The 135,334-nt window shown below is 44.3% G+C and overlaps 1 protein-coding gene and 1 pseudogene across 1 annotated transcript; one reads left to right on the forward strand and one right to left on the reverse strand.

The window, feature by feature from the left end:
- The first annotated feature begins 31,889 nt into the window (after nt 1-31,889).
- LOC105727816 (lysosomal-associated transmembrane protein 4B) lies at nt 31,890-92,232 on the forward strand. Its single transcript, XM_064384433.1, has 7 exons — nt 31,890-32,209; nt 62,709-62,820; nt 64,301-64,374; nt 65,069-65,191; nt 70,119-70,217; nt 72,964-73,059; nt 91,021-92,232. The coding sequence occupies exons 1-7, from the start codon at nt 32,111-32,113 to the stop codon at nt 91,096-91,098; spliced, it is 681 nt and encodes a 226-aa protein (XP_064240503.1). The 5' UTR covers nt 31,890-32,110; the 3' UTR covers nt 91,099-92,232.
- A 37,127-nt stretch (nt 92,233-129,359) lies between these two features.
- LOC105727817 (AP-1 complex-associated regulatory protein-like) lies at nt 129,360-130,385 on the reverse strand (annotated as a pseudogene).
- Between the last annotated feature and the right edge of the window lie 4,949 nt (nt 130,386-135,334).

Genomic DNA, 135,334 nt, shown 5'->3' on the forward strand with positions numbered 1-135,334 from the left:
CCACCCGCCTCAGCTTCCCAAAGCTCTGGGATTACAGGTGTGAGCCACTGTGCCCAGCCATAGATGTCATTTCTAGGCAGCTTTCCCAGTTCAGAAAAGCAGCAAGTGTCCTGTAGGCACTTTGAGGGTTCCTGTGAGGTTTGTTCTGGGGCTGGAGACTCTTGACAGACACCAAAGGAGGTCTGTGGCAAACAGCAAGAGCTATTATTAGTAACAGGATAGTGAGATTACCAGTAATTTTTTTTCTTTTTTTTTTTTTTTTGAGATGGAGTCTCGGTCTTGTCACCCAGACTGGAGTGCAGTGGTGTGATGTCCACTCACTGCAACCTCTGCCTCTCAGGTTCCAGTGATTCTCCTGCCTCATCCTCCTAAGTAGCTGGGATTACAGGCGCCCACCACCACACCTGGCTAATTTTTTTGTATTTTTAGTAGACACAGGGTTTCACCATGTTGACCAGGCTGGTCTCGAACTCCTGGCCTCAAGGGATCCGCCTGCCTCAGCCTCCCAAAGTGCTGGGATTACAAGCGTGAGCCACCATGCCCAGCCTTTTTTTTTTTTTTCTTTTTGAAACGAAGTCTCACTCTGTTGCTCAGGCTGGAGTGCAGTGGCATGATCTTGGCTCACTGCAACCTCTGATCTTCCTGCCTCAGCCTCCAGAGTAGCTAGAATTACAGGCACACACCACCACACTTGACTAATTTTTTGTATTTTTAGTAGAGATGGGGTTTCCCCATGCTGGCCAGGCTGATCTCAAACTTCTGACCTCAAGTGATCCACCCACCTTAACCTCCCAAAGTGCTGGGATTACAGGCATGAGCCACTGGGCCCGCCATGTTTTTTAACAAAAAGGATCTCCCTGTGTCTACCAGACTGGAGTGCAGTGGCACAATCATGGCTCACTGCAGCCTCAAACTCCTAGGCTCAAGCAATCCTCCTGCCTCAGCCTCCTGAGTAGCTGGGACTACAGGCACCACCACCACCACACCAGGATAATTATATTTTTTATACAAATGGGGTCTTGCTTTGTTGCCCAGGCTGGTCCCAAACTTCTGGGCTCAAGCAATCTGCCCACCTCGGCCTCAAAAACTGCTGAGATTAATAGGCACAAGCCACTGTGCCAGGCCTGAAATTTTTAAAAATACCTCAAAGATCATGAAAATAAATAATTTAGGCCCGGGCACAGTGGGTCACACCTATAATCCCAGCACTTTGGGAGGCCAAGGCAGGCGGATCACGAGGTCAAGAAATCATGACCAGCCTGGTCAACACCATGAAACTCCATCCCTACTAAAAATACAAAAATTAGCCAGGCGTGGTAGCAGGTACCTGTAGTTGCAGCTACTCAGGAGACTGAGGCAGGAGAATCACTTGAACCCGGGAGGCAAAAGTTGCCATGAGCCAAGATCGCACCACTGCACTCCAGCCTGGCTACAGAGTGAGACTCTGTCTCAAAAAAAAAAAAGAAAAGAAAAGAAAAGAAATAATTTAGTCTGGCTGCAGTGACTCACGCCTGCAATCCGAGCACTTTAGGAGGCCGAGGCAGGTGGATCACTTGAGGTCAGGAGTTCAAGACCAGCCTGGCCAACATGGTAATGGTAATGAGCAGGCATGATGGCGAGTGCCAGTAATCCCAGCTACTCAGGAGGCTGACACAGGAAAATCACTTGAACCTGTGAGACAGTGGTTTCAGTGAGCCAAGATCACGCCACTGCACTCCAACATGGGTGGCTGAGCAAGACTCTGTCTCAAATAAATAATCTGAGAAAGATCAATTAAGGAAAAAATAGTGGGCAGTGGTGGGAAGGAGGAGAGGGCTAGTCTCAGGAATAAAATATCAGAATAAAATATAAAATATAAAACAGCTTGCATCAGTAAGTAATCTTTGTTGTATAACCCAGAATCTGCTCTGGTTAGTTCAAGCTGAAAAGGAAAATAGAAGGACCAGAGATCCAGGCCCTTAAACTATTAAGAATAACACCTGGCCTGGTGCGGTGGCTCACACCTGTAATCCCAGCACTTTGGGAGGCTGAGGTGGGTGGATCACAAGGTCAGGAGTTTGAGACCAGCCCAACCAACATGGTGAAACCCCATCTCTACTAAAAATACAAAAAATTAGCCAGGTGTGGTGGCACATGCCTGTAATCCCAGCCACTAAGGAGGCTGAGGTAGGAGAATCGCTTGTACCTGGGAGGCGGAAGTTGCAATGAGCCGAGATCACACCACTGCACTCCAGCCTGGGTGACAGAGCGAGATTTTGTTCCAAAAAAAAAGAGAGAGAGACACCTAGCCATTTGAGAAGCTGCTCTAGAAAAGACAATCCACGCATCAGCTCCTGAGGATGCTTGGGACTGAATGGCAGCAGCTTCACCCCTGCTGCTGCTGATGATGATGATGATGAATAGTTAGATGCCACTCCACCCTGCTTGCCAAACTAGATTCTGCTGAGGCATATGCCCTGTCCTCGCTCCTTTCTTAGTGTTTCGCAGAGGCTAGGTCATATTCATGTCTGTGACAAGCAGTGAGGGAGACTGAGAATGAATTTGGGGAACTCCAAATGGAAAGGATATTCAAGATATATTTATTGGGCCGGGCGCAGTGGCTCACACCTGTAATCCAGCACTTTGGGAGGCCGAGGCAGACGGAATCATGAAGTCAAGAGATCAAGACCAGCCTGGCCAACATGGTAAAACCCCATCTCTACTAAAAATACAAAAATTAGCTGGGCATGGTGGTGTGCACCTGTAATCCCAGCTACTTGGGAGGCTGAGGCAGGAGAATAACTTGAACCTGGGAGGCGGAGGTTGCAGTGCATTGGGATCGCACCACTACACTCCAGCCTGGTGACAGAGGGAGACTCCATCACAAAAAATATATGTATATGGGCCAGGCGCGGTGGCTCACGCCTGTAATCCCAGCACTTTGGGAGGCCGAGACGGGTGGATCACGAGGTCAAGAGATCGAGACCATCCTGGTCAACATGGTGAAACCCCATCTCTACTAAAAATACAAAAATGAGCTGGGCATGGTGGCGCACGCCTGTAGTCCCAGCCACTTGGGAGGCTGAGGCAGGAGAATTGCTCGAACCCAGGAGATGGAGGTTGCAGTGAGCTGAGATCGCACCATTGCACTCCAGCCTGGGTAACAAGAGTGAAACTCCGTCTCAAAAAAAAAAATTACAGGGGCTGGGCGCGGTGGCTCACGCCTGTAATCCCAGCACTTTGGGAGGCCGAGGCGGGTGGATCACGAGGTCAAGAGATCGAGACCATCCTGGTCAACATGGTGAAACCCCGTCTCTACTAAAGATACAAAAAATTAGCTGGGCATGGTGGTGCGTGCCTGTAATCCCAGCTACTCAGGAGGCTGAGGCAGGAGAATTGCCTGAACCCAGGAGGCGGAGGTTGCGGTGAGCTGAGATCGCGCCATTGCACTCCAGCCTGGGTAACAAGAGCGAAACTCCGTCTCAAAAAAAAAAAAAAAAAAAAAAAAATTACATATATATATAGGCCGGGTGTGGTGGCTCACGCCTGTAATCCTAGCACTTTGGGAGGCTGAGGCGGGCGGATCACAAGGTCAGGAAATTGAGACCATCCTGGCTAACACGTTGAAACCCTGTCTCTACTAAAAATACAAAAAATTAGCCAGATGTGGTGGCACGTGCCTATAGTCCCAGCTACTTGGGAGTCTGAGGCAGAGAAGTGCTTGAACCTAGGGGGCGAAGGTTGCAGTGAACCAAGATCAAGATTGCACCACTGCACTCCAGCCTGGCGACAAAGTGAGACTCTGTCTCAAAAGTATATATATGTAAAAAAATATATTTTTATGTATTTATATATTAAAAATATACATATATTTATATATATTTATTGAACAGCTAAAACCCAATTCATGTGCACTCTACCAATGGAATCTATAAATTCTCAACAAAAGGGATAGTTAAATTGGTCAGGAGAACCAGGGTATAGAATCCAGAAATAGATGAGAATTTTGTATACAACTTAAGTAGTGTTTTAGTTCAGAAGTAATTGAAGTTGGCATGCAAGCTCCAAAAAAAATAATAATTAAAAAAAAAGAGAAGTAATTGAACTAAGTAGTGACTAACTTAATAGATGGTACTGGCACTACTTATTTGGAAGAAAAAAAATCTGGGCCCCTATCAATCATACATGCAAGAAAAAAAACTTTAAAGATAATACAGGAAACTATATGTATAACCTAGGGGTCAGGGAGATAATAAATTTTCCTTTAAGCTCCGTTGAACTTGAAGGAGAGAGATTCTTAACCAAGACTGGAAACCTAGAAGCTATAAAAGAAAAGATGGGGCCAGACATGGTAGCTCACGCCTGTAATCCCAGCACTTTGCCAAGGCAGGTGGATCACGGTATCAGGAGTTCGAGACCAACCCTAGCAACATGGCAAAACCCTGTCTCTACTAAAAATACAAATTAGCTAGGCATGGTGGCATGAACCTGTCGTCTCAGCTACTCAGGAGGCTGAGGCACGAGAATTACTTGAATCCAGGAGGCGGAGGTTGCAGTGAGTCAAGATCATGCCACTGCACTCCAGCCTTGGTGACAGAGTGAGACTCTATCTAAAAAAAAGAAAAAGAGGCCGGGCGCGGTGGCTCACGCCTATAATCCTAGCACTTTGGGAGGCCAAGACGGGTGGATCCCGAGGTCAAGAGATCGAGACCATCCTGGTCAACATGGTGAAACCCCGTCTCTACCAAAAATACAAAAATTAGCTGGGCATGGTGGCGCACGCCTGTGGTCCCAGCTACTCGGGAGGCTGAGGCAGGAGAATTGCTTGAACCCAGGAGACAGAGGTTGCGGTGAGCCGAGATTGTGCCATTGCACTCCAGCCTAGGTAACAAAAGTGAAACTCCGTCTCAAAAAAAAAAAAAAAAGAAAAGAAAAAGAAAGAAAGAAAGAAAAAAGATGGCTATATTTGGTTGTATACAATTATTTTTAATTTTTATTGTGTTTTGTTTTGTTTTGTTTTGTTTCTTTTTTTGAGAGGTAGTCCCACTCTGTTGCCCAGGCTGGAGTGTGGTGGCACAATCTCGGCTCACTGCAACCTCCGCCTCCCAGGTTCAAAGGATTCTCCTGACTCAGCATCCTGAGTAGCTGAGATTACAGGCACCTGCCACCACACCCAGCTAATTTTTTTTTTTTTTTTTTTGAGACAGAGTTTCGCTCTTGTTACCTAGGCTGGAGTGCAATGGCGCAATCTCGGCTCACCGCAACCTCCGCCTCCTGGGTTCAAGCAATTCTGCCTCAGCCTCCCGAGTAGTTGGGACTACAGGCACGCGCCACCATGTCCAGCTAATTTTTTTTGTATTTTTAGTAGAGACGGGGTTTCACCATGTTGACCAGTATGGTCTCGGTCTCTTGACCTCGTGATCCACCCGTCTTGGCCTCCCAAAATGCTGGGATTATAGGCGTGAACTACCGCGCCCGGCCCAATTTTTTGTATTTTTAGTAGAGGCAGGGTTTCACCATGTTGACCAGACTGGTCTTGAAATCCTGACCTTAGGTGATCTACCAGCCTGACCAACATCGTGAAACCCCATTTGTACTAACATAAAAAAATTAGCCAAGTATGGTGGCGCACGCCTGTAATTTTAGCTACTTGGGAGGCTGAGGCAGGAGAATTGATTGAACCCAGGAAGCAGAGGTTGCAATGAGCCAAGATCATGCCATTGCACTCCAGCCTGGGTAACAAAGCGAGACTCCGTCTCCAAAAAAAAAAAAAAAAAAAAAAGTAACAAGCCAGCACAGTGGCTCACACCTGAAATCCAAGCACTTTGGGAGGCAGAGGCAGGTGGATCACTTGAGCCCAGGAGTTCAAGAAGAGCCTAGCCAACGAGGCTGGTAGGGAGATCCCATCCCTACCATAATAAAATAAAATTTATTTTATTATTTGTTAAATAAATAATAAAATTAAATTTAAAAGTAGTCAGAGATGGTGGCTCATGCCTGTGGTCCCAGCTCCTTGGGAGGCTAAGGCAGAAGGATTGCTTGAATCTTGAGCTCAAGGCTGCAGTGAGCTATGATCACCCCCAGTGCACTCCAACCTGGGCGACAAAGCAAGACCAGAACTCAAGAAAAAAAGGAAAGAAAGAAAAGAAAAGGTGGCCGGGCGCGGTGGCTCAAGGCCAGGCGCGGTGGCTCAAGGCCGGGCGCGGTGGCTCAAGCCTGTAATCCCAGCACTTTGGGAGGCCGAGGCGGGTGGATCACGAGGTCAAGAGATCGAGACCATCCTGGTCAACATGGTGAAACCCCGTCTCTACTTAAAAATACAAAAAATTAGCTGGGCATGGTGGCGCGTGCCTGTAATCCCAGCTACTCAGGAGGCTGAGGCAGGAGAATTGCCTGAACCCGGGAGGCGGAGGTTGCGGTGAGCCGAGATCGCGCCATTGCACTCCAGCCTGGGTAACAAGAGCGAAACTACGTCTCAAAAAAAAAAAAAAGAAGAAGAAAAGAAAAGGTAATAGGCCAGTTAGGGTGATTACTTTAGGAGGCCAAGGCAGGCAAGTCATGAGGTGAGGAGTATGAGACCAGCCTGGCCAACATAGTGAAACCGTGTTCCATGCGGGAAACGAGCGAGGGAAAAGAAAAGACACAATACTTTTAAGGGTAAACAGCCTTCATCCCAAGTATATGGCAATACAGATATAATAAGCAAATCATTTAATAAGCAAATTGCAATGGGAAGGGGAGAAGGGAAATTATACATAATATGTATATGTATATGTATATGTATATATTTACACTCATACAGACTATGGAGGATTCATCACCAGACTGGGAAGCAATAGTGTGGGCTCCAGAGTCAGCCACCTAACCGTGCACAGACGAGGAGAGGTCTCATGAAGCTTCGGCAAGGTCTGGGACCCTAGCTCTTTCTGTAACAAGTTGTTTGGCATGAGGTGCAGTCACGAGGGCCCTTCACAACTGGGCTCAAGGAATACAAAAAGATCAACTCGTTTTTGCGATTTTCTGTTGTTTTTCAATAACTAACATACGGGAATAGATTGCAATACCGATTTCTCTGAAACAGTGCGGGATGAATGCCTCAAGAGGCTCACACAACCTGTTCCAGGGTTTGGTGACCATTTAGTCTGTGTCCATGTTCAACTGAGTTCAAATTTAATATTTAACTTTTCCTCCACAACTCATCTTTACTAAAAATACAAAAATTAGCCGGGCGTGGTGGTGCACGCCTTTAGTCCCAGCTACTCGGGAGGCTGAGGCAGGAGAATCGCTTGAACCCAGGAGGTGGAGGTTGCAGTGAGCTGATATCGCACCACTGCACTCCAGCCTGGGCGCGCGAGAGAGAGCGAGAGAGAGAGAAAGAGAGAGAGAGGAGGCGGGGCGGGGAAGGCAGGGAGAGGATAGGGAGGAGGAAGAAGGGGAGGAGGAGGGAGGGAGAGGAGGAGGAGGAGGGAGAGGATGAGGAGGGAGGGAGAAAAGGTAAAAAGAAAAAGGTGAAAAGAAAAAGCTTAAGGAGAAATCTGAAACCACCACAAGGTGGCGACTTGAACATGGGTCATTCTCTCCACCACCCCATCCCCGTCACTACCATTTTTCAAATGAGGAAAATGCAGGCTACAAATTGAGCACCAATTTAAGTTGCACAGCTGACAAGTGGCAGAAACTGTATTTGAAGCCAAGTCCCCGTCCCCGAGTTCAGAGCTCTTTTCCCTCTCCTGATGGCTGTTTGGCCATGTGCAGATGCCCCTGCATGCTCTCTGGGTAGGTACGTATTTGTGAATGTTTGCCTATGTTTTTCTCTCTGAGGATCTCTCTCTAGCTCCTTGCACCTTTGTGTCTCTCTGCCTCTCTGTTTATTGCTGTCCTTCTGTGTGTCTTTCCCTTTCTCTTATTCTAATCTCTGTCTCCACTTCCCCAGCCCCCAAATTCATGTTCTCTTTTCTCTCCCTCCCTCTCCTAGTGACTGGACTAAACAAGCATTTGAAATATAATAGTTTAAGAACGATTTTAAGTTGTTTACTAAAATAGAAGAATTTTATTTGTTGTATTTAAATCAATTACTTCTGGTAATTGCACAGAACTAGTATAAGGTTTCCATTATATCATATATTATATCACTCTTCTTTCCATACGACAACTCAGTGAGGTGCTACTATTATTCCCATTTTACAGATGAGAAAACCATGAAGTTAAGTATCTTCCTAGGGTTGAGGAAGCTGACTAAGACACTATAGAGTATATCCCTTTTTTTTTTTTTTTTTTTTTTTTGAGACAGTCTTGCTGTTACCCAGGCTGGAGTGCCCTGGCAGCATCTCAGCTCACTGCAACCTCCGCCTCCCAGGTTCAAGAGATTCTCATGTCTCAGCCTCCCGAGTAGCTGGGACTACAGGCACCTGCCACCATGCCTGGCCTACTTTTCATATTTTTTAGTACTGATGAGGTTTTGCCACGTTGGCCAGGCTGGTCTCCAACTTCTGACCTCAAGTTATCCACCCCCTCGGCCTCCCAATGTGCTGGGGTTACAGGCATGAGCCACCTCACCCAGCCCTCATTTTGTATTTAAAAGAAATTAGGAAGGGCCAGGCACAGTGGCTCACACCTGTAATCTTAGCACTTTGGGAGGCCAAGGTGGGCAGATCACCTGAGGTCAAGAGTTCAAGACCAGCCTGACCAGCATGGAGAAACCCCGTCTCAACTAAAAATACCAAAATTTAGCCAGGCATGGTGGCACATGCCTGTCATCCTAGCTACTCCAGAGGCTGAGGCAGGAGAATTGCTCGAACCTGGGAGGCAGAGGTTGCAGTGAGCCAAGATCACGCCATTGCACTCCAACCTGGGCGACAAGAGCAAAACTCCATCTCAAAAAACAAAAAAACAAAAAAAAGAAGGGAGGTAGAAGCCGGGCTCAGTGGCTCACGCCTGTAATCCCAGCACTTTGGGAGGCCGAGGTGGGTGGATCACAAGGTCAGGAGTTCGAGACCAGCCTGGCCAACATGGTGAAAACCCGTCTCCACTAAAAATACAAAAATTAACCAGGCGTGGTGGCACGTGCCTGTAGTTCCAGCTACTCAGGAGTCTGAGGCAGGAGAATTGCTTGAACCCAAGAGGTGGAGGATGCAGTCAGCTGAGATGGCACCACTGAACTACAGCCTGGAGACAGACTGAGACTCAGTCTCAAAAAAAACAAGGGAGATAGAATTCATACAGATCAAAATGTTGAGTTTAATAACACTGTAGGAATACACAGTGAAGAACAGTTCAGAGTCAAACTATATCAAATATGACTTTCTTCACATTTCTTATTATCATGTATGCATATTTTAATTTCATCCTTTGGATTGGCAATGCATCCATGTGCTTCAAAATTCAAAATCTATCAAAGAAAATACAATAAATATGTCTTCCTCTCTTTTTCTGTTTTTAAAAATTTTCTTTTCACTAATCTTGCTCTTTCTATGTCTTCCTCTCAACACTTATGTCCCCTCCACACAGCAAATAATGTTACTAATTTCTTTTTTTTTTTTTTCCTTGAGACGGAGTGTTTGCTCGTTACCCAGGCTGGAGTGCAATGGCGCGATCTCGGCTCACCGCAACCTCCGCCTCCTGGGTTCAGGCAATTCTCCTGCCTCAGCCTCCTGAGTAGCTGGGATTACAGGCACGCGCCACCATGCCCAGCTAATTTTTTGTATTTTTAGTAGAGATGGGATTTCACCATGTTGACCAGGATGGTCTCGATCTCTTGACCTCGTGATTCACCCGCCTCGGCCTCCCAAAGTGCTGGGATTACAGGCGTGAGCCGCCGCGCCCGGCCTTGTTACTAATTTCTTATACATTATTCCAGAGATATTTTATTCAAATGTAAGGAGACAGAAACTGAGTATGTGAATGCATATTTTGTTTATTCTCTCTGTTTTTATTTATTTATTTATTTATTTATTTATTTATTTGAGTCAGGGTCTCACAATGTCACCATGGCCGGAGTGCAGTGGCAGGATCTCAGCTCACTGCAACCTCTGCCTCCCAGGTTCAGGTAATTCTCCTGTCTCAGCCTCCTGAGTAGCTGGGACTACAGGCACATGCCACTACTACCCAACTAGTTTTGTATTTTTCAACCTCTGCCTCCCAGGTTCAAGCAATTCTCCTGCCTCAGCCTCCTGAGTAGGTGGGATTACAGGTGCGAACCACCACAACCTGGCTAATTTTTGTATTTTTAGTAAAGATGGAGTTTTACCATATTGCTCAGGCTGGTCTCGAACTCCCAACCTCAGGTGATCCATCCTCCTCAGCTACCCAAAGTGCTAGAATTACAAACGTGAGCCATCACGCCTGGCCTTAGCCCCCTTTTTTAAACAAATGTTAGTTTGTTATAAAAAGTATTCTGCACATTGCTTTTGTCACCTGATGTTACATTTTGGAGATCTTCTTTTTTTAAGAGACGGGGTTTCACCATGTTGGCCAGGATGGTCTTGATCTCATGACCTCGTGATACACCCAGCCTCGGCCTCCCAAAGTGCTGGGATTACAGGTGTGAGCTACCACGCCTGGCCTTATCTTGGAGATCTTTTTATATCACTGCATGAAGAGTTTCATCACCCCCTTTTTCTTTTTTTTGAGACAGAATCTCACTCTGTCACCAGGCTGGAGTCTAGTGGCGCAATCTCAGCTCACTGCAACCTCTACCTCCTGGGTTCAAGCGATTCTCCTGCCTTAATCTTCCGAGTAGCTGGGACTACTGGTGCCCACCACCACGTCCAGCTAATTTTTGTATTTTTAGTAGAGACAGGGTTTCACTATGTTGGCCAGTGTGGTTTTAATCTCTTTTTTGTTTTTTTAAAGACTGGGTTTCACCATATTGGTCAGGCTGGTCTTGAACTCCCGACCTCAGGTGATCCACCTGCCTTGGCCTCCAAAGTGCTTAGATTACAGGTGTGAGCCACCGTGCCCGGCCAGTTTTAATCTCTTGACCTTGTGATCCACCTGCCTCAGCCTCCCAAAGTGCTGGGATTACAGGCATGAGCCACCAAACTAGAATTTTTTTTTTTTTTTTTTTTGAGATGGAGTCTTGCTCTGTCACCCAGGCTAGAGAGCAGTGGCACAATCTCAGCTCACTGCAAGCTCTGCCTTCTGGGTTCAAGAATTTTCCTGCCTCAGTCTCCCAGGTAACTGGCCAGGCTGGTTTCAAACTCATGACCTTGTGATTTCCCTGACTCAGCCTCCTAAAGTGCTAGGATTACAAGCGTGAGCCACTGCGTTCGGCTTTTTTTTTTTTTTTTTTTTGAGAGAGAGACTCTAGAGTTTCTCAGGCTGGAGTGCAGTGGCACAATCTCGGCTTACTGCCGCCTCCGTCTCCTGGGTTCAAGCGATTCTCCTGCTTCAGCCTCCCGAGTAACTGGGACTATAGGTGCCCACCATGACACCTGGCTAATTTTTTTGAATTTTTAGTAGAGATGAGGTTTCACTGTGTCAGCCAGGCTGGTCTCCAACTCCTGACCTCAGGTGATCTGCCTGCCTCGGCCTCCCAAAGTGCTGGGATTACAGGCATGAGCCACCATGCCCAGCCCCATCACCCCTTTTTATCACAGCGTATGTCTCATTAAATGAATATACTGTAATTTACTCAACCAGTTCCCTATTGGTGAACGTTTAGGTTTACACAATGTTTCTGCATTACAAGCAATGCCACGATGAATAATAATCCACCCGTTAGTTTTCTTCATGTATGAGTAGAGCTGAAGATAAAGTACTCGGTCATAGACTTGCTGAGTCGAATGATATAAGCATATGTAAGTTTGATAAATATTACCAAATTTCTTGGGAGTTTGTACCACCTGCAAGAATGTCTGATCTCTCACACTCTAGCCTATACAGCATATTATCAAACTTCATCTTTGTTAGTAATGAAGTTGGTGTTTTTCTCGTTATGAGTAAGGCCAGGTATCTTTTCCTATGTTTGAGTCATTTACGTTTCTGTCTGTTCATATACTTTGCTGTTTTTCTATTTGTTGATCTTTTCTTATCAATTTTTTATCTATTAAGGAAATTATGGGCTGGGTGTGGTGGCTCATGCCTGTAGTCCAAGCACTTTGGGAGGCCAAGGCTGGTGGATCACTAGAGGTCAAGAGTTCGAGATCAGCCTGTCCAACATGCTGAAATCCTGTCTCAAAAAATTTTTAATTTAATTTAAAAAGAAAACTGTCTTTTTGTTATGAATTATTGTTATGTTTCTATGTTTGTTTTGGCCTTAACTTTATTATTTTTGTTTGTTTGTTTTTTTGAGACAGAGTCTCGCTCTTGTTGCCCAGGCTGGAGTGCAGTGGCGCAATGATCTCGGCTCACTGCAACCTCCACCTCCTGGGTTCAAGTGATTCTCTGCCTCAGCCTCCCAAGTACTGGGATTACAGGCACCTGCCACCACGCCTAGCTAATTTTTATTGTATTTTTAGGAGAGACAGGGTTTCACCATGTTGGCCAGGCTGGTCTTGAACTCCTGACCTCATGATCCACCAGCCTCGGCCTCCCAAAGTGCTGGGATTACATGCCTGAGCCACTGTGCCCGGCCTGGAAATGTTTTCTCAAATATCAAACTTAGGGAAATATGTTTTTTGAAGAATCTTTACAGAAATTCGTGATGGTAGCTGGGGCTTTCATGTTACACTAGACATTTAATGCTGTGAACTTGGGACCACTAAAGATAAATGTACCTGATGCTGTGTGTCTCAACTGTCTCTGAAAGCCACTTTTGCATAATTGTCCACAATATGCAAAGTTCAAAGAAAGTAGTATAGAGTGTTACAAAGCTACATTCGCAGAAAGGGAATCAGAATTTATATCCAATGTTTATTAGCCAATCGTTCATTTCTTTGGGGCTATAAAACTTAAAAGGGAAGAATGACTGAGTAACTTTTGTTTTTGAGATGGAGTTTTGCTGTTGTTGCCCTGGCTGGAGTGCAATGGCACGATCTCAGCTCACCACAACCTCCGCCTCCTGTGTTCAAGCGATTCTCCTGTCTCAGCCTCCCAAGTAGCTGAGATTACGAGCACATGCCGCCACGCCTGGCTAATTTTATATTTTTAGTAGAAACAGGGTTTCACTGTGTTGGCCAGAATGGTCTCGATCTCCTGACCTCACGATCCATCTGCCTCGGCCTCCTAAAGTGCTGGGATTACAGGTGTGAACCATTGCGCCCTACCCCCAAGTAACATTTTTAAAGAGGAAATTGGGATAGTAATGAGGACATTTAAAATCGCTCACTCTGTCCTTGTTTCAACCAGTGTCTCAATTGAGATTTATTGAATACTTACTGCAAAAAGCACAAGATTAAATCTTCTCTGAAGGTAATAGGAAGGTGAACCCAGCAAGGCTTAGATCTGCTGCCAGGAATTTATTCTCAACATAGTACTGTACAAAATAGCCTGCCTTTTGAGTTTACCACTGTATCTCTGGCACCCATAACTAGCCTGGTGTAGGTCCTCAAAAAATATTTATTTTGCCAGGCACAGTGGCTCACACCTGTAATTCCAGCACTTTGGGAGGCCAAGGCAGGTGGATCACTTGAGGTCCAGAGTTCAAGACCAGCCCAACCAACATGGTAAAACCCCATCTCTACTAAAAATACAAAAATTAGCTGGGCATGGTGGTGCATGCCTGTAATCCCAGCTACTCAGGAAGCTGAGGCAGGAGAATCACTTAAACCCAGGAGGCAGAGGTTGTAGTGAGCTGAGATTATGCCATTGCATTACAGCCTAGGCAACAAGAGCCAAACTCTGTCTCAAAAAAAAAAAAAGGAAAAAAATTTAATTAATGAGAACGTAGGTATGCCAGGCGCAGTGTAATCCCAGCACTGTGGGAGGCTGAGGCCTGCAGATTACCTGAGGTCAGGAGTTCGAGACCAGCCTGGCCAACGTGGTGAAACCCCGTATCTACTAAAAATACAAAAATTAGCTGGGCTTGGTGGCACACGGCTGTAATCCCCGCTACTCAGGAAGCTAAGGAAGGAGAATTGTTTGAGCCTGGAAGTCGGAGGTTGCAGTGAGCCAAGATCGCGCCACTGCACTCCAGCCTGGCTGACAGAGCCACTTTGTCTCAAAAAAAAGAGAATGTAAATAAATAGATCCATGTCAAACATGTTGCCCATTTTATAAAGAAGGTGTGCTTGGCCTGTCACAGTGGCTCACATCTGCAATCTCAGCAGTTTGGGAAGCCAAGGTGGGAGAATTGCTTGAGGCCAGGAGTTTGAGATCAGCCTGGGCAATATAGTGAGATCTTGGCTCTACAAAAGAAATTTATTTTTTTATTTTATTTATTTATTTTTTTGAGACAGAGTTTTGCTCTTGTTACCCAGGCTGGAGTGCAGTGGCGCGATCTCGGCTCACCACAACCTCCGCCTCCCGGGTTCAGGCAATTCTCCTGCCTCAGCCTTCTGAGTAGCTGGGACTACAGGTGTGTGCCACCATGCCCAGCTAATTTTTTGTATTTTTAGTAGAGACAGGGTTTCACCATGTTGACCAGGATGGTCTCGATCTCTTGACCTCGTGATCCACCCGCCTCGACCTCCCAAAGTGCTAGGATTACAAGCATGAGCCACCGCACCTGGCCTTTATTTTTTAATTTTTTATTACATTTTATTTTTTTCAAGACAGGGTCTTGCTCTGTCTCCCAGGCTGGAGTGCTGTGGCGCAATCACCACGCACTGCAGCCTCCACTTCCCCAGCTTAAGCAACCCTCCCACCTCAGCCTCCTGAACAGTTGGTACTACAAGCATGTGCCACCATGCCTGGCTATGTTTTGTACTTTTTGTAGAGATGGAGTCTCCCTGTGTTGACCAGGCTGGTCTTGAACTCCTAGGCTCATGTGATCCTCCTGCCTTGGCCTCCCAAAGTGATGGGATTACAGACCGGAGCCACCACACCCACCCTACAATTTTTTTTTTAATTAGCGGAAGGTGGTGGCAAAAGCCTGTAGTCCCAGCTACTTGGGAGGCTGAGGTGGGAGGATTGCTTGAGACCAGGGGGTTGATGCTGCGATGAGCTGAGATCATGCCAGTGTGCTCTAGCCTGGGCAACAGATCAAGACCTTGCCTCAAAAAAAAAAAAAAAAGAGATGTGCTTGGCCTAACATGTCGTGTTGCCTCTGTTCCTAAATTGAAGGCCAAAAAGCTACCCCTAAAAAAAAAAACACTACCCTTTCCATTTGCAGTATTGAGTACCTGCTGTATTCAAGACGCTGTGGTAGGTGCAGGGATACAACAGTCAACAAGGAAACATGACACACCTATCTTTTTGCCCACTTGCCCCTACAGGGGTAAGAAGTTAATTTTGGGGCAAGAGGATAAATGCCGGGATAAAGAAGGTAAGATGCCAAGATAGTGAACATTAGGGTCACCACAAGGGAACCCGACTCATTCTGGATAACACCGAAGGCTGCTAGCCTCTTCTAGAGCCAGTTGGGAGAAGGAGGCTAGTTATGGCCAGATGCTGCAGAGTTGGGATGGGGGCCATATGGGAAGGGCTCTGACTCCCTTTGCCTGGGATGTGGAGGTGAGAGTGGATGTAGTCACCCCGGACCAGGCAGTGACACAGAGAACAGAAGTCTGTGCTTGGGCCGGGCGTGGTGGGTCAGGCCTGTAATCCCAGCACTCTGGGAGGCCGAGGAGGGCAGATTGCCTGAGGTCCGAAGTTTGAGACCAGTTTGGGCAACATGGTGAGACCCTTTCGCTATTCTTTTCTTCTTTCTTTCTTTCTTTCTTCCTTTTTTGAGACAGAGTTTCACTCTTATTGCCCAAGTTGGAGTGCAATGGTGCAATCTCAGCTCATTGCAACCTCTGCCTCCTGGGTTCAAGCGATTCCCCTGCCTCAGCCTTCCAAGTAGCTGGGATTACAGGTGCCCACCACCACACCTGGCTAATTTTTATATTTTTAGTAGAGACAGGGTTTCACCATGTTGGCCAGGCTGGTCTCCAACTCCTGACCTCAGGTGATTCACCTGCCTCAGCCTCCCAAAGTGCTGGAATTACAGGTGTGAGCCACCCTGCCTGGTTTCTCTATTTCTTTTTTTTTTTTTTTGAGATGGAGTCTTGTCCTATCACCTAGACTGCAGTGCAGTGGTGCAGTGGCACCATCTCGGCTCACTGCAACCTCCACCTCCCAGGTTCAAGTAATTCTCCTGCCTCAGCTTCCTGAGTAGCTGGGATTACAGGTGCCCGCCACAACACCCAGCTAATTTTTTGTATTTTTAGCAGAGATAGCATTTCACCATGTTGGCCAGGCTGGTCTCAACCTCCTGACCTCGGGATCTGCCCACTTAGGCCTCCTAAAGTGCTGAGATTACAGGTGTAAGCCACTGCGCCGGGCCTTTTCTATTCTTTAAAATAAAATGAATAAAATTTTAAAAAGGAAGAAGAAGAGCCGGATATGGTGGCTCACGCCTGTAATTTCTGCACTTTGGGAAGCCGCAGCAGGTTTATCACAAGGTCAGAAGTTTGAGGCCAGCCTGGCCAACACAGTGGCTGCCTCCACTAAAAATACAAAAAATTAGCCAGGTGTGGTAGCGGATGCCTGTAGTCCCAGCTACTCAGGAGGCTGAGGCAGGAGAATCACTTAAACCCAGGAGGTGGAGGTTGCAGTGAGCCGAGATCATGCCATTGCACTCCAGCCTGGGCAACAGTGCAAGATTCCATCTCAAAAAAAGAAAAGAAAGAGGAAGAGGAAGGAGGAGGAGGAAGAATAAGAAGAGGAAGAGAAAGAAAAAGAAAAGTCTGTGCCCAGATATGAGAGAAGAAAAGGAGCCAGCCGGGACCCTGAAGACTGTCAAGCCGTCATTCCACGCTGGTCTCTCTGTTTCCACATTCATTTAACATGAGAATTCCATTTCTGTCTTGTTAAGCCACAGTTGTCACTTCTCTGTTATGCGTAGTCAAAAGTTTTCCTAAGGGATACCAGCACCTAACTCAAGGGAAGTCAGAGAAGACTTAGCAAAGGACTTCACATCAAAGATGAGACCTTGGCAGACAAATCAGAGGCAGAGAAGAGCGTGCAGGTTAGAGGGACCAGCGTGAGCTCAGGAGGCCTGGGAATGGGAAGTGTGCCTCGCCCCAGGTCTGGAATTCACTGCAGCTGCTCCCTGCAGTGTCGCTCGCTGGGAGAAGTCAGGCAGGGTGGGAGGAGAAACGTGATGCTGAGCGATGAAGCCAGGAAGGACAGCAGGAACTGAGTCAGAAAGACTATGTATGCCCAGTTAAGAGACTTGGCTTCATTGATGCTAGGGGGCCATCAAAGTGTTTCTAGCAAGGGAGTGACATGGCCAGATTTGCCTGAGCTTTCTAACTGTTCTGTGGAGAATGGTTGAGGCGAAGGCTAGATGAATGCAGAGACCAGGGTGGGGCTGCATAGGGCGAGCAACTTGTCCTGGTTTGCCTGGAACTTTCTTGGTTTTGTTACAGGAAAGGGGTCCCGATCCAGAACCCAAGAGAAGGTTCTTGGATCTCTCACAAGAAAGAATTAAGGGCGAGTCTGTGGTGCAAAGTAAAAGCAAGTTTATTAAGAGAGTTAAGTAGGCTGGGTACGGTGGCTCACGCCTGTAATCCCAGCACTTTGGGAAGCCGAGGCAGGTGGATCTCCTGAGGTCAGGAGTTGGAGACCAGCCTGACCAACATGGTGAAACCCCGTCTCTACTAAAAATACAAAAATTAGGCATGATGGCAAGTGCCTGTAAATCCTAGCTCTTCAGGAGGCTGAGGCAGGAGAATCACTTGAACTTGGGAGGTGGAGGTTACAGTGAGCCAAGATCGCGACACCGCACTCCAGCCTGGGCAACAAGCAAGACGCTGTCTCAAAACAAAAACAAAAACAAAAAAAGGAGAGTAGACCGGGCCCTATTGCTCATGCCTGTAATCCAAGCACTTTGGAGGCCAAGGCGGGCGGATCACCTGAGGTCAGGAGTTCAAGACCAGCCCAACCAACATGACCAACAAACAGCCTCCATAGAGTAGGGTGTTTCCGAAAGTAAGAGGAGGAATGCATCCACCCTAAGTACAATACTCGTTTTTGTTGTTGTTATTTTGTTTTGTTAGCATGGTGGCTTGTGCCTAGACGGCATGATGGCAGGTGCCTCTAATCCTAGCTACTCAGGAGGCTGAGGCAAGAGAATCACTTGTACCTGGGAGGTGGAGGTTGCAGTGAGGGGTTTTTAGTAGAGAGGGATTTCACTATGTTGGCTAGTCTGGTCTCAAACTCTCGACCTCAGGTGATTCGCCCACCTCAGCCTCCCAAAGTGCTGGGATTACAGGCATAAGCCAACACGCAGGGCCCCAAGTGGTTACTCAACATCTGTTCGGGTTCAGAAACCAATATCCCAGGACAGGCATGGTGGCTCACGCCTGTAATCCAAGCACTTCGGAGGCCAAGGCAGGCGGATCACCTCAGGTAGGGAGTTCAGGACCAGCCTGACCAACATGCTGAAACCCCGTCTTAAAAAAAAAGAAAAGAAAAGAAACCATACCCCAAAATATGGTGTTTTGACATGCCAAACTGACAAAGCCTCCAGGTCTCTCTCACCTGTCCTCCTACCCCTACTGTTTCTCTCACAAAAGTGGAAGTTCCTTTAGCTGCCTCAGGTGCAGACACCAGGAGAACAATTGTTTTTTTCCTCCTCTCTCTGTTATCTCATCCATTTGCAGAAAAGTCCAAGATGTAATCACACTTGAACAAACCTTTTGCAAGTATAAGGATGTAATCATTCTCTCTAGTAATCATATATTGGCTCCTCAATACAATTTCTCTTGTTCTCCATCCCATATCCTGTTTTTTGTTTTTTTGAGATGGAGTATCCCTCTGTGGCCCAGGCTGGAGTGCAGCGAAGCAATCTCAGCTCACTGCAACCTCTGCCTCCTGGGTTCAAGTGATTCTCCTGTCTCAACCTCCTGAGTAGCTGGGATTACAGGCGCACACCACCCATGCCTAGCTAGTTTTTATGTTTTTAGTAGACATGGGGTTTTCCCCTGTCTTGACCAGGCTAGTATTGAACTCCTGACTTCAAGTGATCCTCCTGCCTTGGCCTCCCAAAGTGCTAGAATTACAGGCATGAGTCACCATGCTGAGCCCCATAACCTGTTTTACCAAGAGCTAAGCCCCCATTCGTTCTGTAACCTCAAGATGATATGTAAGCATGTGTACCTCATTAGGAAGCTGTGTCTTCATTCTAAAACCTCCTGCGTTCAGTGCTGCTGCTTGCAATGGTGACAGGAGACAGATAAATTTCTAGGCAAACAAGGGCAGGGCAGATCCCAGTGAAACTCAACCTTCAAGCTAAGGACAGTCTAAATTCTGAAAACCAAGTTGCTGGTTCCAGATCCAGTCTATGACCAGAGTCAGAACTTACCTGCTCTCCCTAGATTGGTCCCTTCCGGATGATGCCTTTTAACCAATTGAATGGTGCTTTTTTCCAAAACCTCCAGGGACCAATCAGCACACACTCCCCCATTCTAAGCTCATAAATGCCCCAAACTCAACTTTACAGACGGCTACCCACTTCAGGTCTCCTCTCTTTGTCGAAAGATTTTCTGTTGCTCAATAAAATTCTACTCTGCCTTGATTACCCTCCAGTGTCCGCATACCTTATTATTCTTTCTTTCTTTTTCTTTCTTTCCTTCTTTCCTTCCTTCCTTCCTCCCTTCCTTCCTTCCTTTCTCTCTCTCTCTTTCTTTCTCTCTTTCTCTTTCTTTTTGAGATGGAGTCTCACTCTCTCACCCAGGCTGGAGTGCAGTGCTGCAGTCTCAGCTCACTGCAACCTCCACCTCCTGGGTTGAAGCAATTCTCCTGCCTCAGCCTCCTGAATAGCTGGAACTACAGGCATGTACCACCATGCCCAGCTAATTTTTGTATTTTTAGTAGAGACGGGGTTTTTCCATGTTGGCCAGGCTGGTCTCAAATTCCTGACCTCAAATGATCAGGCTGCCTCAGCCTCCCAAAGTGCTGGGATTACAGGCATGAGCCATGACGCCTGGCCCCACAGTCCTTTTGGTCACAGACTGAGAACCTGGAACCCACCGAACAGCGGGAGTGAAAAGAACTATAACACACCACTGTCACTCACCAAACCACGGGAGTGAAAAAGCTGCTGGGTGCAACTCCTTTCTGCTCACTGAGCTATGGGTGGTGGGAATAAAAGGGCTTATAACACCCTCTCCTGCATGCCGATAAACAGGAGTGAAAAAGCCACTGGACACCACTCCCTCCCACTCTCCTGACTATGAAAGCCATAACACTTGCTTAGTGAAAAAATTTTATTTATATATTTAATTTTATTTATTTTTTGGTTATTTTTTTTTTTCGAGACTGAGTTTCACTCTTCCTACCCAGGCTGTAGTACAGTGGTGCAATCTCAGCTCACTGCAACCTCTGCCTCTCATGTTCTCGCTACTAAAAAAATACAAAAATTGGCTGGGCTTGGTGGCGTGTGCCTGTAATCCCAGCTACTTGGGAGGCTGAGGCAGAAGAATAGTTTGAATCTGGGAGGTGGAGGTTGCAGTGAGCTGAGATCACGCCATGCACTCCAGCCTGGGCAACAGAGCAAGACTCCGTCTCAAAAAAAAAAAAAAAAAAAAAGTGGTGGGGCACAATGGCTCATGCCTGTAATCCCAACACTTTGGGAGGCCAAGGCAGGCAGATCACAAGGTCAGGTGTTCAAGACTAGCCTGGCCAACATGGTGAAACCTCATCTCTACTAAAAAAAAAAAATACAAAAATTAGCCAGGCATAGTGGCAGGTGCCTGTAATCTCAGCTACTCGAGAGGCTGAGGCAGGAGAATCACTTGAACCTGGGAGGCAGAGGTTGAGTTAAGCAGAGATTGTGCCATTGCACTCTAGCCTGAGCGAAAAGAGCAAGACTGTCTCAAAAAAAAAAAGTAGAGACAGGGTTTCGCCATGTTGGCTAGGCTAGTCTCAAACTCCTGACCAGGAAGTGATCCGCCCACCTTGGTGGAGGTTGCAGTGAGTCTTCAGCCTTGTTGACAGAGCAAAACACTGCCAAAAAAAAAAAAAAAAAACACCCAGCCGGGCTCCCTGGCTCATGCCTATAATCCTACCACTTTGGGAAGCTGAAGTGGGCAGATCACCTGCTGGGAGCCTTCCTGGGTGAAACCTTGCAGAGCGAGTTTCACAATACGGGAAGTTTAGGACCCAGACACAGTGTCTCTGGGAAGGAGGAACTCAAGATCAGATATCCAGGAAAAAAGGAGAACCGGCTTAAAGATAAACTAGAGAAAGAATGCATTCACAAGGAACAATGCTTTAGCATAAACATGTTTAAAATACAAAAAAATTAGCTGGGCGTGGTGGTGCGTGCCTGTAGTCCCAGCTACTTGAGAGGCTGAGGCGGGAGAATTGCCTGAACCCAGGAGGCGGAGGTTGCGGTGAGCCGAGATCACGCCATTGCACTCAGCCTGGGTAACAAGAGCGAAACTCCATCTCAAAAAATAAAAAAAGCATGTTTATGAGCACCCTAAATAATCATTAACCTTTTACAAGCATGTATAGCATTTGTTAATCTTTCACCTTGCATAGTTGTGAGCACATAATTTATTCATTACTTGCTTATCTGACTGTAAACAATTGAGGAAAAGAAGTCTGAAAAATGTATATATACAGAGCTTCTGAAAATAAAGTGGTTGTTGGAGCACTGACTCCTCAACCCACCTGACCCCACTTGTCTGTCTTCTCTTCTTCTCGCGCACTTCCCACTCAGGTTGGAATCCTCTTGCTGGTCGAGAGTTCCCGGCAATCACCTGAGGTCAGGAGTTCAAGACAAGCCTGGCCAACATGGTAAAACCCCATCTCTACCAAAAATACACACAGAAAAAATTAGCTGGGCATGATTGCGGGTGCCTGTAATCCCAGCTACTCGGGAAGCTAAGGCGGGAGAATCGCTTGAACCCAGGAGACAGCATGGAGCCACTGCACTCCAGCCTGAGTGGTTGAGTGGCTGAGAGAGGCTCCATCTCAAAAAGAAAAAAACAATTAGCTGGGTGTGGTGGTGTACCTGAAGTCCCAGCTACTGAAGAGGCTAAGGCAGAAGGATTGCTTGAGCCCAGGAGTTCAAGTCTGCAGTGAGCTATGATCATGCCATTGAATTCCAGCCAGGGTAGAGAAAAGAAAAAAGATATATTTTTTTACTGAGTTGTAAAATGTAGTCTTTTTTTTTTTTTGAGACAGAGTCTCACTCTGTCACCCAGGCTGGAGTGCAGTGGTGCGATCTTGGCTCACTGCAACCTCTGCCTCCCGAGTTCAAGTGATTCTCCTGCCTCAGCCTCCTGAGTAGCTGGGACTACAGATGCATGCCACCACCCCTGGTTAATTTTTGTATTTTTTAGTATAGATGGGATTTCACCATATTGGACAGTCTAGTCTCCAACTCCTGGTCTCGTGCATGATCTGCCTGTCTTGGTCTCCCAAAGTGCTGGGATTACAGGTGAGAGCCACCGTGCCTGGCCATGTTTGATTTCCTTAGAAAGAATATGAACCAAAAATGGCAAAATATTAGGATGTGATGAAATCTGAGTAACGGAATAAAAAAAAGTTGTTAATTAGATTATTCTCAACATGCTTCAGAGGCACCACAGAGGAGACAGATTATTTGGTGAACTTGATTAGTAATGCAATCTACCACACAGTCTTTAGGAACATTACTTCTGCTGAATTTGAACTTTCATCTCTCTCAGCTGACAACCATTCTCATATCAACCATCTCACCTGCTGATACTGACAATTTCAGCAGTGTCGCCCTCTTAAGGACTATTTATATAGCCTTTAAATATTTTATTGCATTTTACCCCTTATTAATTTATAACCATGGATGGAAAATGAAAATTAAAGTGCTGCTATGAGTCATAGTCTCATAAGCTTAAAACACATGAGACAATTCCTTGGACATGCCAGAGGCTGTATCTGTGTCAGAGTTTCCCCAGGCAGTCTAAGCTAACAGACTCTGCTCAATTGTGAAGGAAGCAAATTAAGAAACCTGTAGCAGGGGCCAGGCGTGGTGACTCACGCCTGTAATCCCAGCACTTTGGGAGGCCAAAGTGTGTGGATCACGAGGGGAGATCAAAGCCGTTCTGGCCAAACCTGTAGTAGCCAGGGTGTGTGCCTGTTTTCCCAGCTATTGGGAGCCTGAGGCCGGAGGATCACTTGAGCCCAGGAGGTGGAGGCTGCAGTGAGCTGTGATCACACCACTGCATTCCAGCCTGGGCAAGAGAGTAAAATCCTGTGTCAAAAAAAAGACAAAACAAAAAAACAGGCAGGAGCTGTGGCTCATGCCTGTAATTCCGGCACTTTGGGAGGCCAAGTTGGGCAGATCACCTGAGGTCAGGAGTTCAAGAGCAGCTTGGCCAATATGGTATAACCCTGTCTCTACCAAAAATACAAAAGTAACTGAGCGTGGTGGCCAGTGCCAGGAGTCCCAGCTACTCAGGAGGCTGAGGCAAGAGAATTGCTTGAACCCGGGAGGTGGAGGTTGCAGTGAGCTGAGATTGCGCTACTGCACTCCAGCCTGGGCAACAGAGTGAGACTCCAACTCAAAAAAACCCCAAAACAAAAAATACACATATACACACACAAAACTTGTAAAAAGCTACAGCAATATCAGCTTTTGTTTAGAAGTTGGGGTGTTGGCTGCTGTGGTGGCTCACACCTGTAATCCTAGCACTTTGGGAGGCCAACGAGGGCAGATCTCAAGGTCAGGAGTTCAAGAGTAGTCTAGCCAAGATGGAGAAACTCCGTCTCTATTAAAAATACAAAAAAATTAGTCAGGCCTGGCGGTGGCTAATCCCAGCTACTCAGGAGGTTGAGGCAGATAATTGCTTGAACCCGGGAGGCCAAGGTTGAAGTGAGCTGAGATCGTGCTACTGGCTACTGCACTCAAGCCTGGGCGACAGAGTAAGACTCCCCTCAAAAAAAAAAAAAAAAAAAAAAAATTCCAGACATGGTGGCTTACGCCTGTAATCCCAGCACTTTGGGAGGCCGAGGCGGGTGGATCACGAGGTCAAGAGATCCAGACCATCCTGGTCAACATGGTGAAACCCCGTTTCTACTAAAAATACAAAAAATTAGCTGGGCATGGTGGCGCGTGCCTGTAATCCCAGCTACTCAGGAGGCTGAGGCAGGAGAATTGCCTGAACCCAGGAGGCGGAGGTTGCGGTGAGCCGAGATCGCACCATTGCACTCCAACCTGGGTAACAAGAGCAAAACTCTGTCTCAAAAACAAAAACAAAAAAAAAACAACTTGGGGTATAATTAGAAAGATTTTTTTTTAACTCTGTGGGGTCAACTTGTGGACATTCTGGTTTCATATTTATTTCCAGGAATATATTATGTAGAGGCTACTCATATTTAGCTGATTTTTTTTTTTTTTAAAGACAGGGTCAAGGCTGGAGTGTAGTGGTGAATTTGTGGCTCCCTGCAGCCTTGACCTCATGGGCTCAAGCGATTCTCTTGCCTCAGCCTCCTGAGTAGCTGGACCTACAGGGGTGTGACACTACACTGGCTAATTTTTTTAAAAATTATATATTTTAGCCAGGCGCGGTGACTCACGCCTGTAATCCCAGCACTTTGGGAGGCCGAGGCGGGTGGATCACAAGGCCAAGAGATTGAGACCATCCTGGTCAACATGGTGAAACCCCGTCTCTACTAAAAATACAAAAAAGTAGCTGGGCATGGTGGTGCGTGCCTGCAATCCCAGCTACTCAGGAGGCTGAGGCAGGAGAATTGCCTGAACCCAGGAGGTGGAGGTTGTGGTGAGCCGAGATCGCACCATTGCACTCCAGCCTGGGTAACAAGAGCAAAACTCCATCTCAAAAAAAAAAAAAAAAATTATATATTTTGTAGAAATAGGGGTCTTACTATATTGCCCAGGCTGGTCTTGAACTCCCGAACTCAAGTGATCTGCCTACCTGGGCCTCCCAAAGTGCTGGGATTCCAGGCTAGAGCCACTGCCTCTGCTGGAGTGTTGTTTTCTGAGCCGCAACACAGGCTTTAACACCCATGATGAACACAAGTGTGCTGTTGTCTCCATCTTCTTGGCTGACTCAGGGGTCCCGCAGAACCTGCTGATGTTGCAGTGGTCAAACCGGTTTCCCCCGGGCGAGCTCTGCCATGGAGACTTGGGCTGCCTCAGGAGCTGCAGTGTCTTGGGCTGCTAGAAGCTGGGTGACTTGCAGATCCTTTTTCCTGTGGCTGTGGATGCCTTTCAGCACTGCCTTCTTCGCCTTCAAGGCCATTGCCTTGCTCTGGGTTTTGGGAGGGGCAGGACCTTCCTTCTCTACCTCTGGCGCCATCTTCAGAAAAGCCTAAAGATGCTTCCGGTGGTGACACAGGACACAGTGATGCTGGGGGTGGGGAGGTGAAAGCAAGAACAATCTGTTACTTGCTGCTCCAAAGGAGAGAAGGCTGCCACACTGGGGGTTGCACCAGGAAGAGTAACAGCAAGTTGGAAGTGTCTGAGGTGGCTTCTGTAATGCAAAGGAGGTTTTAGGGCTTCCTGGAGTTTGGGTATTGTGATCGTTCTGTGACAAAACAAGAAAGGACCATTCCTGAGTGAAACGTACCCCGGGCCTCTGGCCCTGAATCTGTGCATATTGTAACCCAGGTGTGTTACCGCCTGATAAGGAAAGGAGTTGGAGTGAGGCCTTAGCAAACTGCCTGTGATGGGGAATTAAGAATTTTTGGCCATAACTTCAAAACTGGGTCAAGACGACACTTGTAAAATATTTTATTACAGCAGACAATTCCCTGTATTATATTGCCTCTGTTTGAAATATCGAGAATGGTTGTTTTCCTGACTGGACTCTGACCAATACAGATATATTTAATTGCATTCCCAATCTTTCACATTGATAAACTATACTGATGCCGTAATAATATCACCATTAATCAGAATACTGTTGTTTTGTTTGTTTGTTTTTACTATTAGCTGCACAAATCTACCACTAATGACTGCATCTGCCCATCTTTTCTCTAATTGTCAGAGGCGTTGGAACCAGAGTGACTCCATCTTGAATAGGGGCTATGTAAAATGAGGCTGAGACCTACTGGGCTGCATTCCCTGAAGGCTAGGCATTCTAAGTCACTGGATGAGCTAGGAGGTCATAAAGACCTTGCTGATAAAACAGTTTGCAGTAAAGAAGCCAGCCAAATCCCATCAAAACCAAGATGGTGACAAAAGTGACCTCTAGTCATGCTCACTGTTTATCATATGCTAATCACAATATATTAGCATGCTAAAACACTCTCACCAGCACCATGACAGTTTACAAAGGCCATGGTAATGCCAGGTAGTTACCCTATATGGTCTAAAAGGGGGAGGAACCTTCAGTTCTGGGAATCAGTCACCTCTTTCCTGGAAAACTCATGAATAATCCACCCCTTGTTGAACATATAATCAAGAAATAACTGTAAGTATCTTTAGTGGAGTAGCCACGAGGCCCCTCTGCCTATGGAGTAGCCATTCTTTATTCCTTTCCTTTTATTTATTTATTTTTTTTGAGACAGTGTCTCTGTCACCTAGGCTGGAGTGCAGTGGCACCATCTGGGTTCACTGCAACCTCTGCCTCCTGAGTTCAAGCAATTATCTTGCCTCAGCCTTCTGAGTAGCTGGGATTAAAGGTACATGCCACCACACCTGGCTAATTATTTTGTAGATACGGGGTTTCACCATGTTAGCCAGGCTGTTCTCGAACTCCTAGCCTCAAGTGATCCACCTGCCTCGACTTCCGAAAGTGCTGGGATTGATTACAGGTGTGAGCCACTGCGCCCAGCCTTATTTTCTTAATAAACTCATTTTCATTTTACTTTATGGATTTGCCTTAAATTCTTTCTTGTGTGAGATCCAAGAACCCTCTCTTGGGGTCTGGATCAGAACCCCTTTCCAAGAAAATTGTTATTTTGAGTTTCTTGGAGGCAGGGATTGTGTCTTATGTACTCTCTCACAACCCTAGTCCAGAACCTGGCCAAACCCCAAATGTGGTTAAATAAATATGTGATTAATTACATGGATCTCTGAGAGCGTATCAATCATAATTCTTGACTTCCACCTTGGCTGCAATTCAGGACTGGAGCCAGCTCCACGTTCTGACTTTCACAGGCCTGAGCCTGGACAAGAGCCAGATTCTTTAATGAATCATCTGGCATACTACTTATTTTCTTCCTCTCACTCCTATGAAACTCACAATTATCATGGCCTCTGGGAAGCAGTTCCCTGTGTTCTGACAAAAATGAGAGAGCTCACAAAATTTCCTTTTGTTTACCAGCATGGGCAACATGGAACCACCCTATCTATATCCAAAAACCCACAAAAATTAGCCATATGTGGTGGCACGTGTTTGTAGTACCAGCTACTCTAAAGGCTGAGGTGAGAGAATTACTTGAGCCTGGTAGGCAGAGGTTGTAGTGAGCTGTGATTGAGCCACTATACTCCAGCCTGGGCAACAAAGCCAGACCCTGCCTCTGTTGAGACCCTGTCTCCAAAAAAATATGTATTTTATTCTGTTTAGTTTTATTTATTTATTTTCCTTTCTAGGAAAACTACCTACATGTAGCTCTCCGAATTTTTCAGCCATGAGAGGGGTCCTGAGGTCTCTCTTGAGATAGATCCTTGCCCAGGTTATGGAGGTAGTTCAAGTGAAATATTCCCAACCCCAAAGGACTTTCTGGTCCACTCCAAAAAGCAAGTGTCTCTTCCTTCACCTTTTGTGGTCTATTCACCCTTCTTAAGAAACAACTAAAATGTGAACTCCCCACAATTACAATTGTAATTAATCTCTTCCAGCTTTCCTAGTTCATTTTTTTTTTTTTTACTTTTTTTTTTTTCGAGATGTAGTCTCGCTCTCTCGCCCGGGCTAAAGTGCAGTGGCGCGATCTCGGCTCACTGCAACTTCCGCCTCCTGGGTTCCAGGGATTCTCCTGCCTCAGCCTCTCACGTAGCTGGAATTACAGGCACGCACCATCGTGTCTGGCTAATTTTGTATTTTTACTAGAGACGGGTTTTCACCATGTTGGCCAGGCTGGTCTCAAACTCATGACCTCAGGTGATCCACTTGCCTCGGCCTCCCAAAGTGTTGGGATTACAGGTGCGAGCTATTGGGCCCGGCCTTTTTTTTTTTTTTTTTTTTTTTTTGAGACGGAGTTTCGCTCTTGTTACCCAGGCTGGAGTGCAATGGCGCGATCTCGGCTCACCGCAACCTCCGCCTCCTGGGTTCAAGCAATTCTCCTGCCTCAGCCTCCCGAGTAGCTGGGATTACAGGCGCGCACCACCATGCCCAGCTAATTTTTATATTTTTAGTAGAGACGGGGTTTCACCTTGTTGATCAGGATGGTCTCGATCTCTTGACCTCGTGATCCACCCACCTCGGCCTCCCAAAGTGCTGGGATTATAGGCGTGAGCCACCGCGCCTAGCCTTATTTTTTCTTTCTTTTTTCTTTTTTTTTCTTTTTAGAACCTAGTTTTAGCTGAAAACTAAATTACTTCCTAAGGCTAGTTTGGCCTATCCCCAGGAATGGATAAGGACAGTTCAGAGGTTAGATGCAAGATAGAGTTGGTTAGATCTGATGTCTTTCACTTGTCATAATTTCCTTAGTTATAATTTTGGAAAGGTGGTTTCATCTGTTCTTTTGAAGCCAGTTCCCATACTCTCTAGCACCCAAACAAATACACCTCCAAAGACACTGATACTGAGCTTTACTTCATAAACTTTAACTGCAAAGGCATTTGTCTCTCTCTCTCTCTTTTTTTCTCCAGCTAGCTTCCCTCTATTTTGTCTTTTCTTATCTAGAGAAATTTGGCAACTGTCTGTAAGTAAGTTCAGATCTTGAACAATAAGATTTCTAAAATATAAAATTCCCTTGAATCAGTGACTGATTTGCCTAACTAATATGAAATTCTGGTGGGGAGGGAAAAAGGGAAGGTAAATATAGGAGCTTGCTGGGAGTTTAATTGTTGAAAAAGTCTCTTTTAAGGTAGCATTTCCCATTCTGATCCTACATCTCTATTCTTTCTCAGAGCAAAAATGCTTGTCCAATGCTAAAAGTGGCTGTGAGCTGGGCACGGTGGCTCATGCCTGTAATCCCAGCACTTTGAAAGACTGACGCAGTTGCCAGTGGATCAGGAGTTTGAGACCAGCCTGGCCAACATAGTGAAACCCCATCTCTACTAAAAATACAAAAAATTAGCTGGGGCCGGGCACAGTGGCTCACACCTATAATGCCAGCACTTTGGAAGGCCAAGGCAGGTGAATCATCTGAGGTCGGGAGTTTGAGACCAGCCTGACCAACATGGAGAAACCCCATTTATACTAAAAATACAAAATTAGCCGGGCACGGTGGCACATGCCTGTAATCCCAACTACTTGGGAGGCTGAGGCAGGAGAATCACTTGAACCTGGGAGGCAGAGGTTGTGGTGAGCCGACACTGTGCCCTTGTACTCCAGCCTGGGCAACAAGAGTGAGACTTTGTCTCAAAAAAAAAAAAAATTGCTTGGCGTGGTGGTGGGCGCCTGTAACGCCAGTGTGGAGGCTGAGGCAGGAGAATCGCTTGAACCCGGAGGTGGAGGTTGCAGTGAGCCAAGATCGCACGCACTACTGCACTCCACCCCGGGCGATGGTGGGAGACTCTGTCTGAAAAAACAAAACAAAACAAAAAAAACGGTGCTGTGAGCTGGTCTGAAGGTAGTAAGTTATCTCAATTGATTGTTCATGGTCAGTTACAGATGGAACTCCTTGTTCTACTCTTTCCCCCATTGTCACTACTGCATTTGACTAGGATATATATATCATATATATATCCTGTGTATATATATCATATATATATCTCATATATATATCCTATGTATATATATCATATATATATCTCATATATATACCCTATGTATATATATCATATATATATGATATATATATATATCTCCTATTATCCTATGTATATATATGGCTTTGGGCATAAATTTTAAATGGAAGATGTCAGAGAGAAAATGATCTCCAATGTGAAAAGAACCAGAATTTTTGTTGTTGTTCATCAATCAACTTGAAGAAACCAGAATTTTGTAGTGAAAACACAAAACAAAAACGGAGCTTTTGTTTGGTTTTCTGATTAACTCCTCAAATAATGTTACTTATAATTCCTGATTAAGGGCGTACACTTAACATGGTAGGGATGGCTCTTGCTTCCAGGATTAAGCTACACAGTAAGAATGTTGCAGCTTTAAAGTCTTGTGAAACTACTGGTTCTGTAATTGAATAGTTTTTTTTTTTGTTTTGTTTTATTTATTTATTTTTTTTTTTTTTGAGATGGAGTTTCGCTCTTGTTACCCAGGCTGGAGTGAAATGGCGCGATCTCGGCTCACCGCAACCTCCGCCTCCTGGGTTCAGGCAATTCTCCTGCCTCAGCCTCCTAAGTAGCTGGGATTACAGGCACGCGCCACCATGCCCAGCTAATTTTTTGCATTTTTAGTAGAGATGGGGTTTCACCATGTTGACCAGGATGGTCTCGATCTCTCTTGACCTCGTGATCCACCCGCCTCGGCCTCCCAAAGTGCTGGGATTACAGGCTTGAGCCACCGCGCCCGGCCCAATTGAATAGTTTTAAACAGTATCTTTCTTCCTATTTAGCCTAATTTTAGGAAATTTAGATCGAATCCATTTTTGTCTTGCTGCATGTCTGAAATAAAACTTTCACCCGTGCTAATAATCTAAACTATCCCAGATTCTTGGCTTTAACAATAGTCCGTGGGCTAATATCGGACAAGGGAGCTTCTAGACAAAACATGAGTTGGGAGGAAATAAACTCCAAAGCAGAGCTGTCTTTCACTATCTCTAACACTGTGTTGTGTCTTGCAGAGACCTTGTGTAACTGGTTGGATGACTGCTTCTCTTTTTTATGTTTTGAGAGGGGTCTCACTCCCGTCGCCCAGGCTGGAGTGCAGTGGCACAATGAGCCTCGAACTCCCGGGCTCAGGTGATTCTCCCGGAGTAGCTGGGACCACAGGCTCGCGCCACCACGCCCGGGTAATTTTGGTATTTTTTGTAAAGCCGGGGTTTCGCCATGTTGCCCAGGTTGGGACTGGATCTTTAGAGCTGCACTCATGATTTAAAATGCTACCCTAAGCACAGCGAGGATGTCCTTGAAACACATCCTATTTTCTGGGAAAAGATTACTACCACAGTAATTGAGCTGGGAAGCAGAGACAAATTGCTGTCGGCGGCGGTTCAAAGTACTGCAATTGACGGGAATCGCACCGCGCAGTTTTCCTTCCTCTCGTGCAAGAGTGATAGGAACTGTATCGATTACCTGCTGATAGAATTAGAAGGGGGCCGCCAGGTGCGTGGCTCACGTCTGTAATCCCAACACTTTGGGAGGCCGAGGCGGGCTTATCACCTGAGGTCAGGAGTTCCAGACCAGCCTAACCAACATGGTGAAACACCGTCTATATAAAAATACAAAAACTTAGCTGAGCGTGGTGGCGGGCGCCTGTAATCCTAGCTACTTGGGAGGCTGGGGCAGGAGAATCACTTGAACCTGGGAGGCGGAGGTTGCAATGATCCGGGATCGCGCCCTTGCTCTCCAGCCTGGGCGACAGAGCGAGACTCTGTCTCAAAAAAAAAAAAAAAGTAGTAGAAGGGAAGAAATCCACAAGGACCTAGACTAAAAGAATCTCAACCCCGGATTGAAGTTACACAAATGGCCAGATGAAAGAGGGAAGGCCCGTACCTACACCGCGGGCCGACACGGGGACGGATGCACCCGGCGGAGAGTGCATCGCTGATGAATTTATTCACCCGGGATCGCAGCTCCTGCAGCAGGCAGGAGCCCGCGGTGACGTCACGGGCCCGAGTCACGTGGCCGAAGCCTCCCCGCCCCCTCCCCGCCCCCGTCGCCGCCGCCTTCGGAGTGCAGGGTCTCGCCGCGGCAGCCGTTCGTAGCTCTCGGGGAATCGAGGAGGGAGGCCTGTGGGCGCACGGGCGAGTGGGCCGGGAGCCGGAGCGGTTGAGGAGCCGGCAGCAGCTGCGCGGCGAGCCCCGGACGAGGCGGTCGACGCTCCTGAAAACTTGGGCGCGCGCTCGCGCCGCTGCGCCCACAGCGATGAAGATGGTCGCGCCCTGGACGCGGTTCTACTCCAATAGCTGCTGCCTGTGCTGCCATGTCCGCACCGGCACCATCCTGCTCGGTGTCTGGTACCTGGTGAGTGCGGGTCGCCCGGCCGTGGGCCCCGGGACCCGCGTCGTTTCCGCGCCCCAAGCTGGGCTCCTGGCCCGGCCTCGCGGTGGGGTGAGGCGCGCGCTCATCCGCCTAAAGTTGTATTATTAGAAACTTAATTCTCCCGGCGCCGCGTCCGCGCTTTCCCCGGCTAGGCCAGCGCCGACTGGGGGAGGCCGGGAGTTTGGGGCTCCAGGTGGTCGGGGCGATGAGGGGCCGGGGTCGCGGGGCGGGAAACGGCACCCGACCCACGGCGCCCAGGTGGTGCGGGGAGTCGGCCTCCAGCCTCCGCGCAGCTTCGCGGCGTCGCGCAGGGCGCACCCGGGGCCAAGAAACTCTGAGCTTATCTGTGGAGCACGTGTTTCCTTTCTTCTTAAAGCCCGTGCGCTTTGTGTTTCGACGGCTGCTGGACGGCCCAGCGGAGGTGACGAGGCATATTTTGAAACTCCGTGGTCAGGGTTGCGGAGATCTCAGTGCCCGGTCTCCCTGGCCGCGTCTCCGCTCGGGTGGCCTGCAGTTTCACACCCGTCGCATGTTCGGATCCCGTGCTGAAGTAGCTAGGGGTTCTTGGCATCCACTTGTGAGTGGGTCCTCCGCCCATGTTTTAAAGCCCTTTCTCCTGGAAGGCATGTGCGTGTGATATTCCATCTGTCTGGGGAAGCCATTTTACATCCACATTTTTCCTGCCCATGGACAGGTGGTCCTCGGACTTTTTCTTGACAGACCCATCAGGCAAATACGGCATTTTTTTCCTGGTTGGAACTTTGAACATTTTCTTTATATGAGGAGCAGTGATTTTCAGAGGTAGGGAGGAAACCTGATGCAGTCTTGCTCTGCACCTGCCCTGCGTTGGTTGTTGGTTGTTGCCCTGCGTTGGCACCCCTAGAGTGCAGCAGCACTTTGTCGGAGTCCACTGCATTTTGGGTTTTGTGCCATCATGGTGGAGAGTTAGACCCGAGCTGCTTTGCAATGAATACCACTGCATCTCGAGGAAATGCCCTGAAAATGGTAGACAAATGGTATATATAACTTTTTTTTAGTGAGAAAAATTATTATTATTATTATTTTGAGACGGAGTCTCACTCAGTGCCTCGGGCTGGAGTGTAGTGGCGTTATCTCAGCTCACTGCAACCTCCGCTTCCCGGGTTCAAGCGATTCTCCTGCCTCAACCTCCCGAGTAGCTGGGATTACAGGCACCCGCCACTTCGCTCAGCTAAGTTTTTGTATTTTCAGTAGAGGCTGGGTTCACCATCTTAACCAGGCTGGTCTCGAACTCCTGACCTCATGATTCACACGCCTCAGCCTCCCAAAGTGTTAGGATTACAGGCAAGAGCTACTGTGCCCGATGGTGAAAAATTAGTATCTCTTTAATAATGAATTAGGGGGGGGTGTGTGTGTGTGGTTTTTTGTTTGTTTGTTGCTCATTTTTTGATACACAGACTGTTTGTCTAACTGTGAACCCCTTCCTTGTACCATTTTAGGCAAAACATTTCACCCAGTCTATGGTGTTCACTGTGCTATTTATAGTTTCAAGTTTCCTTTAGTCAGTGCCTATCATGGCCACACAATAGAAATTTTTGGCCTGAGTATATTTCAAACAGATATTTAGGGTGTGTGGGTTCTTCCTGTGCAGTGTAAATACAGATGTAACATCAGCGTATTAGCTCAACCTCGACTTTGCTGAAAGCCAAGAACTTCTTTACAGAAATTGAAAATGACAGCAAAAGGATAGTAGGTGGCTCAAAATAGTTGGTGTTTTTATTGATGATCAAGAGAGACTGTTTTATACAAGTGTCTGCCTTCCTTGAAAATGTTCAAATCTGCCGACTTGCAAGTACATCAGTGAATGTAATTTGCAAAATCTAGGGCACTGCATTAGGCAAATGTACTACGTGATGTACAGGAAAGATAAATCCTGCTTGAGCCCTGCTGTTGGCTGCAATCCAACCAGACAGTGTTGGTGTGATAAAAAGGAGGGTACTCAGCATGCTTTGTCTACTGTTTGAGCACACTCTGTGGAAAGTAGTTATTGGTGTGCTTGTCCTGGCGTTTGGAAAGAAATGGTCTTTGAAAGATAATCAGAAAGGTTTCTAGCAGATGTGAATAAAAATATTGCTGTAGGTGAACCCTATTTCTGCAAAACCTGGCTTAAGTACTGATAATCTTTATAGTCTTTTGCATTTCACAAGGCAATGTAAGCTTTTTTTTTAAGTAGTGAGTTTCACCGAGACCTTTAAATATCAGTTGCTTGTCCAAAACTTTGATTTTCGTGAACATATTTAAGACAGTGTTGTGTGGCTAGGGAGCAGGACCACTGTAAAACAAGGCACCTTCCCTCGTTTGCCCTACCTGCTTCTCCCCCCCAGCCATCTGGAAGGAATGGGGTCGGTTATCAGAAAGTGGAGAGTTAAAAATTAGCCAGGTGCGGTGGCTCACTCCTGTAGTCCCAGCTTGAGTCCCAGAAGTTCGAGGCTACAGTGAGCAGTGATTGGGCCACTGCACTCCTGCGTGGGCAACAGAGTAAGCCTTGTCTCTCTCTCTCTCTCTTTTTTTTTTTTTTTTTTTTTTTTTTGCGACAGAGGCTTGCTCTGTCGCCCAGGCCGGAGTGCAGTGGTGCTATCTTGGCTCACTGCAACCTCCGACTCCCGGTTCAAGCATTCTTCTGCCTCACCCTCCTGTAGCTGGGATTACAGGTGTGTGCCACCACGCCTGGCTAATTTTTGTATTTTTAGTAGAGATGGGGTTTCATTATGTTGGTCAGGTTGATCTCAAACTCCTGACCTTGTGATCCACCCGCCTCAGCCTCTCAAAGTGCTGGTATTGCTGTATTGAAATGCGAGATTAAAATAATTCACCAAAACAAAAGTATGCCAAATTGCAGGGCCTTTATTGCTGGCGACCATGGAGGACTCACGTCTCTCTAACCCGCGGCCCCGTAGGAAGGGTGACAGGACCTTTTATACCCCTAAAACCACCTTAGGGGTGAGGGTCAGGAGCGGGGATGGGGATGAGGGATTTCAGACATTCCAAGGGCTAGTGGATTCTGTAAATCACCTCCTGGGCGGAGATGAGGGTGAGGGGCTCCGGACATTCCAAGGGCCAGGGGACTTTTGTCACTCCAATTGTTACTTAAGTGGTTTACAGAAGTCAAGATAAATGTTAGTTTACACATTGTCTGGGTAGCAGTGGAATTTACAGATCTTAGTTACTTATTACAAGTCACAGGGGCCAAGATGAAATTAGTTTGGGCCACTTACTCTGATAAGCAAAGGCCAGCAATTCTGGCCTTTTCTTACTGATAAGAAAAGGTAAACAGCTTCACCTAGTGGGCATTTTTCAGAGCAAACTAGCAGTTTTATTTACAGAAGCCAAAGTCAGCAGTTATTGCAAGGAGAATGGGGTAGTTGTTACAACTCATTTTTGGAGACACAGTTTTGGTTTTTTTTTTTTTTTTTTTTTTAGACAGAGTTTCACTCTTGTTACCCAGGCTGGAGTGCAATGGTGCGATCTCAGCTCACCGCAACCTCCGTCTCCTGTGTTCAAGCAATTCTCCTGCCTCAGCCCTCCCGAGTAGCTGGGACTACAGGCGTGCGCCACCATGCCCAGCTAAAGCTAATTTTTGTATTTTTAGTAGAGACGGGGTTTCACCATGTTGACCAGGATGGTCTCAATCTCTTGACCTCATGATCCACCCGTCTTGGCCTCCCAAAGTGCTGGGATTATAGGCGTGAGCCACCGGCCAGCTTTGTTTTATAAAATGGCATTGCTAAGGTTCTGGCTCTAGGCCAGCTATAGCACAGTATTATAGATGTGAACCACCGTGCCTGGTTGCCCTGTCTCTTAAAAAAGAAAAAAGGAGGCCAAGCACGGTGGCTCACGCCTGTAATCCCAGCACTTTGGGAGGCCGAGGCGGGTGGATCACCTGAGGTCAGGAGTTCAAGACCAGCCTGGCCAACTTGGTGAAACCCTGTCTCTACTGAAAATACAAAAATTAGCTGGGCATGGTGGCGAGCACCTGTAATCTCAGTTACTTGGGAGGCTGAGGCAGGAGAATCACTTGAACCTGGGCGGCAGAGGTTGCAGTGAGCGGAGATCATGCCACTGATCTCCAGCCTGGGCGACAAAGTGAGACTTGTCTCTAAATAAATACATAAAGAATAAAAAAGAAACAAAAGGGGAGCGTTTTCACAAAAGGCAGATATTTAAATAAGAGTTCACAATAAGGGCTTTTTTTTTAATTGCATTTTAGGTTTTGGGGTACATGTGAAGAACATGCAAGATTGTTGCATAGGTACACACATGGCAGTGTGATTTGCTGCCTTCCTTCCCATCACCTATATCTGGCATTTCTCCCCATGCTGTCTCTCCCCTAGGGCCTGTTTTAAATAATTTTCTGTTTTGCAAGATAGGTTAAGTGGATCTTTTTTATTTGTTTTCTCATTGTTGATTCTTACCAATACCATTTACTAGTGCTCTGAGTATCAAGTACTTTACTAGATACTTTGCATAAGGTTAATTTTTACATATTCCTGGTGAGGTAGATTTTCTTATTCCCATTTTACAGATGAGAAAGCTGAAGCTAAGAGAACTTTGGTGATTTACTTGATCTTCAAATGCCATGGTTGGTTTATGGTATGAGTGATGTTTTAATCTGTTTTGTTTTCACTGTTGTAGTCATACAAGTTGTGGATGTGTTTTGGTTTTGGCTTGGAATAATAAAAGTTTCCTTCAGTCCAGAAATAACATATATTGGCTTCAGGTATTTATTATTATTACTGTCTTTAAAATTCTGGGGCTGGGCACGGTGGCTCATGCCTGTAATCCCAGCACTTTGGGAGACTGAGGCAGGCGGATCACCTGAGGTCAGGAGTTCACGACCAGCCTGGCCAACATAGTGAAACCTCGTCTCTATTAAAAAAAAATACAAAAAATTAGCTAGGTGTGGTAGTGCATGCCTGTAATCCCAGCTACTCGGGAGGCTGAGGCAGGAGAGTAGCTTGAACCCAGGAGGCGGAGGTTGCAGTGAGCCGAGATTGTGCCATTGCACTCCAGCCTGGCAACAAGAGCAAGACTTTGTCTCAAAAAATAAATAAATAGCCAGGTGCGGTGGCTCAAGCCTGTAATCCCAGCACTTTGGGAGGCCGAGGCGGGTGGATCACGAGGTCAAGAGATCGAGACCATCCTGGTCAACATGGTGAAATCCCATCTCTACTAAAAATACAAAAAATTAGCTGGGCATGGTGGCGCGTGCCTGTAATCCCAGCTACTCAGGAGGCTGAGGCAGGAGAATTGCCTGAACCCAGGAGGCGGAGGTTGCGGTGAGCCGAGATTGCGCCATTGCACTCCAGCCTGGGTAACAAGAGCGAAACTCTGTCTCAAAAATAAATAAATAGCCAGGCGCGGTGGCTCAAGCCTGTAATCCCAGCACTTTGGGAGGCCGAGGCGGGTGGATCACGAGGTCAAGAGATCGAGACCATCCTGGTCAACATTGTGAAACCCCGTCTCTACTAATACAAAAAAAAATTAGCTGGGCACGGTGGCGCGTGCCTGTAATCCCAGCTACTCAGGAAGCTGAGGCAGGAGAATCGCCTGAACCCAGGAGGCGGAGGTTGCGGTGAGCCGAGATCGCGCCATTGCACTCCAGCCTGGGTAACGAGAGCGAAACTCCGTCTCCAAAAAATAAATAAATAAATAAATAAATAAATAAATAAATAAAAATTCTGTGTCAAGCTAACTTTGGGAGCCTTCAGGTATTTGTTATTAGGGATCATTTTTTTGTTTGTCTCTCTTTTCTTTTAATTGAGTTGTGATTTACATACTACAAAATTCACAGTTATAGCAGTTTATTGAGCTGACAAGTGCCTGTGTAATATAACTCCTATTCTTTAAGAACATTTCCAAAACCTCAGAAAGTTTCCTTGTGCCATTTCCCAGTTAATCCCTGCCACCCGCCCCCAATCATTGTAGGTAAGTTTTGCTTTTTCATGTAAATGGATTATGTGGTATGTAACCTTCTGTATCTAGCTTCTTTCACTTAGCATAACTTTTCAGATTCATTCAGTTTCTTGGAATGTTGCTTTTTATTGCTGAGTATTGTTTTATTGTATGAATATACCAAAATTTGTTTATCCATTTGCTGGATATTGGACATTTGGGTTATTTCTAATTTGGGCTGTGATAAATAAAGCTGCTCCAAACAGTCTTGAACAAGACTTTGGGGACTTTTTGTGTGTGTGTGTGTGTGAAATGGAGTTTCGCTCCTGTTGCCTAAGCCAGAGTGCAGTGGTGCAGTCTTGGCTCGCTGCAACTTCTGCTTTCCAGGTTCCAGTGATTCTCCTGTCTCAGCCTCTCAGGTAGTTGGGATTACAGGCATGTGCCACCATGCCCAGCTAATTTTGTTTTTTTTTTTTTTTTTTTTTTTGAGACTGAGTTTCGCACTTGTTACCCAGGCTGGAGTGCAATGGCACGATCTCGGCTCACCGCAACCTCCGCCTCCTGGGTTCAGGCAATTCTCCTGCCTCAGCCTCCTGAGTAGCTGGGATTAAAGGCACGCGCCACAGTGCCCAGCTAATTTTTTGTATTTTTAGTAGAGACGGGGTTTCACCGTGTTGACCAGGATGGTCTCGATCTCTTGACCTCGTGATCCACCCACCTCGTCCTCCCAAAGTGCTGGGATTACAGGCATGAGCCACCGCGCCCGGTCCCTAATTTTGTATTTTTAGTAGAGGCAAGGTTTCTCCATTTGGTCAGGCTGGTCTCTTAACTCCTGACCTCAGGTGATCCACCTGCCCCAGCCTCCCAAAGTGCTGGGATTACAGGCGTGAGCCACTGTACCCAGCCACTTTTTTTTTTTTTTAATTATACTTTAAGTTCTGCAATACATCTGCAGACCTGGTCTTTCAAGGAATCCACTTGTTTACATGAAAAGTCACAGCTTCCTTGTATACTCAAGTAAAGGAAACCAGAATATGTCACCCAAAAGTATACCTATTTGGTATATTTCAAGATACTGTTAGAGAAACTGCAAACAAGAATAGATCTGAAAAGCTGCGTTTTGTGAAGATTTGCATCTTTAGGGAAAATCTATGTTAGTGAAATAAACAGCCAGGCTTTCTCTGAGTACACCTCCTCCCCACCCCATCCCCCAGGTTGAGACCTAGGAGAGATTAACTCATGGGACAGAGAGATTGAGAGTCTCACACCTTTGGAGGTCTGATAGAGAAGTTTACCATACCACAGGCTAGCAACTATTTTTTCTCAGGGCTGCTACCTGTGAGGTCTCAGTTGCATAACAAGACCACCTTCCTTAGCCAGCCCTTTCCATCTCTCCCTCCCATAACCAATTTTGCCATGATCTAAACTCCTATTCTTTCTGTAACCTCGGGATAGTATTAAAACTTAAGCTATCTGGCCCTTCCTTTGAGTTTTCCTATGACTCCTGTGTATGCATTTGCATGTAATACATTTGTATGCTTTTTTGCTGTTGATCTATTATCAGTTTGTTTTATAGGCTGAAATGATCAAACCTTCAGAAGTTGCAGAGGGGAGAGAATTTTCTTTACTCCTTCACAAGCCTGATAGATTCTCTTCTTTGTATCCTGAGAAGTTCAATAACTATTGATTTGTCTGAGTATAGGATAGTAAGACTAACATCCTGTATTTGTAGAGTGGTTGATAGTTTTCGGTGTGCTTTTACATTTGTTCTTATTTAAACCTCAGAGCAACCCTGGGTCAGGCATGATAGGTGGTGATGTGTTCTTTTAAGATTAATAGCTTCTTTCCAACTGTCAGATTCTATGAAGTGGCCCATAATGCTAGGGCTGATTGTGGTACTTGTGTCATCTTTATTGCCTGGTGTTTTTCCTAGTATGTTAGATTGTAAAAGACTAAATAGTAGGCTAAAGAGTTTGGATTTTATTCTGTAGGCAATGGGGAATTGTTGAAGAATTATGAACAGGAGTGATATGATGAAAGCAGTTTTTAAGTTAGATTAAAATGGCAGGCTGTTTCAGATGGCTGGAAAACCAGACAGAATGTGTTCTGTATAGCTTTCTAGACACAAGCTATAGCAGGTATCAGCTCTTAATTGTGTGAATAATATGGATAGGGATTTTTACCAGTTTGTGATACAAGTCTCTCTTGCCACCTAGATTTTCTCCATCTGATTTAAGGAACTGAATAGATTTAGGGAAGGATATTGGATTTTTAAAGTACAGGTTTTCCCTATCTAATAAAGGATCAAGGGCAGTTCTATAGAATATTCATTGGTGGAGATTTCAGTGGTATTCAATATCTTTTTAAGCTTTTATCACACTTTTTTTTTTTTTTTTTGAGACAGAGTCTCACTGTGTCACCCAGGATGGAGTACAATGGCGCCATCTCGGTTCACTGCAACATCTGCCACCTGGTTCAAGCGATTCTCCTGCCTCTGCCTCCCGAGTAGCTGGGATTACAGGCACCCGCCACTACACCCAGCTAATTTTTGTATTTTTAGTAGAGACGGGGTTTAACCATGTTGGCCAGGCTGGTCTCCAACTCCTGGCCTCCTGATCCACCCGCCTTGGCCTCCCAAAGTACTGGGATTACAGGCCTTAGCCACCTTATTACACTATTATGATAAATGTTCATTAGAATGTTTTACAGACAAGGTGGCCAATAAATAAAGATTGCTATCAAAACTGTTTATTAATACTTTTCTCTCTGGGATTCCCTTTAAATATATCTAATGTCGACCTAAATGGAAGATGCTGAGTCAAAGTTAACATAAGTAGCGAGTTTATTTGGACCAGGCTTGAAGATTGCAACCCCAGAATATAGATTAGTGTTGCCCTGACTATACACACAGGTTAGCAACAGTATAAGTGGATTGTTTTTTTTCTTTTTTTGAGACGGAGTTTCGCTCTTGTTATCCAGGCTGGAGTGCAGTGGCGCGATCTCGGCTCACCGCAACCTCCGCCTCCTGGGTTCAAGCAATTCTTGTGCCTCAGCCTCTTGAGTAGCTAGGATTACAGGCATGCACTACCATGCTTGGCTAATTTTTGTATTTTTAGTAGAGATGAGGTTTCACCATGTTGGCCGGGCTGGTCTCGAACTCCTGGCCTGAAGTTATCCACCTGCCTAAGCCTCCTAAAGTGCTGGAATTACAGGCGTGAGCCACTGTGCCCAGCCCAGGTTCTCAGTTTTGATCCCCATCTTTGATATAGTTGCTGATCTAAGAGTTTTTTGTTTGTTTTTTTTTTTTTTTTTTTTTTTTTTTGAGTTGGAGTTTCACTCTTATTGCCCAGGCTGGAGTTCAATGGTGCAGTCTCAGCTCACTGCAACCTCTGTCTCCCAGGTTCAAGCAGTTCTTCTGTCAGCCTCCCAAGTAGCTGGGATTACAGGTGTGCCACCATACCCAGCTAATTTTTATATATTTAGTAGAGAGGGGGTTTCACTATGTTGGCCAGGCTGGTCTCCAGCTCCTGATCTCAATGATCCACCTGCTTCAGGCCTCCCAAAGTGCTGGGATTACAGGCTTGAGCCACTGCACCTGGCTTATTTTCCTTTTTAAGGTAGTGTTGGCTTCTCTGAGAGCTGTGTTTTTCCTCTCTTTTGTTTTAATATTTACTGGTTTTGTTTGTTTGTTTGTTTGTTTGTTTGTTTTTGAGATGGAGTCTTGCTCTGTAGCCAGGCCCCAGGCTGGAGTGCAGTGGCTCAATCTCTGCTCACTGCAACCTCCACCTCCTGGGTTCAAGCAATTCTCCTGCCTCAGCCTCCTGAGTAGCTGGGACCACAGGCACATGCCACCACAGCCAGTTAATTTTTGTATATTTTAGTAGAGACAGGGTTTCACCATGGTCTCCATATCTTGACCTCCTGGTCCGCCCACCTCAGCCTCCCAAAGTGCTGGGATTACAGGCGTGAGCCACCGCACCCTGCCAATATTTACTGTTAACATCAGATATGGTATAGATAAAGTTGCTATAACAAAGAAATGCAAAACTGCAGGAAGATAGAAGTTTATTTCTCTCCTATTAACAGTGCAGGGAGTGTTGGCCAACATTGTTCCTTGTGGCCATACAGAGACCCAGGCTGGAGGTGGGGCTTAGCTCCACCATCCCAAATATTGTTCATGGGTTCCTTCTCTGGTTCAAAGGAGGCTGCTTCCTTTATGTTTGTGTTCATGGCTAGAGACATTACCAGCACCATGTTTGTGTCCTGGCCTGCTGAAGGAGAAAGGGGCATCTGAAGGACAAGGAGCTTTATTTTCTTAAGGATGTGAAATGGAAATTGCACATGTCACTCTAACTTACATCCCGGTGACCAAAAACAAGACATGTGACCTTAGCTATAAGGGAGGCTAGGAGATGTTTCTTTAGCTGGGGAGTCATACAACTGATAAGCTTGAAGGGAGAACAGTCCCAGAGGACCTCAGCTGCCACTTAAGGGCAGCCTTATTTCTTCTTCTTTGTTTTTTGTTTTGAGACAAGGTCTCAATCTGTCACCCAGGCTCGTCTCAAACTTGTGGGCTCTAGTGATCCTCTTGCCTCACCCTCCCAAAATGCTGTAAATCCCTGAGGGTCCACCCCCCTGTTGCCCAGTGAATGTCCTGTGCTAACTACTAGAGGCTTTAATTCCAGTCTGTAAGGAAGTACTTGTTGATTCTTAGGACTTCAATTTTCCTCTGTAAATTGGAGTTACTAATCTAAAAATAAATTCTAAATAAATAGTTATTTTTAAAGTAACTGTAGGTCGGGGGCGGTGGCTCACGCTTGTAATCCCAGCACTTTGGGAGGCCGAGGCGGGCGAATCACGAGGTCAGGAGTTTGAGACCAGCCTGGCCAACACAGTGAAACCCTGTCTCTACTAAAAATACAAAAATTAACCAGGTGTGGTGGCATGTGCCTGTAACCTCAGCTACTCAGGAGGCTGAGGCAGGAGAATTGCTTGAACCCGGGAGGCAGAGGTTGCAGTGAGAGACGAGATTGCGCCACTGCACTCCAGCCTCTGCAACAGAGCAAGACTCCGTCTCAAAAAAAAAAAAGAAGAAGAAGAAGAAAGTAACTGTAAGAGGGCGGGGTGCGGTGGCTCACACTTGTAATCCTAGCACTTTGCAAGGCTGAGGTGGGCGGATCATGAGATCAGGAGTTTGAGATCAGCCTGGCCAACACAGTGAAACCCTGTCTCTACTAAAAATACAAAAGTTAGCCGGGCATGGTGGAGGGTGCCTGTAATCCTAGCTACTCGGTAGGCTGAAGTAGGAGAATCGCTTGAACCCAGGAGGCGGAGGTTGCAGTGAGCCAAGACCATTGCACTCCAGCCTGGGCGACAGAGTGAGACTCTGTCTACAAAAAAAAAGTAACTGTAAGAAAATAAAATCTCAGGACCCACCCTCCCCACCAACTAGTTATGCCAAGAGGAGCGTTAAGCCTGAGAGCTGAGTCACGCAACACTGCTGTGCTTTTTCCCAAACAAGTAGCTGTAATTTCACCACCTTGTGTCACAGTATTATGCTGCATAAGCCAGGTTCTCACAACAAGGAAGGGCCTTACGCCTCTCCCGATGGCTGCTTTCACAAACTGCTCCCAAGGAAATTCCTTGCTGGAACCTAAATGTTTCAGGATACATATCCCCCTATAAAACAGGCACCTGCCAGTTGTAACCTTAGGTCTGCAATGTAAGTTTAACTCCTAAAACTGAGTTCTGTTAACTCTCACACTGATAATGTTGATTACAAGCTTTTCTTCTCAGGTACAGAACAAAAACAAGAAGTGATCACTCACTCAGAGGTGGCTGCATAATTGACTCCTTCCTCTACTGGTCTTTTCCAGTGTTTACCTTATGTATGAGATAGATGGCCAGGCGCAGTGGCTCATGCCTGTAATCCCAGCACTTTGGGAGGTCGAGGCAGGTGGATCATCTCAGGTTGGGAGTTTGAGACCAGCCTGACCAACATGGAGAAACCTATCTCTACTAAAATACAAAATAGCTGGGCATGGTGACACACGCCTGTAATCCCAGCTACTCAGCAGGCTGAGTCAGGAGAATCGTTTGAACCCAGGAGGCAGAGGTTGCGGTGAGCCAAGATTTTGCCGTTGCACTCCAACCTGGGCAACAAGAGCAAAACTGCGTCTCAAATAAATAAAATAGATTTACTGAGCACTAATTGGAGCCTCAGAATCATGTAATCATTTACCTCACTGCTTGCTCCACCTCCCTTTTTTTTTTCCTACTTGCGCTCTTACCTTAAATGCTGAGTTCCCAAAACCCTCTTTGGAAAGCGTAGGCCACAGATGTTTCTGTGGCTTGTGTTTTTCCCAGGCATGCCCTTAAACTTTGGCTCAATAAACCTTGACTGCTTGAGATACTTGCCTCAGTTATTCAGTTTTGGGTTAACATTTCACAAAGTAGCTTAAACAAAATATATATATTTTTGATTGAGACAGAGTCCGCTTTGTCCCCAGGTTGGAGTACAGTGGCAGGATCTCAGCTCACTGCAACCTCCACCTCCTGGGTTCAAGCTATTCTCATGCCTTTGCCTCCTAAGTAACTGGGACTACAGGCGTTTACCACCACGCCTGGCTAATTTTTGTTTTTGTAGTAGAGACAGGGTTTTGCCATGTTGGCCAGGCTGGTCTCAAACTCTGACCTCAGGTAATTCTCCCACCTCAGCCTCCTATAGTACTGGGATTACTGGCGTGAGCTACCACACCCGGCCAAATATAAAATCAAAAACATGAAATTATGTATAAATATAAAACAAAATTTAAAAAATAGTTATGATTATTTATGAAATGAAGTATCCAATGAGAATGCAGCTTTCTTAGGGTGTGTCCATTAATGGATTTTTAATTGACTGCTAAGAATTTTTAAAAAGATGAAATGAGGCCGTGCGCGGTGGCTCACGCCTGTAATCCCAGCACTTTGGGAGGCTGAAGAGGGTGGATCACGAGGTCAAGAGATTGAGACCATCCTGGTCAACATGGTGAAACCCCGTCTCTACTAAAAATACAAAAAATTAGCTGGGCATGGTGGTGCGTGCCTGTAATCCCAGCTACTCAGGAGGCTGAGGCAGGAGAATTGCCTGAACCCAGGAGGCAGAGGTTGCGGTGAGCCGAGATCGCGCCATTGCACTCCAGCCTGGGTAACAAGAGCGAAACTCCGTCTCAAAAAAAAAAAAAAAAAGATGAAAATAACATGAATAGTAATTTCAGCACAAGAGCAGTCATCTCTGTAAGACACACTGCATCTCATTTGTGAATCAGAGAAGTTGTGGATAAGGACATTCCATCTCAGAAGAAAATAATTGCAGACAGTTGAAGTCTGGGAGGAATGAATGCTGATGCAGATTCAGTTTCTTCCGTCCTTCCTTTCCGTTCCTCCTCTATCAGCAGATTTTATGGAGAACTTCCTCTATGTTAAGAACTATGCTAGGTGTTGGTGATGCAATGGTGATTGAAAATAAAACCAGTCCTTGCCAGTGTTGAATCTGTGTTGAAGTAGAGGAAATAAATATTAACCAGTAATTAATATAGATTAGTAATGTACAGGATCACAGGTGTGGTAAATACTACAAAGGAGAGTGTGTGGCACTATGATAAGGCATACAGGAGAGTTTGAAGACGGGAGGGACAGTGTTAGGCAGCCTGACAATGCTTGTCTTTAACTGGACAAATTAATTCACTGAGATTTATTTCAGTCATTGTTTCTGTTTTTCTCTCCTTTGTTGCCATGTTTCAGATTGACTGAATTTTTTCCTATCCATTTTCCCCATCTACTGTTTTAGAAGTCACACTCTATTTTTCTTTTCTGTTTTTTTTTTTTTTTTTTGAGATGGAGTCTTACTCTGTTGCCCAAGCTGGAGTGCAGTGGCATGGTCTCTGCTCAGTGCAACTCCCTCCACCCAGGCTCAAGTGGATTCTCCTGCCTCAGCCTCCCAAGTAGCTGGGATTACAAGCGCACGGCTAAGTTTTGTATTTTCTGTAGAGAAGGGGTTTCACCATGCTGGCCAGGCTGGTCTTGAACCAGCCTCAGGTGATCAGCTTACCTGAAGTGATCAATTATCTCAAGTGATCTGCCTGCCTCCAATTCCCAAAGTGCTGTGTATAGCTGTCAGCCACTGCACCCAGCCTATTTCTTTTATTTTGGTGGTCCATTTAAGAAATTTTAGGCCGGGTGCGGTGGCTCACGCCTATAATCCCAGCACTTTGGGAGGCCGAGGCTGGTGGATCACAAGGTCGAGAGATCGAGACCATCCTGGTCAACACGGTGAAACCCCGTCTCTACTAAAAATACAAAAATTAGCTGGGCATGGTGGCGCGTGCCTGTAATCCCAGCTACTCAGGAGGCTGAGGCAGGAGAATTGCCTGAACCCAGGAGGCGGAGGTTGCAGTGAGCCGAGATCGCGCCATTGCACTCCAGCCTGGGTAACAAGAGCGAAACTCCGTCTCAAAAAAAAAAAAAAAGAAAAAGAAATTTTAACAGATACACCTAACTTACTAGTCTACGGTTAATAATATCATAGCCTTTCTTTTAAGCAATACAAGTCCTTAACCTCCAGTCATTTCTCTCTTCTAATTTAGTGTCCTTTTCTAAGTTCTCCAACATATTGATTTATACGATTAATGTTTGTTGTGAGTTAACCCATGTATTTGCATCCCTCTTTGTTCATTACTCTTTTTTCTTTTTGTAACCACTATAATTCTTACTTAAAAATGATTTTTTTTTATTTTTTTAAATTTATTTTATTTTATTTAAAGACAGGGTTTCACCATGTTGGTCAGGCTGGTCTCGGACTCCTGACCTCAGGTGATACACTCACCTCAGCCTCCCAAAGTACTGGGATTACAGGCATGAGCCACTGCACCTGACTTATTTTTTATTTTATTTTCTTGAGACAGAGTCTCACTCTGTCGCCCAGGTTGGAGACTGCAGTGCAGTGGTGTGATCTTGGCTTACTGCAATCTCTGCCTCCCAGGTTCCAGTGATTCTCCTGCCTCAACTTCTGGAGTAGCTGAGATTATAGGCACCTGCCACCATGTCCAGATAATTTTTGTATTTCTTTTTTTAAATAAAAGTCTCACATATTTATGACTGAACCCAGCCAACCCGCACATTCATAATAGATTCAGAGATAAAAAATATATTGCCAATAAAACATGTCCAACTGTCCAGATGGTGGTGACATTTTCAGCTTGCTATGGTGAGATGGTCATGACCTTGACACAGCGTAAATGCATGCCCATCTCATGTGCAATTCCATATAGACCCAGCTTGGTTCTTCTTCAGTGTCTCCTTTTAGAGTTCTACCTGATTTTATTACCAGTTTTTATTTGAATCCACTGGGGAATGGGACAATTTTGCTTTTGTTTGTTGGCCAGGAAACAATCCTGAAAGTCTTGTGAGGCCAGGCACAGTGTCTCACGCCTGTAATCTGAACACTTTGAGAGGCTGAGGTAGGTGGATCATGAGGTCAAGAGATTGAGACTACTCTGGCCAACATGGTGAAACCTCATCTCTACTAAAAAAAAAAAAAAATTTGCCAGGCGTAGTGGCTCATGCCTGTAATCTCAGCACTTTGGGAGGCTGAAGCGGGTGGATCACAAGGTCAGGAGTTTGAGACCAGCCTGGCCAACATGGTGAAACCCCATCTCTACTAAACATACAAAAAAAATTAGCCAGATGTGGTGGCTGGCGCCTGTAATCCCAACTACTTAGGAGGCTAAGGCAGGAGAGTCACTTGAACCCAGGAGGCAGAGGTTGCAGTGAGCCGAGATTATGCCATTGCACTCCAGCCTGGGCAACAAGAGCAAGACTCTCGTCTCAAAAAAAAAAAGTAAAGTCTTGTGGGAAGACATGGTGAGAAGCGGAATCAAGCACACACCATGATGGCAGAGAAGGAAAGAGAGAGCTAATTTTTGTATTTTTAGTAGAGATGGGGTTTCACCATGTTGGCCAGGCTAGTCTCGAACAACTGACATCAAGTGATCCACCCACCTTGGCCTCCCAAAGTGCTGAAGTTTACAGGCGTGAGTCACCATGCCTGGCCAAAAATGAATCTTTTAACACTCAAAATACAAAGCCCATCATTTTCTATTGTACCTCAGATCTCTGTCTAGGATCACTGTTCCTGTATGAAATATATATTCTAAAATTTGCTTTGTTAAGGATCTGTTGGCTTCAACTTCTGACAGCTGTTTTTTTGATAACATCTTCATTTGGTGCGTGCTCTCTCCCCCTCTGTCTCTCATTTTTTTTTTTTTTTTTTTTTTTTTTGAGGTAGAGTTAGTTTTATCTTGCCAAGGCTGGAGCACAGTGGTGTGACCACAGCTCACTGCAGCCTTGACATCCTAGGTTCAAGTGATCCACCCTCCTCAGCCTCTGTGCTGGGATTACAGGCATGAGCCACCAGACCCGGCCTCTTTCCACTTTTTTGTACCCATTAATCTTCTGCCTTGTCACTCCCCACTACCCTTCCCAGCCTCTGGTAACCATCCTTCTATTCTCTAGCTTCATGAGTTCACTTCTTTAAAGTTTTAGCTCCTATAAATACATGAGAACGTGTAAAATTTGGTTTCTTGTGCCTGGCTTATTTCACTTAACATAAGGACCTCTAGTTCGTCCATGTTGTTGCAAATGACAAGATCTCATTATGGCTGAGTAGTACTCCATTGTGTATATGTACCACATGTTCTTTATACCTTCATCTGTTGATGGACACAGGTTGCTTACAAATGTTTGTGAATAATGCTGCAATAAAATGGGAGTACAACTATTTTTTTGATAGGCTTATTTCCTTTCTTTTGGGTATATACCTAGGTGTGGGATTGATGCATTGTATGATAGCTCTATTTTTAGTTTTTTGAGGAACTTCCAAACTGTTCTCCATAGTGGCTGTATAATTTGCATTCCCACCAACAGTATATAAAAATTCAGTTTTCTCTGCTTTCTCGTCAGCATTTCTTATTGCCTGACTTTTGGATAAAAGGAATTTTAACTGGGGTGAGATGATTTAGCATTGTAGTAGTTTTGTTTTTGGTTTTTTGGAGACGTAGTCCTAGTTTGTCGCCCAGGGTGGAGTGCAGTGGTGCCATCACAGTTCACTGCAACCTCCGTCTCCTGGGTTCAAGCAATTCTGCTGCCTCAGCCTCCTGAGTAGCTGGGATTACAGGCATGTACCACTATGACTGGCTAATTTTTGTATTTTAGTAGAGATAGGGTTTCTCCATGTTGACCAGGCTGATTTCAAACTCCTGACCTCAGGTGATCTGTCCACCTCTGCCTCCCAAAGTGCTGGGATTACAGGTGCAAGTCATTGCACCCAACCTTCACATTGTAGTTTTGATGACAAATTATTATTGTTGGGGTTCAGGGCTCCCCTCAGAAGACGTTTCTCCAAGGTTCTTGGTCTCTTGCTTTCTCAAGAATGAGAGAGGGGACCAGGTGTGCTTGCAAAGTAAATACCAGACCCCAAACAGTGTTGCAGAAAAGTGATTTTATTTAGTAGAGAAAGAGAAAAAGAGAAGAGAGAGAACTTCCATGAGAGAGAGAGAGAGAGAGAGAGAGAGTGTGTGTGTGTGTGTGTGTGTGTGTGTGTGTGTGTGAGAGAGAGAGAGACAGAGAGAGAGTGTGTGGAAGGAGATCCAAACATGGAGTCTGAAGGGGTGAGGAAGAAGGGGACTTTTAACCTGGGAGGAACCCTCACCTTCACCTTCTCTAAGACCCCTGGCCAGTGAAAGGGGTTCCTTAGAACTTCTGCTGGAGTGATTGACTTTTCTTACAGTGCCTGGGAAAATTAAAACAAACCATTAAATCTCCTGGATGGAGAGAGATGGGAGGGGGGCATGATGCTGGGAAGTTCTTGCCCTTAAAACTACACCCCCTTGTGGATCCGGAAAGAGAACACCTTCCCTCATTAGTAGTGGTAGTAGTATTTTGAGACAGTCTCATTCTGTCACCCAGGCTGGAGTGCAGTGGCGTGATCTTGGCTCACTGCAACCTCTGCTTCCCGGGTTCAAATGATTCTCGTGCCTCAGCCTCCTGAGAGTAGCTAGGACTACAAGTGCACCACCATGCCCAGCTAATTTTTGTATTTTTTCTTTTTTTTTTTTTTGAGATGAAATCTTGCTCTGTCACCTAGACTGGAGCACAATGGCGCGGTCTCGGCTTACTGCGACCTCCCCCTCCTGGATTCAAGCGATTCTCTTGCCTCAGCCTCCCAGGTAACTGGGACTATAGGCATGTATCACCACACCTGGCTAATTTTTATATTTTTAGTAGAGATGGAGTTTGACTGTATTGGTCAGGCTGGTCTGGAATTCCTGACCTCGTAATCCTCCTACCTCGGCCTCCCAAAGTGCTGGGACAGGCCTTAATTTTTGTATTTTTAGTAGAATGTGGTTTCACCATGTTGGCCAGAGTGGTCTCAAACTCCTGACCTCAAGTTACCTGCCCACCTCAGCTTCTCAAGTGCTGAGATTACAGGCATGAGCCACCACGTCTGGAGTGTTTTGTGTTTTAGGACAAAGTCTGGCTCTATTGCCCAGGCTGGAGTGCAGTGGTGCAGTCTTGGCTCACTGCAATCTCTGCTTCCTGGGTTCAAGTGATTCTCGTGTCTCAGCCTCCCAAGTACCTGGGATTACAGGTATGTCCCACTGCACCTGACCTAGGTTTTTTTTGTTTTGTTTTGTTTTTTTGAGATGGAGGCCTCACTTTATTTCCCAGGCTGGAGTGCAGCGGTGCAATCACGCCTCATTGCAACTTTGACCTCTCAGGCTCAAGCAGTTTTCCCACCTCAGCCTCCCAAGTAGCTGGGATCACAGGCACATACCACTATACCCAGCTATTTTTTTAAAATTATTATTTGCAGAGACAGGGTCTTATTTGTTGCCCAGGATGGTCTCGAACTCCTGGGTTCAAGTGATCCACCTGCCTTGGCCTCCCAAAGTGCTGGGATTACAGGCATGAGCCACTGTGCCTGGTTGATACTTTTTTTTTTTTTTTTTTTTTTTTTGTAGAGATGGAGTTTCACCATGTTGGCCAGGATGCTCTTGATCTCTTGACCTTGTGATCCTCCTGCCTTGGCCTCCCAGAGTGCTGGGATTACAGGTGTTAGCCACTTCGCCTGGCCTGGTTGGTACTTTTTTTTTTTTAGACAGAGTCTCGCCCTGTCGCCAGGCGCCAGGGTGGAGTGCAGTGGCATGATCTCGGATCACTTCAGCCTCTGCCTCCCAGGTTCAAGCGATTCTCCTGCCTGAGCCTCCCGAGTAGCTGGGACTACAGGCGCCTGCCACCACACCCAGCTAATTTTTGTATTTTTACAGAGTTTCACCATATTGGCCAGGCTGGTCTCAAACTCCTGACCTTGTGATCCTCCCGACTCAGCGTCCCAAAATGCTAGTTACAGGCATGAGCCACTATACCCGGCTGGAGTTTTTCTTAACAGTCAATTCTTTTTATTTTTTTGAGACAAGGTCTCACTTTGTCACCCAGGCTGAAGTGCAGTGGTACCATCTCCATTCACTACATCCTTGATCTCCTGGGCTCCAGGACCCTCCCACCCCAGCTCCTCAAGCAGCTGGGACTATAGGTGCAAGCCACCACGACCATATATATTTTTTATAGATACGGAGTTTCACCATGTTGCCCAGGCTGTTTTCAAACTCCTGAGCTTTAAATGATCCACCTGCCTTGGCCTCCCAGTGTGGCTGGTGTGAGCCACTCTGCCCCGCCTAACAGTCAATTTTTATTTTCTTTTTTGAGACGAAGTCTCACTCTGTAGCCCAGGCTGCAGTGCAGTGGCATCATCTTGGCTCACTGTAACCTCTGCCTCCCTAGTCCAAGCGATTCCCCTGCCTCAGCCTCCTGAGCAGCTGGGATTACAGGCATGTGCCACCATACCCGGCTGTTTTATACAGGGTTTCACCATGTTGACCAGGCTGGTCTCAGACTCCTGATATCAGGTGATCTGCCCACCTCAGCCTCCCAAAGTTCTGGGATTATAGGCGGGAGGCACCATGCCCGGCATAACAATTAGTCACTTAATCTGGTATCTTAAAATTGTGCTGAAATTTTTCCCTCTCAAGATGTTTAGGTTTGTTACTTTCTGGTGTTAATAATGTCACCTCAGGAATCATAAAAAGGATATGACAGATTTGAAAATAACTAGAAACTCTAGAATGAAAAAAATACTGTTGTTAGTAACATAACAGAATTTGTTTTCACTCTAAATAGAATATCCCATTTATTATCTTCCTTGCTAGATAACAGGCTGCCTTGAGGGCATTGCCATAATATATATTTGTTGCTTAATACTCTGAACAACTGAATGAATGAATGAGGTAATGAATGTTATAGCATTTATTCTAAATTTTACTTGGCTATTGATGTATGTTTCTCCCACTGGACTACTAATGTTGGGCACAGGGACCATGTCTTTTTTTTTTTTTTAACCATTTTTCTGTTCACCAAAAAAAGAAAGATACAGCTTTCTGCCAGCACTCATTTAATTTTACATAAACACACCCTATGAGGCTTAAGCACATCTGCGTGATTTTCATTGTGAAAATAAAATATAAAACCTGTTCTTGGAATTATTTCTAAACAGGATATCAGTATTGTCTTTCAGAAAAATCAGATTGTTCAAATGTATCTTTGGCCAACAATTGTTCAAGAATGATGTTAATATCACCCATAGGGATGCTGTGTTTTCTAGGATTTGACACTTTCAGTGATAGAGAATTATTGTATTTTATAAACAGAAATAACACTACTAAAAACTGAATGCTGTAAACAGAATGTTTTTTGCTTCCCAAACTGATATACTAGAGCAATGTGAAAATAATAATAAAAGCAAGATATTTTGTGGCAAAGTTATCTCAGGACAAATGCTGCAGCTGTAAGGGCTGCTGGCAAGTATTCTTGGGACAAATGGGAAAGGAGTTGAGAGTTGGGGATCTTGCTCTGTTGCCTAGGCTGGGGAGCAGTGGCACCGTCATAGGTCACTGCAGTCTTGAACTCATGGGCTCAAGCATTAACTCTCACCTCAGCCTCCCAAGTAGCTGGGACTATGAGCACACACCACCAAACCTGGCTAATTTTTTTAATTTTTTTTATTTTTATGTTTTTTGGTGAGACGGAGTCTCCCCCTGTTGCCTAGGCTGGAGTGCAATGGCGCAATCTCACCTCACCGCAGCCTCTGCCTCCTGGGTGCAAACGATTCTCCTGCCTCAGCCTCCTGAGTAGCTGGGATTACAGGCGCTTGCCATCATGCCTAGCTAATTTTTGTATTTTTAGTAAAGATGAGGTTTCGCCATGTTAGCCAGGTTACTCTCGAACTCCTGAGCTCAGGTGACCTACCTGCTTCAGCCTCCCAAAGTGCTGGGTTTACAGGAGTGAGCCACTGTGCCCTGGAATTACAACTTCTTATACTGTGCTTTTCATTTAACGTGATTCTGTGAATATTTTCTTGTCATTAATATTTTTCGGAATAATGATTTTAATGCTTGTATAAGATTTTGTTACTTGGCTTTAATATTTAGCTATTCTACTTTTGTTTCAAGTTTTCATTAAAGTTTGCAGTGATTATTTTTGGATACAACCTGTGTACATTTCTGATCATGTTTAATTACTGTATCTGTGGGTTTTAAGGTTCTTTTTTTTTTTTTCTTGAGATGGAGTTTCGCTCTTCTCGCCCAGGCTAGAGTGCAATGGTGTGATCTTGGCTCACCACAACCTCCGCCTCCCTTGTTCAAGCGATTCTCCTGCCTCAGCCTCCTGAGTATCTGGGACTACAGGTGCTTGCCCCCACTAATTTTGTATTTTTGTAGAGACGGAGTTTCTCCATGTTGGTCAGGCTGGTCTGGAACTCCCAACCTCAGGTGATCCACCACCTCAGCTTCCCAAAGTGCTGGGATTACAGGTGTGACCCACTGTGCCTGGCCTTAAGGATCTTTTATTGAGGCTTTTAAAAAGGAGAGCTGGCCGGGCGCGGTGGCTCACGCCTGTAATCCCAGCACTTTGGGAGGCCAAGGCAGGTGGATCACGAGGTCAAGAGATCGAGACCATCCTGGTCAACATGGTGAAACCCCGTCTCTACTAAAAATACAAAAAATTAGCTGGGCATGGTGGCGCATGCCTGTAATCCCAGCTACTCAGGAGGCTGAGGCAGGAGAATTGCCTGAACCCAGGAGGCGGAGGTTGCGGTGAGCCAAGATCGCGCCATCGCACTCCAGCCTGGGTAACAAAAGCGAAACTCTGTCTCTAAAAAAAAAATAAATAAAAATAAATAAATAAAAAGGAGAGCTGACAATTACATTTTCAGTTGTTTAGATTCAAGCTGCAAGTCTCTTATTTGGGATCTGATAGATGACTTACGGGGTGAAAAGCACTTTGTATTCCTGGAGCATTTTTAGGAGCCTAACACTACTTAAGAAATTGGACAGAAATTGGATTTATTTACTTGTAGAAGTAATAGTTGTTAAGAACAATGAAAAATAGGTGATATCACAGGAACAGTTTATAAATAGAACAGGAACAGTTTGTACTGGACACAACAAAACAGACAAAGAAAGCCCAAATATAAGTGAGCATTAACTGAATTAGAGCATAAGTATGTCTTCTCTTTTGCATTTAGATTAGCTGTGGTCATTACGTAATGTGCTCCTGGCAAGCCTGAGAGGTCATCTTGGTTCTCATTTGTGGTGATGTTTTGTTCTTGGTTAGAATGGATGATTGGGTCATTGCTGCTTTCTCTCTTTCAGGAAGTTCTTCTTACCCAATGTTGTTGGAGCTTTGACTCCTGTTTGACCTTTTCCATCTGTCTGGGTTTGGTAGCTACCATGGCTAATCCTACCCTAACCCCTTTGCACAGACATAGGTCCTCTTGGCTCCCCATTTTCTATTCACATCATCTATGGTGTGCCAGAGTCCCATCTAGCAATTGAGGTTTTATATACTACAGTAGCTACATGGTGGCGCACAGACCTTCTTCCATTAGGAAAATTCCATGCTGATTGAAAGCCACGATGGTGAGTCATTTGTGATGTGTGATGAGCTTACCTCTCATATCTTTGTTTTGTCTGTGTCTCCTCTAACTGGACTGTCTCACAAGAAACCAGGATATCTGGAAGGGGACTTATCCTCCCCCACAAGAGAAGCATCACAGGGCTTGAGGTCCAGAGTGGGTGATAATAGTTTCTACATCATTTATGACCCCAGCAGGCATAGGACCCAAGACCCACTCTGGAGTAAGGGGGACACACCGAGCTGGCAGCCAGAACTCTTTTGTCAGATACCATGTGATGTGTTACAGAGACGGAGCAGGAGAGGGCAGAAAGGCATGTAAGTATCTGACAACATCAGGCTGTCAGAACTCCGGTAGCAAACAGAAAAACAGGGCACACATGAATACCACAGGGTGAATACAAAGAGGAAGATTAGAGGCCAGATGGATAAGCTAAAAATAGGATTATTCGGACATTCTGCAAGTACTTTCAGCACAGTGTATCTAAAATCGACGTTGTCATCGTCCTTTCACTGACCTTCCCTATTTCTGATAATGACAAGATGCATCCTGTCACCAGGCTTGAATTCTCAGGTCTTCTTTGCTTCCCTTTCCATGTTCTTTGCATCTAGTCAGTTACTGTATCTCTAGTAATTCTACGTCCCATGTGGAAAGGTCTTGGGGTTCCAACCTTGGCTCTCTCTCCCACACACAGGCCCTAAGATAAAGTCACTAAACCTTTCCAGCTAACGTGGAAGATGATCATTTCACAGGATTGTCATGAGAATTAGAGATGAAATGCCCTGTTACTTCTTAGCCAGACTATTGTAGGTGTTTCCAGAGTCAAAGGACAAAATTACAACAATTTTAGTTTAAAGATTTTTTTTTTTTTTAAATAAAGATGGAGTTTCACCATGATGGCCAGGCTGGTCTTGAACTCCTGACCTCAGGTGATCCACCCACCTCAGCCTCCCAGAGTGCTAGGATTACAGGCGTGAACCACCGCGCCCGGCCTAGTTTAAAGATCTTAATTGGCTTTCTAGAATTAGGTAACACTTCATCCTATAAAATAGAGTATCCCATGAGCTAAGCAGAGGAGCTTGGCTTTATAGACAGAAATAGGCTGAAGAAACCAGAAACAAAGAACTAAAAGCAGATGGGTTGTGTCAAAGGGACTTTTCTTGTAAGGCAGGGGCAGGGAGACAGAACAATACAAAAATAACTGATAGTTAGCAGTGTTGTAACCCAGCGAGGGGGAAATCACCACTGAGACAAAGACTAGGCCAAATAACAGGGTCTTTATTCCTGGCGGCCACAGAGGGGGAAATCACCACTGAGACAAAGACTAGGCCAAATAACAGGGTCTTTATTCCTGGCGGCCACAGAGGACTCGTGTCTCTCTAACCTGTCTCTCTTCTTTTTTTTTTTTTTTGAGACGGAGTTTCACTCTTGTTACCCAGGCTGGAGTGCAATGGCGCAATCTCGGCTCACTGCAACCTCCGCCTCCTGGGTTCAGGCAATTCTCCTGCCTCAGCCTCCTGAGTAGCTGGATTACAGGCATGCGCCACCATGCCCAGCTAATTTTTTGTATTTTTAGTAGAGACGGGGCTTCACCATGTTGACCAGGATGGGCTCGGATCTCTTGACCTCGTGATCCACCCGCCTCGGCCTCCCAAAGTGCCGGGATTACAGGCGTGAGCCACTGCCCCCGGCCCTAACCCGTCTCTCTAACCCGTGGCCCCGAAAGGAGGGTGTCAAGACCTTTTATGCCTGTAAACCACCTCCTCAGTGGGAGTGGGGGCGAGGGCTTCAGACATTCCGAGGGCCAGCGGACTTTGGACATTCCTATTGTTACTTAAGTAGTTCACAGAAGTCAAGATAAGCATTAGTTTACACATTGTCTGGGTAGGGTGGGAAGTTACTTATTACAAGTCTTAGTTTTTCTTAAAATGGCACAGGGGCCAAAATAGCATTGGTTTGGACTGTTTGCCTGTCACATTAGGGTTACAGAGAGCAGTTTCAACAGAAAGCTGAGGTATGTTGAGGTATGCAGTTTATGGAGCAATTTCCATGTCACAGCATCAGGTGACTTCAGGTTGTCATCAGCCTGAGCACGGGTGAGCGCATTTTGGTTTGGATTCTAGTCTGTTGGGGCCTTTTGTGCAGGAGCTCAGTCTGCAACTGTGGCCACGTATAATTTTTTATTTAACACCACATTGGATTCCTGCATCTAATTTAGCCTTCCCACTTCGACCAGTTTGATCTTTCTAATAACAGCTCTGATCAGGTCATATCCTTCTTTAAAAACCTTTATGGCATTGTCATTATTAGAATTCCTCTGCTGGTTTCGAGGCCTCTTCACCTAGCCCTGTCCTACATTTCCGATTCCATCCTCTACATTTCCTTTCATTCCCCCTCACCCGGGTGTTCCAGCCACATTGAACTTGTCTTCAGGACATGCCCTTATCTCAGTGGCATTGCTCATACTTGAAATTGTTCTTTTCCGCACCTTTCAGGCTCCAAATCTTCATCTTTCGAGTTCCTGTTCGATTGCTACTGTAAGGCTTGAATGAAGCAACTGAGATTTAAATGAGGCAACTGAGGCCAGTTATTGGAATAAAGAAATTTAATTAGCTCCTGGGCCAGGTTCTATGGTCCGACAGGAGGGGCCGGAGAAGTCGCGCTTCTCTTTTTGGGGCGTGGGGTTTTATAGGGAGTAGAAGTGGCTGATTGACTATGGGGGAAACAAAGACAAGGTAGTTCTATTGGGTATTAAAAGACTGGGGACGGGCGAGGTGAACAAAGCGGGGGCATTTCCATTGGGTATGAAGGGAGTGAGCACGGACGAGGGGCTGGCCGAGGACGTATGGGGGAGCTACCATAGGGCAGGTTCTTGGCGGGCCTTTTCAAAATTTCTGGCGGGTGCAGGGCTGAGATTGGAATGCAGAAATGGGCAAGGGGAGCCTGCGTGGAGAGGGCAAATGCTGAGCAATGTGCTCAGAATGATGACGTAGTTTTTAGGCGAGGAGAGAGAAGGGCGTGTCCATTCGGCTTCCAAGGAGGCACCGGCCTTACAGCTACCATCTCTGTTGCAGGTCCCTGCAACCCCTGACTGTACCTCTCCTTAACTTCCCCGATTCTTTCTCTGAGCTCTTGTCATACTCACTGCTTTATGCTTTGTGTTTTTTGGGTGCCGGAGGTATTTAATTTCATGTTCTGAGTCTTGGGGAGTTCTTCCTACAGGCAATTAGTAACTGTATATGATGAGTAGACCCCACAGGGGAAGAATAACAAGCTGATTAAGAGTTGACAGGTCCCTAGGGACTGAGAGTACAGGAAAGCAGGACTGAGAGTACACTGGCTGTAGAAGATCTAGAAAACTAGTAAACAAAAGCATTAATATGGTTCTTGTTAAGGTGTGAAGAGGTAAGATAATTAATTTGAGGGGCTATTGTATGCCAGTCTAGGTATTTTATGTATATTCGGTCATTTGAACTCTGGCCAGATGACATTCTTCCCTTCTGTAATAACATCCATTGACTTCTTGTTACATTTAGAATAAAATACAAAAGACCTGGCCAGTTGGTGGCCTCCATAAGTAGCCCTACAGGATCCCAGACTGACACTGCACTCTACCGCAGCAGCTTTCCGTTTGCTCTGACCAACTCCTTACTCCGCTCCCCTTTAAAGCTTTTTGCTCATGAATCCCAAATTTATGTTTTTTCATTTCAACTTTAAAACCCTACCCCATTCTGATGACAATAATGGAGTGCATTGCCCTTGTGTGGTTCTTTATACTTTTTCAAAGCACATTTTTCTTATTTCATTTGATCTTATTTCAGTTCACAATTTTCCACATACCTTTTCTAGAGTATAGAAGAGTTGGGTGCAGTGGCTCACACCTGTAATCCCAGCACTTTGGGAGTCTGAGGCGGGCGGATCACTTGAGGTCAGGAGTTTTAGACCAGCCTGGCTGACTTGGTGAAACCCTGTCTCTACTAAAAATAAAAAAAAAATTAGCCAGGCTTAGTGGCAAGTGCGTGTAATCCCAGCTACAGGTGCCCACTGAGGCTGGAGAATCGCTTGAACCAGGGAGTGGAGGTTGCGGTGAGCTGAGCTTGTGCCACTGCACTCCAGCTTGGGTGACAGTGTGAGACTCCATCTCAAAAAAAAAAAAGGGGTATAGAGGGATTGAAATGCCAAGAAAACTCGGCAGTTTATCAAATAACATCTTTGCCAAACATCATAATGCCAGTTGTGGGACTTCCTTGGAGTTGTTACGAAAAGTTTTCTCCAAATAGAGTTTTGTTAATCATACTCTTTAAGATGTGCTATAAAATTTCTTAGATCTTTGGAGAGAAATAAACTGTTATAATAATTACTGTGGAGATGTTACTGGAAAGGGGTCCTGATCCAGATCCCAAGAGACGGTTTTTGGACCTCATGCAAGAAATAATTCCGTTGGAGTCCATAGAGTAAAGTGAATGTAAGTTTGTTAAGTAAAGAAACAAAAGAATGGCTACTCCATAGGCAGAGCAGTAGCTTGGGCTGCTCAACTGATAATACCGTAATTATTTATTGATCAAATGCTAAACAAGGGGTGGGTTATTCATGAGTTTTCCAGGAAAAGGGTGGGCAATTCCCAGAAATGAGAGTTCCTCCCCCTTTCAGACCATGTATGGGTAACTCCCTAATATTGCCATGGCGTTTGTAGACTGTCATGGTGCCGGTGGGAGTGTCTTTTAGCATGCGTGCTAATGTATTATAGTTAGTGCATACTGAGCAGTGAGGACAACCAGCGCTCACTTTTGTCTCCATCTTGGTTTTGTTGGGTTCTGGCCGACGCCTTTACCATCAACTGTTTTATCTGCATGGTCTTTGTGACTTGTACCTTGTGCCGACCTCCTATCTTATCCTGTGACTTAGAACGCCTAGCCTCCTGGGAATGCAGCCCAGTGGGCCTTAGCCTCATTTTACCAAGCCCCTATTCATAATGGAGTCGCTTTGGTTCAGATGCCTCTGACAGAGAGGGTACCTTTTCGCTATATACTCTTTTTGTACCTTCAGAAATTTGGTTAAACACATGCTTGTAGTATCTGTTTGAATTAGTTATATGTATATGTAAATGCCGGAAAGTTGCTGTTCTCATTATAATTTTTTCAAAAAACAGTCAGCTTGTATTTGACAATTTGGAAAATACAGGAAGAAAAAAGTTATTCCAGCTGGGTGTGGTGGCTCACCCCTGTAATCCCAGCACTTTGGGAGGCTGAGGTGTGTGGATCACAAGGTCAGGAGTTCAAGACCAGCCTGACCTAGATGGTGAAACCCTGTCTTTACTAAAAATACAAAAATTAGCTGGGCGCAGTGGCAGTCACCTGTAATCTCAGCTACTCGGGAGGCTGAGGCAGGAGAATCGCTTGAACCGGAGGGTAGAGGTTGCAGTGAGCCGAGGTTGTTCCACTGCACTCCAGCCTGGGCCACAGAGTAAGACTCTGTCTCCAAAAAAAAAAAAAGAGATTACTCCAAATCCTACAATAATTCTGAAACAACAAATTGGGATTGTCATTAAAAATGAACTTTTTTTTTTTTTTTTTGAGACAGGGTCTCGCTCTGTCACCAAGGCTGGAGGGCAATGGCACAGTCTCGGCTCGCTGGAACCTCCGACTCCCAGGTTGAAGTGATTCTCCTGCCTAAGCCTTACTAGTAGCTGGGATTACAAGCGCCCACCACCACACCCAGCGAATTTGCATTTTTAGTAGAGACAAGGTTTCACCATGTTGCCTAGGCTGGTCTGGAACTCCTGAGCTGAAGTGATCCACCCACCTTGGCCTCCCAAAGTGGTGGGATTACAGGTGTGAGCCTCCGTGCCCGGCCAAAAATAAACTCTTGAGTGGATGTTCTGTAAAACATTTACACTTCCTATAAACAGGTATTTCTAAATATGTGGATTTTTGTTTATTTGTTTTTGAGGAAAGATCTTACTGTGTTACACAGGTTAGAGTGCAGTGGCACATCAGCTTACTGTAGCCTCAAACTCCTGGGCTCAAGTGATCCTCCCACCTCAGCCTCCCGAGTAGCTGGGACTACAGGCATGTGCCACCATATCTGGCTCATTTTTTCTGTTTGTTGAGATGGAGTCTTATTATGTTGCCTAGGCTTGTCTTGAGCTCCTGGGCTCAAGTGATCTTCCCTGGGATTACAGGCATATGCCACCATGCCCGGCTAATTTTTTGTATTTTTAGTAGAGACGGGGTTTCAGTATCTTGGCCAGGTTGGTCTTGAACTCCTGACCTCGTGATCCACCTGCCTCAGCCTCCCAAAGTGCTGGGATTACAGGTGTGAGCCACCACGCCTGGCCAACACCTTGTCTCTTAACAAACAACAACCCACTCTTAGCTGATGCCACTCACTTAAACTCTGTGATCCTTGCTACCCCAGCCCCATCAAAGTTGATACGCTGTGTATTATTCAGCAATGACAGGAAGAATAAAGGAAATAGAAATGAAGAGGTAGGTAGGATGGTCAGTGTTTTGCAGTTGTTTGGGTGTGCAGGATGAAGATGGTAAACTCAGATGATGAAGTTTCATGTATGGACAGGAGACTTGTAGAGATTAGGCTTTGGAACTAGATTCCTGGATTCAAATCCCATCTCTACAGCTTGGTAGCTGTTTGTTCCTGGGCAGCGTTTTTAAACCTCTGAGCCTCAGTTTGCTATGTATAAATGGGAATAATTTAGTACCCACTTCATTAGGTTATTGCGGGGCTTTAGAGAAATTCCACATAAAACACTTAGCTTAGTGCCTGAATGTTTTTTATTAATTATTAATAGCAAGGCCACTTTTTAAGCTAGAGAACAAACAAGGAGGAGCAGAGGTAGGAGATGTTAAAGATGATTCTCATTTAGAGGAGCTGAGTTTAAAGTAGCCAAGGGCAGTATCCAGAAGACAGAAGTTGGCCTGGCCTGGAAAGGGAATTACTTGGGCTGTTGCGGGAGTGATGATGCTGGATCCACTATGTAGCTTTGCATTCATTCTCTGAAACTGCTTCCTAGATGGCTTCAAAGGTCCCAAAGCTCCACTGGTTTGAACCTGTGAAAAATGTTTGATGAACTGAGACAAAGTAACTTGGAGGTTACTCACCTTTAGCTCCAGACCGTAGTTGACTAACTGGAAAGTTTTTGTGCTTTTTCCAACCACTGGCGCCAGGGCTGCTGCCTGTGTGTGTGTGTGTTCCCTGCTCTGTGGTGCCTGGGCCAGGGGAGAACGAGGTAAAATCCCGCTGTTGTGTTCACTCCAAGCCTTGTGCGCTTGGCTGCAACTGAATGGGCTGGCAGGATTTCTGCCTTGGGAATGTTTGTCTGCTCCCTCCATGGGTGCGGCTTAGTGTTGAGAGTCAAGCCACTGAGGAAGTTGCCTGTGACCAACCTGACTCCATGTGGTCAGTGTAATTTTCTTTGATAAGGACCGCATCCTAGAGTTAAATTCTTTTTTTTTCTTAATGCAGATCATCAATGCCGTGGTACTGTTGATTTTATTGAGTGCCCTGGCTGATCCGGATCAGTATCACTTTTCAAGTTCTGAACTGGGCGGTGACTTTGAGTTCATGGACGATGCCAGTAAGTAGTAGATATTTTGGTATTTTCAAGGACAGGGAATCTGACTCCAGTACTTCCTATTAAATTACAAATATTGACTCGTGAGCCCATTTGAGCTGATATGTAACTTCCTGTCATCACAAATCAACAAATACTTGTGTGTGTCCCATGTTCTGACTGTCTTCTAGGTGCAAGAGTCTAAATAAGATCTTTTTTCCTCTCATGTTAACTTACTCATTTAAAAAACTATTGCATTGTCTTAGACTTTCTACCATGGGCCTTTTGGCCTTTTGTGAGAGGAAGAGGTATAAATGGCAGGAAGGAAGTTGAAAAGCTCGTGCTTATCTCCTTGTGTCTTCTATTATGTTTCAGTATTTATGTCTATTCTAGGAGGTGATTCTTTCCCATTCTAGAAATGATGTTGCAGATTATTTGGGAGAATTTAGGATGTTTTTCCAGTGAATGGAAATACGTACAGGGGTGTGGATGTGGGGTAAGTAGGGAGAAAGCTAGGCTCCCAGCTTCAAGATCACTGCAGCCTAATCATTTTATAATCATAAGCATGCTGAGTCCATGGCAAAGGAGAGGGGCAGTGCTGTGCATAATCTCAAACAGAAGATAGTACAGATTTATTTCTCATTGGCTTTGGACAACTTCAAATGAGTTTTTCATAAAAAGTGTTGGAACAAATAAGAGGGGAGAGAGAGAGTGGCTCAGCACGCAGTTTTAGAGCTAGATAGGAAGCATTCGAAAGACATGGTGAGGGCTCTGTTTCTCCAAGTGAGAAAAAGCTGTTCAGTGGTTTTAACTAAATGCATGAACTGATGTGTGCATTTAAGATCCCTTTTGTTGCTGAGTGGAGGGTGCATTTGGGGGACTGTGTGTGTGAGCACAGAGGCTGGGAGAGTGGTGTTGGGGATACCACATAGGCTGCACTGGGGATAGAGAACAGGGAGGGATTTGGCAGAATTTGCTGGTTTGGGCAGTGAAGGAAACGGAGTAATCAAAGATAACTCTGCTTTCCAGCTTGAGGCGATGACCTGCGTCTTTACTTAGCTGAGAAAGTCAGGAGTCAGGAGGTGGAAACAGACCTGGGGGGCAAAACTAGACTTTAATTTCAGTAACTAGCTGAGCACAGTTGTTAGGGATTGATAGGTTTGGGTGGTTTTATTTTAAATAAGATGGGAATCTTTGAAGACTTTTATTACAGCTTTAAGTCACACATGAGTTTATAAAATAGAAGCTAGACACCTGTGTATCTATAAAATAATACCTAATCATTATTTATATAATTTAGAGGACGAGATGACCAAACATTAAAAAATACTTGTAAACCAATATCCCTTTCTCTATTTTGAAATAATCTCTTAATATAAAGTTTTTATTAACTTTATACTAGTTTATTTATAAAATGTCTTTGAGTAGAGACTGAAAGTATTCAAACAGTGGATCCACTACTGATTGCCTTTTTAAAAAATTTTTCTTTTTAATCTTTTGGCAGACATGTGCATTGCTATTGCGATTTCTCTTCTCATGATTCTGATATGTGCTATGGCTATTTATGGAGCATACAAGGTAAGCAGCTTGCAGTAAGATGCTGGCCTTTTCCTCGGTCTCTTACTTGTTTCATCTGTGCTGCTATCTATAGTAAGAAAGAAGTGACTTTCCAGCTTTCTGTAAGAATCTCTGAATAATGTTTAAATCTCTCATTTGTATTAGATGGTACTAGGAAAAGCAGTAAAATCAGTATTATAATTCTGGAAATGTTTTTTGTTTGTTTGTTTTTGTTTTTTTGGGGGGGGGGCAGACTCTGTCGCACAGGCTGGAGTGGAGTAGCAGAATCTCAGCTCACTGCAACCTCCGCCTCCCAGGTTCAAGCTATTCTCCCACCTCAGCCTCTAGAGTAGCTGGGACTACAGGTGCGCACCACCACACCTTGCTGATTTTTGTGGGTTTTGGTAGAGACCTGATTTTGCCATTTTGGCCGGGATGGTCTTGAACTCCTGACCTCAAGTGATCCACCCACCTCAGTGTCCCAAAATGCTGGGATTACTGGTGTGAACCACACTGCACCCCACCTCCTGGAATTGTTCATTGAAGCTTGTTTGTTGACTGCTTATATTTGGCATAGCAGTTTCCACCATGACCTGGTTTAATGAATTTCAATTTTTCCTTTTCCTTTCAGATTAATAAAATATTTCTTTGAATTTAACGAAATAATATTTTATAATATTGAACACATTAACTTTCTGTTTTCTGTTCTTTTTAGCAACACGCAGCCTGGATTATCCCATTCTTCTGTTACCAGATCTTTGATTTTGCCCTGAACACCTTGGTTGCAATCACTGTGCTTGTTTATCCAAACTCCATTCAGGAATACATACGACAACTGGTATGTGGGCCTCTTACTTACTGCTTCTTTTCGTTAGGGAAAGCTGGTTAAGTAAGGAATGTAGCGTTATAGAGAGACACAGACATTAATTTCAGGATTTTTAGCTTGCAGCTGAGTTACTGATAGAATTATTTATTTATTTAGTGATTTATTTTTTAGATGGGGTCTTGCTCTTGCCACCCAGACTGGAGTACAGTGACGCGATCTCGGCTCACTGCGACCTCTGTCTCCTGGGTTTGAACAATTCTCCTGTCTCAGCCTCCCAAGAGGCTGGAATTACGGGCATGCACTAACATACCTGGCCAATTTTGTATTTTTAGTAGAGATGGGGTTTCTCCATGGTGGTCAGGCTGGTCTCAAACTCTTGACCTCAGGTGATCCACCCACTTCAGCCTTCCAAAATGCTGGGATTACAGGCCTGAGCTACTTTGCCTGGCCTGATAAGAAATTTTTGAGGGCCGGGGTTATTATTGGTGGCGGTGATGGTGGTATTTGATGTGCCTACCTAAATTATAGTCTAGTTACTAAGAATCTTGTTTGGTAAAATGTAATTTTCTCAGTTATCAACAAAGGATAGCTTTTTGCCTCTGCTAGTGTATTGAAAGTGGAACTCTGCTCAAAAACAAATGAACAAAATAATTAGCTGGGAGAGGTGGCACATACCTGTTATCCCAGCTACTCAGGAGGCTGAAGTGGGAGAATTGCTTGAACCTGGGAGGTGGAGGGTGCAGTGAACCAAGATCACGCCATTGCGCTCCAGCCTGAGCACTAGAGCGAGGCCTCATCTTAAAAGAAAAAGAAAAAGAAAAATCGAAAGAAAGTGGAACTCTGCTTTATACTAGTTCCCAAATTCGTTTGACCCTAGAATCCCGTCTTTCCCAAGCATTATTTTGGGACTAGTTTATGGTTAAATGTCCTTTGTGACCATATGAGTGAATATTAGTGGCTGGGTATTAAGAAACTTATAGTGGTTATGAGGTTAGAATACCTCTATAACTTTATTTATTTTTTTTGAGACAGGGTCTCTATTACCCAGACTGTAGTACAGTGGCGTTATTTTCTCGCACTGCAGTGTTGACCTCCCAGGCTCACGTGATCCTAGCATCTCAACCTCTTGAGTACCTGGCACTACAAGCATGCACCACCATGCCCAACTGAATTTTTTTTTTTTTTTTTAATGTTTTGTAGAGATGGGGTTTCGCCATCTTGTCCAGACTTGCCTCAAACTCCTGGACTTAAGTGATCCTCCAGCCTTGGCCTCCCAAAATGCTGGCATTATAGGTGTGAGTCACTGTACCAAGCCAACTTTATTTTTATTTTTTATTTTTTTATTTTTTGAGGTGGAATCTCACTCTGTCACCCAGGTTGGAGTGCAGTGGCGCAAGCTCAGCTCACTGCACCTTCCTCCTCTCGAGTTCAAGTGATTGTCCTGCCTCAGCCTCCTGAGGAGCTGTGACTACAGGCACGTGCCACCATGCCTGGCTGATTTTTTGTATCTTTATTAGAGACAGGGTTTCACTGTTAGCCAGGCTGGTCTCGAACTCCTGACCGCAGGTGATCCCCCCACCTCAGCCTCCCAAAGTGCTGGGACTACAAGTGTGAGCCACTGTGCCTGCCCTAATTTTATTTTATTTTATTTTTTGAGGTGAAGTCTTGCTCTGTTACCCAGGCTGGAGTGCAGTGGGTGCAGTTGATCTCAGCTCATTGCACCCTCTGCCTCCCTGGTTCAAGTGATTCTCCTGTGTCAGCCTCCCAGGTAGCTGGGATTACAGGCACCCGCTACCATGCCTGGCTAATTTTTCTATTTTTAGTGGAGACGGGGTTTCACCATCTTGGCCAGGCTGGTCTGAAACTTTTAGCCTCAAGGGATCCACCCGCATCAGCCTCTGAAGAGTGCTGGGATTTCAGGTGCTGGGTACTATATACCCAGCTAATTTTTGTATATTTATTAGAGATAGGGTTTTACCATGTTGGCCAGGCTGGTCTTGACCTCTTGCCCTCAAGGGATCCACCTGCATTAGCCTCCCAAAGTGCTAGTATTACAGGTGTGAACCACCACTCCCAGCCACATACTTGCATTTTAATCTCTTCTAAAAATTAGGCACAGTGCTGTGGCTAATGCCTGTAATCTCAGCACTTTGGGAGGCCGAAGTTGGTGGATCCCTTGAGACAGAAATTTGAGACCAGCCTGGCCAACATGGTGGAAGGCCATCTCTACTAAAAACACAAATTTAGTCGGGCGTGGCAGTACAGGTCTGTAGTCCAACCCAGGAGAATCATTGGAACCCGGGAGGTGGAGGTTGTAGTGAGCCGAGATTGTACCACTGCACGTCAGCCTAGGTGACAGAGTGAGACTCTATCTCAAAAAAAAAAAAAAAAAAAATTTAGACACAGGAACAGTGTGACTTCTCAACAATACCAAGTTATTTTATTCTGTTTTTCGGGGGTGGGGGACAGGGTCTCATTCTGTCACCCAGTCTGGTATGCAGCGGTGTGACCTAGGCTTACCGCAACCTCAGTCTTTTTTTTCTTTCTTTTTTTTTTTTTTGAGACGGAGTTTTGCTCTTGTTGCCCAGGCTGGAGTTCAGTGACGGGATCTCAGCTCACTGCAACTTCTGCCTCCCAGGTTTAAGTAAGTGTTTCTCCTGCCAATGCCTCCTGAATAGTTGGGAATACAGGCGCCCACTACCACGCCCCGCTATCTTTTATATTTTTTTAGTAGAGATGGGGTTTTGCCATGTTGGCCAGGCTGGTCTCAAAATCCTGATCTCAGGTAATTGCCTGCCTCAGCCTCCCAAGTGCTGAGATTACAGACGTGAGCCACCATGCCTGGCTTGCAACCTCAATCTTCTGGGCTCAATTGATCCTCCCACCTTAGCCTCCCAGTGGTTTGGACTACAGACATGTGCCGCCATGCCTGGCTAATTTGTATTTTCAGTACAGATGGGGTTTCTCTATGTTGCCTAGGCTGGTCTCAAACTCCTATACTCAAGCAGTCTGCCTGCCTCAGTCTCCCAAAGTGCTGAAATTACAGGTGTGAGCCACTATGCTCAGCCTATTTATTTATTTATTTGAGGTGGATTCTCTCTGTTGCCCAGGCTGGAGTGCTGTGGTGCAGTCTCAGCTCACTGCAACCTCCACCTCCCAAGTTCAAGCAATTCCCCTGCTTCAGCATCCGAAGTATCTGGGAGTATAGGTGCCTGCCACCATGTCTGGCTAATTTTTTTATTTTTAGTAGAGACGGGGTTTTCACCAGATTGGCCAGGCTCTCGAATTCCTGACTTTGTGATCCACTCACCTCGGCCTCCCAAAGCGCTGGAATTTCAGGCGTGAGCCACTGCACCCAGCCTTTAATTCTTAATAAAAGAATAAAATTGCACGATCTGATCACAAAGATTGTCAATTTTATTTCTTAGATATTTTGTCCTAAGTGAAAGGAGACTGTGAAAAGCATTGGGTGGTGTTCACCCTGGTGAGCAGGAGCCAAGCACAGGAGTCATGGGCTTTCTCCGTGTTCTTCCTCAACATTGGAAACAACTTTGTTTTGGAATCTTGCTCATGAGGAATCCAAACACATAGTATTGAATGGTGAAGAAGAGATAAAAGATGAGATAGCACAGTAGGCTGCCTTCCCATTCACTTCCCTAGGCCAGCGATGTAGGCGTTGATCAATGCTGTGTGAGTGTTTTGTGGGGAAAGTCTGGCAACTCCCTCTAACCATAGTAGCAGACTTTGATCCTCCTAAAAAGGTTCCCTTTGACCTGGTGTTGTGGTCAGATGGTAGGCTTAATTCCCCCACCCTCACTGCCCCGGAAGTACTTGCTAGTTATAAGAGAATATACGGTCTTGAAGGAAGTACCATCAACAAAAATGCTCTTTGCAAAGAAAACAGCATTTTAATAGGTTTCTGTCCCTTGCCCTGCGTACACCCTTTAGAATGGTTCAGAACTAGGCTGGGCACGGTGGCTCATGCCTATAATCCCAGCACTTTGGGAGTCTGAGGTGGGTGGATCTTTTGAGGTCAGGAGTTCAAAACCAGCTTGACCAACCTGATGAAACCCCATCTCTACTAAAAATAGAAAAAAATTACCCATGTGTGGGGGTGATGCATGTAGTCCCACTTACTCGGGAGGCTGAGGCAAGAAAATCACTCAAACCCAGGAGACAGAGGTTGCTGGGAGCTAAGATTTTGCCACTGCACTCTAGCCTGGGCTACAGAATAAAACTCCATCTCAAAAAGAAAGTATAGATGAGACCCAGACAGACAGCAGCTCAAGCCAAACAGAATTCTTAAGTATTTGGAAGCTTCTGTATCCAAATCTTTTTTTTTTTTTCATTTTTTATTTTTTATTTTTATTTATTTATTTATTTATTTTAAAGATGGGGTTTCACCATGTTGGCCAGGCTGGTCTTGAACTCCTGACCTCAGGTGATCCACCCACCTTGGCCTCCCAAAGTGCTAGGATTACGGGCGTGAGCCACCGCGCCCAGCCCAAATCTTTTTTATTTTTTTCTTTTTCCTGAGACATGGTCTAGCTCTGTCATCTAGGCAGCTGGAGTGCAGTGGCATAATCTCGGCTCACTTCAACCTCTGCCACAGAGGCTCAAGTGATTTGCTCACCTCAGCCTCCCAACTTGCTGAGCTGGGTGAGAGAGAGAAACTCCATCTCAAAAAAAAAAAAAAAGAAAAGAAAAACAAAGGAAAAAAGCTCCCTGGATATACAAAATGTCCTTGGATCCAGACTGGTTACTTCTAACTTGTATGTGGTAGGAGGGCAGAGTCATGCTGGAACTTTTGTACTGGTCCTAAATAATAGCTGTCTGCTTTAATCCACTGCTTTCTGATAAGCATGTCTGAATTGCTGCCCAAGGAATACTCTCTGGAATGATGAAAGAGATTTGCTAATGAGGCCTTTTTCTTTTGCAGCCTCCTAATTTTCCCTACAGAGATGATGTCATGTCAGTGAATCCTACCTGTTTGGTCCTTATTATTCTTCTGTGTATTAGCATTATCTTGACTTTCAAGGTAAGCATGAAGATTTTACTTATAGTCTAAAAACACTAAGTGTATTCCTGAATGCCAAAGAAGTAAACAAACTTTGGTCAGTTTATTGTCTTTCTTTGGACATCCAAATTGCTCTTTGATTTCCTAAAATTACAGTTCTTTATGTCTACATTAGAGGAAAGCACTAACCCAAATTCCACAGCTTGATCAAGGAGTCCAAAATATATTTGGACAGAGATAAGTTAACATAATGTTATACATTACACAGTATATAATACTGCAACATCCATTATAAGATCTGTGTAACAGATATTCTTTTGTAATTCTTTTGCTAAAGTGTAATATTTTCTGAACATTGCTCTGTCTCAATCCATTATATGAATATCATCATTTAATAAATTACCTGTTGTTGAACATTGAGACATTTTTTACTTTTTTACTTAATAGGGCTGCAGTGAATATATTTAAGTACAACCATATATTTATGCATCTATTTCCTCAGGTAAATTTCTTAAAATCAGGGTATTGATGATTGGAAAGCCTTTGATAGGTTGTCAAATTGATGCCCCCCAAAGTTAAATGACTTCTACTTCCAGCAGGAGTGTGTCAGTTCTTTTTCATCTTGGTCAGTCTGTTTGTAAAAACATCATGATAACTTGTGCTTTTGAGCTACTAAAAGGTAGAAAACTCCCTGGTTCTTTATACTTTGAACTATTGTCTCCTTTTCTTGTTTCTTTTTTATTTTTTGTGAGGCAGGGTCTCTCCTTGTAGCCTAGACTGCCTCCTGCCTTGGTCTCCCAGAGTTTTGGGATTACAGGTGTGAGCCACTGCGATGAGCCTACTTTGAATTTTTAAATCTCAGTGCCTTTCATTGTCTTAATTTTGGCATAAAATTACCTCATTCTTCAAAAATCATTCCTCAGTAAATGTTGGAAAGCTGCATTAAGGCAGAAAATTCATATAGGTACTATGATGAAAAGGAGTAGAAAGAAAATGGTTCATTGGAAATCATTTGGCCAGGTGAGATGGCTCACACGTGTGATGGCAACACTTTGGGAGACTGAAGAGAGAGGATCCCTTGAGTCCAGTATGTGAGGCTGTAGTGTGCTACGACAGCGGCACTCCAGCCCAAGTAACAGTGAGACCCCATTTTGTTTTTTTTGTTTTTTTGAGACAGAGTCTATTGTCCAGGTTGCCCAGGCTGGAGTGCAACAACCTCTGCCTCCAGTGTTCAATCGATTCTCCTTCCTCAACCTGCCAAGTAGCTGGGATTACAGGCATGCCTGGCTCATTACTATATTTTCATAAGAGATGGGGTTTCACTGTGTTGGCCAGGGTGGTCTCGAACTCCTGGGCTCAAGTGATCCACCCACCTCGGGCTCTGAAAATGCTGGGATTACAGGTGTGAGCCACCGTACCCAACTCCTTTATTTTATTGCTGTTAATACCACATTGTATAGATGGTGCCACATTTTGTCTATCCATTCATCAGCTGAGGGACATTTGGGTTGCTTCTGCTTTTTGACGTTTATGAATCATGCTACTGTGAACATTCAAGCTTTGTGTGGATGTATATTTTAATTTTCTTGGGTATATAATATATATGTATATATTTTATACACACACATACACACAATATATATATATATAAAACAACATGACCTAGCAATTCCACTCCTAGGTATTACATATATACATATATATGTATATGTAATATATATACACACATATATACACACACACACATACATATAGATGTATATATATTATATATATTACATATTATATATGTATATATATTAACATATATACATATATATGTGTGTATATATATGTATATATATGTGTGTGTATATATGTATATATATGTGTGTGTATATATATGTGTGTTTATATGTATATATATGTATGTGTATATATGTAATACCTAGGAGTGGAATTGCTAGGTCATGTTGTAACTCTGTTTAACCTTTTGAGGAACTGCCAGACTTTTCCACAGTGGCTACAAGTATTTTACATTCTCATAAGCAATTTATTTCCTGGATTTTAGCAATCTGGTTTCTCTATGTGTTTAAACTTCTTTTAATGAGAGAATTTTAATGTTAAGGGATTATGATAATGCAATTACAAATGATGAAATGAAAGTACAGAGTTCATAGCTTAAGCATCTCCCGTGAACTCATGTTTTATTTCTAAGCAGTGTTTATTTTGGTAATTATTTTTAAGTATCTTTGTCGGATATTTCATTAATAAAAGGGAAATGTTTTAGTGAATTTTATTGACTGAGATAAATTTATATGCTATGAAATTTTAAAAACAAAAATTGGTTGTGTAATAAAATTGCAGATAATCATGTAGAATAAAAATTTCCAAAGAAGCGGTTAAAGTATGGTGATAAATGGATTAATACATTCGATGGTTCTGTGAATTCAGGAGCAATAAATGATAGTTGTGTGCTCGTTCTTTCCAGACACCTAGTCTTAGAAATTTCTTGTTCAACTCTCAACCCCTCTCCCTGCCACCTTCCCGCAGTACCACCCGGACACCCCCATTGGTGTGATAGAATACGGCTCCGGTAGCACAGTGCCAGGAAGTTACTATACCCAACATTTGTACTTTTAAGGACTTTGGTTTAGTAGCGTTGTTATAGTATGTGAATTTATTGCTTATGTCAATAAAAGTTTTATAATATGGGTTTATCTGTGTGGTATTTGAAATTACCTGCAGTTTGAAAATTCAAAATCTGATGATCACTCCTCATTTTCAGGGTTACTTGATTAGCTGTGTTTGGAACTGCTACCGATACATCAATGGCAGGAACTCCTCCGATGTCCTGGTTTACGTTACCAGCAATGACAATACGGTAGGTATGATGTCACTTACGGTAGAGATCTCGCCCACACCTCTACTGTATGATGATCTTTAAATGTTTCTAGTGTCTGCTATATTTTCATTGTTATTGAGACATACTCATGAGCTGCTTAGTTATCAAAAGATTCATCTTCGTTATCAAAACATTCATTTAACTTTAAAGTGAAATGAAATGTATTTTGTTTTTCTTACAAGACATTAACATGTAGGTGGCTCAACTCTGGTTTATTTTAAAACATATTACAGATAGATAGTATAGGTACCTTACCATAATTATGTATCTTAAACTTGCATTATTAAACCATGGTATATAATTCTAGATATAACTTCTGCATTGTATGACATTATGTTACCTCACTTTGTATGTGAAGATAAACTGAGATGTGATGTTTACAGGTAGATAAAAAAAAAAAACTACAAGGTTACTATGTCTTCATGCCTTACCTTTGTATATATTCTTAGTAAAAGAATTTAGATGATCTCTGTTCTACTACTAGTTGTTCATACTTTAAAATGACAAGCCCGTCATAAAAGATCTTTGAAAATGTGTCTTCACTGGAAGAGTTCATGAAAACATACAGACTTTATGTAAATTATCTTGAAATTTCCTGGTTCATGGTAAGATGAAGGTCTAAGTCCTTGGGTGTCTCTATCATCAGTGTTTTCAGCACAGGGCCTCATGTCATGCTCAGTACCAGGAGGTGCTCCATGTGCGGTTAGTGACAATGATGGCAATGGATGACTTGTGACTGTGTGGCATATGACGGGATGGGTGGGTCAAAACGGATAGGATCAGCCAGGATGGAATGGACTGCACATGTGAAAAGAACACAAAAATGGTAGGAGGTCACATTTATACTTGAGCAGAGTTTTGTGTTTTTGTTTTTTCTGGTGACTTGCTCACTCTAACCTTACCAAAATCATCCAGCCTATTCCTCACTTTACTTTCTTGTGTATAAATGAGAATAAAACAATTAGAGATTTTGTATTAAATATATGGGTATAAGCTGCTGTATTACTGAAAACACTGTGGGATTTTTTTTTTTTTTGAGACGGAGTTTCGCTCTTGTTACCCAGGCTGGAGTGCAATGGCGCGATCTCGGCTCACCGCAACCTCTGCCTCCTGGGTTCAGGCAATTCTCCCGCCTCAGCCTCCCGAGTAGCTGGGATTACAGGCAGGCGCCACCGTGCCCAGCTAATTTTTTGTATTTTTAGTAGAGACGGGGTTTCACCATGTTGACCAGGATGGTCTCGATCTCTTGACCTCATGATCCACCCGCCTCGGCCTCCCAAGGTGCTGGGATTACAGGCGTGAGCCACCGCGCCCGGCCTCTGTGGGATTTTTAAAGCATGTTATACACTATCAGTTTTCCTGTATGCTCACCACACATTTCTTGAGTTCAATCAAATATGCATGAGCAATGGTTTAATAGACAGCCGTGACCAGATTCACAAAACATGGCATACCCATATGCTGAAGAGGCTCGTTTTGGGAGTCTGCAGAATTCTGTGTATTAATTACAGTAATCACATGTTCTATTCAGCCCCTTTAAAAAATCACTCCTGGGTCTGTAACTCTCTTCAAAGAAATCTGTTCAAAATTTTTGTGATTTTGATTAAATTACTGGTTTAGGAATTTTTCCTCTTTTCTCTGAGTTGTCGGGTATTTTTGTTTGTTTGTTTTACCCATTAACTGTTATTGAGTTTCGCCCAGGCTGGACTGAAGTAGCATGAACTCGGCTCACTGCATCCTCCTCCATGACCCCCACCCATGCCCCGCCGCTGATTCAAGTGATTCTCTCCTGCCTCAGCCTGCCCAGTAGCTGGGATTATAGGTGCCTGCTACCATGCCTGGCTAAGTTTTGTATTTTTAGTAGAGGCGGGATTTTCCCAGTTTGGCCAGGTTGGTCTTAAACTCCTGACCTCAGGTGATCTACCTGCCTCCCAAAGTGCTAGGATTGTAGATGTAACTCTGTGGCCGGCCTGTTTTACCCACTAACTTTTGCAGAATGCAGATTGTTGGGTGTTTAGCTATCTATATATTTTTTTCCTGCTTTTTCTTAAAAAACAAAAACAAAAAAACTCCATAATTAGTGTCCTACTGAACTTGAAAAATGTAAGCAAGGTTTGAGATTTTTAAATCTGAGGAACCAATGAAGTTGTGAAACAAAATACATCAGAACCTCTTTGTAAGTTTCATGGCACATAGGGCTTATAAAGCCACCATCTTTTAGAAGTATCTCAGAGCAGAGAATAATGCCCATATTGCAGGTGCTTGTTTTGATATTGTGTTGTTAGGAAAGGGGTTTCATCCACAGTTCCTGGCTCACAACTTCATAGCCATTGTTAGTCTTTGGTTATTACCCTAGGTGTGTCAGGGCCTAAGGAATCTCTGATTTACTCCTACCCTAAGGCAGGATTCTAATCTCTCCCTTCCTTTCTAACTGTGGGTCTTAAGACCTTGCCTAGAGACAGTCCAGCCTCATACCCTCAGGGAAGGAAAGCTGACCATCCTTAGGAACCTGGAGGTTCCTTGAGGGTGGTACACCCAGGAAAGGCATGGAAACTCCATGCCCTTCCCCCATAACTACAAATCTCTTCATCTGTATCCCTTGCAGTGTCCTTTATAATAAACCAGTAAACCTTAGTAATGGTTTCTCTGAGTTCTGTGAGCTGCTGTAGCAAAGTAATCGGATCCAAAGAGTCCAAAATGTCATGGGAACCTTAACTTGAAGGCTGGTTGGTCAGAAGCTCCTGAGGCCCAGACTTGCAGTGTGTCAGAGTGGGGAGGGGACAGTTTTGCGGATTGAGCCCTTAACCTGTGGGATCTGACTCTGTCTCCAGGTAGATAGACCCAGTTGGTGTCTGCTGCTTGTTGGAGGTGTAGCGGCATGATCTCAGCTCACTGCAACCTCCACCTCCCGGGTTCAAGTGATTCTCCTGCCTCAGCCTCCCTTGTAGCTGGGACTACAGGTGCATGCCACCACACCCAGCTATTTTTGTATTTTTAGTAGAGATGGGGGTTTCACCATTGGTCAGGCTGGTCTCAAACTCCTGACCTCATGATCCAGCCTCCCAAAGTGCTGGGATTACAGGCGTGAGCCACTGTGCTGGCCAGTCTATGATCACTTTCTTACTGTCTGGTATGACAAGATGCTCTAGGCTCATCTTGTCTATTTCTTGCCCCAGGCCTGGAATGAACCATTTCTCCAGGCAGCCCTGCCTATGTTTCATAAGAAATGACCTCTGGAGACCATAATCTGGATTTCTAGGGTTAGAGGACAGGGTTTTTGTTTCAGTTTGGCTTTTTAAAGCAGGGCTCTGCATGTTTAAAGATTGCTTAGAACTAAAGCAGTTAATGTTAGTATTATCAATTAAGAAAACCAAAGTTACTGAAGCTTCCCCCTGAGACTCTAATGGGGGCTGGAATGATCTAGATCTCATTTTCCCTGGTCTCCATAGCTATGTGAAGAACCTCACCATGTGTAATAATGTGTGTCTTTTGTTCACATCTTTGTTGGGAATCCACAGTTATATAGTAACATGTCATGTCTTGCTTTCACTTACTTTTAAATATTAGGCCAGATAGCTTTTCTCCTAGGCTGAATAGTTTCGGGTTGACCTCTGTGAAAAGATACTGGGGCTCTTGCTGGTAGAAAATAAAAGTGCTTTTTTCTCCTCTTCTCTAAAACAGTATGCATATTATTATCCAGATGTGTTCTTTCCCAGATTCTTCTCAGAGGGAGGATAGAGAAGAGTTATTAGATATCGGAGGTCATTCCCTGGGTTAATGTCTACTCCAGTTTCCCAGCTAAACCAAACCAGATGTTTTGAAAGAAATGCCTAACACAGAAGGTCACAAACTGTTTATGATGCTTTAGAGTCATCCCCTGACAACTGCCCCCCAGCACCCTAGGCCTTTGAAATAAATATGTAGCTATTCATTTTATTGAGTAATCATTTCCAAATGACTGAATAGTAGTCCTTGGGACAGTACCTAACAGGCACTGGCACATTTTCCTTGAACATTTAAAGTATACTAAGGTGCCCTTTGAGTCCCTGCAGCTCCCTGAGGCCTCAGCAGTGCCTTGGAACACCCTTTCTCTTAGGGAAGTGTTATGGAAATGACATGGTGGGTGTATATTGTGTAATACCACACTCTACTGCTACCAAAATTTGGCCATAAAAGGAAAAACATTTAAATACAAATCGTATAGATCAGGGTTCCCCAAGTCCCGGGCCCCCTCACAGCAGGAGGTGAGCGGTGGGCCAGCGAGCATTACAACCTGAGCACCACCTATCAGATTAGTGGCAGCATTAGATTCTCATAGGAGCACAGACCGTATCATGAATCGCACATGGGAGGATCTAGGCTGCATGCTCCTTGTGAGAAGCTAATGCTTGATGTGAGGTGGAACAGTTTCATCTTGAAACTAGCATCACACCCTGTCCCAAACAACCCCTTGGAAAAGTTGTCTTCGATGAAACCAGTCCCTGGTGCCAGAAAGTTGAGGACTGCTGATGTAGATTATGGTAACTTAATTTTATGCAAATTAAGTTTTTTTGGGTTGTTTTTTGTTTTGTTTTGTTTGAGTCTTACTCTGTCAGGCTGGAGTACAGAGGCGTGTTCTCCGCTCACTGCCACCTATGCCTCCAGGTTCAAGCAATTCTCCTGCCTCAGTCTCCTGAGTAGCTGGGACTACAGGCTTGCCTCCACCATACCCAGCTAAGTTTTATATTTTTAATAGAGATGAGGTTTCATCATGTTGGTCAGGCTGGTCTTGAACTCCTGACCTCAGGTGATCTACCCACCTTGGCCTCCCAAAGTGCTAGGATTACTGGCGTGAGCCACCACGCCCTGCCACAAATTAATGTTTTGAAAACTGTTTTTTTTTGTTTTTTGAGACGGAGTTTCGCTCTTGTTTCCCAGACTGGAGTGCAATGGCACGATCTCGGCTCACCGCAACCTCCGCCTCCTGTGTTCAGGCAATTCTCCTGCCTCAGCCTCCTGACTAGCTGGGACTACAGGAATGCGCCACTATGCCCAGCTAATGTTTTGTATTTTTAGTAGAGACAGGGTTTCACCATGTTGACCAGGATGGTCTCGATATCTTGACCTCGTGATCCACCCGCTTCGGCCTCCCAAAGTGCTGGGATTACAGGCATGAGCCACTGCGCCCGGCCTTGAAAACTATTTCTTAAACCTATGCAACCTTGTTTATAATACTAATGAAAGGCCTAGATAGTGGTAAGATTCAATACTGTTATAGAATATCCAGGAGACTGGAGAGACTAATGGGTGTAACAGGAGGATTTTATTAAGGTGGCCAATGACTCAGCAGATTAGCATCCCAAGGCTGAGCCCCGAGAAAGAAAATGGGGTACTTTTTATACATCCAGGATGATGTAGCCGCTAACAGGTTTACAGAAGCCAGAACAAAGGAAAAGTTAAGTCATTTGTAACATGTCTTGCGATGTATATTTGAAAAATAGTATGTTTAGAAATGCACTGTACATTCTTTTGGTGTTATCTTGCCCTGTGACCTTGCAGCTGGTCAGCAAGAAAAACTGCAGTCTTGAGATGCCTGGGAACTTTGCTGAGAATGTGGGGAGAATAGATAAGGGAGGTTTTATAGAGAATTAGTTAATTTTAAGCAGAGTTGGGGGTTAGGTTTTCTATCAATCCGCACATATTACAGCAAAATTAATTATATAGCAACTACAAATTATAAGGTTTGTTTTTACTATTACTGCTATTCATTATCTTCTTCAGTATTATGTTAAATCTAAAGATAGGGAATCTGATTCCTTTGGAATTGTGGTGCTGAAAAAGCAGTGAGATTGATATTTAGCCAACATGGTATAAGAATTTTGATTCCAGATAAAAGAATCATAGTTTTGGGTAATGCAGGAAAATTCCTATTTAGGGAAAAACAGAAAGTTTTTAACTTCATGGTATTTATTATGCCATGTCATATTGTAGGCGCTTATCCAGATTAACATTACATGCAAACGTATTGTTTTGACTTCAAAAATGAAAACAATTCAATTCCACCTTGAATTCAAAGACCCCTTCAATACATAGGGGCCTTCTTTTGAGTCTAACTCCTTGAAAAACGCAGTTGAAAAAAGGTGAGTGTGGCTGCTTTGGTTTCAGAAAATAAATAGAAAAAATATATATATATTTATATACATACATATAAGGTGAGTGGTGACTGGGGCAAAGGCCAGATTATCTTCCCAGTATCCATTTCCCAATAAATTATCTTTGAGGCACCTGAGATTAATTAAGGCTGACCCTGGGCTGTCAAAAACCACAGAACAAGGTGTTGCCTGACTAAGGAGAATGGGAGCGGAGTCGGATTTAGTAGTGGTCTCAATGACTTTCAAAAATTGCGCGTGAAAAATTTGATATTTTCCCTCCTGCCACTTTATTTTTGAGATAAGTCTCACTCACTGCAGCCTCCGCCTCCCAAGTTCATGCTGTTCTCCTGTCTCAGCCTCCCAAGTAGCTGGGACTACACGCACACACCACCATGCCTGGCTAATTTTTGTATGTTCAGTAGATACCAGGTTTCACCACGTTGGCCAGGCTGGTCTCAAACTCCTGACCTCAGGTGATCCGCCCAACTCGGCCTCCCAAAGCACTCCTGCCACTTTTAATAGCAGGTTATTACTTCCTAGTATAGGTTGGATATGGTTAGAAACAAGTTCTTAACTGCATAATGAGTTCTGATTATTTTTTTCACTTCATAAAAGTCATAATTAACTTTCTAAAATGGTTTGAAGAAGGCTTTGCCTAAGTGGTTACTAGGTTGGCTATTAATTTAACATGGCTTTCAGTATCGTAGACACCAAATTCATGCACATTAAAACAGCTCACAAAGAGACAGAGTTTTACCACTGTCATCTGTGTAAATGAAGCAGAGGGCCCAGAGGACAGTGAGGGGAGCAAGGAGAGCAAGAAGATTCTTCAGGAATTGGACTGGAAGAGTTTGAAACTCTAGCCCATCATTATTGCCTTTCAGGCTTCTTGCCTACGACTACTGTAATATAGAAGAAAGATCTAATTACCAATATCTCAATTTTAGGTATCACTTTTTCCTTGTAATTTAGTAATGTAATCTCTCCAAGCATTTTCTTTTCTTTTGATTTTAAAAGCCCAAAACAAAAGTGACAGGTTGATATGGAATAGATTTGGTAAAATCCCAAATAAGCTGAGAGAGCACTAGGAGACTGTTTTCAGAGGCGGTGAAGGTGTGGCCCAGGGCAAGAGTGCGGGGAGTGAGGCGAGCAGGTGGGAGAGCTGTCCGAGGTAGTTAATAGTTGATAATTGAGGGAGCTGGAGTGACAGGAGCTGTCTTGTGTGTGACTATCACTTAACATATATAATCATGCACTTGCAGGGTAGGGTAACACCTTGAACGTCATCTGACCCAGCCATCTCCTTTTGAGATGGAGTTTTGTTTTCATTGTCCAGGCGATCTTGGCTCACCACAATCTACACCTCCTGAGTTCAAGCGATTCTCGTGCCTCAGCCTCCCAAATAGTTGGAATTACAGTCATGCACCACCGTGCCTGGCTAATTTTGTATTTTCAGTAGAGATGGGGTTTCTCCATGTTGGTAAGGCTAGTCTCGAACTCCTGACGTCAGGTGATCTGCCTCCCTCAGCCTCCCAAAGTGCTGGGATTACAGGTGTGAGCCACTGGGCCCGACCTCCAGCCACCTTTTGATGCCCTCCCCTCCTCAACAGTGTGCCCACTGGTGCCATCCAGCGAGGGCTGAGTGACTGCAGTGATACTCCGCTCCTCTCTGCATCTCTTAGACCTCCCTGCTCTAGCATTTGTATCGTAGGTTTCTCCACAGACATGTGGGGGTGCTGCCCACCAGGCCCTGTGCCGAGTGCTTTACATAGATTAACTCAGTCACACAAGAGTCCTTCACATACTAGGTCCTATTTCTGTGTTGCAAAAGAGGAAACTGAGGCACCAAGAGGGTAACTTCCTCAGGTCACCCTTCTACTTGAGTGGCAGGAGGGGGACTACCACCTTAGCAGCCTGGCTGCAGGCTGTTCTGACCCACTCACCTCCTCCTGTTGTCTAGGTGGGACTGCAGCTGGGGCCACGTGTTCTCACTGCAGTGTTTGGCTGTATTGCCCAGGATGCGGAGTGAAACGTGTGGACACTTGTTCATTTAGGCAGTTCTTGAGTACTGTCACAAACTTTAAAAGCAGTAGGGTTTTCTGGATTTTGTTTGTTTGCTAATTTGTAACTTTTCACACAGTAGAAGGGAGGGGTGGGATGACTCACAGAAAAGAGTTGGAAGAAAACGAAAGGTTAAAAGTCAATTTTGTGGCCGGGTCTGGTGGCTCACACCTGTTATCCTGGCATTTTGGGAGGCCCAGGCAGGTGGATCATGAGGTCAGGAGTTCAAGACCAGCCTGACCAACATGGTGAAACCCCGTCTCTACTAAAATTACAAAAAATTAGCTGGGTGTGGTTGTGGGCGCCTGTAATCCCAGCTACGGCTGAGGCAGGAGAATCGCTTGAACCCGGGAGGGTAAGTAAATAAGTAAATGTATGTAAATTTTGCATACCAGGGCAGCTTTCTTATCTATATAGTTGTGCTCCACAGTCCCGCCTCCCACCTCCCAGCCCCTCCGTTTCCCCACGTTGTCATACACGCACACAGCTTCAGACAGACTTACCTATTGGTTCCGGTATCAGAGCATCGTGGGTGAGATTGGACTACATGCCCCTGAGATTCTTCTCCCAAAACCTTTTCCTTGGCTGTGATTCCAAGGTTCAAGCTGACAGCATGTGATGTTAACTCGGCTCCCATTTCTTTACTTCTGCATAACGTTCTTCCAACAATAAAAGTTTAAAAGATCTGGTCTGCTGGAAATTATCTCCGAGCCGTCTAACTTTCCAATTATTTCATCCCAGAGCAACATTAGAGAAAACTACATGAGCCCTTGTAAACGTCAGGAGGCTTTGCGTCTGGGGGATCCCAGTGTGTTAGAGAAGACATCTGGAGCAGTCAGATCAACACATGGATGTTTGAAACTTAAAGTTCTGGAACTTGAAATAAACTTGGTTTTCGTTGTGAACCATTTTACTATAAAACACACACAGAACTTATTTAATAAGGTGCCTCAGAGTCCATATTGATTTTACTGTAGGGACAAATGAGGCATGGAATTTTATTTTTTTACAGTTTAGGAAAGGTTTCTGGGAATGTATTTCCCTTTCCATTACTGCAAGGGAGGTGGCAGGGAAGGATGTGGGGCGGGGAGGCAGGTGAGATGGGAGTCTGATATCCAAGGTTCTGAGCAGCCCCTGCACCCCTCCTTTTCCAGCCAACGTTTTGCGTCAGCAGCTGGGCATGGTGGGATTGGAGTCCCCTGGAACGGTTGTTGTCATGTACAGTAGGTGGCGTAGCGCATTCGGGCTTTGGGAACATGGAGAGGCAGCTGCTGGGATGCCTTTGTTAGGGTTACCGAGGTGATAGCGCACTGCTTATTCCATTTCCTCAATATTTAAATATCCAGTATTTACTTAACTATTATAATACTTAAGTGTGCAGAACCATTTTAACTCAGTTTGGGCCACTATTATTCTGGTATTTTCTAATTTTTGGAGTCAATTGAAAATATTTGCAATGTGAATTCTATATTTTGGGTACAATCTGTATCAAATAATTTGGATAGCTCCTTTGCTGAGAATTAAAGTTCCCTACATTTAGATTTAATAGGCTGCCTCCTATTATGAAGCAAAGAAAACAGTAGTTTTACAATAAATTGAGGATAAAATCAACCTCTATCTTGTTTGCCTTTGGAAATGATTCCTTATTCTAGGTGAGAGGAGAGTTTCTCATTAGAACTCCCCAAAGTGTGTTTATATTCTCATCTCCTGGTGTCTTAGATTCATTGAATACAAGATGTTATCAGTTGTCGATAGCACTATTATTTTAGGTGCTTCTAACTGTGAGGTGCTGTCAGTTACAAGGTACAGCCAAAATTCTGAGATGTTAAGATGTACAAAAATGTATACCTTAGTATAAAAAAATACAGAGTTGTGTGTCTGTATTTACTTATAGTGTATATCATAGGTGGGGGCATTTAAAAAGTTTGGAAACCTTATTCTAGATAGCTTTTTTTTTTTTTTTCCGTGACAGAGTCTCGCTCTGTCACCCAGGCTGGAGTGCAATGGCATACTCTCGGCTCCCGCAACCTCCACCTCCCGGGTTCAAGCAATTCTTCTGCCTCAGCCTCCCAAGTAGCTGGGATTACAGGCACCCGCCATCACGTCCGGCTAATCTTTGTATTTCTGAGTAGAGATGGGGTTTTGTCATGTTAGTCGGGCTGCTCTCGAACCTCTGACCTTGTGATAACACTCGCCTCAGCCTCCCAAAGCACTGGGATTACAGGTGTGAGCCACCGTGCCTGGCTTATTTTAGATACCATTATTATTATTATTATTATTATTATTATTATTATTTTTTGAGACAGAGTTTCACTCTTGTTGCCCAGGCTGGAGTTCAATGGCGCAATGTTGGCTTGCTGCAGCCTCTGCCTGCTGGGTTCAAGCAATTCTCCTGCCTCAGCCTCCCGAGTTGCTGGGATTACAGGCATGAGCCAACATTTCTGTAGTTTTAGTAGAGATGGGGTTTCACCATGTTGGCCAGGCTGGTCTTGAACTTCTGACCTTAGGTGATCTGCTTTCCTTGGCCTCCCAAAGTGCTAGGATTAGAGGTGTGAGCTACTTCAACCAGATATCTTAAAGATAAGCCCAAACATTATATACTTACCTCCCCTTTCCTGTTTGTCTTGAGTAAAGGAATCTCACATCGAAATAGGCAAATGTGGTATAACCAATTTAATTTTTTTTTTTTTTTTGAGACGGAGTCTTGCAGTTGTTTGCTCAGGCTGGAGTGAAGTGGCACAGTCTTGGCTCACTGCAATCTTTGCCCCCGGGTTTCAATCAATTCTCCTGCCTCAGCCTCCCCAGGAGCTGGGATTACAGGCACCTGCCACCACGCCTGGCTAACTTTTGTAATTTTAGTAGAGATGGGGTTTTGCCATGTTGGCCAGGCTGGTCTCAAACTCCCCACCTCAGGTGATCTGCCCACCTTGGCCTCCCAAAGTGCTGGAATTACAGGCTTGAGCCACATAAATACATTTATTAAAGATATGTAGGCTGGGTGCAGTGGCTCACTCCTGTAATCCCAGGACTCTGGGAGGCTGAGATGGGTGGATCATGAGGTCAGGAGTTTGAGACCAGCCTGACCATCCTGGTGAAACCCCGTCTCTACTAAAAACACAAAAATTAGCCAGGTGTGGTAGCAGGCGCCTGTAATCCCAGCTACTCAGGAGGCTGAGGCAGGAGAATTGCTTGAACCCTGGGGGCAGAGGTTACAGTGAGCCGATATCATGCCACTACACTCCAGCCTGGGTGACAGGGCAAGACTCCGTCTCAAAAAAAAAAGAAACCAAAGAAAATGTTGCTTTTAACACCATATTGCACACACATCCCTAAAAATCACAGAATCAAAAGTTTTCCTTTTTAATCGCCCCTGTCACTCCCTTCCCCATCCTCCACTTTTTCACCCCAGCAGAAAACTCTTTCACGCATTTCTTCTGTACTTACCTCCATAGTTTAAAATAGTCTCCTTCGCTAGTTGCTCATGATCAATGTGAGATGCCTTTTGAATAGGATGTAACTCTCATTCTTCTCATTTTCTCTTCTGCGTTATACTCCTCGTTTAGTTTCTTCTCATGCTTTGCCTGCGTCATCAGCTAGTGCTTACTTTGCCTCTGTGAATATGTGAATATCGTTCATCACAGAGCTCTGTAGTGTACATTTCCTTCCTCATACAACTCTCAATTTTCCAAGACTATCATTTGCCTTGTCTTTTTTTCGATCCTAGGATTTTTTTTTTTTTAATCTTTTACCTAGCCCCAGACTTTTCTAAGTGGCTCTCAGAGCTGTGAGTTACCTATTATTTTCCAAAGGTTTGATTCTGTAAGACACTTTGTCAGTTCTCTTTCCTGAGGCTTCGCCTCACCCTGTTCCAGGCCAAATGAGGGGCCACACAGTTGTCATCTGGGCATTGATTTTGTTATAGCTTTACCTCACCCTTATCAGGATGTGGGGGACCAGTGAACAGACTTTCGGTGCAATTACCTTGTGCTTTATACTGCCCCCACACCCAGTGTTAGACCTCAGAATCTCCAAGGTGGTTCTTTGAAAGTCTGATGAAAACTCTAAACACCCTCCCTGGGAAAATAAACACATAGATGGAAAATTTGGCCTGCAATTTCAGGGGACTCATAGATTCCTTGCAGTCCATTTGTGGATCCCCAAGACTCCATGATCACAATCAGCATCTCTTTATTTGTCTGTCTGTCTTTTTTTGAGACAGGGTCTTGCTCTGTCACCCAGGTTGGAGAGCAGTGGTACAATCATGGTTCACTGCAGCCTCAACCCCTTGGGCTCAAACAATTCTCCCACCTCAGCCTCCTGAGGCTAATTTTTGTATTTTTTGTAGAGACAGGTTCTTCTATGGTGTCCACAGTGGTCTGGAACTCCTTAGCTCAAGGAGTCCTCCTGCTTTGGCCTCCCAAAGTGTTGAAGTTACAGGTGTGAGCTACCACACTAACACAATGATATCTTTTAACGTTTTCTGAATGTCTGAAGACCCTTGTGTAACTTGAACTTCATACTTTGGGGAATGTAATGCTAGCAACTGTAGAATTCCAAATAAGCCTTTTGTGACTTAACTAATATTACAGTAAAAGTCCAGTTCCAACCATAGTTTCCAAATATTTTCTATTTTTACCAGTAAATAGTTCTTTCCTCCTGAGCATGTTGTCATTTATTATTATTTGATAGAGTGAATTCGTTTTCCCAAAAGTGTTTTGCAATTTAAATAGAGATGGAGTCTTGCTGTTTTGCCCAGGGTGGTCTCGAACTCATGAGCTCAAACATACACCCACCTGACTCAACCTCCCAGACTTCTGGGATTACAGGCACGAACCCAGCCGGTTCCCCCAAATTATTAATATCTTGTGGATTTTTTAGTTAGAATCACTTTTATTCTAGGATGTCAGGTTTTGCAACCTTTGACTTTGACTTATTTCTCCCCCCAACTGTTGAATATGTTGATGTAACTGAGGAGAATGAAGTTACCTCTGATAATACTCTGAAGCTCTGTTGAGTTGAAATGAAATGAATGATGAGTTTCTTTCCCACTAGCAGGCTGTCAGCTAGCATGACAACTTCAATAGAAGAGGCATTATGTATAGATAGAGGGTAGTCTTTCTAATGAACGTCTGAGGTCATTAGCAAGAGGGATTTTCCCTTTTGTGTGGAAGAGAGTTCCACTGTCATCCAGCCATTCCATAACTGAACTCATGTTAAGATCAACTCCCAGAAACTGAACTTAGATTAGAATTTGATTGTATTGAGCATTGCTTGACCTAAAGCAGTCTGTGGTTTGGTATTAAGCTCATGAGTATGTTGATCTAGATGCCCCTTGAGTAGCTGCTGCTTGTCAGGAAGTGACTTCAGAAGTAGGACATGACCTATATTCTTAGTTCTTGGAGACTATTTTTGGTCATTGATTGTGAATGATTAAGTTTTTAAAAACAAAATTAAAAAGAATGGTTTTAAGTAACACCAGCTTCCACAAATGTCGAAATAATAGAGTTGTCACCAATTTTGTTATATGGCATCTTTTTTTTTTTTTTCCTGAGACAGAGTTTTGCTCTTGTTGCCCAAGCTGGAGTGCAGTGGTGCAATCTCAGCTCACTGCAAACTCCCCCTCCCGGGTTCAAGTGATTCTCCTGCCTCAGCCTCGTGAGTAGCTGGGATTACAGGTGCCCGCCACAATGCCCAGCTAATTTTTTGTATTTTTAGTAGAAACGGGGTTTCACCATGTTAGCCAGTCTGGTCTCGAACTCCTGACCACAGGTGACCTGCCTTCCTTGGCTTCCCAAAGTGCTAGGATTACAGGTGTGAGCCCCTGCTTCCAGCCATATGGCATCTTAATGGGCACATTCTGTGTTCATTGATCCTGTGGTTATTTTCTTAGATTTTGGTGAATTCGGATCCAATACCTAGCCAGTATTGGCTGAGTGCGGTGGCCCACGCCTGTAATCCCAGAACTTTGGGAGGCTGAGGAGGGCAGATCATCTGAGGTCAGGAGTTTGGGACCAGCTTGGCGAGTGTGGTGAAACCCCATCTCTACTAAAACTACCACAATTCACCAAATACTTTACAGTTCCTTGTAGTAAAGAGAAATAGCAAGTGCTTTTAGTCAACAGACTGCAGTGGAAACTGGCAATGCTTCCTTCACCAGCCCTTCTTTTATATCATCACTAGTATCAGCATCACTTAGATAAAAAGATGATGCTGCCCCTACAAGGATTTAAAACCAATTCCACGTGGAGACCTTTTGAAACTAGTCCAAAGGCGTCATCTGGAGAATATTTTGCAATCAGTATTTAGTACATGTTGAGGGAAAAGTGAAAACAAGGGAGGGTGTCAGAAACTTCCATGAAAGGAGAAATTCTTCTCCAGGCCTCTTGAGCTTTGGATTAAGGGTCCAAGGCAATAGAATATTTGAAAGAAAAGACTAGGAAGATGTTAAAGTATTGGCTGGGTGTGGTGGCCCATGCCTGTAATCCCAGAACTTTGGGAGGCTGAGGAGGGCAGATCATCTGAGGTCAGGAGTTCAGGACCAGCCTGGCGAATTTGGTCAAACCCCATCTGTACTAAAACTACCACAATTTTTAAAAATTAGCCAGTCGTGGTGGCTCATGCTTGTAATCCCAGCTACTCAGGAGGCTCTGTCCCCCCACCAAAAATGTTAAAGTATTGATTGAAAATGAAACGTTAAAACAAATTTGAAGATGAATAACAAGAAATAATGACAGACTGCAAAATGAAATGTGAAAGTTTTATTTTGACAAAAGGCAGATTTGCAGCACCTTTTTTTTTTCAAGAGTATTTTATGTTCTATGAACATTTTGGAGATTTAAATTTGAATATTGTGTTTTGCTCATAAAAAAATGGTGGGTATGATGGCTGATTTTTACCTTTTAAGTGGCTCTAAAGGCCGGGCAAGGTCACTCATGCCTGTAATCCCAACACTTTGGGAAGCTGAGATGGGAGCATCACTTGAGGCCAGGAGTTCTAGACCAGCCTGGGCAACAGGGAAGACCTCATTTGTATGTGTTAAACATTTAAGTAGCTCTACTGTGTTTTAGGATAATTTATCTAATAGTAAGTATATGAGTCAGTTAATTGTTTAATGCAGTGGTGGAACATTTTTGCTGAAGCTCAGTCATGCTAAATTTAACATTTCTGGTGCTGGACACAGCTGTTTCCACTTGTTATCAAGTTGCTGTATCTAATGTACACACATGTATGTGTGCTGGAGGCTCAGTCCTAAAGTCAAATAAGCAGACGCAGAGAAGAGAGCTGTTGCTTAGTTTTAGAGAATACTTTTAGTCACAGCTCAAGCTGACCCTGTGGAACCGCTAGTGGAGATGCTGTTGTTAGATACTGGCTAGAACTTGTCGAGATCGTCCGTGACGCTCTCTTCACGTGCTGACCCTCGCCCATCTTTCCAACTTCATCTCTGCCACGTTCTCCCTTCAGTGTTCACTGTTGCAAACCCCTTGCAGTTCCCAGAAAGTGCCTGGTCATGTGCTTCCCTCTTAATTCCCTACTGGAATGTCATCCTCCTTATGCCACGCCACATCAGCTAATCTCCTCATCCTACTTAGCACGCTTCCTTGACTCTGCAGCCTATATTGGTCATCCCTGTCTCCTTAGTTAATATCTTGTCAATATCCACACATGGCTCATGTTGAGTCTTACTGTGTCTGCCTTCTGCTAGACTGCAGGTCCCTGAGCAGGCAGAGACATGCCTTCAGGCTCGAGTCGCTGTGACTGAGTGCCCTGGACACGTAGGTGCTCAGTGGGTGCTGGTTTGTTGGGCGTTGTTTCCTGTTGTGCTTCCCTGCCTCTGGGGTCTGTTCTGTCCTGAGCGTATCTTGCCTACTCCATTCCTTTTCCACGTGGGCAATGCTGAACATTACCCCGTCTGTACCTTGGGTAATACCTGATGTATAAAGTATTTAGCCTATAGGCATAAGCCACTACCCCTTTCAGGAACAAAGGCTGGGGAGCTGCTGCTGGGCGTGAGTCTAGCGCATTACCTTTGCCTGTGTGTTGCTGGCCGTTTATCTGCTTCTTGCATCACAGTTCTAGAGTCTCATTTAGCTTGACTTGGGCTGGGCCTTGCTAATGCTTCTCCTTTACCTCCTGACCCTGTTCAGCCAGGCCAGCAGGGGTCGCTGGAGGAGGAAGCCCATCTCCCGTTCCTATGTGCCTCTGTGGTGTTCGGACCTTGTTGGCAGTGCCCCCCAGGGCCCAGTGCAAGCGGGGACAGTGGCGGCAGCACCTTTTCATAACAGGCCTGCCAGTACCCACTGCCTTTCAGGTGGCTTCCTGCGGATGCTTCTGTGCACACCTGGTTCAGCCGGAGGCTTCTCCACATCCAGTGGGCTTCAGCCACACCTTCCCCAGCCATGTCTCAGCCCAGCCTCGGGGACCTCCGTCCTAGCACGTTCCTCCCCTGAGTGCCCTCCTTCAATCCTCATACCATTAGTGCTCTCTTCCCCCCGTTAGTCAGTTCCCTGTTCCTCAATCCCCTGTTAATAATTCTTCATTAAACTTCATTCACATCACTGTGTGGCTTCTGTGTTCTGATTGGACCCCAGCTAATACAGATGCACTCTGCCTAGTTGGCTGAAGGAACCATACAGGCTTTTCAGGGGCCAGCCTAAATGGCACTTCTGTCACTCTGCAAACATCTGAGTTCCTGCTGTCAGGCACTAGACCACCATCAGGGAAGTGAGACCCAGCTTCAGCCCCACAGGAGCTCCAAGACTCTGGGAGGAGAGCAGTAATGAAGTGTGTAGAGCTAGAGAGGAGGGGTGTGTGTGTGTGTTTGCGAGAGTGCAATGTGACAGAAACTTGAAACAGAAACGTAAAATTTTGGTGTTGTTCTTGTAGGAGCCAAAGGGACAGATAAATGAAAATTCATGAAATTGATGAATACCACTTTGAGCATAAGTGATATCCCTAATAGAAAATCTAACCAAGTGTGGTTTTGTTTGTGACTAGTCTTTCCCTTTCCACCAATCACTTGAGGTAGGTGAGGTTTTATTTTGTCTTCTCATCTCTGAACTCCTAAAGGTCAGGGACTGTCTTTTATCTTAATTATCTTGTACCCACATGATTGTTTTGTACTAGATGCATAATAAATGTTAGTTTACCGAATGAAGGGTGATTATATTGAGTTGATATTCTATTCTATATTCCATTTTCTACTCCAAGAAAGCCCAAATCAGCCAGTGTATAGATCGCTAACTCAAGTATCCCTATTTCATAGTCACGGAAACTGATGTTAAGTAACTTACCCAAGGCTACGCTGATAACGTATGACTGACCCAGGCTTTGAGTCCAGGCTGATACCAAAAGCTCGGTGTTTTCACTACACTTTGCAGCTCTCACCATGAGTGTTTGCTGGTGGTCAGTCAAGTGCCTGTCGTATTTGTGTGTGCACACTGACACACTCACCTAGGGGTCCTTTTTCCTCTTCAAAGCCATGACCATTTCTTTATTCCTAGAGTCAAAGCCCTCTGGCCATCCAGGTACGCATGGACAAGGTTAGAAAAACTCAGGCTTGAGAGTCTCTCTCCATTTATTTCTTGCAGGTTTCAGAAAGTCTTTTAATGAAGTGTATCCACTTACTAGAAAACTGAACTTGGTACAAGTTGTGGAACGTGTTTAGTTGCATAAAAGTTCAGTGACAGCTAAACCTCGGGGCACGTGCGTGCTCTTTAAACCCTAACTTACCGTCCCTCTTTCTTCACAGGTGCTGCTACCCCCGTATGATGATGCCACTGTGAATGGTGCTGCCAAGGAGCCGCCGCCACCTTATGTGTCTGCCTAAGCGGAGCTGAGGGCAGCAGCTTGACTTTTGACATCTGAGCAGTAGTTGTTATTTCACTTTTGCAATGAGCTCTCTGAGCTTGTTTGTTGCTGAAATGCTACTTTTAAAAATTTAGATGTTAGGTTGAAACCTGTACTTTTCAACATATGCTTTACTAGAACACTGTGATAGATGAGCTGTAGAATTATTTCTGTAGGATTCGGGGTGTAATGGGCTTCACTAACCTTCCCCAGGCACTGAAACTTCCCCCAAATCTGATGGACCCAGAGTCAGAGATTTTCGCTTTTGTAACTGCTGGGCTCCAACGTTAGGCAGTTAGTCACACTTTTTCTCTCTACTCCCTCTATTTTGAAAGTGTAAAATAAATGCAAAAGTAGACAACTTTTTCTTAAGCCATTCCAGTGTAGAGAACAAACCTTATGAAAACAGGAATGTCAGTTGTGTAATCATTGTTCTAATTAGGTAAATAGAAGTCCTTATATATGTATTACAAGAATTTGCCCCATAGTATCCCTTATGACTTAAATTCAATGACAGTTTGCAGTTGGTGGTAGGGGATTTTTCTCCATGGCCTAAATCAAGACCATTAGAAAGCGCTAGTCCGTGGGAGCAGTAACCATCTGATGACTGTCTCGTGCATCCGGGTCCAGGGACATGGGGCGATGTGCCTCGTCTGTGTTAGAGGGTGGGATGGGTGTGTTTGGTGCTGCATGGGGTCTGGTGCTCCTCTCCTGGATTCACATCCCGACCCAGGGGCCGCTTTCACTAAGTGTTCTGCCCTAGCCTGGTTCAAGGAGGTCATCCAGCTGACTTTACCAAGCAGAATTGGGATATATTTGATATACATTTGCCTGACAACATGGAAAAGGGATTTCCTCCTCCTTTCCCTCCAAGGTACATCCTACCGCTTTAAACTTCCAAGTCTACCTAGTGACCTTTTAAAATGTCAACGTTTTCAGAAAAATGAAGGTTGCTTTCCTTGTATGCGCTTATTGTCTTGACTACCTGAACTGCAAGGGATTTTTATATATTCGTATGTTCCAAAGTCAGCAACTCTCCTGTTGGTTCATTATTGAATGTGCTATAAATGAAGTCTTTTGCAATTAAAAAGAGATTCGCTCACATCGAAGATGACCTTGTGACTCTGCTGATTGTGTCTGAGGACCTTTCCCCCCACATGTGGCCAGGCAGATGCACACAGTTCAGCCTAAGGAGTAGGCTTTATGGTTTGATTTACACACAGTGTTTTTAATATCCCAGTGCTGATAAAATCAGCATCTTAGGTCAAGAGGAATGGAGGACAAACAGACTTGAGCTTCCAACATTCCTAACCATGTGTTCAGCTGTTTTGCATATGATTGCTTTATGTCCACATGCACTTTTAATAAGCAGTTAAGATTTTGCTACATTCCAAGGGAGATTAAATAAGAGAAGTAAGGGGGATTTTTATCCCAAGGAATCAGCCTAAGTTTTTTTTGTGTTTTTTGTTTTGTTTGGTTTGGTTTGGTGTGTCTTATCGGCATTCTTTATAAACTCAACCTAAGTAATTCTGTTCCTTGAAGCTTTATGTCTAGAAAATTGACACAAAGTTAAACACATGAGTTATTGGGAATGGAGAGGTTGCTGGGGCAGTGACTCATGCCCATAATCTCAACATCTTGGAAGAACAAGGCAGGAAGATCACTTAAGCCCAGGAATTAGAGACCAGCCTGGCCAATGTAGTGAGACTTCATCTCTATGCAAAGTGTAAAAATTAACTGGGCCCGATGGCATGTTCCTGTAGTCTCAGCTACTCAGGAGGCTCAGATGGGAGGATAACTTGAGTCCAGGACGTTGAGGCTGCAGTGAACTGTGGCCATGTTTATGTTACTTGCACTCCAGCCTGGGTGACAGACTGAGACCTCGTCTCAAAACAAAGAATGGGAAAGGCCTATCAGGTAGTTCATGATCCCTGGGGAAGGCACATAGGAAATCACAGTTAATTGTATGTTGTTCACTATGATTTTATAGCTCTTTGCCTAATCATTTTTGCAGTATGAAAAATGGTGCATAGTCAGGCAAGCCTCAGTGGCTCATGCCTGTAATCCCAACACTTTGGGAGGCTGAGGAGGGTGTATCACCTGAGGTCAGGTGTTCAAGACCAGTCCGGCTGACCAACATGGCAAAACTCCGTTTCTACTAAAAATGCAAAAATTATCTGGGCTTGGTGATACATACCTGTAATCTCAACTAGTTGGGAAGCTGAGGCAGGGGAATCACTTAAACCCGGGAGGTGGAGGTTGCAGTGAGCTGCGTGCAGTGTTCGAGTGCCACTGTACTCCAGCCTGGCAACAGAGTGAGACGCCATCTCAAAAAAAAGAAAAAGGTATCAGATTTTCAGCAAACCAGGAGCAGCAGCAGTAGTTTATTTTTTTTTTTAAAGTCATCAATAGTGTGAACACAGCTTTTATTAAGACAGAAACCTCTTGACCCAGGGAATAAAAATTCTATGTCCCTTGATGTATGTCAACACGTAGCAGGTATATTGCTTCGATAGAGCAAAGTTAGTTTTGTAAGGCACTGTGAGAGTCAGCGTGGGTTGCTCATAGTTCACCAGCAATGAGGGTTGGAGCCGCGTTTCTCTCAGGAAAGGCTGAGTGTGGCGTCATCCTGGCTGCTACTTGCTAGTCACAGGTCTGGGCTGCGGTGTCTTAGCCCCTGCTATCCAAGTGAGACGTTCCAATTCCTGGGCTCCTAGATGCGGATGTCCAAGCTAGGCCTACTCAGGGGCAGATGAGGCTTCACCTGTGCCTAAGGAAAGTCCTGGCTCTGAGAAGACAAGGAACAATGGGTCTGCTGTCTGTGACCAGTGACAGCATAAAGGACCATGTTGTCACATGTGGCAGGGACCCCCCCTTGCACCTGGTGTGGTGGGCTTTGTGTGATGTCCATTTTATTATTGCAGTTTAGGTTTTGGGGTACATGTGCAGAACATGTGTGATTGTTGCATAGGTACATACATGGCAATGTGGTTTGCTGCCTCCCATCCTCATCACCTATATCTGCCATTTCTCCCCATTTTATCCCTCTGCAATTCCCTACCCACTACTGTCCCTACCCTAGTCCCCCCTAACAGACCTCAGTGTGTGACGCTTCCCTCCCTGCGTCCATGTGTTCTCATTGTTCAACACCCGCCTATGAGTGAGAACATGTGGTGTTTGATTTTCTGTTCTTCTGTCAGTTTGCTGAGAATGATGGTTTCCAGATTCATCCATGTCCCTAGAAAGGACACAAACTTATCATTTTTTATGGCTGCATAGTATTCCATGGTATATATGTGCCACATTTTCCTTGTCCAGTCTGTCATTGATGGGCATTTGGGTTGGTTCCAGGTGTTTGCTATTGTAAACAGTGCCGCAATGAACATACGTGTGCATGTGTCTTTATGATAGAACGATTTATAATCCTTTGGATATATACCTAGTAATGGGATTGCTGGGTCAAATGGAATTTCTATTTCTAAGTCCTTAAGGAATCGCCACACTGTCTTCCACAATGGTTGAGCTGATTTACACTCCAACCAACAGTGTAAAAGTGTTCCTATTTCTTCACATCCTCTCCAGTATCTGTTGTCTCCAGATTTTTTAATGATCTCCATTCTAACTGGCGTGAGATGGTATCTCAGTGTGGTTTTGATTTGCATTTCTCTAATGACCAGTGATGATGAGCATTTTTTCCTATGTTTGTTGGCCTCATATATGTCTTCTTTTGTTATCTTTTTTTAATTTATTTTTTCTTTCTTTAATTTTTGTATTTTTAGGAGAGGCGGGGTTTCACCATGTTGTTCAGGCTGGCCTCGAACTTCTGACTTTGTGATCTGCCCGCCTCGGCCTCCCAAAGTGCTGGGATTACAGGCATGAGCCACCACGCCCAGCCTATGTCTTCTTTTCAAGTGTCTGTTCATATCCTTCACCCACTTTTGGATGGGTTTGTTTGTTTTTTTCTTGTAAATCTGTTTTAGTTCTTTGTAGATTCTGGATATTAGCCCTTTGTCAGATGGGCAGATTGCAAAAAATTTCCCATTCTGTTGATTGCTGGTTCACTCTAATGATAGTTTCTTTTGCTGTCCAGAAGCTCTTAAGTTTAATTAGATCCCATTTGTCTATTTTGGCTTTTGTTGCCATTGCTTTTTGTGTTTTAGCCATGAAGTTCTTGCCCATGCCTATGATATTACTTAACTCTTTTCAACATCTCGTAAGGAGGGCACAGCAGCAGTTACATTTTGCAGGAGGAGAGACAGTTGCAGAGGGGTTGAAGGAATTGCTAGGGTCACACAGCTGATACACTGCCTCACCTGAGTTGCGAACCAGCTCTCCATGACTGCAGGAGCTCTTTCTTGGTACCACACAGACTCCCTAGAGGCTGGTCCCAAGTCTCCTTTTCTGTTAATAGAAAAATAGGATAGTCATCATTTTATTTTTCAATTGTAAAATTCTGGGCAGCTTCTCTAGTTTTATTTGCAATTACACAGAGGAATCTGGCAGGTTTGTATGTTACATCCTTGCTTACTCATTTTAGAAAATGGGTGATTATATTCACTCTCAAGCTGGTTGGCTGACTTTTCAAAAGCCGTAGTCTCCCATAGTGTAGAATCTAAAATGACAATCAGGACCTTAAGAGACATGAAGATGAAAAAAAGACAGAATAATAATTGTTCTGTTGATCTCTTGGCCAAGGAGCAAGACAAAAATCAAGTATAAATAACAATAGCTTTTAACTCATTGAGCTGTCTTATCTCTTAAAATTAAGATAAAAGCCAAATTGTAGATGGCTAGATATAGAATAAATTTTAGTTTCCAAAAAGTCTCCTTCAGCAGTCATATAAGTAATAAATAGATTGTATCAGAGTTCAGAACACAGTGCTCCAAAGCATGGCACCTTGGCATGCTGAGTACTTTGAACTGAAGGAGATTGGAAAGACTCAGACGGAAGGTTTCTCTGACCTTCTCCTGCCCTCCTGTCTCCCATGCCTCATTCTTTCCTGAATTGAGTCATAGAATCCAGAGTTTCTCAGCCAGGTGCAGTGGCTCAAGTCTGTAATCCCAGCACTTTGGGAGGCCAAGGTGGGTGGATCATGAAGTCAGGAGTTCGAGACCAGCCTGGCCAACATGGTGAAACCCTGTCTCTACTAAAAACACAAAAAATTAGCTGGACGTGGTGGCAGGCGCCTGTAGTCCCAGCTGCTCAGGAGTCTGAGGCAAAAGAATCACTTGAACCCGGAGGGCAGAGGTTGCAGTGAGCCAAGATCTTGCCATTGTACTCCAGCCTGGGCGACAGAGCAAGACTCTGTCTTGAAAAAAAAAAAAAAAGAATTTAGAGTTCCCCTTCCCAAGGGCTGATCATAGAAACTAGAATTCCTCTCCCCAGAAACAAGCCATAAAACCTAGAAAGGTCACTCTCCTCCTTCTCCCTTTAAGATTCTCATTCCAGATGGATCCTGTCCAATACCCAGGAGGAAAGAAATGCTACTCAGAGAGGCCAAGAAGAATCTGAACACACAGGCCTTGTGGGGTTTCCCCTCAGTCTTATTAGATCATAACCTTCTGTCCAATCGCATTTCTACACGGCTATCCATTCTTCATTGAATCTAAGCTTAAAAATGCAGTTTTCCCTGGGTCTTTGTATATCTCAAGGTTCCTGTGTCACATAAAACTTCGATTAAATAAATTAGTTTTGCATCTCTCTCATTAACCTGTCTTTCTAGAGTGTCGGCTTACCCCTTATTCTAGGGAGGAAAGGCACACCTCCCTTTTTTACCTGGCCTCTAGTTATTTACCTGGGCTCTTAAAAATATCAGCTACAATCAAATGTTTAAGAGAGCCTCAAAAAATACGGTCTTTCCAAAAGTATATTTCATCGAGTGGGAGCTTCTTATGTTTCCTTGGCTTCTGTTGAAACTTTTATAGTTAAATGATGTGACAAGATAATGACTCTAACTTCTGTTTTGATGATAAGATAAGATAATGATATTAACTTCTGTTTTTCCTTTCTCCTTTCCTTACTAAGAGAATTGTATTTTTCTATAGTTTGTGAATAAAAGCCTAAGAAGTTTCAGAATCTGGGAAGGCAGCCAATAAATGTCACCCCAGAATAAAAAAGGATGACATTAACTGACTTCTGAGGAAATAAAACATTGACACGATGATTGGTAAGTGGGAGGCAGTTTAGATCAGAATGTTTCTCATAGTGAATTATCACTAGAAACCTTCCTGAAAGAAAGAGTTTCGCGGTCAAATATTTTCTCAAATGCTGGGTTAAATAATGTTGAAACACATTTTTTTTATTGCAATACTTCTTAAAACCTTTAATATGTTAATGTACATTGTGAGCTTCTAAGAGAACTTATGGTATACACTATTTTCCAAATGTATTTTACCAGAGAATTAATTTTTGTAGAGAAACCTACTTTGGTAAACTCCCTACTAGAGTGTTTTCTAAATTTCACACTAAGGGAGTCACATTATCTACCTGTTTATATTTCTATAAAGAAATCTATTTATAAAAATAAATTTTGTTTATTCAATTAAGTTTATACAAAAAGTTTATTTATACAAATGAATTGTCACATGTCTCAGTTTGTGCTTTAATTCCAATCTGAGAAGCAGGGTTGACAAGGAGAGAGAGAGTAGGAAGAATTGGTGCCAGGCTCCCTAGGAGCTTCTCCATAGCAGATGTATTATTCTGCTCAGGTTATCAGTCTAAGTGGCTTACACAACAGAAATTGTTTCCTCAAGTTCTGGAGGCTGGAAGGCCAGGATGAAGATATTGGCAGGGCTGGTTTCTTTTGAGGTCTCTCTCCTTGGCTTGCAGGTGGCTGCCTTCTAACCTTGTATCTTCACGTGGTCTTTCCTCTGTACACATCTGTGTTCTAGTCTCTTCCTTTTAAAAGGACACCAGTCATATTGGATTAGGGCTTCCTCTAATGACTTCATTTAAACTTAATCGATCTGCAAATACAATTACATTCCGAGGCACTGGGGAGTCAGGACTTCAGCATATGAATTTTGGATTGACTCCTTTCAGCTCCTAACAGTGAAACCACCTTTGCAAGATTATGACTGAGAATGAAAGAGATCTAACCTAACCATCTCCATCTTGGTTTTAACCTTTAAGCTACCCTCGTTTCTTCCTGGGTGTAGGCTGACCTAATTTGAACTCTTGTTGCCACCACCACTGGTCTTAACCCTGAAGTGGTCAGACCTAGTGCCAGCACAGCACTGGGTCTTGCCCAGAGCCTACTGTAACCTCTCCCTAGCAGCTGCCTGTGTTTGCTCGAGGTCTAGTGGCTCTATAATCAGCAGGTGGTAAAGCCAGCCAGGCCTATGTCCTTCCCATCAGAGCAGTGGGTTCCCCCAGAGCCTGGGTGGGTCCAGAGGTACCAACAAGGAGTCGGGGACTAGAATCAAAAACCTTAGGAGTCTAGCTAGTATTCTATCATACTGCAGCTAAGCTGCACTCAAACTACAACACACATTCCTTCCTACTCTTCCCTCTTCTTTTTAAAGGCAAAGGGGCTTCATCCCAAGTACACCACCACAGGCCATGAGGAGTAGCACTGCCAGACTACGACTGATAGTCCCTTAAGGCCTAAGGGCTCTGATGTTAGCTTGTCGTGAATATTGCCTGGCCTGGGACTCACCCTTCAGGGCAGTGGGCTTCCTTCTGGCCCAAGGCAGGTGCAGAGATGCCATCCAAGTCGAGTCCTGGAATCAAGGGCTCCAAGAGCCTCCTCGGTGCTCTCCCCCAGTGTGGCTGTGCTGGTACCTAATGTGCAAAATAAAGTCCCCTTTACTTTTCTCTCTGCTTTTCTCAGGCAGAAGGAGTTTCACCCTGTAGCCACCAAAGCTGATCATGTGCTGAGTCCCACCTGAAACCAGCAAGTCTCAGAGGCTCACTCAAGGCACTCTACTTGGGTATCACGCTTGTTTGTTATTCAGGACCCAAGGTCTCTTCAGTTAGCAGATGATAAATGCTGCCAAGACTGGGACCTTCCCTTCAAGGCAGCAGGTTCTCTTCTGGGCCAGGGTGTGTCTAGAAATGTTATCCCAGAACTAGGGTCTGGAATGAGGGCCTTACAACACTGACCAGTCCTGTACCCTGCTGTTGATGAGCTGATATCCAAGATGTAAGACAGTGTCCTCCCCACTCCTGTTTCTCCTCTTTGCGAGCAGAAGGAAGGAGAATCTTTTGGAACCACAAGCTGTGCAGCCTGGGGTCTGGGAGGGGTGATATCAGCACTCCCTTAGCCACCCCAGCTGGTGTCTCAGTACATCGTGTGCCCCCCACACTCCAGGTCCTCTCTCTCGACGCAGTTCAGCACTAGGACTTGCCTAAGAGTTGCAGTCCTCATGGCCAAGACTGCCTTTTCAGTTTACTTAGAGACCAGAGCACTTTAGTCCTTGGTGGTGAGGTCTGTGGGAATTCAAGTTTGAACTGCTGGAATCAGCGATTCCCCTCTGGTTAGGGATTGTTTAAATATTCCCTTCGTGGGTGGGCAGCTGAGTTTGCTCCAATTTTCCCTTCTTCTATAACAGGGCAATACCTGTTCAATGCCTCGGATTTACTGTGTTCTTGTTCTCCCTGCACAAAGAAATGCTCTCTGCACCATGCTGCTGCTGTGGAGTGGGGAGGGGTAGCATTGGCAGTTCAAGACCTTTTTCTGACTCTTCAGTGCCACTATCAGAGATATGAATATAAAATCTGTTACTCTGAGGGCTAACCTGATAATTGGTTAGTCTCTTTAGCTTTCTCTTGGTTGAGACAGTTTCTCAGGCTTTCCTCAGTTTTGATGGCAGTTTTGAGGAGTTCTGGTCAAGTAGTTTATAGAATACTCCTCAATTGGAATTTATCTAACGTTTTCTCGCAACAAGACTGGGATGATTTGTTTTGAAAGGAAGATCATGGAGTCAAGTGCCATTTTTATCACATTGTACCAAGGATACACACTGCCACCAGGAGTTACCACTGTTGACGCTGGCTTTTGATCATCTGGCTGAGATCGTGTTTGAAGGTTTCTTCGCTATGAATACATATAATTTTTTTGTCTGCCTATTTCTTCTTTGTCTTACTTCATTTTCACATTTCTAGGTAGTAGCAATCACTGAACTTGTCCTTTTACAATAATTCCACATCATCCCACTGTCAATGTATCATGAATACTAACTGCTTGCCATTCTATTTCTGTGAGAGATATGTTCTTGCTTTTGTCCTGTGTGTGTTTGTGTGTGTGTGTGTATGATGTGTTTGTGTAAATGTGTGTATGATGTGTGTGTGTGCACATGTGTAAAAGGATGCAGGTAGCTTGTTGGGAAGCTTTTATTCTAAGGATTATGGTGACCAAAAACAGATTCTAAGAGGGCTCCAGCACTGTGTCCAAGCAGTAGAAAGCAGAGGGCACTTGGGAGGTACCTAGACTGAGGCACTGAGAGGAGATGAAGTTTAGAAAAAACTTCCTGGGTTTCAGTTTTCTCAATGCTAAAATAGTAAGATTGTGAATGCTAAGGTCCCTTCCCACTCTGGGACTAGGAATCTGGAGTCTGTAGGTAGGAATATAAGGCTGATTCTCTTCCTATACCAACGTTCTTTAACAGTTCATTACAGGCTAAAGCATTAGCAAGAATCCTGACTCATAGTCCCTGGGGATATTTCCTTGGCTGGAGTCTCTGATTTAATTTAGATATAAACAATTCTTGCGGACAGATCTCAGCTGATTGCTTTGCCCACACTTGCTTCCTTGAAGCAGCCCTGCCCTGTTTCTTCTTGTCCCTGTTGCGTTTCCTACTGTCTTCCTTGTGTTTTACCATCAGCTGTGGTAAGACAGACTTGGAAGACTTCATGTTTATCCTCTGGGCACATTTTTATAAACCCGGGTGGGATCTCACTCAGATTAGGCATGAATGGTATTTAATCTGGCCATTTTGGCCAAAAGCTGTTCCCATTTCTACATTTATTTGGGGTAAGAGTCAGAGTACAAACATTTTCATTTTTGCTTTGTGAACCTCAGAAAAATTGCAGTTAATTTTTCTCTATCCTTGGCCATTTTGCCACAAAATGAAACTTCCTTGTAAAATTTATGCCTGCTGTTAACTACTTTTGTTTCTTTAATTACATCTTATATGTTAACTAAGTACTGGTAAACATTTACCGTAGCCTGTTGCAGTATTTCTGTTTTTGACAAAGTACCCTTGTACTCTGCTATGTAACAATTAGCTTTTACAAGCTAGCAACATGTCCATTTACAGTGGGCACTGAATGTGCTAATTATTGCTTCTAGATAGAAAAGGAAAAGTCTAGGAAGTGTAGTCTTGTTCCACTTTGTCTTGCACTCATTTCTTCTCTTTGGCAGCTGAAAATTGAAGTTCTTCTTTCATCAGTTTTTTCCTCATTTTTTCATAGCCCCATTTAAGAAAAAATACTTTGATTTTGGGTTGTCAATTCCTCTGGGTTCACTTACATCAGCTTTGGCTAGATTCATGTTTAAAACAGTTTCAGAGGGCTAAATGATTTATTTGAAAGCTAGTTGCAAAAGGCACTTAAAAAAATTAAACCAAGAGAATGGATTTGAAAAAAATAATGTTGCTGGGAATGAAGACATGTTGCCTAAAGAAGGAGAGATCCCCATTTCAAAAGCAAAAGTAAATGTCATTTTAGTGTGACCTTCGTACAAATGAGTTCATGAATCTTGTTTGTATAAATATGGATCAAAATATGCCTGAACAATTAAATATTTCTTTAAAATGTTGGCTTAAAAATCCTCTAAGCTTTTGCACTATCTTGTTACTTACGTTTATATCATATTGCAATTGTGAAGACATTCACCAGCTCTTTGCATAATAATTAAATACCTTTCATGCCCGGTGAAAACAAATGATCTCTGATTTTGTAAAACTGTATTGGATTTTTTTCTACTTTATTATTATTATTATTATTATTATTATTATTATTATTTTGAGACAGAGTCTCGCTCTGTTGACAGGCTGGAGTGCAGTGGCGCAATCTTGGCTCACTGCAATCTCTGCCTCCCGGGTTCAAGCAATTCTCCTGCCTCAGCCTCCCAAACAGCTGGGATCACAGGTGCACGCCACCACGCCCAGCTGTTTTTGTATTTTTAGTAGAGGCAGGGTTTCATCGTGTTAGGATGGTCTTGATCTCCTGACCTCGTGATCCGCTTGCCTCAGCTTCCCAAAGTGCTGGGATTACAGGCATGAGCCACCATACCCAGTCCCTTCTACTTTCTTGTAGATTCATCATAACTTACTTTACTCTGATGTTATCTAGAATTGATTCTCCTTATGCTTAACAAAGTTTTTTTCTTTTTCTAGCAAATTTCATTTAGGGGAACTAGTCTCAAAGTTTTCCTTCCAAAACTCATGTTGGTTTGCCAGAAAAAAAAAAAAAAAAACTGAGGCCCTGAATGAATGGGCTCTAGACTTTCAGGAGGAAAGCCAGAAATAAAAACCAGGAGGTGGCTGGGCGCAGTGGCTCACACCTGTAATCCCAGCATTTTGGGAGGCTGAGGTGGGTCAGGAGTTCGAGACCAGCCTGGCCAATATGTTGAGACCCTCTCTCTACTAAAAATACAAAAGTTAGCCAGGTGTGGTGGCACATGCCTGTAGTCCCAGCTACTCAGGAGGCTGAGTTGGGAGAGTCACTTCAACCCGGGAGGCAGAGGTTGCTGTGAGCCAAGATCATGCCACTGCACTCTAGCTTGGGTGACAGAGCGAGACTCCGTCTTTAAAAAAAAAAAAAGGCAAAACAAAAAAACACCTACAAAACCAGGAGGCTCATTTGACTTTTCATAGGCAACAGACTGACCTCCACTGGGCAACTGCCAGGCCCTCAGTAGGAACAACTGGAATTGGGAAATTAGAGCACCAACCCTTTGTCCTTAGAAACTTACAGTTTAGTATGCTCTGCCTCTCATTAAAATACCATGACATTGGCCGGGTGCTGTGGCTCACGCCTGTAATCCCAGCTCTTAGGGAGGCAGAGGCGGGAGGATAGCTTGAGCCCAGGAGTTCGAGACCTGCCTGGGCAATATGGCGAGACCCCGTTCTCCACAAAAAGGAAAAAAACAAAAAGACAAAAAAATATATATATCATAACATTAACATATTTATTTGAAAAAAGTCCCAAAGACCAAAATGGTTGATGGGTAATTGAGTTTACTGTATAACTTGGGAGTCTGTGAAAGGAGAAAAAATGTGGTACACATGATCTATGTATATACACACTTTGAAATCATATATTCATGTCAATTGCAAATTAAACTGTTTTTATGATAATTTTTCCTTTTTTTGAGACAGGGTCTCTGTCACCCAGGCTGGAGTACAGTGGCACAATCACGGCTCACTGCAGCCTTGACCTCCCAGGCTAGAGGGATCCTCCCATCTCAGCCTCTCAAGTAGCTGAGATTACAGGTGGGCACCACTATACCTGGCTAATGTTTTAAATTTTTTTGAAGAAATGTTGCCCAGGCTGATCTTGAACTCCTAGGCTCAAGCGATCCTCTTGCCTTGGCCTAACAAAGGGTTGAGATTACAGGCATGAGCCACAGTGCCCGGCCTATGATAATAATACATCCACATGTTTTTTAAAAAATAAAAACATACATTCGAATATAAAATGAAGATAACTTCCCTATTCTGGCTGTGGCTGTTAGAACTTGTCTATTCTATATAAGACAGAGGTTCTCATTCCTGACTGCAATCTATGAAGGTATAAAAAAATACAGATTTCTAGTCCCTTACCCAGAACTGAATCACAGTACCTAAGAATGTGAGTAGCTGTGTTTTAAAAACTATAGAGGTGATTCTGATATGAGCCTAGATTCGAGATCCAATGATTTATGTGCTACTTTAACTTTTTACTTATTTATAAACTTATCAGGTGTTTGGGTTTTGCTGGGAGTCCTTGTCTTTACGCTAAGATCCCTTAAAATTCTGGGCTCTTATTTTGGATTTTAGAGGGAATATGCACAAATCAGGGTGAGGACATACTTGTCCTCAGGAGGACTTTCCCTTGGCCCTAGAGGAAGCACTGCACAGGAAACATTTGCGAAAATGTAGTAGTAAAACCACGATAACGGTAGCAATATTAACATCAATCAGAAAAAAAAAAAAACTTCCTTTAAACCCTTTATTTATCCCAGTAAATCCAACTACTTTCTTTTGCTAAGTTTGGATACATAAACAAAGGAAACATTGATGACACATTCCAGCGTGTGTTTGCTTCTCTCTCAGATCAGACCAAAATATTGAAAGAGTTGGTATTACCGGATACTTAATTACCCAAAACTAGTGGGCTTTGAACTTTCTAAAGAAATAAAAATACTTTTTTTTTTTTTTTTTTTTGAGACGGAGTGCAATGGCGCAATCTTGGCTCACTGCAACCTCCGCCTCCTGGGTTCTGGCAATTCTCCTGCCTCAGCCTCCTGAGTAGCTGGGATTACAGGCACGCGCCACTATGCCCAGCTAATTTTTTGTATTTTTAGTAGAGACGGGGTTTCACCATGTTGACCAGGATGGTCTCGATCTCTTGACCTCGTGATCCACCCGCCGCGGCCTCCCAAAGTGCTGGGATTACAGGCTTGAACCACCGCGCCCGGCCAAAAATACTTTTAAAACATCCATTACCAGAAACTAAATGTGACAATGATTTATTCTCAACTCAGCTATTTAAAATCACCAAGTAATGCATTTTAAATTTATTTCAAGATACTACGTTCTCCAAAAGATGATCTTAAGCCTATCCATTTTATCAGAAGCTTATAAGCTTCAAAACAACAACGATATATTTAAGCCTATGTGTTACAGTGTGCAGTTCTGAGTTTGGATGTTTTTAGGTGTTTATTTCCAAATCTAAGTATTTTTTAAATGTACCTGCCTATAGCTTCTAACAGGTGAAAGTGGCAACATCTTAAAATCAAAGACAATTATTTTATTGTTTGAAAGACTTAGCATCTTTCATAATTGGAGTTTACGAGGTTGATTTGTGTTTTATTACTCTAAGAGATATGGCTAAGCAATTTTATAAGATCCACAGGGCTATTGAGAAATGTGACCCCTCTGTGATTCCCTCAGGTTCTTTTTAGCACCATCAATATTTTATTGTTTACCATTTACTTCATGATTTGGAACTTTTGCTGTCTTCTTCCCAGCCCAATAAAACCCTGTAGTTTAAGCAGCAGCTCAGGATGGGGATGAGGTTGGTTTGGGTTTTCTGAAACAGGGACAGCATAACAGTCTAAGGCCTAATATAAGATGAACCTTTCTGACTCCTGGGCCCAGTGCTGGAGAGTTTTGGGACTGGAGCTGAAATACAGGAGACTGTGACTTTTATGAAAGAAATCTTCTCTGATTTATGTTGAACCTTACTGTTTTGGACATAAAAACATGACCCAGAAAATCAAAATGCAAACAAATATGTTCAAGAATTTATAAGGAATGTTCTAGACTCAGACTCTAAAAGCAGTAAGTGAGTTTAATTGGGTACTAATTTTATAAATTTACAGGGTGCCTTTCCTTAACTGCTTGCCCAATAAAAAGTGAGATTTTATCAAACACTGCATGTTCTCACTCATAGGCAAATGTTGAACAATGAGAACACGTGGACACAGAGAGGGGAGCATCACACACTGAGGTCTGCTGGGGGGCTAGGGGAGGGATAGTGGAAGAGAGGGTGGGGAGGGATAATGTGGGGAGAAATGTCAGGTATAGGTGATGGGGAGATGGAGGCAGCAAACCACCTTGCCATGAATGTACCTATGCAACAGTCTTGCATGATCTGCACATGTACCTCAGAGCCTAAAGTACAATAAAAAAGTGGGATTTTAATTTTGAAGTTGCCTTTAGCCTCTAATAAAAATATGTCTTTAATTAACAGTGACATGGATGACTTTTGTCGTTGTGTACTACACAATAAACCTTAGTAGTGCTACCTTGAATGCTAGTAGTGAGAAAACTCTATCATACATCTGTGTGTAATTCACTTCAGACTTGTGACTGGAAGCATTTACGTAAAATAGCATCTTATAAAGTTCTATGTCCGTCTCTTTGAGATTGAAATTCACAAACTATGTAAGAGTGAAGCATATTTTCCAAAAGCATTTATACTATAAACATTTCCAATATCTACTATATCCTAAGTGCTGCCCCAGAAACTATAGAAGCAGATATAAGAGATGGTCCCTGTTCTCAAGGAACCCAATATTTCTGGAGAAGCCAATGGGTAGAGAGAAAACCACTGGTGACAGTGATCTCCACGGTTTGGGGCACTCGCAAGGTCTGTGGGAGCACGTGAAGGAGGCCCTCCTACCTGCTTCCTCATATGAAGTTAAAAATCCTTTTATTGATATGACTTAGACTTGGACTCATGGGACTCAGAAAAGCTGTTATATTCATGGTTACAGTTTACTAAATATATATAGTTTGTGAAACATGTTTTAGTACAGTGAAAGGACATAGATTAAAATCAGCAAAGGGAAAAGGCACATGGAGCAAAGTCCAGGTAAAACAGGCACAAGCTTCCAGGTGTCCCCTCCCAGTGGAGTTGCATGAGAGTGTGCTTATTTCTCCCAGCAACAGTATGTGGCAACATGTGGGAAGTGTTGTCAACCAGGGAGGCACATCCAGGCATTGGACTGGGTTTTTTGTTGTGGATCAGCCATGTAGCCCCAATGTGACTGGCCTCAGATAAGAGACACAAGCCCTTTTCCCAGAGCAAAAATAGGCATTCCCTATATATAACATTATTAGCATAAACCTATGTGGTTAAATGAGTCTAGCATGGCCCAAGACCAGCCATACAAAAGCACTCTCATCTGGCAGAATATTCTAAGGGCTCAGGGGTTTTCTCCTGAGAGGCCAATGGCCAGTTCTGAAGGTAGGCTAACTATACTAACAGTCCTTGCTAAGTATTCCGTGTGATATGCCTTATTCTGATCTATTCTTGGGGTGAAGGTAGTAATACTGTATCTATTTAAGCTACAAATGTTGTTAGAGAATATTCTTAAGACTGGAGGTCCATAAGATTGCTATAAACAAATCTCAGTGGCCCAGCAGGATGTAGTTCCTGAAATTTTTAACTTAATGATATCTTTTATAGGCGATGTAACCTGAAAACTAAAAGTCAAAAGTACTGGAACATTACTAGAATCCCACTCAGTCACTAACAATTCACTCGGCTTATCTATCCAATGGCTGAAGTGTCTCCCAGAGCAATGCCCTTCAGGTATGCAGATTTCCATTTGACCTCAAGGGTTCCAAAAGGAGGGGTAATCTTGGCCAATATATAGCTCTACTCTTTCTGGCATCTAGTATAATTGTTCTAAGAGACAGGATCTTTCTATTGCTCTAAGGCTCTCTAGAGGCACAATTGTAATACTGAATTTCCCTTGCTGCACAACCCACTTTTGTATTCTCTTCCTTCCAACTATACTATTGCTCCTTCTCTCCACTTGTCATTGGTTTTTACTCAGACTTTTCCACCTGTGGAACAGGTATTAGGTTCAACCACTGAGCTGGTCCAGACTACAGGCAGCAACACCACTCTAGCAAGTACCTACTTCTTAGACCACTAGTATTCGTATAGAGTAGGAATACATAGGTACCGGCCAGTGGGCTCTCTCAACCACCATGCAGTATAGCTGCATTCACTGTCAACCCCACTTACGCCAGACAGGGTGAAAGCACCATCCAACCCATTAGGCCCTTCAGAATTCTGGTGTAGTTACAATTTTTGCTTAGAGACCATCCCTACCTTATCCTGTTTCTAGCACTAGAGTTGCAGCCCTGGCGGCAGGAACACTGTATCAGTTAGGAAAAGAGGAAGTTAAAGTGATGTGGGAATAATTGTACAGCCATGGTAGCATTCTATTCACCCAGTTTCCCCCAAATCCACCAGAAAAGCAGAGAAATCTACTGACTCGAGACTCTCCCCTCGCCCCCATCATGTTGAATCTGAGCACCCAAGCGTGAACGCAAGTAAGCCAGCCCCTCATACTTTATCTCCTCATGTTTGAGACAACAAATATTTCCAATGACCCTACCAATTCTCTATCAGACTGTTCCTCTGAGGATGATAAGCAACAGGATGTATCCATTTGGTGTGAAATCTCTTTTTCCACTGTTGGAAACTATGGGCCATAGAGTATGTTCTTTGGTTTAAAGAAATGCAACTCAGTGGTTTTACGTGGTATGGCATTTTTTCTCCAATCCTTTTATGGTGTTTTGAGCATTTGCGTCCACCGCTGGGTATGCAAAGTACGGTCCACAGTGTCTATTCCTGTCAAGACCCATTCCAAGGCAGCTGACACTGAATGGCATAATAAAGTCTCTGTTAGCTCTGTACCAGGGACCCACGCTAAGGAAATCTGCCCCATTACCGCCTGCAGTGTTCGTCTTTACTGCTGGCAGACAGGACAGTTCCTGGCATTTTGTGCCTCTGAGGGTGCAGAGGAATATGTGTCTCTACCCCTCTCTGCACTGCTGCCACTCCCCCATGTCCGCTCACACCATGGACCCAGTTGGCCACCTCAAGTAAGTGCAATAAGATACTGACTTAAAGTTGCAATCACCTTTCAGGCTGGAAAAGAGGTTTTTCTCATGAGCATTGATGTGTCTTATTTAATGCATCCCTTACTTTTTTTTTTTTTTTTTTTTTTTGAGATGAAGTCTTGCTCTGTCACCCAGGCTGGAGTACAGTGGTATGATCTCAGCTCACCACGACCTCTGCCTCCTGGGTTCAAGCTGTTCTACTGCCTCAGCCTCCTGAGTAGCTGGGATTACAGGTGCCCACGACCACACCTGGCTAATTTTTATATTTTTAGTAGAGACAGGGTTTCACCATGTTGGCCAGGCTGGTCTTGAACTCCTGACATCAGGCAATTCACCTGCCTCGGACTCCTAAAATACTGAGATTACCGGCATGAGCCACTGTGCCCAGCCACATCCCTTAAATTCTTATTGATTTTCACAGGGCCATGATCCATATGGACATTCCCTTAAGAATCCAGTTTTCCATTGTCCATCTTCCTGACCATGTAGCTATCCATTGGCCAATGCCCAAGAGTTGGAATGCACCCAGACTTTGGGGAATTGTTCAATTCTTCCATCACTGCAAGGAAACCAGCATGCAATCCAGCCACTGAGCTTATTTGTTCTCAACTTCTTCAATTAGAATTTTTGCATTATTGGCCGGGCGTGGTGGCTCACGCCTGTAATCCCAGCATTTTGGGAGGCCGAGGTGGGTGGATCACAAGGTCAAGAGATCGAGACCATCCTGGTCAACATGGTGAAACCCTGTCTCTACTAAAAATACAAAAAATTAGCTGGGCATGGTGGCACGTGCCTGTAATCCCAGCTACTCAGGAGGCTGAGGCAGGAGAATTGCCTGAACCCAGGAGGCGGAGGTTGCGGTGAGCCGAGATCGCGCCATTGCACTCCAGCCTGGGTAACAAGAGCGAAACTCTGTCTCAAAAAAAAAAAAAGCAGAAACAGAGTAGTCCTCCCATCAGAAACTGGCAAGATTCATTCACAATGGAAGTTTAGTGTCTTAAAGTCATCTGGGGCTGCCATAACAATACACCACCAGGACTGGGTACTATAAACCACAGAATCTTATTTCTCATAATTTTGGATACTGGGAAGTCCAAGATCAATGTGGGGACAGATTTAGTTCCTGCTCAGGGTTCCCTTTCTGGTCTGCAGATGGCCTTTGCCATCTCTTTGGGTGCTCATGACTTCTTGTTGGATAGACAGCTCTGGTCTTCTTCTTATAACAGCACTAATCTCATTGTGGGGGTTCCATCCACAAGACCTCAACTAAACCTGATTACCTGCCAAAGGACCTACCTCCTAATTCATCATATTGGGGGTTAGAACTATAAACAAAAAATAAAATTCTAAGCCTTCTGACTAACTGAATGTATTCCTCCTCAGAGCCAAGGGCATTCCAAAATCAACCTGAAACTAGCTCAGGTCATGATAAGAGGTGGGGATCAAACATGCTTCATTATACCCTCCTCTGGTTGGAATTCAGGTACAGCTGACCAGTATTAACATTTAAACAGAGATTTTTATTTATTTATTTATTTTAAGATGGGTTTCACCATATTGGTCAGGCTGGTCTCGAACTCCTGACCTCAGGTGATCCACCCACCTCAGCCTCCCAAAGTGCTGGGATTACAGGCGTGAACCACCATGCCTGGCTTAAACAGAGATCTTAACACTGACCAAACAGACTTTCTGTAGCAACAGGACATCAAATTTCAACCTGACTCTAGTATAGCATGACTCTAGTATAGGGCCTGACATGACATACAGCAGGGCCTCACATAAATCTAAGTATTTTATCCCAATATATTTCTTTGACATATTTTGAAATAATTCTGCAAAGCTCTCTTGTGAGGAAATCTACATTCTGTAGAGAATCCCTATTTCTTTCCACATCTTTTCCCTAATCTAGAAGAGAATAAACTGAGAGTCTGGCATCTTTTTAGGTCAGAAAGGAGCTCTGAACCCTGCTAACCTGGAGGCTTCATCTCCATGATAAAACCTTGGTGTCCCCAACCCCTTAACTTAGACATTCCTTTATATTGATTCCAGATTGTAGATGATAACTCTTTTAACCCATTGCCACTCAGAAAATCATTGAATCCACCTATGACCATAAAGCCCACCATCCCAAGTTGTCCTGCCTTTCTGGACAGAACCAATGTATCTCCATATATATATATATATATATATATATATATGTGTGTGTGTGTGTGTGTGTGTGTGTGTGTGTGTGTGTATTGTACTTGTTGTACTTTAGGTTCTGGGGTACATGTGCAGATCATGCAGGATTGTTGCATAGGTATGTACATGGCAATGTTGTTTGCTGCCTCCATCCCCCCATCACCTATATCTGGCATTTCTCCCCATGTTATCCCTCCCCAACCTCCCTACCCTCTGTGTCCCTCCCCTAGTCCCCCACAACAGACTCCAGTGTGTGATGCTCCCCTCCCTGTGTCCATGTGTTCTCATTGTTCAACACCCACCTATGAGTGAGAACATGCAGTGTTTGATTTTCTGTTCTTGTGTCAGTTTGTTGAGAATGATGGTTTCCAGATTCATCCATGTCCCTACAAAGGACACGAACTCATCGTTTTTTATGGCTGCATAGTATTCCATGGTGTATATGTGCCACATTTTCCCTGTCCAGTCTATCATCGCTTATATGTGTTGACTGATGTCGTATGTCTCTCAGCATGTATAAACCCAAGCTGTAATGCACCCACCTTGGGCACATGTTCTGAGGATCTCCTGAGGCTGTGTCTTGAGCTGTTGGTCACTTGTATTTCATGCAGAATCTCTTCAAACATTTTACAGAGTTTTACTCTTTACAGCAACAGGTCTTCCATATAAGAATTTTTGTGGGATGCAAACATTGGGTCCCTAACAACTAAGCTAAAGATTATTTGATATTAGTAATTTGGTTTCAGCATCAGGAGAGGGTCAGTTCTGGATACAAACCCCTGTTGCCAGCAGTGGTGTGTTTTGTAAACCTGGAATAGAATTTCAGTTGGTTTACAGATCCCACGAAGTAAATGAGGGTACCCTTGGGGGAGGGTCTCGTGTTCCACAGGTGAAAAATCCACCCATACAGGAGTAACTCATCCCAATCAGTAGGGAGAGGATCTCTCTGTCTCTCCAGAATGATGCGTCCCTTTCTCTTTAAGTCCTTTTTTTGGATGAAAACACTGGAGACTGGGTAATTATTAAAACTCAGAAATTGATTTCTCGGTTTTTGGATGCTTCAAATTCAATATTCAGGTGAAGTTTAGGTATCCTCACGTGCACAAAAGAGAACACATCCCTCCCCTAAGTGCTTTTGAGGAGGGCACTGGTGCAGCACGGAGAGCCTCCCAGCCCTTAGACTCCTTTTCCTCAAGGCCCCACCGCTGACTCTGTTGTACTGGCTACTGTTTCACTAGGGTGTCGGCAGGGACAAAAACATTCAAACCAAAGCACCTTTCCACTTCACACAAGATCCATGGTAAGTGGCACTAAGCCGGGTTCTGCAGAGTCAAGACACTCACAAGGGGCACTGCATGGGTAATATGGGCTTCAAGCCCGGCAGGCGTTTCCAATCCGGGAGCACTGACAGTCTCCCAGCGGGCCCTGGAGTGCAGCCACCGCCCAGCACCTGCCCTCCCCAGTCGTGTTCCCAGCAGCGTTGGCCTCAGGGTGCACAGCGAACCGCCCTGCACCCTGCAGGCATCTTGGGCGGAGAGCACCAAGGCTCCCCAGGAGCCGTTCCCTGGGTCAAGGAAGGAAGGTGAGTGCAGCCTGGGGACACCGGGCAGAGAAAAGGCAGACGACAGCATTGGGTGCGGAAGGTGGCTGGGCTCTAAGTCCTTGTGAGAGCACTCGCTGTGCCGTCAATATCCCCAACCCCGGGCTCTGATTCTAATATATTCCAAAAAAATGTCCTTAGTGTTTGAAATGAATATTAGTCCAAATTACAAAAGGATAAAACATTAAAAATCAGATGCTCCCTTGGTGCAAAATAATTTATACATGCTTGTAATAGGGAAAAAATTCAAATTTCACATAAGTCTTGATTTACTACAAATACATTTCTGTGGTTAGAGTATTAATATGTCTATGCTTCAGAAACACCACCACAGCTGTGGATGGGAACCCTGTTTACTTCCCATCAGGTTGCAGATGTCTTAGAAACACAATCCTAGACTATGGTTTCAAGAGACCCAAGCAATCACCTCATCTGCTGACTTCCAAGTTGCCCTGTAGCAGGTCAGGTGCCTGCAGGGGCCCCGAGCAACCCTTCAAAAACCGTCTCTCCTCAATGACCCCCCATCAGAGTAGCCCCACTTTTGAATGCTTTACTAATCCAGATGCCAGCTGAGATTTCTTTTCACAAATGACTTCCATGGCTAAGGAAAAATTACACACTCACTGAACTAGTCTAAGCCCCTCTCTACAGTACTTTTTATAAGTAAAAGGACCTTATAGTGTATATTCAAGTTTCTTTGAAAATAAAACACTACTATAAATGCATAGACCATCCTCCCCTCTGAAACTTTGTGTCAAAGGAAAAAGCAAACAAGAATGGGATTGTGTGGAATAAAGGTGGCTGAGCAATAGACTTCCTAACTGTGGACTTACATCAGGATTGGAACAAATTAGATCTAAATCTACAATGGGCTCCAGGGAAGAGCTGAGGTCCCAGCTAAGAAGAAGGAAGAACCACAGAACTCAGAGCCTGGAATCCAACCCCAGGGCCTCCACGTTAGCATCAGTGGCTGCAGAGCCATTATCAGGACTTCTCAAAACCAGGAAAGTAGGCGGGGAGGTCAAGAACCGGTCACCTGAAAACACACAATCCCAGCAGTGATTCCCTTACCCACCTGGGATCAAGCTCTTCAGCAAGCAGTCTCTTGCATCAATCTATGGACCCCTAGAAAATGGTCAATGGGCTAGGCCGACTGCTGGAAACCACCGTCCTAATGGGAACACATCTAAAAAAGCATCAGTGGTTGTGTTCTCTATAGAGAATGGAGTGAAGTGAGCTTCAGTATGAAAAAGCAGAAGGAAACTTTTCCCCTAAAGCCATAGAGCAAAAGAACCCCATGATGTGCAGAAAATAACACAAGAGAGAGAGATGCACAGGCAAGGAACTAATAGGAATCTGAATAATTTTAAATAAAAACAAACTTTCCCACCCATGGAAGGGAGAAAACTATAATCATTTATGTGGCAAAAGAGGAAGGGGGTTATGCAGGTTGACCTAGTGAACTGACTTGCCCTGGTTTATTCTCACTCAGCCTCAGACCAAAACCCAGGATCAAAACCAACTTTTGGCAAAAAGGCCAAGGAATAATAACAAAGGATAGGATGATTAAACATATGGCCTGTAAGTAAATAATCCAAAGACAGTTGAGAGGTATCAAAAGGCAGATTTATTTTCCTTCCAATCATCCATAATTTAGGGATTCTTCCAATAACTTAGAGAAGATACAGCCAAGTTGTGAATTACTACATGCACGATGCCAGGATAGTGGCAGCCTATATATGATGAATAAAACCATTTCCCCAGATAATAAAAGCCAATGTGGCCCATTATTCCCTGGGTCAAGTACTCTTGAAGATGACATGATCTCTTTAGAAAAACCAAGGGAAAACTATTTCTGATTAGATTCTTCCCCCCAAAGTAAGTGATCTCAGAGTGAAAGTTCATAACTGTGTCCTTTGCCTAGTGACTTCTGGAAGGTGGATGAAACTTGAAGAGACTCATTGAACATGGGGTGACTTCTCTAGTGCAGCAATCACTTGTGAGCTTGCATACCAACATTGCAAGGTGGGGGAGAATTGCATTCATTTCTAATCTCTGGAGGCTTCGGCATCCAAAGACCAGAGAGTAGGAAAGGAAACCTCAGAGATCAGCCTGGCCAACATGGCAAAAACCCGTCTCAAAATACAAAAAATTGGCCAGGTGTAGTGGCATGCACCTGTAATCCCAGCTACTCAGGAGGCTAAGGCATGAGAATTGCTTGAACCTGGGAGGTGGAGATTGCAGTGAGCCAGGATCATGCCACTGCACTCCAGCCTGGGCAACAGAGCAAGACTCTGTCTCAAAAAAAAAAGATAATTATGAAAACTCTCTCTTGAATACACAGGCACCTCCTGAACAGGGAGGTGGTTAAGTGGAGGTCCTGGCAGGTGGGATTGAAAATCCTGGCAAGGTAGGAGCTGGGACTTCAGTGTGCTCAGTGTCTGGACCCCAGTGGTGCCCTTTGTCACAAGCATCCATCTGCATCCACTGACTTATATGGGGGAACCTGCAGAAGAACCAATGATATGGGTTGGCTGTATCCCCACCCAAATCTCGTCTTGAATTTTAGCTCCCATAATCCCACCGTGTTATGGGAGGGACCCAGTAGAAGGTAAATGAATCACAGGAGCTAATTTTTCCCATGCTGTTCTCATGATAGTGAATATGTCTCATGAGATCTGATGGTTTTATAAAAGGGCAGTTCCCCTGGACACACTTTCTTGCCTGCTGCCATGTAAGACGTGCCTTTGGTCTTCCTTTGCCTTCCATCATGATTGTTAGGCTCCCCCAGCCATCCTAAACAGTGAGTCCATTAAACCTCTTTGTTTAAAATAAATTACCCAGTCTCAGGTATGTCTTTATTAGCAGCATGAGAATGGACGAATACAACCAACTTCAATAGCTTAGGTGGGTCCAGTCACCACTCCAGAAGATACAGGATTATAAACCATGGCAGCATCCACACAGTGGTAACTCAGCGTATGTGCAGAGTATATGAGCTGTGGGGCCATGGTGGCCTCCACCTAGATTTCAAAACATGTATTGAACAGCCAGGAGCCCCAGGCAGAAGTTTGTCACAGAGGTGGAGCTACTGCAAAGACACCCACCAGGGCAATGTCTAATGGAGTGCAAGAGTGTTGCCACCTCTGAGACCCAACAACTGTAGAGTTGTTTGTTTCTTAGTTGAGACAGAGTCTTGCTCTGCTGCCAGGCTGGAGTGCAGTGGCACAATCTCGGCTCACTGCAACCTCCACCTCCTGGTTCAAGCAATTTATTATTTATTTATTTATTTATTTATTTTTGAGACGGAGTTTCGCTCTTGTTACCCAGGCTGGAGTGCAATGGCGCGATCTCGGCTCACCGCAACCTCCGCCTCCTGGGTTCAGGCAATTCTCCTGCCTCAGCCTCCTGAGTAGCTGGGATTACAGGCACGCGCCACCATGCCCAGCTAATTTTTTGTATCTTTAGTAGAGACGGGGTTTCACCATGTTGACCAGGATGGTCTCGATCTCTTGACCTTGTGATCCACCCACCTCGGCTTCCCAAAGTGCTGGGATTACAGGCGTGAGCCACCGCGCCCGGCCCCGGTTCAAGCAATTTATTAATGTGACTTAATAAAGTTGGGGTCCTTAACATCTCATACCATGGCTAATGCAACAGTTTGCATCTCTGTTATTCTTTCATTTCCTTAGTGTGCTCCACATACTAGCATCTGATAAATTAAGCATCAGATTTATCATATCATTTCCCTTCTGAAAAAAGTCATGATCCCTTGTAATAAAATGAGTGATTGATTCCCAGACTATTGACATGGCATTTCAAAACCCCAAAAGTATAACGCTAATCTAGCTTTTATTTGTTTATTTATTTCACTTTTTTCGAGATAGAGTCTCACTCTGTTGCCCAGGCTGGAGTGCAGTGACACAATCTCTGCTCACTGCAACCTCTGCTTCCTGGGTTCAAGCAATTCTTCTGCTTCAGCCTCCCGAGTAGCTGGAATTACAGGCATGTGCCACCAGGCCCAGCTAATTTTTGTATTTTTAGTAGAGACGAGGGTTCACCATGTTGGCCAGGCTGGTCTCAAACTCCTGACCTCAGGTGATTCACCCGCCTCGGCCTCCCAAAGTGCTGGGATTACAGGCATGAGCCACTGTGCCTCGCTAAACTGTAGAGTTAACAATGTGCAACTCCAGCCTGGGAGAGCTGAAGGCACAACACTTCAATCCATGAGAGCTTCTGCGTGAACCGAGCCCAGCAGGCACAGCAGCATAGTAACCCTATACTGCTAGTTCTAGAGGGCAGGGCTGCCCTAGGCTTTGGGAACTCAACCCTCCCTATGCGACCAGGTAGCAGGGCAGGAAATAAAAGATTATTCTGGAGTCTTAAGACTTAACTTGTCTGCCTTGCTGGGTTTTGGACTTATTTGGACGTGTTACTTCTTTCTTTTCGCCTATTTCTCCTTTGTGAAATGAAAATGTCTGCCGGGAATGGTGGCTTGTGCTTGTAACCCCAGCACTTTGGGAGGCTGAGGTGGGTAGATCCCCTGAGGTAAGGAGTTCGAAACCAGTCTGGCCAACATGGTGAAACCCTGTCTCTACTAAAAATACAAAAAATTAGCCAGGTGTGGTAGCAGGCACCTGTAATCTCAGCTACTTGGGAGCCTGAAGCAGGGGAATCACTTGAACCCAGGAAGTAGAGGTTGCAGTGAACTGAGATTGCGCCATTGCACTCCAATCTGGGCAACAAGAGTGAAACACTGTTTCAAAAAAAAAAAAAAGAAAGGAAGCATCTACCCTATATCTGTCTTACCATTGTATTTTGGAAGCACATCACTTTATTTTTATTATTATTTCACAGGCTCACAGCTGAAAGAGAATTTGCCTCAGGATGCATTGTGCCGTGGGTCTTACCCATATCTGATTTAGACGAGACTCTGAACTTTAAAGTTTTGCATTGGTCCTGAAACAAGTTAAGACTTTTGGAGCTATTGGGATGGAATTAATGTATTTTGCATGTGAGGACATGAATTTGGGTAGTCAGGGGCAAAATGCTATGGTTTGAATGTATCCCCCAAAGCTCATGTGTTGGAAACCTAATCCCCAATACAACAATGTGGAGAGGTGGGACCTTTAAGAGGTGATTAGGTCACAAAGACTCTAAGACTCTGCCTTAATGCATTAACATAGTTATTGTGGGAGTGGGGTTGGTTCATTATCACACAAGTGGGTTCCTTATGAAGGATGAGTTTAGCCCCCTTCCTGCTCTCTGTCACCATGTGATACTTTCTGCCATTGTTTGACAGAGCAAGAAGGCCCTCACCAGATGTAGCCCCTGTACTTGGACATCCCAACCTCCAGAATCCTGAGCCAAAAAAATCTCTGTTCATTATAAATTACCTGTTATGGCAGCAGAGAATGGATAAAGACAAGTGCCTCTGAATGATTCACCCTGGAGAGAAGAAACTGGTTTAAATTGCAGATTTTTGAGTGTTTCCCAGCACTCTGAATCTAAATCTCTAAATGTCTAAATATCTGGTTATCTAATTTGTAACAGCTTTCCTGGTGATTCTTAAGCACATTAAAATTTGAGAACAGGCCAGGCACGGTGGCTCACATTTGTAATCTCAGCACTTTGGGACACCAAGGTGGGCAGATCACGAGGTCAGGATTTCAAGACCAGACTGGCCAACATGGTGAAACCCCATCTCTACTAAAAAAAAAAAAAAAAATACAAAAATTAGCTGGGCATGGTGGCTCATGCCTATAATCCCAGCTACTTGGGAGGCTGAGGTAGGAGAATTGCTTGAACTGGGACCTGAGAGGCGAAGTTTGCAGTGAGCCACAATTGCACCACTGTACTCCAGCCTGGGCTACAGAGTGAGACTCCACTTCAAAAAAAAAAAGTGACTAAAGGGGTTACAGTTCAGCTGTGATTACCTGAGTTTGCTTAATCATAAAGGTCACTAGAGAGCTTGACAAAAGTACACACTCTTGGCTGGGCTTGGTGGCTCACACCTATAATCCCAGCACTTTGGGAGGCCGAGGCAGGTGAATCACGAGATCAGGAAATCGAGACCATCCTGGCCCACATGGTGAAACCGTCTCTACTAAAAATACAAAAAAAAAAAAAAAAAAAAAAATTAGCTAGGCATGGTGGTGCATGCCTGTAGTCCCAGCTACTTAGGAGGCTAAGGTAGGAGAATTGCTTGAACCCAGGTGACAGAGATTGCAGTGAGCCAATATCACACCACTGCAGTATAGCTTGGTGACAGAGCAAGACTCCATCTCAAAAAAAAAAAACAAAAAAGCACATTCTTAGCTCTCTCTGCTGGTGGGAATCATATATGAAACAAAGCCCAAGAATCTACATTTATTTTGTTTTTTTTTTTTAATTGTTTATGTTTTTTTCTGCTTTTTTTGAGATGGAGTCTCACTCTGTTGCCCAGGCTGGAGTGCAGTAGTGTGATCTTGGCTCACTGTAACCTCCGCTTCTTGGGTTCAAGCAATTCTCTGGCCTCAGCCTCCTGAGTAGCTGACAGGGTGCCTATCACCATGCCCGGCTAATTTTTGTAGTTTTAGTAAAGACAGGTTTCACCATGTTGGCCAGACTGGTCTTGAACTCCTGACCTCAGGTGATCCACCCACCTCAGCCTCCCAAAATTCTGGTATTAGAGGTGTGAGCCACCACGCCTGGCCAAGAATCTACATTTAAATGCAGTTGTTAAATGTTCTTCTAAGTAACTACACACATTTATCTATTTTGTGGAATTACTGGAAGATAAATGAGTTAAATTTTGGATAGCTTTAACCCAATATGATAATTTTAGGTTTTGAATGGCAGTTTAATTTAAGCCATTGCTTCTGAAAGAATTTAATCTGATCCAGTGTTGGATTTTTCTTTCACTCGTAAAGACGAGAATAAAGATAATAGCTATAGCATTTACTGAGCACTAACTATGTGCCCACCACTTGATCCTCATCAAACCCTCTGAGGCATGGACCACTGTACTACTGCCATCCCCATTTGATGGAGAAGATACTGAGGCAAAGGGGGGTTAAGTACCTTGCTAGGCATGGGCAGCTATTAACTTGGTAAAGCTGGGGTCCCAAACCACTCTCGTAACCACTCTTGCATCTCTGGACTCCAGACCAATTTCTCTAATGCTCAAAATTTGCCTGCATTAAATGCACTTTTGTGAAATATATTTCTTTGATTTCTTTTCTGAGATGGAGTCTCACTCTGTCTCCCAGGCTGGAGTGCAGTGGCACAATATCAGCTCACTGCCACCTCCGCCTCCTAGGTTCAAGCAATTCTCCTGCCTGTCTCCTGAGTAGCTGTGATTACAGGCAACCATCACGACTGCTGGCTAATTTTTGTATTTTTAATAGAGACAGGGTTTCACCATGTTGGCCAAGCTCATCTTGAACTCCTGACCTGAGGTGATGTGCCTGCCTTGGCCTCCCGAAATGCTCGGATTAAAGGCATGAGCCACCGCACCTGGCCAAAATATATTTCTTATATAAAAGAGAAAGTTTTCATTGTTCTGTGTTCTACTCATGGCTAAACGTTGCCTAAAATGGGTTTTGTCCTTTTTTCTTCTTCCTCTTCTCTAGAGCAACTAAAAAGAAAGCATTGTTCTTAACCCAAAGAGGCCTCTTCTAAAAATTTCTGTATCGGCAAAACTAGTTATATTGGAAAATAGCACCAACTAAATAAATAAAACAAGGTAAAGGTTTTTGCTAATTATTTTTGAATAATTTATTCCTGGGCTCCCTATGACTCGTTGAGGAATTGCAAGATACTGGAAAGTCTCTAATTAGGGAGGTTTAGAATAAACAGAAGTATAAACATTCATAGGAGTTAGATTTGAAGAAAACGGCTCTTAACATACAAACCCACTAGGAAGTTAGCATCTTGGTGGAAGTTATTTATTATATGTTTTAGTTTGAACAGAGAACATGCACACTGATTTTCTCAAAAGTATTCTTATCCTCGTATAGTGAAGGAAATGTATGCAAGGCAAGGTGAATGTGCTATGCAGGGAGATCCAGGCACAGCTGCTGTTTGGCTTCGCTATTGGCTGCCATGTGGACTGTGGGCAAATGAACTCACCACTTTGTGAATGGTCCTTAGAGAGGAAATCCTAAAAAGATCCCAAGACTTGCAGCAGTCACACAGGAGATTGAGTCTTCAAGGGAACAGAGTGTTGGAGAACACAGAGACACTTAGGTTAGCTAAAGAAGATGAAACGTGAGGCTGGGCACAGTGCTTCATACCTATAATCTCAACACTTTGGGAGGCCAAGGCAGAAGGATCACTTGAGCCCAGGAGATTGAGGCTGGCCTGAGCGACATAGTGAGACTCCCATCTCTACAAAAAATAAAAAGAAACCAATCAGGCCAGGTGCAGTGGCTCATGCCTGTAACGCCAGCCCTTTGGGAGGCTGAGGTGGGCAGATCATGAGGTCAAGAGTTTGAGACCAGCCTGACCAACCTGGTGAAACCCTGTATCTACTAAAAATACAAAAATTAGCTGGGTGTGGTGGCATCCATCTGTAATCCCAGTTACTCCAGAGGCTGAGGCAGGAGAATTGCTTGAATCTGGGAGGCAGAGGTTGTGGTGAGCCAAGACTGTGCCATTTCACTCCTGCCTGGGCAACAGGGCAAAACTCCATCTCAAAAAAAAAGAAAAATTAAAAAAACCAATCAGGTATGGTGGCATGCACCTGTGGTCTTAGCTACTCAGGAGGCTGAGGTGGGAGAATCGCATGAGCCTGGGGAGGTGAGACCCTGTCAAAGAGAAAGAGGAGGAGGAGGAGGAGGAGGAGGAAGAGGAAGAAAAAGAAGGAGAAGCAGCAGCAGAAGGAAGAGGAAGAAGAGAAGAAGAGGAAGAAGGAGAAGGAAGAGGAGAGAAGAGGAAGAATAAATAGAAGAAAAAGAAGAATCTGGCCAAACACAGCGGCTCACGCCTTTAATCCTAGCACTTTGAGAGGCTGAGACAGGTGGATCACCTGAGGTCAGAAGTTCAAGACCAGCTGGACCAAGATGGTAAAACCCTGTCTCTACTAAAACTACAAAAATTAGCCAGGCGTGGGTGGCAGGCACCTGTAATCCCAGCTACTCAGGAGGCTGAGGCAGGAGAATCGCTTGAACCTGGGAGGCAGAGTTTGCAGTGAGCCGAGATTGTGCTACTGCACTACATTATGGAAGACAGAGTGAGACTCCATCTCAAAAAAAAAAAAAAAAAAGAAGAAGAAGAAGAAAGAAGAAATAGAAGAAGAAATTATTTCTGAGTGGCCCTGAAGAGTAGGAAGAAAACCCAACCTACCTCTTGCTGGGTCTACGGGGAAAACGTTGATTAAGGCAGAGAAGGTCTTCCGAGAGACTAGGTTTGGTGAGTAAGAGATTTATTTGAAAAGCTAGAAGGAAGGAAGATATTGAAGTTACTCTCACTGAATAATATATAACCCCAAAACTTTGGGTGCTTAAAATAACAATCTGTTTTTTTTTTTTTTTTTTTTTTCATGGTCTGGGAGTTGACTGGGTTCAGGTAGGTGATTTTCACTTGGGATTTCTCATGCTGTTGCAGTGGCTGGGGCTGGAGTCATCACAAATTGTTCTTCAGTCTCATGTCTGGCAACTGATGTTAACTGTCATCTGAAACCTGTGCTGGGACTGTGGATTGGAAGATCAAAATGTGGCCTCTCTCTGTGATCTGGGCTTCCACACAGCATGGCGACTGGGTGAAAGAGCAAGTATCCCAGGAAGAACATGGGGAAATCAAGTCACCTTTTATGATATACTTTGAATCACTTCTGTCAGTCACAGACCTTCTCAAATTCAAAGGGAAGAAGCACAGACCTGACCTCATCATGGAGCAATGTTAAGATCATGTTTGAAGAAGCACATGCTATTATTATTATTGTTATTATTATTATTATTGTTATTAAGAGGGAGTCTTGGGGCCGGGTGCAGTAGCTCATGCCTGTAATCTCAGCACTTTGGGAGGCCGTGGCAGGAAGATCACCTGAGGTCACGAGTTCAAGACCAGCCTGACCAACATGGAGAAACCCCATCTCTACTAAAAATACAAAATTAGCCAAGCTTGGTGGTGCATGCCTGTAATCCCAGCTACTCAGGAGGCTGAGGCAGGAGAATTGCTTGAACCTGGGAGGCAGAGGTTTTGGTGAGCCGAGATCGTGGCACTGCACTCCAGCTTGGGCAACGAAAGTGAAACTGTGCCTAAAAAAAAAAAAAAAAAAAGAGGGAGTCTTGCTCTGTCACCCAGGCTGGAGTGCAGTGATACAATCGTGACTCACTGCAACTTCCACCTCCTGGGTTCAAGCAATTCTCCTGCCTCAGCATTCCCAAGAAGCTGGGATTACAGGCACGTGCCATCATGCCCAGCTAATTTTTGTACTTTTAATATAGATGTAGTTTCGCCATGTTGGCCAGACTGGTCTCAAATTCCTGACCTCAAGTGATCTGCCCACCTAGGCTCCGCAAAGTGCTGGGATTACAGGTGTGAGCCACTGCAGCCAGCACATGCTATTAGCAAAAAGTTAGAAAACAGCCAGATTTGGTGGTTTGTGCCTGTAACCCCCTACTTTGGGAGGCCGAGGTGGGCCGATCACTTAGGTCAGGGTTTTGAGACCAGCCTGGGCAACATAATGAGACCCCACGTCTCTATAAAAATTAAAAATTAAAAGTCAGAAAACAACAAATATTGGCGAGGATCCAGAGGAAGGGGAATGCTTATACACTGTTGGTGAGAATGTAAATTAGTACAACCATTACGGAAAACAGTACAGAGACTTCTCACAGAACTAAAAATAGAACTGCCATTCAACCAGCAATCTCACTACTGGGTATCTACCCAAAGGGAAAGCAATCAATATATCAAAAAGTACCTGTACTCGTATGTTTATCACAGCACTATGCATAGTAGCAAAGATATGGAATCAACCTAAGTGTCCATCAACAGATGACTGGATAAAGAAAATGTGGTACATGTACACCATGGAACGTGACTCAGCCACACAAAGAATGAAATCATGCCTTTTCCAGCAGTGTGGATAGAACTGGAGACATACCCTCAGTGAAATAACTCAGAAACAAAGTCAAATACTGATGGTTCTCATGCCTGGGAGTTAAACAATAGGTACACAGGAGGAAAAATAGACACTGAAGACTCCAAAAGATGGGAGGAGGATGAGGGGTGAATATTCTCCTATTGAGTACAATGTTCACTATTTGGTCATGGCTACACTCAAAGCCCAGACGTCAGTGCTCCACAATAAGAAAACCTGCACCTGTACCTGCTAAATAGATGAAACATTTTTTCGGTTTTATTAATTAAAAAATTCAGCTGGCCAGGTGGAGTGGCTCTCGCCTATAATCCCAACACTTTGGGAGGCCAAGGCAGGTGAATCAACTGAGGTTGGGAGTTTGAGACCAGCCTGACAATATAGCAAAACTTCTCTACTAAAAATACAAAAATTAGCCAGCCTGTGGTGACATGCACCTGTACTCCCAGCTACTTGGGAGGCTGAAGCAGGAGAATCACTTGAACCCCGGAGGTGGAAGTTACAGTGAGCCAAGATGGCATCATTGCATTCCAGCCTGGATCACAGAGTGAGACTCCATTTCGGGGGGGAAAAAATTAACATTTGGCTAAGTATGGTGGCTCATGCCTGTAATCCCAGCACTTTGGGAGGCTGAGGCAGGCAGATCACTTGAGGTCAGGAGTTTGAGACCAGTGTGACCAACAGGGTGAAACCTTGTTTCCACTAAAAACACAAAAATTAGCCAAGTGTGGTGTTGCACACCTGTAATCCCAGCTATTCAGGAGACTGAGGCAGAAGAATCACTTGAACCCAGAAGGCAGAGGTTGCAATGAGCTGAGATTATGTCACTGCACTTTTTGGGTGACAGAGCAAGACTCTGTCTCAAAAAGAAAAAAAATTCAACTTTTTTTTTTTTTGAGACGGAGTTTCGCTCTTGTTACCCAGGCTGGAGTGCAATGGCGCGATCTCGGCTCACCGCAACCTCCGCCTCCTGGGTTCAGGCAATTCTCCTGCCTCAGCCTCCTGAGTAGCTGGGATTACAGGCACGCGCCACCATGCCCAGCTAATTTTTTGTATTTTTAAATAGAGACGGGGTTTCACCATGTTGACCAGGATGGTCTCGATCTCTTGACCTCGTGATCCACTCACCTCGGCCTCCCAAAGTGCTGGGATTACAGGCGTGAGCCACCGCGCCCGGCCAAAAAAATTCAACTTTTATTTTATTATTATTTTTGAGACAGGGTCTCACTCTGTCACCCAGGCTGGAATACAGTGGTGTGATCATGGCTTACTGTAGCCTTGACTTCCTGGGCTCAAGCAAGCCTCACCTCAGCCCGCTGAGGAGCTGGGACTACAGGTGCACACCACCATGCCTGGCTAATTTTTCTTTTTTTTGAGATGAAATTTCACTCTTGTTGTCCAGACTGGAGTACAATGGCTCAATCTTGGCTTGCTGAAACCTCTGCCGTATGGGTTCAAGCGATTCTGCTGCCTCAGCTTTCTGAGTAGCTGGGATTACAGTCACGTGCCACCATGCCTGGCTAATTTTTGTATTTTTTATAGAGACAGGGTGTCGCCACATTGCCCGGGCTGGTCTTGAACTCTTGAGCTCAAGTGATCCACCCTCCTCGGCCTCCCAAAGTGCTGGAATTACAAGCATGAGCCATTGCTCTGGCTCTCAACTTTTGTGTTACATACAGGGGGTACATGTGCAGTTTTGTCACAAGGGTATTTTGCACCCAGGTAGTGAGCACAGCACGTAAGTAGTTTTTCAACCCAGACCCCTTTCCCTCCTCCCTCACCTAATAGTCCACGATGTCTACTGTTTCCTATTTAAAACATTTAAAAATTAGGCTGGATGTGGTGGCTCACATTTGTAATCCCAGCACTTTGTTGGGGTGAGGCAGGCGAGTCACCTGAGGTCAGGAGTTTGAGATCAGCCTGGGCAACATGGAGAAACCACGCTCTACTAAAAATACAAAAATTAGCCAGGTGTGGTGGTGGGCACCTGTAATCCCAGCTACTCAGGAGGCTGAGGCAGGAGAATCACTTAAACCCGGGAGACAGAGGTTACAGTGAGCCAAGATCACACCATTGCACTTTAGCCTGGGTGACAGAGTGAGAGTCAAGTCTCAAAAAATAATGAATTAATCAATTAAAAATCTAAAAATAAAAAAAAGAAGAGCACACAGGATGGCAGAACTTGTTGCAGCCACCTTGAAAAATAAAATTTGCCACAGAGGGCAAGTAGAAAGAATGTTGGAGTTTAGGATTTCAGAAATCTAGTCATCCAAAAGATCACAAGAGCTGTTCATGTGGCAGCTTAAGGGGAGTGGAAGCAAAGGTCTTCAGAGCTGAGGAAGACATGGGATGGTAAGTCAGGTGAACTGCATGTTCATCCATGTGGACGCTGACATCCTCAGGAAAGCAAAAGGACTCCAGAGAACAGAAGGCAAAACACAATGTCATTCATTATATTTTTTTAGAGATAGGGTGGTTCTCTGTCACCCAGGCTGGAGTGCAGTGGCTTGATCATAGTTCATTGTAGCCTTAAACTCCTGGGCTCAAGCAATCCTTCTGCCCCAGCCTCCTAGCTAGGGCTACAGTGTGTGCCACCATGGCCAGCTAATTTTGTATTTTTTTTTTTTTTTTTTGTAGAGATAGGGCCTTGCTATGTTGCTCAGGCTGGTTTGTAACTCCTGGTCTCAAGCGATCCTCCCACATTGGCCTCCCAAAGCACTGGAATTACAGGCATGAGCCTCTGTCTGTGCTCCACCACAAACACTCCTTTTTTTTTTTTTTTTTTTTTTGAGACAGTTTCACCTCTTGTTGCCCAGGCTGGAGTGTAGTGGCACAGTCTTGGCTCACTGAAAACTCCGCCTCCTGGGTTCAAGCAATTTTCCCGCCTCAGCCCCTTGAGTAGCTGGGATTACAGGCATGCGCCACCATGCCTGGCTAATTTTGCATTTTTAATAGAGACAGGGTTGCTCCATGTTAGGCTGATCTCAAACTCCTGTCCCCAGGTGATCTGCCAGCCTTGGCCTCCCAAAGTGCTGGGATTACAGGTGTGAGCCACCATGCCCAGTCTACAAAACACTCTTTTAAAAGTTTTCATCTTTTTTTTTTTTTTTTCTGGAGTGGTGAAATAATTAATCTCTGTGGTGAGGACTTCCTTTTTATTTGGGAAAAGATATTTGCTGTGGGCCTATTGTTTGTGCAAAGATACTAATAGCTAACATTTTTTGAGTGGCCATTCATTCATTCATTCAAAATATATATACTGGGGCAGGCATGGTGGCTCATGCCTGTGATACAAGCACTTTGAGAGGCTGAGGCAAGTGGATCACTTGAGATCAGGGGTTCAAGACAAGTCTGGCCAACTCGGTGAAACCCCACTTCTACTAAAAATACAAAAATTAGCCAAATGTGATAGTGTGTGCCTTTAGTCCTAGCTACTTGGGAGGCTGAGGCAGGAGAATCACTTGAACCTGGGAGGCAGAGGTTGCAGTGAGCCAAGATCATGCCACTACACTCCAGCCTGGGTGACAGAGTGAGACTGTCTCAAAAAAAAAAAAAAAAAAAAAAAAAGAGAGAGAGAGAGAAAGCCTACTGCAAGAGGTCTGGCTGACCAAGACACTCCATCTGCTACACACTTGGGCCCACCACAGGCTTCATGCTGAGGCATGCTCTTCCCAGGCTTCACCAGACAATGACTCTGCATGCCAGGGATTCCAGATTCAGGCCATTCCTGCCTTACAAACAGCTTCTATGTGGACAGTTTGCTCTGGGCTCTCTGCAGAGCTCTCAAACAGTTGTCAGACCTGCATGGTGGTCAGTATGCTCTCCATGAATATTCATTTTTTAAATTTAATTTAATTTTTATTTTTATTTTAGATAGGATTGGAGTGCAGTGGCTTGATCATGGCTCACTGCAGCCTCCACCTCCTGGTCTCAAGCAATCCTCCCACCTCGGCCTCCCAAGTAGCTAGGACTACAGATGCATACCATTATGCCCAGCTAATAGTTTTATTTTTTTGTAGAGACAGGGTCTCGCCATGTTGCCCAGGCTGGTCTTGAACTCCTGGCCTCAAGTGATCCTCCTGCCTTGGCTTCTCAAAGTGCTGGGATTATAGGCATGTGCCACTGTGTCCATCCATGCCTTTTTAAAATTTTATTTTTTTATTTTTTAAGTGTAAATATGTGTTTATTCACAACCATTTGTGAATTACCATTTGTTACATTCCTTCAAAAACTTCTTTATGAACAAAAAGCCAAGAAAAATTACAATAGTAGCTTATGCCAAACCAAAAATATACATCTGATGTATACAAATTTTAAAAAGCATTAACACAGGAAATGTGAATATAGATTACCTTAAAAATATTTACAAGACACAGCTACAACTTAAATTATGTTAAGACAGATATAAATAATAGCATTACCTAATGTATTCTATTTACATATTTAAAGTGTCATATTAATTTCTATAACATAAAAAAGGAGATAAAACTACAGATGTTGTTGCTTAGCAGTTCAAATATTGAAAGGGCCATATGACTTTTTTTTTTTAAGTACAGCAAGAACTTTAGCTTATTATTTATGTCGGGACCTTCCTATATTTATAAGAACATGCACTGTCATTGTTTGTTGCAAGAGAAAGAAAATTTTAAAAACACTAAGGAAAAAACAAAAAGGTTTGCTTACTAAAATCATACCGAATCCTCAGCCAAATGAAGGAAAGCAATGGTGGAGTGGTTTCTATCCCTGGCCTTTTATATTGACACATACATTTTAAGGAAAAGAACAGGTAACCGTCTATCATAAAATGCAGTTATAGATATTGATATGCTTAGTTCTATCCTATTAAAGCACCTTGTACTACAGGTAAAGGAAAGCTTAATAAAATCAATGGAGGCTTTCATACCAGAAATAATTTTATTTGAAATACCCGTATTACCTTTTTAGATTTTTCTTTCTTAAAAAATGCAGAGAATATGTTCTGTGTAAAATCTATCTAAGATCATTCATTGGAAATATAGAATTTTTAAAAAATAATGGCACTTAAAAATACTGTATATCAATTAACTTAAAGTCAATATAGTGGCATGTAAAATGAAGTGGAAAAACCTAAATATATATATCTTCTTAAATATTATTTTTTATTATTACCAACTTAAAATGTCCAAACTCCAAAGAGTTATTTTTATCATATTATCTTTTGCTCAGATTGAATCAACATTATCATACTAGGACATGTAATAAGTATAGAAAAAAACCAATACTTCAGCATTTCTTAGAGTCATCTCAAATCAATTGTGCTTACTATTAGATAATAAAATCCAAAGAAGTCATAGAAATAAATGCTGGAAAAGGGAACAATATTCTAAATCTGAATCTGACAATCCCTCCTCATGCTCCCTTCATATCTGCTTAGAATTAACAAAAAAGTCTTAATATTTTCATAGACAATGAAATAGGCTTCAAAATCATTCAAAGTAAAATTAATTTTAAAAATTTAAAGTGGAATAGCTGGGTGCAGTGGCTCACGCCTGTAATCCTAGCACTTTGGGAGGCTGAGGTGGGTGGACCACCTGAGGTCAGGAGTTCAAGACCAGCCTGGCCATCTTGGTGAAACCCCATCTTTAAAAAAAAAAAAAAATTAAAGTGGAAATCTACCATAGTTAACAGAAATGCTATAAAGAAAAGACTTAAAGTAAATTTTATTGGTAACATGACAGGACCATTCAATTGAAAAGCAGAAGGCAAATGATGAAATTGCACTTAATTCTGAAGCAATTCAGATCCTATCATCCCTACTCCTTTCTAATAAAATAAGCATTTACAACATGGTTTCTTACACGTCTCCCTTACAAAAAGGCTCAGCACAATCATTTATACATTCTAGTTGGTTTTTAACATTTGGTCATGACTGATAAACAAGGTCACACGATTTTACTCTATCGAGTCTGTTGATCTGTATCAGAATGCCTTATGCCAGAATCAGACAGTTCTAATGCAGGATTTACAAATCCAGAATACTCGGAATTTCCGTTATCATCCATTTCGGCACTAACAAAATCATTCTCCCACTCCAGCCCATTGGAATCATCAGAGGCTGATGTAGGATTACTTCCAGTCTTCTCGTTGCTATACTTAAGTGCTGCCCGTAGAATGTCTTCCTCTGTTTTGGAACGTTCTCTCATCGGAAGCATGCTATTCATTCCTTCTTCATCTTCCCACTCTAGATCTAAGGATGTGCTGTCGTCCTTTCCACTAGTTGATTGAGTTTTGGTCATTAAATCACAACTGCTTTCTGTATTAGGCATCAAAACTGTACCATCTGAGAGTCTACTATTTCGAAAAACTTCATACTGTGACTTTGTATTTCCCAAACAAGATTCGAAGTCATCTTCTGGTCCTTGAACTTTGATATTCTCCATTGTTGGAAGGATGATATTGCTGCACAATTCTCTGCCTTTCTTGCTCCAAGAGCTTTAGCTGCTTTGCTGCCCTGGCTGCTTCACGCTGCGCAGCGTATTAAAGCTTCTTCTTCTAGTCTTAACTTCTCTTTTTGTAAGGCTAACACTTTTTGAATTTTCTTATCAAGATGTTTCTGTTTTTTGGCAACAGAATCATAATGCCCTTCTCTTAGGTCAACAGTTTCTTCCTCTGTAAGAGGCCCATGGCTGCTTCGTGGGCTCTCCCCTTCATCGCTTTCTACTAGATTCTCAAACTCTATTGTTAAGTGCTCACCTCTTGAGCATGTTCTAAAATACTTGGATGCTCCGCCGCCTACTCGCTGCAGCCGCCCTGCTTCCTTCCGTCGAGCAGCAGTTCCCCATCGCATGCCGCCCAGGCGCCGCCGCTCCTCCTCCTCCTCCTGCTCAGTGCCCAAACCGCATCCGCGCGGCAAGAGCCGAGATGGGGTTCAGGGACCGAGGGCGGCCGGCCGGAGAGCGTCGGTGTGGGGGGCCTGGGCCATGAAAGGGACGAGGCGTTAGAAACAAAGGTAGTGTTTACTCCAGCGGCTGCCAAGTCACCGCTGCACGAGGGAGGAGAGGGAGGAGGACCGGGCTGAAGGCTCTGGACTTCCTCGCCGTCGGCATGGCCCCTCTCGCCTCAGCCCCCAGCCCAGCATGAGTGCTATTTTTTTAAAAAAAATTTTATTATATATATTTTTTGAGATAGAATCTCGCTCATTCTGTCACCCAGGCTGGAGTGCAGTGGTGTGATCTCAGGTCGCTGCAACCTCCACCTCCTGAGTTCAAGCGATTCTCCTACCTCAGTCTCCCGAGTAGCTGGGATTACAGGCACCCACCACCACGCCAGGCTAATGTTTGTATTTTTAGTAGAGATGGGGTTTCACCATGTTGTCCAGGCTGGTCTCAAAGTCTGGACCTCAGGTGATCTACCTGCCTTGGCTTCCCAAAGTGCTGGGATTACAGGCGTGAGCCACCTCACGTGCCCATCCATGCTTATTCTTGCTCCCACTTTCCTTTATTCTTCACAGGCTTTTTTTCCTGTCAATCTCTTGCACATCAAATTCCACCTTGGCATCTGCTTCTTGTGTTATGGAACCGAACTGGATCAGCTAACCTGGTTCTTCCTTTGTTCATTGTTCTCTGGTAGCACAATGGCTACTGGGAGTACCCTTCCTGCAGTCCAGGAAGTAAAAAATTGTGTTGCTGAAAAAGCCTTTGTCTCAGTGCTAATTTTTCTTTGCGGTACTGAGCATCTATTTCCAACACTACCCGAGGCCAGGAGTTCGAGAGCAGCCTGGGCAATGTAGCAAGACCCCATCTGTACGAAATTTAAGAAAATTAGTCAAACATGGTGGTGCAGACCTGCAGCTGGGATTACAGGCATGTGCCACCACACCAAGCTAATTAGTAGAGACAGGGTTTCACCATGTTGGTCAGCCTGGTCTCGACCTCCTGACCTCAAGTGATCCACCAGTCTTGGGGTCCCAAAGTGCTGGGATTAGAGGCATTAGCCTCTGTATCTGGCCCCAAACTGTTTTTGTTAAAGACAGGGTCTCACTCTGTCACCCAGGCTGGAGTGCAGTGGCACAATCATAGCTCACTGCACCCCTGAACTCCTGGGCTCAAGCAGTCCTCCCACTTAACCTCCCATGGAGCTGGGACCACAGGAACTTTTCCACTTCCCACAATTCCCTCCTCTTTTACTTTATAGTTTTTCTTTTGAAACCTTTTCAAACATGTTTTGGCTTAGTTGTTCTGCCTGAATTTTTAAAAGAAACAGCTTCTCTCTCTTTTCTCCTTAAACTATTTCTTTCTTTAGTTTTACTTCCCGTCTCTCTCTCTCTTTCACACACACTTTCTCTTACTGTTTCCGACATATGTCAACCCTTTTTTAACATTTTGTTGGCTGGAGCGGGACTTGCCTTGGGCCGCCGCTTGTGCTGCTGGCTAAAATTACCTTCTTGCTTACCACGTTGCTCAATGACTTTTCAGGGCTAAGTGCCTGGAATTTTTCTTGAAGAAATTCAAGATTTTTTTTTTTAATGTTCATGTTTGCATGGGCCTACAGGCTACTGCACCTTCTCACTTGGAGCACCTGAATTGACAGGGGCAGTATTTACACATACAATTAATTCTGTCTCACTCATCAATTCCACTCCTGATGTATTCCCAATAGAAAGAAGGGCTTATGCTGGCTGGACAGGGTGGATCACGCCTGTAATCCCAACACTTTGGGAGGCCGAGATGGGCGGATCACCTGAGGTCAGGAGTTAAGACCAGCCTGACCAACATGATGAATCCCCATCCCTACTAAATACAAAAAAAAAAAAAAAAAAAAAAAGCCAATCGTGGTGGCACATGCCTGTAATCCCAGCTACTTGGGAGACTGAGGCAGGAGAATCACTTGAACCCAAGAGGCAGAGGTTGCAGTGAGTCATGATTACGCCACTGCACTCCAGCCTGGGTAACAAGAGCAAAACCCTCTCTCCAATTTAAAAAAAAAAAAAAAAAAAGAATGAAAGAAATGAGGGCTTATGTCCACCAAAACTCATTTATAGAATGTCCATAGCAACTTAATTCATGATAGCTAAAAATGAGCCAGATGTCCAACAGCAGTAGAATGGATAAATAAAATTGTGGATATGTAATATAATGGATTGTTACACAGTAATGAAAAGTACCAGTCACTATCTGCAATAACATGGGTAAACCTCCCAGATATAAAAGAAGCCAGATGATCAAGAGATCTCATTAACTGAGTAAAGGAATCTATAAGAAGGTGTGACATGGTAAAAGCCCCATAAAACTGCATACCTCAACCATACCTTGGCTTTCTGTTGAAACTGCTCTCTGTAACCCTAATGTGAGAGGCAAGCAATCCAAACCCATGCCATCTTGGCCCCTGCGACTTGTAATAAGTAACTAAGGTCTGTAATTTCCACCCTACCCAGGCAATGTGTAAACTAACGCTTATCTTGACTTCTGTGAAGCACTTAAGTAACAATTGGAATGTCCAAAGTCCCCTGGCCCTCGGAATGTCTGGAGCCCCTCACCCTCATCTCTGCCCAGGAGGTGATTTATGGAATCCACTGGCCCTCGGAATGTCTGAAGCCCCTTACCCCCACCACCGCCCCTCACCCTCACCCCCGAGGTGGTTTACGGGCATAAAAGGTCTTGACACCCTCCTTTCGGGGGCCATGGGTTGGAGAGATGTGAGTCCTCCGTGGCCGCCGGCAATAAAGACCCTGCAATTTGGCATACTTTTGTCTTGGTGTTGACTTTCTATGCTGGCTCCAGTACAACAAAGGGAAGCTGCAGGAGTCCACTTAGATTTATGAAAATCATTAGGGATGCAGAGTGAGGTTTTTTTTTTGTTTTTTTTTGTTTTTTTTGAATCAGGGTTTCACTCTGTCATCCAGGTAGGAGTGCAGTGGGGCAATGTTGGCTCATTGCAGCCTCAACCCACACCCCCATCCCAAGACCCCTGGGCTCAATCAGTCCTGCCCCTTCAGCCTCCCAAGTGACTGGACCAACAGGCATGCACCACCAACCCAGCTAATTTTGTATGTTTTTTGCAGAGACCAGAGCTCCCTATGTTGCTCAGGCTGGTCTCAAACTGCTGGCCTCAAGCAATCCCCCTGCCTTAGCCTCAAGCAATCCTCCTGCCTTAGGCTCAAAATGTTGTGAGCCACCCCACCTGGGCAGAGTAAGGATGTTTTTGAGGACTGTGGTAAACAGCCTCCTCATATTTATATCCTGTATAATCCTCTCCCTTTGAGCAGGGGCTGGACCTAAGGATTATTGGGACTCTTATCTTTTTTTCTTTCTTTCTTTTTCTTTTCTTTTCTTTTTTTTTTTGAGACAGAGTTTTGCCTTCTAGGCCAGGCTGAAGTGCAATGATGTGATTTTGGCTCACTTCAACCTCTGCCTCCCACGTTTAAGTGATTCTCCTGCTTCAGCTTCCCAAGTAGCTGGGATTACAGGGGTGTTCCACTATGTCCAGCTAATTTTTGTATTTTTAGTCGAGATGGTGTTTCACCATATTGGTCAGGCTGGTCTTGAACTCCTGACCTCAGGTGATCCAGCTGCCTGGGCCTCCTAACATTCTGGGATTACAGGTGTGAGCCATCATGGCTTGCTGGACCTAGGTGCTATTTTCTGAGTAGTAATAGAATACATAAAAGTGATGGGATGTCATTTTTGGTATTAGGTTAGAAAAAAGGACTGCGATCTCTCTCTCATTTTCTTTTTTTTTCCTCTTCCTCTTTCTCCTCCCTAGCCCTGGGGCAAGCCAGCTGCTTCTTATGAAGAGGTATAAGTGGACAGCAACTGAGGCCTCCAGCCAACAGACAGAGAGGACCTGAGGCCTGCCAGCAGCCATGGGAGTGAGTTTGAAAGAGGATTGTCAAGCCTTGAGGGAGGTGCAGCTCTGGCTGACAGCTTGATTGTATCTTCATGAAAGCCTGAGCTAGAGGACACAGTTAACCTCACCCAGATTCCTAGCCCACTGAAACTGTGAGGAAAGGCTGGGCGTGGTGGCTCACGCCTGTAATCCAAGCACTTTGGAGGCCAAGGCGGGTGGATCACCTGAGGTCGGGAGTTCAAGACCAGCCTGACCAACATGGTGAAACCCCATCTTTAAAAAAAAAAAAAAAAAAAAAGAAACTGTGAAGAAAAAAAAAAGTGTATTGTTTATTAAGCTGCTAAATTTGGGGAGATTTTTACCCAACAATAGGTAATGAAAACAAGGATATTGCTTATTACTCAAAATCACTATATAAAGCCTCTGAAAAATTGAAAGCTGCAACTAGGGAAACAGAGAGTCTCCAAGAACATGTGTTTTTTTTTAGAGACAGTGAGAAAAGCACATACATGTGTTTTCCTTTTAGTTTTGGCCACCAGGAAGCTCAGAGCCAAATGTATGACCCAATTTTAATAACTGTGTAAGCCCCTATAACCTGCTTATCTGTATTCTTATTCCTGGCCTTTCATTTTATTCTGACTTTTCTCTCTCTCTCTCTCTTTTTTTTTTTTTTGAAACAAGAGGGAGTTTCACTCTGGTTGCCCAGGCTGGAGTGTGGTGGCACGGCTCACCGCAAACTCCGCCTCCCAGGTTCAAGGGATTCTCCTGCCTCAGCCTCCTGAGTAGTAGCTGGGATCACAGTCATGCGCCACCACACCTGGCTAATTTTTTATTTTTAGTAGAGACAGGGTTTCTCCATGTTGGTCAAACTGGTCTTGAACTCCCAACCTCAGGTGATCTACCTGCCTCAGTGTCCCAACGTGCTGGGATTACAGGCGTGAGCCACCGCGC

This window comes from Aotus nancymaae, unplaced genomic scaffold, assembly GCF_030222135.1.
Source record: "Aotus nancymaae isolate 86718 unplaced genomic scaffold, 86718_ANA_hifiasm-v0.15.2.pri h1tg000036l, whole genome shotgun sequence".
NCBI lineage: Eukaryota > Metazoa > Chordata > Mammalia > Primates > Aotidae > Aotus > Aotus nancymaae.

What these genes read in the sequence shown, in the direction of transcription:
- LOC105727816 (XM_064384433.1), top strand. Translation starts at nt 32,111, where the DNA reads ATGAAGATGGTCGCGCCCTGGACGCGGTTCTACTCCAATAGCTGCTGC. An exon ending in TGCTCGGTGTCTGGTACCTG is followed by an intron (nt 32,210 to 62,708) that starts GTGAGTGCGGGT and finishes TTCTTAATGCAG; the next exon opens with ATCATCAATGCCGTGGTACT. An exon ending in GCATTATCTTGACTTTCAAG is followed by an intron (nt 70,218 to 72,963) that starts GTAAGCATGAAG and finishes CCTCATTTTCAG; the next exon opens with GGTTACTTGATTAGCTGTGT.